We start from the raw sequence: 144,179 nt of genomic DNA on the forward strand, positions 1-144,179 counted from the left end.
CCATCACCATGGATTCCCCTAGATGTCTAGTTGTACTAAATGCACAGGTTTGCTTGGTTTCCCTAGGGCCTAGAATCCACTGCTGCTGACTCTGCAGAAAAAAGATCATGTTCAGTCCCAAAATGCAATGTGTCCAATTTTGGGCCATTTCACTGGCTTTAGGCCTACAACACAAGTGAGGTATAATCTCTGTTGGGAGACTTGAGAGGAGCTGGGTGGGCGGAAATGTGTAGCTCCCCACTGATTGCAGTTTACAAAGGCTTGCAGGTAAGGAAAGCTGGCAATAGCCATGCATGTCAACCCACCCTGAAATCCCTTAGGAGCCGTACTGAAAAAAATTAGAGGTTTTCTAGGTTTTACGGGGTGTCGGCTAAGCTAGGATTTAAAATTTACAGCTACCGACATGCCAAACTAAGGGTCAGTTGTCAGTGCAAAACTGTGCTGCGTCCATGTTGCGTTTATGGCTGCTTCCTCTAGGCCTACACATCCAAGCGAGGTAACATTTTCATTGGACTACTTGGGAAATGCTAGGTGGCAGGTTCCAGAAGCTTTCATCACAGAAATGGGAGGAAAAGTGTGTTTTTAGCAAACATTTGAGGTTTACAAAGAGTTATGGTAAAGGAAAGCTGGTGGCAGCCAAAAAATTCCACCCCACCCTGGATTTCCCTTGACATCTAGTGTACAGAAATATACAGGTTTGCTAGGTTTCCTTAGGTGTCAGCTAACCTGGGGGCCAAAATTCAGAGCTACCATCAATGCAAAAAAAAGGGTCAGTTTTTAGTAGAAAAATGTGATGTGTTGATGCTGCGTTTTGGGCCTGTTCCTGTTGCGGGCACTAGGCCTACTCACACAAGTCAGGTACCATTTTCATTAGAAGACATGTGAAGAGATAGAATAGTAGAACATATGTTATTACCAGTTAGATTTCATTGTAAGGGTGTAATAAAGAAGGCATTTTTAAAATCTCCTCTGAAGCACATGTAAGTATGGGTACCCACAAATTCAAAGATGTACAAATAAACACTGCTCCTAAACTCAATAGCTAGTTCCAATTCAAAAAATATATAGGTTTACTTGATACCCATTTTTAACTCTACATTTTTTTTACCATATGAATTGCTCTCAACTCGAAACACAATGATACAATGTTGTAAGATGCAGCTCAGTTGTTACCTCTGGGCACCTCGGGTTCTTGGGCAAACTCCAAACACTATATATTCCCACAACCATAAGGGTGAAGCAGGAGTAATGGTGTATTGTTTTTGTAATTTGACCATTGTGACAAAAGATTACAGTTAGTTTCTTTGGGAAAACATTGAGGTGTCTACAAACCTATTACCCTCAATGCGTGGCGACTTGAGAAGCACCGATCACATGGAATGTATTGATTTTTAGTCCAATTAGGGTTATGCCAAAGACAATCCATCTATTGCCCAAAAATTGTGGTTTTTAAAAGAACAAGCATTGGACGCACGCGCGCCTCGCGCATGAAGTTTAAAAAAAAAAGAAAAACAAGCCCGGCAGAGCGTGGCACGCGCGCGCGTTTGGGGGCGGGGGAGCGGACCCTTTGAAGTGCTCCCAAAAGGTGGATTGCATGGCGGCGCGATGCGCGTGATTGTGCGCGTGCTAGCCATGCAATCCGCTTTTTGGGAGCACTTTTCAAACCCGTATTCTATAGTCTCGAGGCGAGACCTAAAAAACAGTATGCAGGACTATGAGAGAACTACCCCAAATAGACAAAAAAGAGCTCAACACTGGGGCCGGTGGGGTGGAAAGCCTCAGCTGATATACTGTGGAAATCAGTAGTATGTTTTTACAATATGACTGTAAGGTCAACGATCATTCATGAAGAACTACCTCTGAAGGAGTACTATGTTACCAGAATGTGAGAAAGAAAAATCTTGAATGTAACCCAGTACAGTGGCAACAGCATTCTGGTAAGTAGGACGTTACTCTAGATATTTTAGAAGCATATTAAACAAAGTGGATGCCAACATAAATTCCTGACTAATTCCTGTGGATACTAGGAAACAATGAGTGCACACCTACTAGGTTTCATAATAAGCATACATTCTTCATGTACAGGAGAATATCTACTTTACTTGGTCATATCAAGACACATATATAAGAAGGGTGCTTTCTTCAGCTCTTTGTGTCACACTCGGTATGGTAAGCATGAGGGTGTCAAAGATAAACCCTCCCTCCGCCCAGATGTCAAACCACCCCCTTGTATGAGGTCATTGATGGAAACAACAATCCAGGCTAAGCGGAAAAGGGGGTAAGGGAAAGAACAGAGAGAAAGATACTCCTGCAGGTTTTTAGTTGAAAGCTTTGGACTGGATCCCTAGGTGCAGTGCATCAAGACAAATATTTTAGGGTTAGATCTGCTCCTACAGGTGAGTTAATTACTAGGAAGTCTATACACAGGCAGCAAGTACGAGACACAAATACCACAGACACGTATTTACATGGTATCAGCAAAAGGTACACTGTAACTAGACCCAAGTGTACCATGAAATCAGCGCAGAAGGTAATGATGAAGAACTCTCCAGCACCCTGAAAGAAGGAAACTGATGAGAATGACAAACTTGATATAGAGTTAAGCAAGAGCATAATAAGGCACACGAGGAAGGGGAATAGAGGAACAAATAAACAGATAGAGGAAAACAACAAATGTTAAGGAACAAATCAAGCTGGATGCAAAAATTATAGCAGTAGCGATGAGTCACAATATATGCTGTTGGACAGACAAGTGAGCTCAGTGTGATTCAGGCCTAAATATTCTAATTGCTAATATAGTCCAAGCCTTTCTGCATGTGCTGCATGTGCTGATCCTCTTTTAGCCGGGGCTGCAACTCAGACTGTTACTTGGTCTAATTTACATGTTATGACAGTACCTCTCCACCTCTGTCACCTCAAGTGATCCTCCAGTCTTTAAATGGGAGGGGTGCCTCTTATGAAACTCTGAGATCAGTCAAAGGGCATGTACAAATGAAGTTGGTTCCCACAAATTATTTGATACTTCATCCCCTGTCCAAACTACCAGATACTGAAGTTGACCTATGCACCACCCAGGATCTAGAATGGTCTCTACCACATATTCTCATATTCAATCTATCAATGTAGTGGAGGAGTAGGACAGTTATTTGCATGGGCTTTTTTAATGTGAACCACATGAAAAACTAGATGAATCTTCCAATGGCTAGGAAGAGCAAGCTTCCCTGATTCTGTACACATTACTTATAGATTGGAAAGGACCAAAAACGTAGGTTCAAACTTGGAATGTAGATGAGATAGGCAGTGGATAACCATGCATTCTCTCCAATGTAATAACAGGGGCTAGGGGTGCGAACCTTTCAGAAAAGTCCTTACACCTGCGCGTAGTTGCTATGAGATGATGCAGTGCGGATCTTTGTATCCATTATTGTGTTTTAAAAGTGACAATACTGAGAAAAGTGATGAAGTGCAAAATTCTGGAAGACAAATATGAGGATGATTGCCTGTTGGAAAAAAAGATGAGTATCTTAATAAAGTATGCAGGGTATTTGTAAGAAATGTGGGGTATTAGTTGAGAGGAGATGAGTACACACCTCAAATAATAACGACAACCCTTGTCAGGGTAAATCCCTAGAGTCAATAAATAAATCTGAGCAAAACTAACAGGTAGCTATATCACAGAGCAGACAGGTGTAACTTAGAGACAATGTGTACCATATTTCTGCAGTACTAAAAAGTAATAACATCAGAACAGAACACAAGAAAACTACCCATTCAATTTAGAATAATAGAGTACATTTTAAAGAATAAACTGACACTGGAATGACAAAAATCCAATAAGATAAACCAGGGTTTGATTTTTTAAATGTCAACATAATAATAGCACCAAAAAGTGTTAAGTGTCATGGTCATCTGGCTGTGTGTAACCGGAACCTAGGTTCCATTGAAGGTCAACTGCAAGGAAGTGCAGGTCAGATAGAGAAACCCAGTTTGACCTTGTTAGAAGTTTTACCAACAGATAGGCTCTAATGAAAGTCAAAAACCCTGATCGAGGCTGTAGAAAAAAAGGGCTTCACAGCATCAGATATGCGCAGAATGAAGTTCTGGAGAAACCAGTGACAATTGGAGGGAAAGATTTAAGCTTTGGGATTTCACACCCAGGAAAAGTCCCTCGCCAGCCAAAATTTTTTGCACCTTTTATTAGTGAAGATTTCTACCTTTGGACTTAGTCTCTTTTTTAAGCTTGGATTCTTCCAGCATGGCAAGGCTGTAGACTGCACCTACTGAGGGTTCCACAAGATCAGATACCTGCTCTGTGATATCCTGCTGAATCAGATTTGCTGCTGTGGAAAAGCTTAGAGTGGGAGCAACCTGAATCTTTGGCCCAAGTTGCAGACAGCAGGTCCAGTGCCCTTCTGTTCATACACACACACAGAAAGTGTTCTAAAGAGGGTCTGGGGCAGTCACATTTATGCCTAGAACCAGCCTGTGAGTGGGGGAAACTCCTGACCTCTGCATTACCAAGGGAGTAGAAGTTCCCAGGGGTAACCCTGCCCACTTTTACAGCCCTTCCTGTGTGCTCTGCTGCAAACAATCACAAATCACCACTCTCTACCTAAACCCAAAATGGCAGAAGCTATCTTCTCCTGTGTAGATCTCAGGTGCCCATCCCAGAAGTGTGGCCATGGAAATTAGCAATCCGGCCTGTGTGGTCTCTCTAAACCATTTCTGGGGGCAGCTATTCTCCCACTGGGTTTGGGGCCTGCCTAACTAGAGGGACAATGGAGAGCTCCATCCAGGTGTCAGCTAACACTTGCCTGTGACAGGGTAGGCCACTTTAAAGTTAATGAAGTTCCTGGGCATGGCTCAGACGGTCATCTTGCCAGAGGAACAGACACACCTGCCCACACTCTAGGCCTTTGTCCTGTCCTGGAAGCAGTTTTCACACCTTATCAAGGGGGCTAGTCAGCTGCCAGGTGCTTTTAATAAGCATTTCAAAAAGGTTAAGAATGAAATTTATTGGTGTTTCTTAGCTGGAGATAACATTATCTAATTGCTTTCCTATGTAACAGTCAGCCCTGTTACAGTGAAAATACAGTTTGGGGCTTTTTTAGTGTAGGGCCATGTGTAACATTACACTTTTATATATTCTTCTTTTATGTACCATGCACCCTGCCATATGGGTAATAAGCAAACAGAAAAATTGATGGACAGACTGTAAAAAAATGCCATTCATTCACCCCAGTACAGAGATCTGGGCCTAAATCCGCCATTTTATTTGCTCCCCATGGCATTCTAGTTCATACCCAGCCATTGGCAAATCAGTCTTGATCCTGGACTGTTCCCCATGGGAACAGTCCAGCCCGAACTGCCAACCAGTTGCTATTGTGCTGCAAGCCCAGTAGTACCATATCAATATGTATTCCTTCTTGTTGAAATTTGAAACCCATGGAACAAAGCTTCTGGTTCTTTGAGCAGGCATTTTTCTTTTTTTTTTTTTTTAGTTTGAAAATGCTTTATTAGAGAAAATTAGAAAGAACAACGAGATACAGATCATTCAAATAACATTGTCCATGTTGAATTAAAAAAGAAAACAGTAGATCAATATTCGCTTACAAAAGAAACATAAAAAGCATTTTGTAAAAAACTAATTTTTATAGACAAAAAAGGGGGGGAAGAGAGAAGAGAAGGAGAGGGGAAAGGAGGGAAAGGGAAAAGAATAGGTAAAAGGCATTATAAAGAGAATAGGAAGAAAATCAGGCAAAAGAATAGGTAAAGTAGAAAAAGCAAAAAAGCCTAGGATAGGGAATATGTAAATGCAGGAGAAATAGATGTAAACGGAAAAATATAAGAATGATAGAAGAAGAAGGCCAGAGAAAGAGCCGCTCATGGAGGTTTAAAATTCTCAGAGGATAAAGGAGAGGTACGTTTCAAAGCCATGCGGTCAAGATATGTTGTGAGAGGCAACCAAAATAAATCTCTATTGAGGGTAGGGGTGGAAGCAGCAGCAAAGCGCACATCAAGCCTATGGTAATGACAGAGAGAGTTCCACCAACATTGTATAGAGAGTTTGTTAAGATCCTTCCAGTTAAAAGATATGTGATGAAAAGCCAGAGCAAGCATAAGATGTAATAGAGCAGAGGAGTGTGGAGAAATATCTAAAGTGTCAGAAAGACTACCTAAAAAGAGAAGAGGGATAGAGTAGGGAGTAGAGATCGAAAATAGGCGAGAGACATAAGACCACACCTGATCCCAGAGTATGACAACAGAAGGGCAAAGAAAGAGTAGGTGAAAAAGATCAGCATTAGGGGAGGCACAGGTCCAACAATTAGAATCTTTATCAAGAGAAAAGCGAGAAATAGAAACTGGAGAAAGATACAATCTATGGTATAGAAAAAACATAGATTGGGTCAGGGAGGCAGAACGAGAGATTTTTAAGGACCTGGACCAAACTTTATCCCAAAGAGCTATAGACCAGTCACAGCCCAGATCCGATTCCCAAGCACACTCCATTTTAGATTTTGGACGATTCAGATTGGGGGAGGAGAAAAACTTATAAATAAGGGGGGCTTTGGGAAGAGTAGACAAAATCTGAAGTAGGGGGGAGTGAGATATGGGAGATGACGACGAAGGAAGGGAATAATAAACATCAAGTATAAGGACCATGAGGACAGTGAATCTGTGGAAAAAGGATTGCGGGCAGTGAAACAAAAGTCGGAATCGAGGAAATGAGCATGGGAGAAAACCATCAAAGAGTTGGTTAACCCACACCAGACCTTTTGATCTCCACGCATTCCAGCAAATAGGGCGATTGTTTAGGAGAATAAGCGAGTTATACCAGATAGGGGAGGCTAAAAAGGATTCATGAGTAATAGGATCAGGACGGACCAAAGCGTATAGAAGAGAGGAAGTGTGCTTGAACAGGGGGAGAGGAGTGGTTAAGTTCTTAGCAGAAAAATGTACAACCTCAGATAGAGAGAACGGAGAAAGCAATGAACGTTCAATAGAAAGCCAAAGAGGAGCAAGAGGGGAAGGTGTCAGAGAAAGCCAGTTAGAGGCCTGATGGAGAGAAAATGACTTATGATAGAGACGAAAGTCCGGAAAATTGACTCCACCATTCGATTTTGGTTTACGAAGAGCAACTAGAGCAACCCTCGATTTTTTATGGTTCCATAGAAACTTAGAAAGACAGGAGTCGATGCGTTTTAAATAAATATCAGGAATATGTATGGGGAGCATGGAGAGAATGTATATAAGAAAGGGGGATATCATTTTAATCGAATCCAGCCGACCCCACCATGAGAGAAAGAGAGGATTCCAAGAGGATAACAGTTTATCAATACGGGATAGTACAATAGACATATTCAACCGAATGGATGAAGAAATGGAGTTAGAAAACCATATTCCGAGATATTTGATATTAGAAGAATTCCATGCAAAGCCAGTGGCAGAGAACTGATGAGGGAGACAAAATTTGGTGAGAGGGAGAATCTCAGTTTTATCAGAATTGATCTTGTAACCAGAGACTTGCGAAAAGGAATTAAACTGGAGTAATAAGGCAGGAATGGATTTTTCAGGATCAGAAATAAATAAATAAGAGAATGTCATCTGTGTATGCAGAGAGTTTCAAATGGGTCTTGTCATAAGGAAAACCAGAAATAGATATGTTATTCCTAATAGACGTAAGAAATGGCTCTAAGGCCAGAACAAAAAGTAGTGGGGACAAAGGACAACCTTGACGGACTCCACGTTGGAGGGGAAAATAAGGGGATAGATGACCATTGACTAAAACAGACGCCTTAGGGGCAGAATAAAGTAAAGAAATAAGAGAAATAAAATTAGGGCCAAAGCCGTGCCACCGCAAGGCGGCAAACAGAAAGGACCAATCCACTCTATCAAACGCTTTCTCAGCATCGACCGAGATGGTGGCTAAAGGGATTGTGAGAGAAGGTACTTTATTTAGGACATTGAGGAAAAGGCGGGAATTATCCGAGGTAAGTCTGCCCTTAACAAAACCACACTGTTCCTTGCCAATGAGAGGGGGGAGAAGAGGATCTAAGCGTAAGGCGAGAAGTTTAGCAAATAATTTGTAGTCCACATTAACTAAGGATATTGGTCGGTAGTTTTTACAGAATTGGGGGTCACGACCATCCTTGGGTATAAGGCAGATCGTAGCCTCGTGGAAAGTACCAGCAGCTGTGCCTGAGATAAAGAAGGACTGGAAAAGTGAGAGAAGTTTAGGGAGCAGAAGGTCTGAAAAATACAGATAGAATTCCACAGAGAAGCCATCAGGACCCGGGGATTTACCTTTAGTTAGAGTCTTTAAAGCGCTATCAAGTTCGGTAATAGAGATATCATGTTCAAGACCAGGGAAGTTGAGATGAGAGGTGGAGGGGGCAGGGATGCTATCGAAATAGGACTGAATAAGAGAAACAGAGGGAGGCGATTCAGGAGTATAAAGAGACTGATAGAAAAGTTGGAATTGGGCAAGTATATCCTGTTCCTTGTGTAAGAGAAGATTATCGGTAGAATAAATCGAATCTATAGAATTACGCTCCCTACGGGACTTAAGATAGTTAGCCAAAAGTTTACCCGATTTGTTGTGACCTCCGTAGTAACGAGCAATGCTCCGTAGTAAGATTGAAGAAGCATTATCGGTAGTAGTTTTGTTGAAATCGAGTTTGGCACGTATAAGATCTGGTAAACAGTTTTGTTAGGGGAAGTATAGAATTTATGCTCTAAGGATTTAATATGAGCCAGCAAATCTTTCTGTTTATTAAGGAAGCGTTTCTTTTTCTTCGAAACAAAGTCTATTACAAAACCATGAGCGGTTGCCTTGAAAGAATCCCAGATAACATGAGGGGCTAAAGAGGGATCGGAGTTGAGCAAAAAGAATTCTGTAGCAAAGGAGAGAAAGGAAGAGGAAAAAACAGGATCCATAAGAAGAGAATTATTGAAACGCCAACGAGAAGACTTGGTATGTGGAGGGAGAAGATCAAGAACTGTGACAATGGGAGCATGGTCTGAGATAACTATTGGTTCTATAGACGAAGATAGAAGATTTTGAGAAAGAGATTGAGAGAGGAAGATGTAGTCAATCCGAGAAAAAGAGTCATGGGGAGGTGAAAAGAAGGAGTAATCTAGAGTGTCAGGATGGGAAAGTCTCCATGAGTCAATGAGGTGTGTAGAAATAGTGTCTAGAAATTGTGTATGTGATTTGTGAGGTGTAAAGCGGGCAGAGGATTTGCGATCAAGAAACGGATCAACAATTTGATTACAATCCCCTCCCAAGATAAACATGGAATCACTGTATTGAAAACATTTCGAAGTGATTAAAGGCCAAAAATTGCAATCAGGGTGGGTAGGACCATAAACATTAAATACAGTCAAAGAAACAGAATTGATTAACAACTTAACTAAAACCCATCGGCCTTCAGCATCATTATCTTGAGAAAGAACTTTACATTTGAGCTTCTTGTGACACAAAATATCCACACCATTCTTTTTATTAGATGTAGGAGAGAATAAGACCGTTCCCACCCAGCCACTCTTCAGCTTAAGAGACTCAGCCTCAGAGAGATGAGTCTCTTGTAAAAGGACTAAATCAGGATTATAAGAAGCTAGATGGGAAAGTATTCTCTGTCGTTTAATAGGGTTAACAAAACCTTTCACATTCCATAAAATAACTTTGAATTAAAAACAGTAAAATTGTAAGGAACAAAGAAAAGCCATAAATACAAAAAAGTCATAAAAAGTGCCAACCGATATATGAGAAAAAAGAGCGAGACAAAAAGAGAATCGAGAGATACAATAGGATAAAGAGAAGGGAGAGAGGGGAAAAGGCAAGAAAGAAGAAGTACAAGAAGAGACAGTACATATCCAAATAGGATGACTGAAGAACACATACCTGAGGGGGGAAAAGGAGATGACAATGGGGTATGGGAGGATTCGACAAGAGTGACCTCCTAAGCCAGGAGAGCAACATACTGCACCAGGACGGAAGATGAGTAAGACGAACCGTATGGGATGAAGAGGAACACATCGAGCAATCTAGGTGAGGAAGAGAGTGACAGATGATACAAAAATTATGTTAAACAAAACAACACAAAGGCAAACAACATATGAAAAAAGGGAATCCAGTCCGGCAACCACCTAGTAACCACATCAAAGGAAGAAAACCTATGCCAAGATAAGAACATATCAGCAAAACCTGCAGGAAAAACGGGAAAGTTAAATAATCAACCATTAGCGGGGTTGGATGTATCCATGCCAGCACTAGTCTGAATATGAATAAAATTCTTGAGTTCAGCTGGATCTTGAAAAGTCCAGGTATTGTTTTGGTGAGTCACTTTGAAGGTACAGGGGTGAAATAGACCATATCTAGCCCCAAGAGAGCGTAAAGGGGCTCGAAGAGACAGGAACTCCTTCCTTCTGGCAGCAGTGGCATTAGAGACATCTTGAGAGAGAAAAACTTTCTGACCCATCCAGGATACTTGACGCTTTGTTCGAGCTGCAGAGAGGACCAGAAGAAGATCAGTAAATTTTAGGAAGAGGATGATGACCCCTCGTGGTTTAGTTGAGGAGGAGGAACGAGGGCCAAACCTATGGGCTCTTTGGATACTTAGAGAAGTAGTAGCAGGAATGTCCAGAAGTTTCAGAAGAAAAGAGGAAAAGAACGCAACAGGATCATCTCCTTCCAAGGACTCCGGCAGGCCATAAATGCGCAGGTTGTTCCTCCTATTTCTATTTTCCAAATCCTCAGTGTGCTGTTGGAGAGTGAGAAGAGACTTGTCCAGAGAGGAAATACGCTGAGAATTAGTCTGAATCTCTGTAACCTGCTGTTCTACGGAGGACACACGAGTTTCCATATTTGACCATTTAGCCTCAAAAAGCTGCATCTTCGTATTGGTCTCCTCCACAAACGGACGCAAAGCGCGTATCTCCTCCAGCAGGATTTCCATCGATATAGGGGATGGAGGCGTCTCAGGTGGAGGAGGAGGAGAGTCTTGTTTCAAGCGAATAGACAAGGAAGTAGAAGGAGAAGACTTGTTTAAGGCAGACTGTGATGGAGAAGAACGGCTGGAAGACGCTGTCGCCATTTGATCTGTGGGAGAAGAGTGACCTGCCGTTGAAGAAGAGGCGGCTGAAGGAGAGCTCTTCGAAGGCACAAAGACAAACTTTGGGTTACGTAGTTTGCCCATAGAAGCTTGAACGTGCCAATGACGGGATGAATAATAAGCAATCCACCAATGTGCCTCGTACGTGAAATGCAAAAATTTCAATATGCTTAGTTGGAAAACACAGAGGTCAGCAGGAGCAGTAAAGGACAACAGCAAAAACCATGGAAAAACCTAAATTCAGAGTTAGTTCCAACAAGTAATTAAAGTCTACTTCCAATAGTAACGGGGAAATCACCAGCCAGCGCGGATGTCTTGTGTGCAGAGACTTAGTAAGATAATTGCAGAGAAATCCCAGCACTTAGACGCAGTATGGATGAGGTGAACTTCACTCTAAATATGGAGTCCTCAAGGATGAAAAAAGAAGCAAAAACTGAATAATTCGTCAAATAGAGCACATCAGAAGCAACATTTTGTGAGGAGAATATAAAGGTAGGGGACTTCCGTGAGGCAGCATTTATGAGAAAAAAGGAAGCGTTCCACTCGTTAGGTCAACATGAGGCAATTGCTCTTTCCAAGCATATCCCAAAGACAGAGCCGTGCTGGTTGAAAAATGGAAAGAGGCTGGAGGATTGGTGAGGTAAGAGCATTATAGGCAGAAGGAAGAAGCCATTAAACAATAACATCAAAGTCCAGGCTCTGAGGAAATAACAGTAAAAAACATGCCTGCGCCCTCCTCAGCCTCGCGCGCGCGTCGCGCCGATCGTAAAATGGCGGTCGCACTGAGGCACTTACATGTAGGAGCAAGAGCGGGGCAAAAACTGCATGAGGGAGAAGTCTGGCGGTCACATCCTTAGCGCGATGTCATCTGCTCAAAGGGGCCGCAAGAAGCCAGACAAAACGGCCGCAGATAACGGAAAGGAAAGGAAATGTCCGCCGCGGTGCAGGAGAGCTCCGAGCTCAGGCATCCATCTTGCTCGGCGTCCAAGCCACGCCCCGAGCAGGTATTTTTCTAACTTGGCAAAAAGCAAATGTTCCCTTATGTGTCTTAGTACAACTTGACATTTGTGCAATGTTCTTCCAATGACTCAGAAAATATATGAATATCATATAGGTGCCTAAGATGCATGTGACCAATCAATCCTGGAAAACATCATTCACAAAATGTTGAAAGCCTGTGGCTGTGTTGTTTAACCCAAAGATCATTACTAAATATTCTAGGTGTCCATGGTGTTGGAAGTGTTAAATGAGGGCTTCCGCTTGTGGTATATTTGTACAAGTTCTGAGCGCTTCCAAAATCAATATTTGAAATGATCTTCGCTGACTTAATTTAATGTAAGTGGACTGAGAATAGGGGTAAGGAGCATCACATTCATATCATTACAGCAGTGAGTTCTCTGTAGACTGTACAAGGTCTAAATTCAACCCCCAGATTTTGGGATGAAAAAAGTTTGGAATCCCAGCTGGAGAAATAAATTGCCAAAAGAACCAATTCGCTAAGCTTTCAGAGATATACTCTTGAAGAATAATAAAATCAATGGGAAAATCATATGGGCAATTAAGTTGCAATTATTCAGCTTGTTTTGTTACTGAAGAAGTCCTGGAAATCATTATAAGCCTCTGTGTTTGATCCACTTTCTCAAGTTCCATTCAATACTTTAAAGGAAGAACTTTTCCAAGCCCTTGCTAGCAAAGCAGCACTATTGGCAGCTTTGTTAGACCTATAATCCTTGCCCTTCCCTGAAACATTTTACTTCACCTCTCCTGTTTTCTGAATTTCGTTTTATTGGCATTTGAACTCTCTGCACAGTTCCACAGCTAACTGGTGACAAAGTGCATGTGCTCTTTCCTTTAAACATGGTAAAATTACTTATTCCCAACCAAGACATTTAATTTATCTATACGGCCAAAGTAAAGTGGTACTACATATTCCCAGGGCATGTAAATCAAATGCTAATAGTGGGCCTACAACAATTATTGTGCCACACACTAAAGTAGAATTTTACAACATGTCTCAGCTCTGTCACTGCAGCCTGTGTGCAATTTTAAACTGCCAATTCAACTTGGCAAAATAAACCTTTGCGAAGCCTAAACCTTTCATTTTAATCCATATATGCCACCCCTAAAATAGGCCTTAAACAGACCACAGGGTAGGGTGCATTTTATTTAAAAAGTGAGATGTGTTTTTAGGTTTTACATGTCCTGGTAGCGAAAAACTCCTACATTTAATTTTTCTCTACTGCAAGGCCTATCTCTCCCATTCGATAACATTGGGTTACCTTATTACATTTCATAGGAGCTAACATTAATTTGGAAACAGGAAGAAACAACTTGTTTGCAGTTGAATTATTTGTAGTATAATATCCTCTTTAATGGAATTGTTGGATTTTAAGTCACAATTATGAAAATGCCACTTTAAGAAAGTTGGTATTTTCTTGTCCTGACTTTTGGAAATGGCCCTTTCTGCAGAGTCACCCCAAACATTTTGCCTTCCTCCTCTCCTTAAACCTCTTGCTAGGCACAAACCTCCCTTTTTGAAACATATAGGTCACCCCTAATGTAGACTCTGAACACCCAAGGGCAGGGTCCACTGTATTAAAAAAGTAGGCCATGTACTTCTAAGTATCACATGTCCTGATAGTGAAAAATTCATAAATGTGTTCTTCACTAGTGCAAAGGCCTACCTCTCCCATAGGATAACATAAGGAGTAGCTTATTACATTATAAGTGAAAATTCCAATTGGTAAGAGATTTGACCCCTACGTTTGGTGTCTCTGGAGTCACAATTTAAAATCTGGTGAAGTCGAATTTTAAATTGAAATTCAGAAAATTCCACTTTGTTGGCATTTTCTTCCTTTAACCATTTGGTGCCTGCTGCCTGTCTCCGATCACTTGTTGGGGTAGGTGACAGGTGGGCTTTATTACCCCTAGATATCCAAACACAATTACAGCTTAGCTGTGAATTGATGGGATGGAAGGGAGGAAGGTCTACAGCTTCACACTTTTACCTGAATAGGCTGTGTCCTGTCGACACACAAAGGGCAGCACACACCCCTGGAGTGAGTCTGGAGCCAAGATAGGAAGGGAGGATCTCTTTGCACTTCAAAGACCTCGCTTTGAAGTCTCCCACACTTCAAAGACACAACTAGGTATAAGTACTGAACCTCAAATACTTCTGGACCTCTGACCACTCTGCCAGGAAGAAGAACTTCTGTGCTGTTAAAGGACGGCCACACTGCTGGACTGCTGGACTCCTGCCTTGCTGTTTTGTCTTGCTGCCTGCTGCTCTCTCTGACTGGGTGAAAAGGACTGGACCTGCATCACTTGACCCCAGAGTGGCTCCAAGGGCTAGCTTACTTGTCTGCTGATCTGAAGTCTCAAGGACATAAAATACTTCCAATCATCCTGCTACTACACCTAGACTCTGCAACCTGTGAGTCTGATGTGCCATAGTGGGCCACCCTAGACCTGGATTCTGGGAAGTGTACTTAAGGTGTTTGATACAGCAGAACCAATGCACCCATCCTCTGCGAGAGCAGAATCTATGCATCAATGCTGTTGTGGGAGCAAGACAGGTGCAATGCCCTCAGAAAAAGTGCTTCACCTACCAAACTGCCGCTTTGGAAACAACGCATCGCTGCCACTGCATCGAGAAGATCGACGCATCACCTCTACTGCATGGACAAAACCCGGCGCCTGCCTTCGGAAATCTGTATCTCAGAACTGGTGCATCACCTTCAGAACCAACTCATCACCCCTGTTGTGTGGAAAAAAATAATAAATCACCCCTACCACGTGGGGAATATTGACGCATCGCTTGGCTGCATCCGTTATCTTCATCAACACAACCAGGACTAAGGTACTTTTGTTCAGCCGGCTTCACTGGGTTTGTGTATCTGGCCCAAGCTCCATCGCAGTCTGCCTGAACTCCTGACTTTGACCTGGTACGACACAACCAGATATTCCAGGTAAGCACTTATTGTCTCTAACTGCTATTTTACAGTTTATTCTTTAGAATTTCATATCTCAAGGTCTACCTATTGGGTTTTTGTTTGTTTGATCTTGTTTTATTTATTAAACTAAGTTCTATTTTTTTAACCTTGTGTGGAATATTTTTGTGTGGTATTTTTACTATTTCACTCTTTGAAGTGTTACACAAATACTTTGCGCTTTGCCTCTGGAATTAAAACTGACTGCTCTGTGCCAAGCTACCAGCAGGTGAGCGCTACCAGCAGGTGAGCACAGGTTAATTTAGGGTGTGTTGTGATTTACCCTGAATAGGACTGTGGTTCTTACTCGGACAGGGTGCATACCTCTGCCAGCCAGAAACCCAATGTCTACCACTAACCATTTGGTGCATGCAGCCTGTGTTCTGGGTCACATGACTGTGAATAGCTTGGCAGTTGGCCTTTTGTGTATTCTTCCCAGAGAGTGAGACAAAGAGGGGACTACATGTTGGCAAGATGGGCCATCCTGCCAGTATGCAGGGGGTCTGAGCTGTTTCCTGTCCCACTTACATTTCAAAGTGATGCCTTTTGTCACTCTAGACTGCTTGGAGGTATTGCAGGGAAATGAAGGAACTTTCCAGAGACAGATGTAGGCCAGGATGTCTCTTTAACTTGAAAGACTGACACCAGGTATAAATAGTAGACCTCCTAAACCACCTCTTCAGAACATCCTGGCATCCTGGATCTGTGGACTATAGTCGAAGAACTGACTTGTTCTCCAAAGGACTGCTCTGCTGCCTGACGCTTTCCCGCTCTCTGAGAAGATCACAGGATAAGACTAACACCTCACTCTTTTTTTTTTTGCAGAGTTTTATATAGCGCGAACCTGACCTGAATCCAATCAGGTATCAGAGCGCTTTACATAGCACCAGTTACGTTACATGAGGACACACATTCATTTTTTGTTAGGCACTCCTACCTCTACAGAACATTTTTGAACCTGGGAAGACATGTCCTGAAGGAAGAAGACTTCACCTGTTGGAGGAAGAAAGAAAGTCCAAAGAATCCTCACCCCTACTGGCACCCAGTGACCCCAAGTGATGTCCAAAAGATCAAGTGGTTGTCAACTTGAGACCTGCTGCTCATACTAAAGAGCAGAAGAACCCATGACTATACGATGGCCCAGCTTACCAATGAGGACTGGTCCCTCAAGGAGCCCTGGGTGAAGAGATACATGGTGCATAGAAGTCTGTCCTGAGGAGGAATGTTCTTCCTAGTAACAAGAAATGATTGGGAATTTAAAAAATGTTCACCTCTAGAAGACAAGGAGGCACACCTTTAGTGGACATGATTTATAGATTTGTTATGCAAAGAACCTTTTGATGTAAAAACAAAGGGTTCATCTCGACCTTTCAGTAAAGGTGGCTGGTCTTGTTGACCTATGTCTAACAAAAGTTTCCAGCAATGCTTCTCTGGAGGATTTCCAGAACCTGACTAAATTAGATGGTAAAACCTTGGAATGGGGCAAGGTGGCAAATCGACCCCGTTGGAGAACTGACCTTGTGGTCACAGAATCCTGTTTAGTCCTGCTCAGAGATTTTGGTGCAAAAACTGTAGGTTTCAGTTGGAACTTAATGATGATGTCTACAGCTTGGAGAGACCCTGGTTGGCTTTGTCTTCTTGCCTTGTCTCGCTGGAGGAGTAGGAACTCCAAAATATAGAGGTGGGACCTTTTGACAGGTGCAGACCACTTAGCCTACTCAACCTCCACTGCATTAGTGTCGGCCTGAAATCTTAGTTAGGTCTGGGTCAGCCTGAACAGTGAACTTCTGATGAGCTTTTTGGATTTTCTAGGTGCTTTTTGCCTTAAAAAAACGAATATGCCATTTTGTAATTTTGATGTATTTGGTTATCATATTTTCTCAGTTTTACTTAATTGACTTTTCAATGTTATTGTGCTGCGTCTTGAGGTTAAAATTGTTTAGTAGTGCTATGGGGAACGGTCTACTTCTTGTGCCATTGATACCTGGATTGTGAGTTTATTGTTTTAGTACTGTTCTGTCATCTGTCCAGATTGTGGTAATTAGGTTGGTAACAGTACCCCATCCCAGACTGGAAAACGATTTTTGACACAAATAAAATACAGCATTTATTTCCTAACCATGACGTAATAGTGGAAATGTAATTCTAAGCAATGTTTTCAACCCATTGCATTCTCTTACAACCATTTACCAAGAAGATTAAATTAACTAGAAGCAGTTTAAGCTCCATGCTCCTCTAGTGTTCCAAAATGAGTGCAACCTCCATCTGAGTGAGCAAGGACAAGATAATGGGCCAGCTGAGATGGGGCCATGTACTGGCCAGGGTGACACCAACAATCATTGGCTACTGCTCTGGGAACTTCCTGTGGATTCTAGGGAGTCACAAGTGCTAGACTCTATATGTGGTGTGTACTGTTGTTTACAGCTGTTGTCACAGAGCATTAAAGCTCTACTGTAATTTAACTGGATAACAAAGTCACTCCCCTTTGTACACTTTAGACCTTGGACGTAGTGAAAGACAAGAATTAAAGTATCATTAGAGTAGGATTCAGAACTCAGATTTTGTTTTTTAAAACATAAGTAACTGCAATTAATTAACTCAATGTACAGTCATAGTTGCATCTTTATAATTATTAGTCCATTATGTATAGGAAGTAAAGCAGGCCAGTCAAGATTCACTATTACTTATAAAAAGTTCTTATTCCTTTTGAGGCTGTCGTCTCACCCCAATGCAAAGAAAATCATTGCTCGTTCATTGTAAGGTGCAGCAAATAAGTAATCAATTATTTTCTATTGACAAAGAAACGTATTGTGGAAAATTGCGTGCCTGGAGCTGCATGGATATTTACATCACATCAGGTAACAGAGAAGCGAATAATTGTTTAGGACATTTTACATGCAAATGGGAAAATTGTGGAACCACTTTGTAGCCACTGCAGTGGACTATACCTGAAGTAAATGTCCACTCCTGGTTTCTAGGCCATAGGCCAGAAGTCTGTAAGAGGGAGTTTATTGCCAGGATAGCCGGCTGCAGTGTGCTAGAAAGCTATACCGTAAGTGATGTCTTCTCTCTTGTTACTCTGCAATCACAGACCTCCTCTGCAACCCGCAATATCTTGAGTATATAGTTGGGGGAAAGTTTTGCATACACAGCACTAAATAGAAATGTATAATTCATTTAACATGAACAAACAATACTCATTTTAAAAAAACATAATAATTATAACAGTATAGTTTCCGTTTCCTTTCCCAATATGCAGTTGACCTGATGACTTCATTAAAATAATCAATCAAATATTTTTCTCACTAGCACCATTTAATAAAACGTTTGTTTATCTTAAAACGTGAAAATCGGTTACCCCACTATGTGAGTTTCTATACATCTTAGTCTAGGAAGAAATGAACAATGACAAGTTAATAATACATCCTAGAAGAGCTCCAAATTCTTATCACCGTGTCGCATGGCTTTTGGCTTTCAATGCAGATTGTTTTTTTTTTTTAAATCATGATCCAGTCATAGCTTGCAACCCATGCAGATGCAAATGGTTTACAACAGTAATTTCATACCCAGGATAATGTATAGTTTATATTACATTTCTAGCTTCGCAGAAAAGAAACCCGGGCCTGGGGAGGCACAGCTGGACCCGATGGGGGCCTGGGTCAAGCAGCACCCGGAGGCGGGAGGCCCTCCCCCCCGCAGCGAGAAGCCAGCGAAAAAGGGGGTGCCCCGTATTGGTCGCCCCCGAAGTAGGTGCTGGCACCCCAATCAGGGAAGGAGGTAGCAAGCGGCTGGGGGGGTTAGGAAGGGGCACTGGGCCCAAATCCTGCATTCGACCCCCTGAATTAAAGACAGAATACCTGGTGCCATGGATCATCGCTGCAGCCGACAGAGAACATCGTGTGGAGCTCGCTCTTCGGGAAACCTGTGGCGTGAAATCCATCCAGGACCCAAGGAGGAAAAGAAAAGGATTTGTCTGGAACCAGCTGTAACTGGCGAGAGCTGGTACCGCTGTCAATGGAACCCGGCACATCGGAGCTGCATCAGGGAGTCCTCCTCGAGAACCATTAGCCGTAAAATAGTTTTGGCCGGTGACAGGAACGGATATCGAGGCCTGCAGCAGCGGAGTGGTCCAGCCCCAGGAGGAGTCGGGGAAGCCTGCCGCACACCGGGGACCTCCTTCGCCCCCCTTGCCAGTAAGCCGGAGGTGAGGCGAAGCCTCTGGCAGTGAAGCGTGGACAGAATAGATGCATCGCGAGGTAGGTGAGCATCGACTGTGCCTGCAAACAAAGGGAGAAAGCTGTTTTTTACACGGGCAGTAAAGTCAGACACGTCGCGGGGATGGTAGGAGGTGAACGGTGACCCCGAGAAAGGGAATATCAAAGCTGGTGTAACTAGGCGGGAGCAGAGCTCGGAGAGCAGGGCAGGTTGGAGCTGCCCAATGCCCCTTTGTTTAAAGACACAGGTACCTCACTTGTTTTATATGAAGGACTTGCTGGTCCATAGGGCAATGGCTGGGAGATGCGGGGCAGCTGGAAGGGACAAATGTCTACCAGCACACTTCAGGGAGACATAAGGGGGCAGCGAGGCCACCCAGAAGAGTCGGTGGAGGCCACGGGTGGTTTCTGGACCTGAACTAGATACAGACCTGGAGGCATTGCTGGATAAAGCCAGGGCTTTGGTGGCCCTCACAGGAAAATCATGGATGGATGAGCATATTGAGGGGGCCCAACAAGAAGGAAGGAAAGCCAATGCAGACATCGGCACCCGCACCAGCCCCCAAGCGACCAGTAGGTAAGAGCCATGCAGCCAAGATGGCGGCCCCAGAGAAGCTAGCAAAACAGCAACAAAGGGAGCACCACACCAGCCCAATGCAGCTCATGGGCACAAGGCAAAGAGCACCGGCTCCAGGATTAGAGTCCAGGGCAAAGGAAGGACAGCCTCACCACCAGAGGTACTATCCGGATTTGACACAGAAGGGAGTAGCAGTGACAATGAGTGGTCTGTGGTGAGCACGTGGCCCCTTGAGAATCATGCAGCGGGCATAGCTTCACAGTGGACAGCAATATCGGTAAGCACCATGCACAAAGCAAAGGGGTAGGGCACCATGGAAAACAGTGAGCTGGTCCAGCGAAGGGGAGGCCAGGGCAAACAGTGAATTTTGGGACACAGTTAGGGGTAAGCAAGCTAGCAATGTGGGGCCTTGGCCCCTCCAGCCCCCTTGGCTAGCAAGCTAGGGAGGGGATCATCACGATTTCCAGGGTGAGGCTTGGGGACAGAGGCAGGCACTCCCAGCAGCATGGATGACTTGGTGGCATTGGCCTGGGCTGGGATCTCCATTTGGGGGGACCCCAATGGAATGCAGATAACAATGGGGAGGACCAGGGGCCAGAGCATAGAGCAAAGAAGAAAACTGACCTTAAAGAAAAGACAGGTGGGAGGTGGGATAGCCTACAACATGAGAAAAGGAATGAGGGGGGACTGAGGAGACCCCAAAAGGGGAAGGGGCGGTGCCGGAAGAAAGCAACCCGGAAAAAACCCGAACAGGGCAGGGCCAGGAACCGGGGGAAAACCTGCCAGTGAATACATATGCCTCTCCCCAGGGGACCCACACACCAGCACAAAACTCCTAGGCTCGGTGAACCTCATCCTGCTAGCGGTGAAAGAAAGGATTTGGAGGAAGGAGTATAATGATATTTTGTCGTTGCTGGAGGTGAGCCAAGCAGGCTTGGACCTCACAACACAAGACAAAAAAGATGAGGATCGGAGGGACAGGACCTTGGAAAACTGGTTAAGGTCGTTCAGGATGCTGGAATGCGTTTTCATAGAAAAGTTCTCCCAAATTGCAGCAGCGTTGATTTTATATGAGCAAAAGGTACATGATGCGCAGCCAACATACCAGGGTGACGCATGGTTGAAGTATGATGAGGGCTTTAGAGCAAAGATGCAGACATGACCAGTGATGGAGTGGGACTGCCAGGACATGGAGGGTTTCACGACTCACATGGTGGCAGCCAGGGAAGGGATCAACACATTGGAATCCAATTTTGACCCCATGGGTTGAAAGGGAAATGCGAAGGTCAGGGACAGAATTTCAAGGGAAAAAGCCATTATGGTAACAAGGCAAGAAAATCCTGTGTGGCGACATGTTGGAAATACAATAAGGGCAACTGTAAATGGGGTAGCACCTGCAGGTTTAGGCCCAGCTGTGGGACTTGCAGGGGGAACCACCCTGCCATACAGTGTAGACAGTTGCATGGGTCAGGTACCGGCAGAGACAAAGGCAACACAAAGAAATAATGGACAGGGTGTAACAACACGAGGGGAGGGAGGTGCAGACATGGGACATTTACTACCCACTCCCATAAAAACAGGTAGACTAATTTCATTACTAAGTCATAACACCCTAAAAGGTGACAGACAACAATTAGCAGAAGATTTACGGTGGGCTTTCCTATCCCCTACAAGGGTCCATTAGCTTCACAACACAGCCGCAACCTTAAGTCAATACGAGACAACCCGGAAGCGGCTAAGCAAAAGGTGGACAAGGAAGTCCAGCTGGGTAGATTAGCCAGCCCATTCCTTTCCCCCTACTACAAAACTTGATGGTTTCCCCGTTGGGTGTGGTACCAATAAAGGAAGCAGTCAGGTTCTGGTTGATACACCACCTGTCACACCCCCATGGGGATTCCATCAATGATTGCTTCGATAAAGGGAGTTGCTCAGTGGCATACGCATCAGTGGACGATCTAGTAGAACTGATCAGACAAGCAGGAAAGGGGGCACTATTGGCGAAGACAGACATAGAGTCAGCCTTCCACCTATTGCCAGTACACGCAGACAGCTACCACCTTCTTGGTTTTCAGCTAGACGGTGAATATTTATACGACAAATGTCTGCCAATGGGCAGTTCCATATCCTGTGCCTATTTTGAGGCCTTTAGCGGGTTTTGGACTGGGAGCTTGGGACACGTCACTCGGCAGCTGGGAGGGTCCACTACTTTGACGGTTTCCTATTCATTGGTAGGGCAGGAATAGGGGAGTGTGCAAACTTCCTCCGCCTTTTTATGGGCTTGGTAAAAAAACTGGGGGTCCCACTCCCACAAGAGAAAACTGACGGCCAGACCACCAAATTGTCCTTCCTCAGGATAGAACTAGACTCGATGGCCGGGACATGCAAACTACAGCCAGAGAAGGTGGAGGGGCTACACCAAATCATTGGGCGGCTAAGGCACCAAGAGAAGGCAACACTAGGTAAGAAACAGCAGCTGCTTAGAAAATTGAATTTTGCCACGAGAGTGGTCCCTGCCGGGTGCCCATTTGCCAGACGCCTGTCCTGGCTGGCTAAGGGCATGACACAGAAACACCCTAGGGATCACCTAATGCAGGGAGTGACAGAGGACCTGGGGCAATGGGACACCTTCCTGTCCAAATTTAATGGTACTCTTATGTGGCGAGAGCCATGGGGGCACGCTGACCAACTAGAACTGTACACGGACTCGGCAGGGGGACATGGCTTTGGGGCCATCCTGGGGACAGCGTGGGCAGCAGGGGCATGGCCGGCCAGTTGGCATCAGAAAGGGATTACAAGCAACATCTCCTTGCCTCAACTATTCCTCATTGTAGTAGCATTCACCATATGGAGCCACAAACTGGTCAACAAACAGATAATACCGTGGTCAAACAACCACGCAGTAGTACAGGCAATCAATTTAGCGACAGCTGGATGCCCAACGGTGGTCAACCTACTACGGAGGCTAGTCAACTGCCAACTGAAAGCAAACATAGCAAGACACATCACAGGGGTGGACAATTCAATAGCAGATACCATTTCTCATTTTCCATGCGGCAAGTTCAAGGAACTCTCCACGGATGCGGACCAGGTGATGACGCCAGTGCCAGTAGAAATATAAGCATCGATGGACACGGTGTAAGGATAACGCTGGACAACACACTGGCCCCCAAAACAGATAACCGCTACCATAAGTGCTGGGCAACATTTGCCGACATAACAGGCATCAAGGGGGACAGATGGCAGAACAAGAGGAGGTGACAGCGTTCCTAGAGTGGGCGATCCAGAAGGAAAAAAGTGGTTCTTGGGCCCAAGCGCACCTGAGCATACTACACTAAAATGGCATCAGGGAAGGATCCAACGAGGTCCTATCTATGCAAAATGGCATTGAAAGGATGGGGCAGGATGCAACATAAAGAAGGGGATGGGGGGCATTGATTTTGCAGTCCTGAAAAAGGTAATCTGTGCATTAGAAGAGGTATGCAGCGGGGACCTGGAATTTAAACTTTTGAAGGCAGCATTCACACTTGCATTCTTTGGGTCTTGGAGGGTCAGCAAGATAGTGGCTCCTACAAAAGGGAACCCAGGAACTGCCTGCATATGCCGAGTAGACGTGAACATTTGAGCAGGATATATGATAATTCACCTATGCTGGTCAAAAATGGACCAGGCAGGCAAAGGAAAGTGGACTAGTATCGAGTGTATCAAGGACAAGACATGCTGTCCAGTGTGCCACGTTAGGGACTATATGCTACAGGGGGGGCATGTGCTGGGGCCGTTACTAACACATGAGAACAGGTCATGCTTAAGCCAGTTTCAGTTCTTAGCGGTAATGTGGAAAACACTGTAAAGGATTGGGCTCCCATCAAGGGAATTCGGGTCACACTCTTTCCGCATAGGGGCAGCTATCATAGCGGCGGACCTGGGGTTGGGCGCAGATCAGATCAAAGCGCTGGGCATCGGGCGTTTTCAAACATTTACATACGCCCCTCAGTTTACTGAGTCTGGTTTCTTGCCCCACCATTGTCTAGGTCCGTCGGAGCGGCGCATGAAATTCTGGATCGAGGGGCACTCATACATAACGCGTGCAAAACGGTGGGCGGCAGTAAGGTGTGAATTCGGTGGAATCTGACTCCAGGAAAAGGAAGTGATCTGGCTGGAACAATCAGGGATGAAATGGGACCAGCTGCTCCCCACAGTGCAGAGGGCACAGTGGTGGTCCACCTGGGGGGAATGACCTGGCAGCCTTGGGGAGGAGAGGCCTATTGGAAAAAGGTTTCACAGGCCTTGCAGCTCTAGCAAAATTATTCCGCCAGACTGAGATAATCTTTTCAGAAATCATAATACGCAAGGCATGGAGGGGTGCAATGGACCAGGGAGTGGTTCAGAAATCCAGACGTAAGTTGAACATTACAATGGCGAAGATATGCAGGGCCAATACCTGTGGTTTCGTAAGACACAGCTTCATCAACGTTAGATCCCGGGTTATCACTTAGAAGACAGGGTACACCTGACAGTCGTGAGCATACACATGTTCATACTTAACATTGTGGGGGTCCTAAACCAAATAGGTTTCTCTTGAAAGCAAATCGGGAAGGGAGGAATGAGGGAGCTCCCTTCTATCGTCAAACCTTTGGTAGTGTGGCGGAAGAAACCCAGAAAAAGTACACAAAAGAGAAAATGACTAAAGCTAGATGAGATGCTCGTGCAGGGTCCTTGGGATGCGACATGGCAGAGGCACTGGGGAGCAGGTGAGTTGCCAACAAAGGGTCCAGGGCAAGCGGAACAACACTTGTAGCCTTGGCAGTTCCTAACAGACGCCCGCAGAAATTGGTAGCAGGGGAACCTGGAACCGCAAGCACAGAGGCCTGGCAAAGGGGCATCTCGAACAAAGATTGTGCAGTCTGGAAAGAAACAACTGCAAGTAATGTTACAAGGACAATGAGGGTATACAACGACATGGATGTTTATGAATGACAAAATAAATTGTGAAATGTACAACCATGTTATGTTTAAATAAACTGCAACCTTTCAATGCACCAAATCATGTTGTCACTGGAATGATTAAGGGAGAAAGGGATGCAGTTTGTGGACGCAGGTAGGGGGAGGAAGGTTCGCTCCTGGGAGGGGTTGAAACCCGGGCCTGGGGAGGCACAGCCAGTGCCAATGAGGGCCTGGATCAAATGCCGCCCAGATGTGGGAGGTCCTCCCCCTGCAGCAAGAAGTCTGTAAAAAAGGGGGCTCACTGTATTGGTCGCCCTAGAAGTAGCTGCTGGCCCCACAATTAGGGAGGGAGGCGGCAAGCGGCTGGGGGGTAAGAAGGGGTACAGGGCCCAGTTACTGCATTCAAACCCCGAGCCAAAGATGGAATCCCATCCACTCACGCCAAACTAAGTGGGCGTCGCAGCTGCAGGGTCGAGGTGAGGGACGGAAGAAACCAAGAAAATGTACACAAAAGAGAAAGTTACTAGAGGTAGATGGGTGGCTCACACAGTGTCCTTGGGATGCCTCATGGCAGGTGTTCTGAGGGAGCTAATGACAGCACTTCTTTCTGTACCCCTGGTCCCTCTTTCTGCACATCTCTTCCCTCTTTCTGCACTTCTCTTCCCTCTTTCTGCATTCGTCTTGTCTCTTTCTGCACCTCACTTGCCTCTTTCTGTACCTCTTTTGCCTCTTTCTGCACCTGTCTTGCCTGTTTCTATATCTCACTTGCCTCTTTCTGTATCTCACTTTCCTCTTTCTGCACTTCTGTTCTTTTTTCTGCACCCTTCTTGTTTCTTTCTGCAACACTCTTGTCTGTTTCATCACTTCTCTTCCCCCTTTCTGCACTTTTCTCTTTCTGCACCCCTCTTGCCTCTGTCTGCACCTCACGTGCCTCTGTCTACACCTCTCCTGCCTCTTTCTGCACCTGTCGGCCTCTTTCTGCACTTCTCTTCCTTTTTTCTGCACCTTTCTTGGTTCTTTCTGCAACTCTCTTTTCTGTTTCATCCCTTCTCTTGCTTCTTTCTGCACCTCTGTTGCTTCTTTCAGCACTTCTCTTACCTCTTTCTGCACTTCTTGTGCCTGTTTCTGCAACTCTCTTGTGTCTTTCATCACTGCTCTTGCTTCTTTCTGAACTCTGTTGCTTCTTTCTGCACCCCTCTTACCTCTTTCTCCACCCCTCTTTGCTCATTCTGCTCAACTCTTGCCTCTTTCTACACCCCTGTTCCCTCTTTCTGCCCCTCTTTTGCTTGTTTCTGTACCTCTCTTGCCTCTTTCTGCACCTCTCTTTCCTCTTTCTGCACCTCTGTTGGTTCTTTCTGCACTTCTCTTGCCTTTTTCTGCACCCCTCTTGCCTCTTTCTGCATCTCTGTTGCTTCTTTCTGCACTTCTCTTGCTTCTTTCTACACCTTTCATGCTTCTTTCCGCACCTCTCTTGACTCTTTCTGCACCTCTGTTCCCTCTTTCTGCACATCTCTTTCTTCTTTCTGTACCCCTGTTCCATCTTTCTGCAGTTCGCTTGCCCCTTTCTGCACCTCTGCTGCATCTTTCTGCACTTCTCTTGCCATTTCTGCACTCCTCCTGCCTCTTTCTGCACCTCTGTTGGTTCATTCTGCACTCCTCTTGCATCTTTTGGTACCTCACTTGCAAATTGAGGCACCCCTCTTGCCTTTTTCTGCTCCCCTGTTCCCTATTTCTGCACCTCTCTTGCCTCTGTCTACACCAGTGTTCTATCTTGCTGCACCACGTTTGCCTGTTTGTACAACTTCCTTGCCTCTTTCTGCACCTCTGTTGCTTCGTTGGGCACTTCTCTTGCCTCTTACTGCACCCCTCTTGCCTCCTTATGCATCCCTGTTCCCTCTTTCTGCACCCCTCCTCCCACTTTCTGTACCTCACTTTCATTTTTCTGCACTTCTCTTGACTCCTTCTAATTTTATGTTGCCTGTTTCTGGACTTCCCTTGCCTCTTTCTGCACCTCACTTGCTTCCTTCTGCACCCCTCCTATTTCTTTCTGCACCCCCTTCCATCTTTCTGCACCTCTCTTGCCTCCTTCTGCACCTCTCTTGACTTTTTATATAGTTCTTTTGCCTCTTTCTGCACCTCTGTTGCTTCTTTCAGCACTTCTCTTGCCTCTTTCTGCACCCTGCTCCATCTTTCTGTACCTCTATTGCCTGTTTCTACAACCCTCTTGCCTGTTTCTGCAGTTCTATTTCCTGTTTCTGCACCTCTCTTGCCTCTTTCTGCTCCTCACTTACCTCTTTCTGAACTTCTGTTGTCTCTTTCTACACTTCTCTTGCCTCTTTCTGCACTTCTCTTACCTCTTTCTTCAATTCTCTTGCTTCTTTCTGCACTTCTCTCGCCTGTTTCTATATTGAAATGGGAAGGACAAGCTGTAAAGTTGAAAGGTTTGCGTGCTCTCGTGACTGAGGTATATGTCTACTTGTGATATGGATCTGAATATAGTAGGTTAAAAAGAGGGTAGCTTCTCTTATAGGTGCTCAAATCTTGTTAGTTCTGCTCTGTCATTCGGTTGCACAGGCAGACATGTGTTATGCTTATAGTTGTTATAGAGCCCCTCAAATGTACTATTGAATATGCATTTGCCCTGTATTAGGAGCAGAAAGAAATACATGCACGTTCTTGTACACAAGTTTACAGAGTATGTTGTTTGAAACACGGATATTCAAGTTTTTGTATGTTTATTTTTATGTAACATGTCACCAGGTAAAAGCAGAGACACATGCATGCATACCTTCACAAACTTCTTCAGACTTACAACAGTGATATAGTTAGGATTGCTGTTTTATATTTGGTAGGCCTAACATTCTGAACAGTCAATGAATAATGAACCTTCAAGAGAAAAGTGAGGTTTAAGACATCTTGGGGGAAGGATTAGTGATTAGGTTACTTTGTAGGGGTCTGTGGAAAGGTACAGTCGAAGTAGGCCTCTTTCTGCACCTCTGTTGCTTCTTTCTGCACTTCTCTTGCTTCTCTTTGTACCTTTCTTTCTCTTTTGGGACTTCTTTTGCCTCTTTCTATACGTCTCTTGTTTTTGTATTTACCTTTCTTCCTCTTTCTGCACATGTCCTCCCTATGTAGGAATATTTAGAAATTAGCACTTAAAAACCTTTGAAATGCACTGAAAAAAACATAGGTTTCAGGGACATTATGGTTAAAAATTAGCATTTAAAAAACCCTTAGAAATTCACCGAAGTGAAACACAGGTTTCAGGCAGGTCATACTTAGTTTGACATTTCACTCATACAAAACCAGAGAAATTAAGCCGGTATACTTAGTTGAGCTAACTATAACTCTCGCCCCCGCAATTCACTGCTGATGATGTCACATATTACATCACTCATGACATGGTCAGTGACATCACTGATGACATCACTGATGACATCTCAAATGACTGATGGTCCAGTAGAAGGCTGGGAGCCAAAACGCGTAGACTGTCCTCAAATTATTTGAATTGCACTTTGGCAAGAATATAAACACTTCTTTAAATAGATTACGTCTGTTGCGGTGCCGTGAAATCTTTCGCCGTACAAAGGAGTGTGCAAAAGAGCAGAGGAATTTTGTGTACATATATATATATATATATGTATGTATATATACATATATATATATTCACTGAAAAAAACATAGGCTTCAGACATGGTATAGTTAGAAATTAGCATTTAAAAAATTTGCTGAAAAAACCATAGGTTTCAGGGGCGTTATATTTAGCTGGACATTTCACTCATACAAAACCATTGATATTCCCCTGTTATAGTTAGTTCAGCTAACTATAACTCGCGCGCCCGCAATGCACTGCTGATGATGTCACATATTACATCACTCATGACATGGTCAGTGACATAACTCATGACATCACTGATGATATCTCAAATGACATCACTGATGACATCACTGATGACATCATCCAGTGAATGTGTGTCTTTCTGAAAATTAAATATTTTTTATATATGTAGATCTCAAGGTCGATGGAAGAATAAATGGGTATATAAGTGTCTAAATGGATGATTTTTGTTTGTTGTAAAATTGATTGTGTAATGGACTGATTAAGTGTATCTTAGTGAATACATGGGCTACTGAGTAAGCTTTTCCTAATATTTTGGCCCTGGGGACCCCATCCCCCAAGGCCTGCCCCCTAATTTATTTTTTAAATGAAAAATTCAGGAAGGGGGCCGCGTTGCCCCCCTCCCGAGGCCATAATCGGCCCCGGAGACCCCATCCCCCGGGGCACGGCCATTTTTATAAAATTATTTTGCATACAGGAGGGGGGCTGCCTTGCCCCCCTCCTTAGGCCATTTATGGCCCTGGGGACCCCATCCCCCGGGGCCGGCCTTTTTTTTTTAAGTACATTTTGGGGAGGGGTACGTGGCCCCCCTGCCGGGCCACTTGTAGCCCCGGGGACCCCATCTCCTGGGGCTGGCCCTCTCTGTTGGGGACCGTGGGGGGGTCCCCAATCCCCCCATGGTCCCGCTGGCTCCCCGCCTCCTGCGGGAGCCAGCATTGCTTTTCCACACGGGGAGCTACTAAGATGCAGCTCCCCCTGTGGAAAAGCAATTTACTTTGCTATTTGGAAGAGAGGGCAGGTTTCCTGCTCTCTCTTCCAAATAGCAAAGCAGTTTGCTATGACCGGGCGGGAGCCGCGAGGCTCCCGCCCTGCCTTAGTAAACTACAGTGTCCCGGGGGTGGGCACCCCGGGACACTGCAGGAGCCGGCCCTGGGGGGTGGTGGTCCTCAGGACCACAACAAGGCTCCAGGGGGGTGGTGGTCTCCGGGGCTGGGGGGTCCGTCACGGACCCCCCATTTTGAATCTTTAGTGCCCCGGGGAGGTGGCGTCCCCGGGGCATGTGGGGGGGCTTGAGCACCCCACACAGGGTATTTATTTATTTTTAAAAAGCCCCGAGGTGGCGGTCTCTGGGGCTGTGGGGGGGCTGTGTGCCACCTGCAATGTTAATAAAGTTGAGCCCCGGGGGTGGCAGTCCCCAGGGCTCGGGGGGCCCTTAGAGGCCCCCCACATTAAACTATTAAGCCAGTGGCGGTCAGTGTGGGGGGATTGAGCCCCCTGACACTTTATTTTTAACAAGCCCCTGCGATTTGGCCCCCATGGGGGCTAATTAGCGTTGAAGCGCGTGAGCCCGCGCTTCGTTTTTTTTTTGATTGGCAGGATCCACGCACCCAGCATGGATTTTGCCGATTTTTAAAAAATACAAAACTTTTTGGGGTCTTGGGGGCCTCGTGGGACACCCTGAGCAGGCCTAGGGGGTCAGGGTGATTCTACCCTGCCCCCTATTCGCGTTTTGTGTGTTTTCTTATTAGGTTTCTTGTGCCTCGGTTCTACCGAGGCACAAGATGGCTGCCAACACTTCCTGATTTGGAGTTTTGACAGCCAATTAGAATACAGCTCGTGCACAGCAGGTTGCGCGGATCCAAAGCGGCCATAGATATATATGTGATTTTGATTCTCTCAGGAACTACTGAACGGATTTACACCAAAGCAAAAGGCATGACTCTGAACCAATGTCTACCTTTCTGCCAAATTTGGTGTAATTCCGTTCAGCAGTTCCGGCTGTAGCTGCGACTAACAGTCCCTATGGAAAATTGCATGGGGAAAACACGTTTTGGGATCCCCTTTTTTCTCGGCCCCTGCTTGACGAATCACCCCGAGACTTTCAGGATAGGAGCAGACCGCAGCGGGTCACGAGTTTTGAAAATTTCACAAAGATTCGTCAACCGGCGCCAAAGTTATTCCAAATAGAATGTTGTGTATTTCCATGGATAATAGGTCCTAACTATAACTACCTACTGGCGACCGCCAGTAGGTCATATATAAATATATATATATATATATATATATATATATATATATATATAGATAGATATATTCACTGAAAATACCAAAGGTTTCAGGGCCGTTATAGTTAGCTGGACATTTCCCTCGTACAAAACCCTAGAAATTCCCCTGTTATAGTTAGTTCAGCTAACTATAACTCGAGCCCCCGCAATGCACTGCTGCTGACGTCACATATTACATCACTCATGACATGGTCAGTGACATCACTGATGACATCTCAAATGACATCACTGATGACATCACTGATGACATCATCCATGTGATAAATTAGTGCATCTTCTCACACCCTAATATAACCTTTGATACACCGACTCAAAATCTCAGACGGCCATTTTGAAAACCATAGATACTCCAATACCAATAACTACATACCCACTCATTAACTCTTATGTCTACATACACCTCCAATCACTCACCTGTACAGTCACTTATACTTACAGTCACTCTGTGCATTTATACACCTATATAGACACTCACACACCGCCAATCATCCGTTGAGGTACTGATACATCTAGTCAGTCATGCAAATAATTAATCACAGTAAAATTTACTCACTTATACAGTTAAAAACACTCAAGTTCACTTACTCATAAAAATACTAACAAATTCTGTGTCTTCCTGCAGAAAAACAAACAGCACATGACACATATATCCTTTCACCATGGCGCATACAGCCACTCCCAAAATCACACACTCTCATATATAGATAGTTATATACTCTTACACACATATACACTGCGTTTCACATATGTAGTTGCTGACACATGTACAACTGAGATATACATTCAATCACTAACACACCTATACATACACTCACCCAACCATACAGTCAATCACAGATGCACTCTTAAAAACATGCACCCACTGAATCACCCACTCACACATCTAGTCACAGAGTCACACACACCCTATCCATACAAACACTCAGGCACCCATACAGATACTCAGACAACCAATCAATAACCCATATAGACACTCAAATAGCTATACACAAAACCATGCAGCCACTTATACACCAACACACAGACACATACAGACATTCACACAGTTTAGTCACTAGTCTGCAGTAAGATACATTTAATAACTCACTTATGGAGCCAGTTATGCACCTAGAAAATCACCCATTCACACACTTATACACCCACTCATTCTTCCATAGGCCTTTCACTATAAATATATAAAACATATTTAAACTTTTAAGAAAAACACACATTCACTGGATGATGTCATCAGTGATGTCATCAGTGATGTCATTTGAGATGTCATCAGTGATGTCATCAGTGATGTCACTGACCATGTCATGAGTGATGTAATATGTGACATCATCAGCAGTGCATTGCGGGGGCGCGAGTTATAGTTAGCTGAACTAACTATAACAGGGGAATTTCTAGGGTTTTGTACGAGGGAAATGTCCAGCTAACTATAACGCCACTGAAACCTTTGGTTTTTTCAGTGAATTTCTAAGGTTTTTTAAAAGCCAATTCCTAACTATAACGCCCCTGAAACCTATGTTTTTTTCAATGAATTTCAAAGGTTTTTTAAATGCTAATTCCTATCTATAACATATCTCTGAAGATATCATTAAAAGCATTCTTTTTTAAAAGTAGGGTGCACATTAGTTTTGTGGAAAAGCATCTTTGTCATTGGTTAAGAAAAAGCAGTTTCAACGTGGAGTACATATCAAAGGGTAACATTTGCTCAGATCAACCACACCTGCTACTTGCATTTGAAAGGCACTGTTCGAACTTAAAACTATCGTCAACTTTTAACCTGCACGTGTCGTTAAATATTCAAGAATATGTTACAAAAAAATCGTTAAGTTTTAAAAAATTGATGAACTTTTAACATGCACGTGTTCTAGAATGTTCTAGAAAGTGTGTTGATAGAATACGTTGCACTTCTGACTTCTATGTGTTGTTCAATATTAAAAAAACAGGTTCATATAGAAAATTAAAAAGAAACCAATAGAGACGTTTTGAAACCTAAAAGAATCAAGGAACAATTCTAATTTATTCTTTACATGTATTTATGTGTGCAGCAACAAAATTATAGACACAACAGCAGTAGGAAGAGGAAGAAGCAGGGAGTGGGGGGAGGGGGGAGATGGGCAGAATGGCACACATGCACAATTAAGTACAACACACATATAGACTAACAATGGCCAAAATGAAACACACCAACAAGCAGCACAAGTCACACAACCCGCCAACATCACACCACTGAACGAGCATAGAAGTGAAAACCACGCTGCATTCATACAGGATGTGTACAAAGGCTAGTTGTTGGTGTTGTGGGATGTCTGCGACCGTGGTCATCATGGATGAGATGCCCAGCATGTGGCACATGGTCGAGTTCACTGTGTGTTATGTTGCCAAACGGCTGCACCTCCCTGCCACGAGCTCCCACACTTTTGTATGGTGCGCTGTTGTATCTCGTGCACTCGTACAGCACACCATTGTAATGCCTATTTGCGCATGTCCTGCTACATTCCAACTACAACATCACAGTGCCGTTTGGAGGTGGTGCATGCCAGTTTACAACATCAACTGCTGCGGCTCTTGTGGCAGGCCACACCAGAACACAGAGACACACTTACCGCACTTCCTGTACACGGACATGTCCGAGACACCCTGTTCCCCTTGCCGGATAGGCACACCCCTGCACTGACCTGTGAACCCCAGACCAGCACACGCCAGTTGTGCATGCAGTAGGATGCGTGTGTAGCTACACATCCAGGCTCACTGCCAATGCTGAGGTGACAGCACACTGTGATGTTGCAGGGCTCATGCCTATCATGCTAAGACAATGACCACAGGGACACACTTACTAAGATGTGGGTTTGGGGGGCATTGGCAGTCCTGGAGTTGTTGAGATGAGTCTTCTGTCCCTCATGGGTATCCCTGTATCATGCTCATTGACTCTATGGTACCTGTGGGTGTTCTGGTGTGGCTCTTGACTGTGTTCCCTTTCATGGTGCAGGTAGTTGTCCTGCTTAACACCAGCAGAAAGCAGGTGTAAAATCCCTGGTGCTAACGTTTCTTATCGCCGGAATTTGTTTCGCATTGCAATTGGTGTGAAAGTTGTGATGTGAGTTTTTTTCGTGTGCAGAACAATATATGAACTGAGCAGTGTATCTCATCAAGATCCAGCACCTGATGCACTATTCCCAATCAATATAAATACAATGAGATTTCTTAATAGATTTTGTGTGTACACTGTAACTGCAGCCAATACCTCAGTGCAATTCAATACAGGATTTTAGTATTTAGAATAAATCGGAAAGGTGCACCTCGTGTCTTTTTGCACGAGAACGGCTACTCTCCATTTCATTATCAGCACTTTAACGGAAGTAAAGTTGAGATAAATCTAACACACTATTCAGAAGTTAGTGCAAACTGCAGATATCACCAGTATTCCAGTGATAAGTCCCCCAAAATTTAACACCATGGTGGACTCCAACAAATAACAGTAATAAGAACAAGAAAGAGTCACACAGCAGTTAAGAGAACAACCAAAAACTTTATTCATTTTTTTTTTTAAAACTTTAATTTTTATAATAATAATTATATAAACGAAAAACTATTTTCAAACTTTATTTTTTTATTTACATATATATGGACAATAAACTAATAAACAAAATGTAACAACAATAATAAAAAACAACAAGGCGGAACACTACTGTGGGGACAATGGATGTCGACGACAGACCTGGAAAATAAGAAAGATTGTTAAAAAAACAACATGATAATCTCAACAAAATACCACAAGAAACAAATCACAGATATATAAAATGCATACAGCTAACAAAATTTTATAAGTTTAACTTACAAAAACTGTAAATGTTGCCGCTTTAAAATATTTACCGAATCTGAAGAAAATGTTTTGCAGAAGGCACCACACAAACAACGTTTTTCTTCAGTGGTGAGGAAATGTTTTACTTTTTCCAAGGAGCAAACAAAGACCAATGCCACCTTCGTCACTCGCAAGATTTGCCAAAGAGTTCTGTTACGAGGAGATCCTAACAAAAAATACTCGTGCGGCACAGCAAGTATGATGAAACACCTAAGGACCCTTCATCCAAACAATCTTGCACGAGAAGAGTGCAAACAGATGTGAAACACTCCTGTTCTGTATCTGTAAAAAAGAATCACAAATAAATGTATATTAATAACTTTCAAATTTATACTATTCCATTCCTGTACAAACACATTTTATATAAAAACTGCCTATGAAACTATAGCACTGAACCACAAGTGTGACGATCATTAAAACACTACATGCATAGTGCATACTACTTTGAAGCAGTTCATGCCCTAAAGCCTACCTCACTAAAACACTACATGCTAACTGACTAAATGATTACAGTAGTATAAGGAGACACACTTGGTGACTCACAGAGTGTTTGCTAGAAGAGTATGAATACTAACTAGGGAATAGAAGGTGTGAAACACAACTGTGTAGGTGATTAGAGGACTACATCCATACTGCATAGGCATTTAAAGCAGTCCATGTGCTAATGCCTGGAAATTGAAAATGTGAAAGACAAGTGTCTAGGTGGTTAGGAGACTGCATGCATAGTGCATAGGGGTTTGAAGCAGTCCATGTGCTAAGGCCTGGCTCAGTGTATGAATACTTAGGCACTGACTGAATGATTAGAGTACTGCAAAGATAGTACCTTGGTAAATTTATAAGTGTTTGGGTTTTAGCACAGTGAATGGATTAGTACATGGTGCTGAATGGGTCACTAGAGGACTGCAAAGAGAGTCACAGGGTATTTCCTGGAAGTGTATGGATACTGACTAGTAAATTGAAGGTGTGAAAGACAATTGTGTAGGTGGTTAGAGGACTGCATACATAGAGGATAAGGGTTTGAAGCAGTCCATATACTAAGGCCTGGGTCACTGGATGAGTACTTGGGTACTGACTGAATGATTAGAGTACTGCAAGGAGAGTGCCTGGGTGAATTTATTAGGATTTGGCGCTGTGAATGGATTAGTACATGATGCTGAATGGGTCACTAGAGGAGTGCAACGGCAGTGACAGGGTGTTTGCTGGAAGTGAACGGATACTGACTGGGGAATTGGTATGAAAGACAAGTGTGTAGGTGGTTAGAGGACTGCATGCATAGTGGATATGGGTTTGACGTAGTCCATGTGCTAAGAACTGGCTCAGTGCATGAATACTTAGGCAGTGATTGAATCATTAGAGTACTGGAAAGAGAGTGTCTAGGTGAATTTATAAGTGTTTGAGTTTTGGCACAGTCAATGGATTAGTACATGCTGTTGAATGGGTCTCTAGAGGACTGCAAAGGAAGTGACAGGATGTTTCCTGGAAGTATATGGACTAGGGAATTGAAAGTGTAAAAGACAAGTGTATAGTATGTCAGAACACTTTTATTTGAAGCAATCTATCTGGTACTGAGAAACTGACTAAATAATCAGACTACTTCTAGGACAGTGCTTAGGTAAAACTTTTAAATTTTCAGTTCTGCCACAGTGAACAGAATAGTACATGGTACTGCACCTTAGTGTCAAACCCTGACTCATTTTATCAATGCATAAGCACAGACTAGCTTCTAATGCTACTAAAACTTGACAACATGAGAGGTTTTAAATTAGTTATCAGTCAACAAATACACGATGTTACCAAATGCTTCTCTCACAGTGGTTCTCAAATGCACACAGACTCACAGTGTAATTCTAGACAACAACCACTATACCTAGGAGTTTAACAAAAATCATTCACTACTGTGGAAGTGGTAAGTGAACTGCACACAATCTTCATATTTCATGACTGCACTTTTGTGTCAATGTCTGACTCATATAATGAAAGCATAAGCCATAACTGTAATTCTAATGCTACTAAAACTTGACAACATGAAAGGTTTTAAAACAGTTATCTGTCAGCAAATACACAATGTTACCAAATGCTTCTCTCACAATCCTTACCCAAATGCACACAGACTCACAGTGTGATTCTAGACAAGCACCAGTATCCCTAGGAGTTTACCAAAACTCATTCACAACACTGGAAGTGATAAGGGAACTGCACACAATCTACATATTTCACGACTGCTCTTCAGTGTCAATGCCTGACTCATTTAATCAACACATAAGCAAAGACTGGCTTCTAATGCTACTAAAACTTGACAACATGACAGGTTTTAAAACAGTTTTCTGTCAGCAAATACACAATGTTACCAAACGCTTCTTTCACAGTGGTTCCCAAATGCACAAAGACTCACAGTGTGATTCTAGACAAGCACCAGTATCCCTAGGAGTTTACCAAAACTCATTCACAACACTGGAAGTGATAAGGGAACTGCACACAATCTACATATTTCACGACTGCTCTTTAGTGTCAATGCCTGACTCATTTAATCAACACATAAGCAAAGACTGGCTTCTAATGCTACTAAAACTTGACAACATGACAGGTTTTAAAACAGTTTTCTCTCAGCAAATACACGATGTTACCAAACGCTTCTCTCACAGTGGTTCCCAAATGCACAAAGACTCACAGTGTGATTCTAGACAAGCACCAGTATTCCTAGGAGTTTACCAAAACTCATTCACTACACTGGAAGTGATAAGGGAACTGCACACAATCTACATATTTCACGACTGCACTTTAGTGTCAATGCCTGACTCATTTAATCAACACATAAGCAAAACATAAGCAATGACTGGCTTCTAATGCTACTAAAACTTGACAACATGACAAGTTTTAAAACAGTTTTCTCTCAGCAAATACACTATGTTACCAAACGCTTCTTTCACAGTGGTTCCCAAATGCACAAAGACTCACAGTGTGATTCTAGACAAGCACCAGTATCCCTAGGAGTTTACCAAAACTCATTCACAACACTGGAAGTGATAAGGGAACTGCACACAATCTACATATTTCACGACTGCTCTTTAGTGTCAATGCCTGACTCATTTAATCAACACATAAGGAAAGACTGGCTTCTAATGCTACTAAAACTTGACAACATGACAGGTTTTAAAACAGTTTTCTCTCAGCAAATACACGATGTTACCAAAAGCTTCTCTCACAGTGGTTCCCAAATGCACAAAGACTCACAGTGTATTTCTATACAAGCACCAGTATTCCTAGGAGTTTACCAAAACTCATTCACTACACTGGAAGTGATAAGGGAACTGCACACAATCTACATATTTCACGACTGTACTTTAGTGTCAATGCCTGACTCATTTATTCAACACATAAGCAAAGACTGGCTTCTAATGCTACTAAAACTTGACAACCTGACTGGTTTTTAAACACTTATCTGTCAGGAAATACACAATATTACCAAATGCTTCTCTCACAGTGGTTCCCAAATGCACACAGACTCACTGTGTGATATCAGACAAACAACACTATCCCTTGCACTATATGAAAACCCATTTCTTCATCTAGAAGTAGTACTACATTTTAGTATAGAAACATAACATAACTCATTTCACAAATTCATAAACAGTGACTGGTTGGGTGCGCGGATCCACGGCAATGTTTTTTGAAAAAAGACAAGAAATCATTGGTTGTATGACTACTTTCTACACTGAAAGGTAGGGTGTATATTTCTGTTTTTTAAAGGTATGATTCTTATTGGTTAACAAAAACAGATTGTAAGGAACATTATATATGATAAGCTGATATGTTGAAAAGTCAAGCACACTTCCTGTCTTGTTTAGTAACATTGTGTGCTGAACTTGTGACCAGTGAGCTCAGTGCAGTGTTCCATGACCTGTTTCTATGGTAACAGGCAGAAGGCAGATTGGGGGAAGGGTTGAAATGTATTTCAGTTGGAAAGGGTTAAAATGTTTAACCAATAGAAATGTGTGTTTGCTTTTCAGTTTATGTGTGAAGGATTGTGATTTGATGTTTACATGTATATGTGTGGAAAATGAAAGGGAAACTTTTCCATTCTTTGTTTTTGCTGAGAGGTGCACAGTGCAGAGATTCTGTAAAATAAAATATGGTGAGTGATTGATATACTTCTTAATCTACAAAATAACTTGAAAGAGGAGTTATTTAATTGTGAGGGGATGTATGTAGACTATTTTGATTTTAATCAGACTAATGTATTTCTCCTGCTAAAGTGTAGGGAGTAATTTTTTTCTCTACAATGTGTGTGCATGTAGAAACCATTCTGTGATAAGCATTTGTGTTTTTCATGTGTTTGTAGACAGATAACTGTGCTGTGTTTATATTTTGGTAGAATTAGAAACCAGTCATTGTTTATGAATTTCTGAAATGAGTTATGTTTCTGCAGTAAAATGTAGTACTCCTTCTAGATGAAGAAATGTGTTTTGTTATAGTGCAAGGGATAGTGTTGTTTGTCTAGAATCACACAGAGAGCCTGTGTGCATTTGGGAACCATTGTGAGAGAAGCATTTAGTAATATCTTGTATTTGCTGACAGATAACTCTTTTAAAACCTGTCATGTTGTGAAGTTTTAGTAGCATTAGAATCCAGTCTTTGCTTATGCGTTGATTAAATGAGTCATGCTTTGACACTTATGTGGTGTACTTAAATATGTAGATTGTGCGCAGTACCATTAACTCTTCCAGACTAGTGAATGGGTTTTGGTAAACTCCTAGGATAGTGTTGCCAGTCTAAAATCACACTGTGAGTCTGTGTGCATTTGGGTAAGGATTGTGAGAGAAGCATTTGGTAACATCGTGTATTTGCTGACAGATAACTGTTTTAAAACCGGTCATGTTGTCAAGTTTTAGTAGCATTAGAAGCCAGTCTTTGCTTATGCTTTGATTAAATGAGTCAGGCTTTGACACAAAAGTGCTGTCCTGAAATATGAAGATTTTGTGCAGTTCCCTTACCACTTCCACAGTAGTGAATGATTTTTGGTAAACTCCTGGGTATAGTGGTTGTTGTCTAGAATCACACTGTGAGTGTGTGTGCATTTGGGAACCACTGTGAGAGAAGCATTTGGTAACATTGTGTATTTGCTGACAGATAACTATTTTAAAACCTGTCATGTTGTCAAGTTTTAGTAGCATTAGAAGCTAGTCATTGTTTATGCGTTGATTAAATGAGTCAGGCATTGACACTAAAGTGCAGTCGTGAAATATGTAGATTGGCCCAACGCTGAAATACTCACACAGCGAGCTTTTGTCTCTTGCCACCTTGTCCTACCCTCCCAAACCTCCTACCATGGCAATACTAGAAACTGAAAACCTCCTTAGGACCTCTGTTATTACTCCTGTCCACTTTGCTGCTCCCCCAGTCCTTCCCTCACCCAGACCAGTGAAACCGCCGGGCCTGACAGTAGCCCTCCTGAATACTAGATCTTTGCACAAACACCGCCTTGAAATTTTTCCTCTTCTCCAGGATGGCGATATTGACATTCTGTCGTTAACAGAAACTTGGATGGGGGATGCATCAGTCCCTGACCTCCTCTCTTCCTTGCCAGCACATTTCGATGCCGTTTGGCACAATAGGCAAGATAATAGAAGAGGTGGGGGGTGGCGACTTTCTTTAAATCTAGTCTAAAGGCCACCATGATACTATCTGAAAGCTTGGACAATTCTGAGATCCTAGGAGTTAAGTTCACTCTTGACTCCTCTTGCTTCATTCTCTTGACAGTCTATCGCCCTCCGGACGCTTCACCTGGCTTTTGCACCTACTTCAGCGAAACTATATCAGATCTTTGTACGCGATATCAAAAGCTTATGGTCGTGGGTGACTTTAATTTCCATTGGGACAGTAGTCCTCGGGAGGCCCAGGCCAGTCAACTGGATATGACTATGTCTAACCTAGGATTCCATCAGTTGGTAAATGGCCCCACTCACTCTAAGGGACATACCCTTGACTTGATCTGGTCAACTAGCCAGCAAGTTAGACTTCTAAACTGTCTTCCATGTGCTTGGTCAGACCATTTCCTTATCTCCGGCTGGGTTCCCTTGGATTGTCCTTTCACCCGCCCACCTCTAGAGTGGAGGAGAGTGCGAAGTTGGCATAAAATCAAGTCGGACAATGTTACCGATTTCCTTCAGAGACTTCCTCCGCACAGGCCTAAGGAAGGCCATTCTAATATTGACTTGGCTAGCCAATTTCTTAATCACACTCTCCTCTCGGCCATTGACCATCTAGCTCCAGAACGCAGGGAAAGAATTAAACCCAAAAATAAAGGGGCCCCCTGGTTCAACGATGCCTTACGAATACACAGACAGAGCCTGCGTAAGGTTGAGAGACAGTGGAGAAGAACCTATAAGGCTTCCGACCTGGTCCTCTATAAAGCTGCTCTGGCCCTGTATAAGAAAGCTATCACGTCCAGGAAAGCAGATTATTATGAGGCTCGGATTACTGATACCCCTAATAAACAAAAGGAAACCTTTAAGATTCTAAAAGAACTTAGCAGGAAGGCTGATGTGTCATCTACTTTAATACCTTTTGACGTTGACACCTTGCAGTCTTTCTTCCTGAAGAAAGTGATGGATATTTTGCTTGAGATTAACAGATCTCATACAACTGCTGTAAACCAAGGACTGGCGTCACCTCAAACCTCACCTGCCCAATTCCTTGCCCAATTTCCTCCGCTGGACTCAGAAGCGTTGTCTCTTCTGACAAATAAAATTAAATCTGGCTCGCCGGCTGATCCCTGTCCTCCTCGGATTTTTCAGATGGCTCGTCCAATCTTGGAATGTCAGATCCTCTCGCTCCTTAACAACTCCCTGGCCACTGGTCAGGTGCCAAGTAACCTGAAGGAGGCCAGAGTTATCCCCCTACTAAAAAAGCCAGGAGCTGACAAGGCTGATTTGAAAAACTACAGGCCAATTTCACAACTTCCGTTCCTGGCCAAAGTTATGGAGCAACATGTCCTAAAAAACCTTTCTGTTTTTTTGGACACATTTAAGCTGTTGCACCCACGTCAGGCAGGTTTCAGAGCCTATCATAGCACAGAGTTAGTCATGTTGTCCGTCCTTGACGATCTTAGATTGAATGCTGATAAGAGAGAGCCTAGCGCACTGGTGCTATTGGATCTCTCTGCAGCATTCGAAACGGTCAGCCACTCCATCTTGCTGACCCGTCTGATGGACTTGGGACTCAGGGGCTCGGCCCTTGCCTGGCTAAAATCCTTTCTCTCTGATCGTTCGCAAAGGGTGCAGCTCGGTGACTGTTTCTCCAAGAGAGGTGTCATTCCATGTGGCGTACCACAGGGCTCTGCGCTGTCCCCTTTGCTTTTTAATATCTATTTGCAACCCCTAGTGTCCGCCCTATCCAATCTGGATTGCCGTGTGTTTAACTATGCCGACGATACCCAGCTTATTCTGAGGATCGACAATTCAGCCCATGCCCAAGAGACGGCTCAAAATATCTTAAGGTTCACAACTAATTGGATGACAACCAACTCTCTAAAAATCAATCCTGATAAAACGGAGGTTCTCATTGTTCCAACTATAAACAACTCTTGGGGTGGCCTGTTCTGGCCCAAAGAACTTGGGACTCCTCCCTGTCCATCCCCAGTTGTGAAAAGCCTGGGAATCAAGATCGACGCAGAACTCTCGTTAAGTCATCAAGTTTCCTCAGTGGTGGGCACCTGCTCTGGTATCTTGAGGCAATTGAGGAAGCTGGTTCCTATTATATCTACCTCCTCCATGAAAACCATAGTCTCGGCCACTATTCTATCTCGCCTGGACTATGGGAATGCGCTGTATCTGGGCCTTCCTCAGAAACTCACTAACCGACTCCAGGTGGTACAGAATGACGCTGCTAGGTTGGTTTTTAGCCTTCCCAGGAGGTCTCATGCATCACCTCTGCTCTCAAAACTACACTGGTTGCCCGTTAGTCAACGCGTAAAATTTAAGGCCCTGTGTATCGCCCACAAATCCCTCTATGGTCAAGCCCCTAGCTACATTAGGGATCGCCTGGCTAAGAAGGTCCCAGGACCTCTTCTTCGATCTGCAGATGCTTTCCTGCTGATCTGCCCCCGAAGCAATCTGGTTTCCAAGGGCGGGCGAGCTTTCTCGGTTATCCTGCCACGTCTCTGGAACCAGTTGCCGGATGCTTTACGAAAGGAACCTGGCTTACTTCCCTTTCGAAAGCTATTGAAAACGTTGCTTTTTAGAGACTCCGCCTAAGATTCTTGTCATCAGGACTGTCTTGCCAGGCTGCTTTTTGCAAATCTCCTTCGGTCAGCGCTAAGAGACCTGTCGGTATACATGCGCTTTATAAATTCCCCTACAAATACAAATACAAAATTGTGTGCTGTTCCCTTACCACTTCCACGGTAGTGAATGAGTTTTGGTAATCTGCTAGGGATAGTGTTGTTTGTCTGGAAACACACTGTGAGTCTGTGTGGATTTGGGAACCACTGTGAGAGAAGTGTTTGGTAACATCGTGTATTTGCTGACAGATAACTGTTTTAAAACATATCATGTTCTCAAGTTTTAGTAGCATTAGAAGACAGTTATGGCTTATGCTTTCATTATATGAGTCAGGCATTGACAGTAAATTGCAGTTGTGAAATATATAGATTGTGTGCAGTTCCCTTATCACTTGCACTGTAGTGAATGAGTTTTGGTAAACTCATAGGGATAGTGGTGCTTGTCTAGAATCACACTGTGAGTTAGTGTGTATTTGGGATCACTGTAAGAGAAGCATTTGGTAACATCATGTATTTGCTGACAGATAACTGTTTTAATACCTGTCATGTTGTGAAGTTTTAGTAGCATTAGAATCCAGTCTTTGCATATGCGTTGATTAAATGAGTCATGCTTTGACACTGATGTGGTGTACTTAAATATGTAGATAGTGTGCAGTACCATTAACTCTTCCAGACTAGTGAATGAGTTTTGGTAAACTCCTAGGATAGTGCTGCTTGTCAAAAATCACACTGTGAGTCTGTGTGCATTTGGGTAAGGATTGTGAGAGAAGCATTTGGTAACATCGTGTATTTGCTGACAGATAACAGTTTTAAAACCGGTCATGTTGTCAAGTTTTAGTAGCATTAGAAGACAGTTATGGCTTATGCTTTCATTAAATGAGTCAGGCATTGACAGTAAATTGCAGTCGTGAAATTTGTAGATTTTGTGCAGTTCCCTTACCACTTGCACTGTAGTGAATGAGTTTTGGTAAACTCCTAGGGATAGTGGCGCTTGTCTAGAATCACACTGTGAGTTAGTGTGTATTTGGGATCAGTGTGAGAGAAGCATTTGGTAACATCATGTATTTGCTGACAGATAACTGTTTTAAAACCTGTCATGTTGTGAAGTTTTAGTAGCATTGGAATCCAGTCTTTGCTTATGTGTTGATTAAATGAGTCATGCTTTGACACTGATATGGTGTACTTAAATATGTAGATTGTGTGCAGTACCATTAACTCTTCCAGACTAGTGAATGAGTTTTGGTAAACTCCTAGGATAGTGTTGCTTGTCTAAAATCACACTGTGAGTCTGTGTGCATTTGGGTAAGGATTGTGAGAGAAGCATTTGGTAACATCGTGTATTTGCTGACAGATAACTGTTTTAAAACCGGTCATGTTGTCAAGATTTAGTAGCATTAGAAGCCAGTCTTTGCTTATGCTTTGATTATATGAGTCAGGCTTTGACATACAAGTGCAGTCCTGAAATATGAAGATTGTGTACAGTTCCCTTACCACTTCCACAGTAGTGAATGATTTTTGGTAAACTCCTAGGTATAGTGATTGTTGTATAGAATCACACTGTGAGTCTGTGTGCATTTGGGAACCACTGTGAGAGAAGCATTTGGTAACATCGTGTATTTGCTGACAGATAACTAATTTAAAACCACTGGTGTTGTCAAGTTTTAGTAGCATTAGAAGCTTGTCTTTGCTTATGCATTGATAAAATGAGTCAGGGTTTGACACTAAGGTGCAGCACCATGTACTATTCTGTTTTACCTAAGCACTGTCCTAGAAGTAGTCTGATTATTTAGTCAGTTTCTAAGTGCCAAATACATTGCTTCAAATGTCTATGCAGTATGCATGTAGTGTTCTAACATACTATACACTTGTCTTTTACACCTTCAATTCCCTAGTCAGTATCCATACACTTCCAGGAAACATCCTGTCACTTCCTTTGCAGTCCTCTAGAGACCCATTCAACAGCATGTGCTAATCCATTCACTGTGCCAAAACCCAAACACTTATAAATTCACCAAGACACTCTCTTTCCAGTACTCTAATGATTCAGTCACTGCCTAAGTATTCATGCACTGAGCCAGGTCTTAGCACATGGACTTCTTCAAACCCCTATCCACTATGCATGCAGTCCTCTAACCACCTACACACTTGTCTTTCACACCTTCAATTCCCCAGTCAGTATCCGTTCACTTCCAGCAAACACCCTGTCACTGCCGTTGCACTCCTCTAGTGACCCATTCAGCATCATGTACTAATCCATTCACTGCGCCAAACCCTAATAAATTCACCCAGACACTCTCCTTGAAGTACTCTAATCATTCAGTCAGTACCCAAGTACTCATCCAGTGACCCAGGCCTTAGTATATGGACTGCTTCAAACCCTTATCCACTATGCATACAGTCCTCTAACCATGTACACAATTGTCTTTCACACCTTCAATTCCCTAGTCAGTATCCATACACTTCCAGGAAATACCCTGTCACTCCCTTTGCAGTCCTCTAGTGACCCATTGAGCACCATGTACTAATCCATTCACTGTGCTAAAACCCAAACACTTATAAATTCACCAAGATACTATCTTTTCAGTACTCTAATCATTAAGTCATTGCCTAAGTATTCATACAGTGACCAAGGCCTTAGCACATGGACTGATTCAAACCCCTATGCACTATGCATGCAGTCTTCTAACCACCTAGATACTTGTCTTTCACATTTTCAATTTCCTAGTTAGTATTCATACAGTCCAGCACTTGTCACTGCCTTTGCACTTCACTAGTGACCCATTCAGTACCAATTACTAATCCATTCCCTGTGCGAAAAGCCTAGCACTTATAAATTCACCTAGGCACTCTCCTTGCTGTACTCTAATCATTCAGTCAGTACCCAAGTAGTCATGCAGTGAGCCAGGCATTAGCACATGGACTGCCTTAAATGCCTATGCAGTATGGATGTAGTCCTCTAATCACCTACACAGTTGTGTTTCACACCTTCTATTCCCTAGTTAGTATTCATACTCTTCTAGCAAACACCCTGTCACTCACCCAGTGTGTCTCCTTATAGTACTGTAATCATTTAGTCAGTTAGCATGTAGTCTTTTAGTGAGGTAGGCTTTAGGGCATGAACTGCTTCAAAGTAGTATGCGCTATGCATGTAGTGTTTTAACGATCGTCACACTTGTGGTTCAGGGCTATAGTTTCTTAGTCAGTTTTTATATAAAATGTGTTTGTACAGTAATGGAATAGTATAAATTTGAAAGTTATTAATATACATTTATTTGTGATTCTTTTTTACAGATACAGAACAGGAGTGTTTCTCATCTGTTTGCACTCTTCTCGTGCAAGATTGTTTGGATGAAGGGTCCTTAGGTTTTCATCATGCTTGCTGTGCCGCACGAGTATTTTTTGTTAGGATCCCCTCGTAACAGAACTCTTAGGCAAATCTTGCGAGTGACGAAGGTGGCATTGGTCTTGTTTGCCCCTTGGGAAAAGTAAAAAATGTCCTCACCACTAAAGAAAAACGTTGTGGGCGTGGTGCCTTCTGCAAAAAAAATTCCTCAGATTCGGTAAATATTTTAAAGCGGCAACATTTACAGTTTTTGTAAGTTAAACTTATAAAATTTTGTTAGCTGTTTGCATTTTACATATCTGTGATTTGTTTCTTGTGGTATTTTGTTGAGAATACCATGTTAGGTTTTTTTTAACAATCTTTCTGATTTTCCAGGTCTGTCGTCGACATCCATGGTCCCCACAGGAGTGTTCCGCCTTGTTGTTTTGTATTATTGTTGTTACATTTTTTTTATTAGTTTATTGTTCATATATATGTTAATAAAAAAATAAAGTTTGAAAATAGTTTATCGTTTATATATTTATTATTATAAAAAATAAAGTTTGAAAAAACAATTAATAACGTTTTTGGTTGTTCTCTTAACTGCTGTGTGATACTTTCTTGTTCTTATTACTGTTATTTGATGGAGTCCACCATGGTGTTAAATTTTGGGGCACTTTTCGCTGGAATACTGGTGATATCTGCAGTTTGCACCAACTTCTGAATAGTGTGTTAGATTTATCTCAACTTTACTTCCGTTAAAGTGCTGATAAGGAAATGGAGAGTAGCCGTTCCCGTGCAAAAAGACACGAGGTGCACCTTTCCGATTTATTCTAAATACTAAAATCCTGTATTGAATTGCACTGAGGTATTGGCTGCACTTACAGTGTACACACAAAATCTATTAAGAAATCTCATTGTATTTATATTGATTGGGAATAGTGCGTCAGGTGCTGGATCTTGACGAGATACACTGCTCAGTTCATATATTGTTCTGCACACGAAAAAAACTCACATCACAACTTTCACACCAATTGCAATGCGAAACAAATTCTGGCGATAAGACACGTTAGCACCAGGGATTTTACACCTCCTTTCTGCTGGTGTTAAGCAGGACAACTACCTGCACCATGAAAGGGAACACAGCCAAGAGCCACACCAGAACACCCACAGGTGCCATTGAGTCAATGAGCATGATACAGGGATACCCATGAGGGCCAGATGACTCATCTCAACAACTCCAGGACCGCCAATGCCCCCCAAACCCACATCTTAGTAAGTGTGCCCCTGTGGTCATTGTCTTAGCTTGAAAGGCATGAGCCCTGCAACATCACAGTGTGCTGTCACCTCAGCGTTGGCAGTGAGCCTGCATGTGTAGCTACGTACGCATCCACCTGCATGCACAACTGGCGTGTGCTGGTCTGGGGTTCACAGGTCAGTGCAGGGGTGTGCCTATCCGGCAAGGGGAACGGGGTATCTCGGACATGTCCGTGTACAGGAAGTGCGGTAAGTGTGTCTCTATGTTCTGGTGAGGCCTGCTACAAGAGCCGCAGCAGTCGATGTTGTAAAGTGGCATGCACCACCTCCAAACGGCACTGTGATGTTGTTGTTGGAATGTAGCAGGACATGCGCAAATAGGCATTACAATGGTGTGCCGTATGAGTGCATGAGATACAACAGCGCACCGTACAAAAGTTTGGGGGCTCGTGGGAGGGAGGAGCAGCCGTTTGGCAACATAACACACAGTGAACTCGACCATGTGCCACATGCTGGGCATCTCATCCATGATGACCACGGTCGCAGACATCCCACAACACCAACGACTGGCCTTTGTACACATCCTGTATGAATGCAGCGTGGTTTTCACTTCTATGCTCGTTCAGTGGTGTGATGTTGGCGGGTTGTGTGACTTGTGCTCCTTGTTGGTGTGTTTCATTTTGGCTATTGTTAGTCTATATGTGTGTTGTACTTAATTGTGCATGTGTGCCATTCTGCCCATCTTCCCCCCTCCCCCCACTCCCTGCTTCTTCCTCTTCCTACTGCTGTTGTGTCTATAATTTTGTTGCTGCACACATAAATACATGTAAAGAATAAATTAGAATAGTTCCTTGATTCTTTTAGGTTTCAAAACTTCTCTATTGGTTTCTTTTTAATTTTCCATATGAACCATTTTTTTAATATTCAACAACACATAGAAGTCAGAAGTGCAACGTATTCTATCAACACACTTTCTAGAACATTCTACAACACATGCAGGTTAAAAGTTCATCAATGTTTTAAAACGTAACGATATTTTTTTGTAACATTTTCTTGAACATTTAACGACACGTGCAGGTTAAATGTTCACGATTGTTTTAAGTTCGAACAGTGCCTTCGAAATGCAAGTAGCAGGTGTGGTTGAGCTGAGCAAATTTTATCCTATGATATGTACTCCACGTTGAAACTGCTTTTTCTTAACCAATCACAAAGATGCTTTTCCACAAAACTAATGTGCACCCTACTTTTAAAAAAGAATGCTTTTCATGTTATCTTTAGAGATAAGTTATAGATAGGAATTAGCATTTAAAAAACCTTTGAAATTCACTGAAAAAAACATAGGTTTCATGCAAGTTATAGTTAGGAATTGGCATTTAAAAAACCTTTGAAATTCACTGAAAAACCATAGGTTTCAGGCACGCTATAGTTAGGAATTAGCATTTAAAAAACCTTAGAAATTCACTGAAAAAACCATAGGTTTCAGGGGCGTTATAGTTAGCTGGACATTTCCCTCATACAAAACCCTAGAAATTCCCCTGTTATAGTTAGTTCAGCTAACTATAACTCGCGCCCCCGCAATGTACTGCTGATGACGTCACATATTACATCACTCATGACATGGTCAGTGACATCACTGATGACATCACTGATGACATCACTGATGACATCTCAAATGATATCACTGATGACATCACTGATGACGTCATCCATGTGATAAATTAGTACATCTTCTCACACCCTAATATAACCTTTGATACACCGACTCAAAATTTCAAAAGGCCATTTTGAAAACCATAGATACTCCAATACCAATAACTACACACCCAGTCATTGACTTTTAGGTCTACATACATGTCCACTCACTCACCTGTACAGTCACTCATACTTACAGTCACTCTGTGCATTTATACACCTATATAGACACTCACACACCGCCAATCATCCATTGAGGTACTGACACATCTAGTCAGTCATGCAAATAATTAATCACAGTTCAATTTACTCACCTATACAGTTAAACACACTCAAGTTCACTTACTCATAAAAATATTAACAAATTCTGTGTCTTCCTGCAGAAAAATAAACAGCACATGACACAGATATCATTGCACTATGGCGCATACAGCCACTCCCAAAATCACACACTCTCACATATAGATAGTTATATACTCTTACACACATATACACTCCGTTTCACATATGTAGTTACTGACACATGTACAACTGAGATATACATTCAATCACTAACACACCCATATGTACACTCACCCAACCATACAGTCCAACACAGATGCACTCTTAAAACCATACACCCACTGAATCACCCACTCACACATCTAGTCACAGAGTCACACACACCCTACCCACACAAACACTCAGGCACCCATACAGATACTCAGACAACCAATCAATAACCCATATAGACACTCATATAGCTATTCACAAAACCATGCAGCCACTTATACACCAACACACAGACACATACAGACATTCACACAGTTTAGTCACTAGTCTGCAGTAAGATACATTTAATGACTCACTTATAGAGTCAGTTACGCACCTAGAAAATCATCCATTCACACACTTGTACACCCACTTATTTTTCAACAGGCCTTTCCCTATGTATATTAAACATAATAAAACTGTTCAGAAACACATACTCAATGGATGATGTCATCAGTGATGTCATTTGAGATGTCATCAGTGATGTCATCAGTGATGTCACTGACCATGTCATGAGTGATGTAATATGTGACGTCATCACAAGTGCATTGCGGGGGCGCGAGTTATAGTTAGCTGAACTAACTATAACAGGGGAATTTCTAGGGTTTTGTACGAGGGAAATGTCTAGCTAACTATAACGCCCCTGAAACCTATGGTTTTTTCAGTGAATATATATATATATATATATATATATATATATATATATATATATCAGTTTATACTCCAAGATGCATGCAGGCACCATGTAGAGAAAAACGGACTCTAAAACGCGCTGTTCTGCTGTTCAAGATATCGTGCTTAATTAAATGAAATTAAATAGTGCAAGCGGTCATAATGCGTTTCGGCCTTGATCACATGAGCGCTGATCAGGTGAGTGAAACGTTTATATGTATATATATACATATATATATATATATATATATATATATATATATATATATATATATATATATATATATATATATATATCGGAAAGTTCAAATTCCTGCTACTTCCACTCAACGGCGGCGAAGAAGGAAACTCGGACCCCGCTGGACTTCAGGTAAGATGTTTTTATTGCAGATCACAACCCACACACGACGCGTTTCGGGCCTCAAGAGCCCTTGATCACATGCAAATTAACCCTTCACTTTCCACTTTTAAGTGTGTTTTGAGTGTACCACCCACTTCCCCTAGTTCCGTGTCACATGGTAATGAACAAGGTAGAAAGACTTACGATGGGCGCTAGTGTAAGCTAACTCCATTATAGGAATATGTTTACATGTAAGTCTTGATTCACGTATATGTTTTTTTTTTTTTTTTTTTTTGTTTTTTTTTATATTCTTTTACATATTTGTATCGTGCAATCAATACAATTACAGGATAAATCCATGGAATTATAAAATAGAGCAACAATATAAGATAAAAACAAACTCTTTAACTGGATAAATCCAGTACCATGGCAGACAAAGAAAGTGCATAAGTGCAATAGCAGCAAGAAGGACAATATTAATGTGCAAAATGTGCAAAAAAGTGCAAGAAATGGTGCAAAATGCGCAAAAATATTTCGTTATACAGTGCTTTAGGTAAAATACCTCATAAAATCAGTTACAGTTAAATAAATATGTAAACAATCACGAATGTTGATAACAGTAAAATTCCATTTTTCTATAGGAATATATTTTTAAATACTGTTAAAAAGCATATACTGTAAAATTGCACATATTCAAAAAAACATATATTCTTTGGTTTTCTTATTCTAAAAAACTATTTTGTCATAGTTTTTTTGATTCATTTTGTGAGTTGGTGGCGACAGGTTGTATTCTTTATGCTATTCTTTCTACAACGCACATCTTTTTGTAAATATTAAGTACAGATACTCTATAATACTATTGATGGTAATTAAAAAGATGAAACATGGATCATGACCAGACTCTGTTGTCATATATTCCCCTTTTGTAATTTTACTGAGTCTTTTTTAGTGTACCCATTCATAGGAAGTTGTGCATATCCTCTGTATTATTCAAACCGTTTGGCCATTTACTGTCGAATTCCAAAATGATCCTAGTTTCTAACTGTCTTAATTTACGCTCCCTATTCCCACCCCTTCGTGACTTGGGGACAGCGTTAATGACAAAGTATGTTAGACAGTTGATATCGTTAGCATGGATTCGCTTAAAATGCCGTGCCACAGGATAAGCTGGATCACTGTGTAAAATGGCTCTAATATGCTGCAATATCCTGACGTGCACCTGTAGCTTCGTACTCCCGATGTAGTTAAGGCCACAGGTGCACGACAGGACATATACAGCATATACGGTTTTGCAGTTGTAATGGCCACGTATTGGTATTGGAGATTCACTAAATGGGGTTGTGTAATGGGTCTTGTTACAGCCAAACTTGCAGGCTCTGCAAGTTACACATTTTCTGAAGCCGTTGCTGGGTTGTAACCAGCCAGCCGTTTTCCTGGTCTCTGGCTTATTTAAGGTAGATCCCATGGTTTTGCCTCTTCTGAATGTAATCTTCGGGGTTTCTGTTAGTCTGTTACATAGTACAATATCAGTCATCACTATAGGCCAATGCTTTCTAACTATAGCTCTAATTTTACGTTCTTCATTACTATATGTTGTAATTAGTCTTGGGCTGTCAATTTTAAATGTACTTGCATCTGATATACATTGAATCTCAGTGTTGGTGTTTTTGAACAGACTTTGCCTTGGACGCATGCTTGCTTTTTTGATGGCGTCGCCAATAATTTTGTCACTATACCCTCTGACTTTCAGTCTTCCCACCATTTCATTAGTACACACATTAAAATCTGACTCATTGTTGCAGATCCGCTTGAGTCTCAAAATCTCTCCATAAGGGATACTTGCAATAAGATGCCTAGGATGTGAACTTTTTGCATGCAACATGATATTGCCCGATGTTGGCTTCCTATATAGTGTAGTGGCAAGTCTCCCTTCCCTAATGTGCACTAATACATCCAAAAATTCAATGTGTGTCTTATGTATGTGGGATGTAAAGACAAGGTTCATGGTGTTTCTGTTGATGTCTTCAATAAATGAATGGGCTTCTGCCTCGTTCCCCTTCCATAATATAAAAACATCATCTATGTATCTCATGTAAGAAACTATGTGTGTCTCGACCACTGCATGGTGTGCCTTGTTGAGAACCTGTTCCTCCCACCAGCCTACATGCAAGCATGCGTAGCTGGGGGAGAAACAGGCTCCCATACCAACGCCTCGTTGCTGTTTGTAAATATCTTTATCAAAAAGAAAAAAATTGTTGTAGAGGCACCATGAGATGAGCTCCAGAATGACTTTGTTGTGTTCATAGAATTCACTAGACCTATGATCCAAAAAATGTTTTACCGCTTGTAGTCCCTGGATGTGATCTATACTGGTGTATAATGATTCTATGTCTAAAGTAATAAGACATAGATCATCAGTCCAGTTTAGTTTTTCAATTTTTTGTAAAAAATCTCCTGTATCTTTAACATAGCTAGGTAAATCTTTAACTATGTTCTGTAAGAAATGATCAATATATTGGCCAACTTTTTCACTTACGCTGTTAATGGCCGATATAATGGGCCTGCCAGGGACGGGCATAACATTTTTGTGGATTTTGGGAATTAAATATAACACGGGTAATACTGGAAACTCATTATACATAAATTTGTACTCCTCCGTGGAAATGAGACCTTCACGTCTCCAATGTGCCAGCTTTTTGTGTAAAACTGTCTTGGCTGTGTTGTATTCTTTAGTGCTAGATTTAGTATAGCAACTTTCATTATTAAGCTGTCTTTGTGCTTCCAAAATATAATCTTTTTTCGGCCATAAAACCAAATTCCCACCTTTGTCCGATTTTTTTATAACGACATTATGATTTTCACTTAGCTTTTTCATTAGCTTATCATACTCTCTTTTTTTTAAAAACATGTTTCTTTGTTTTCTGCTTTTATTGATTTTGTGGTTCAACTTTTTTAGATCATTGCTGATCATATCGTGATATGTATCAACAGCATCTTTCGGCATTAGTGGTACAAAACATGATTTAGATTTTAAAGGGCTGATCCCAGCCCCTTTCTGTGTTTGGTTGATTTTTCTCAGCCTCTCTTGTGTATTCAAGTCTGTGTCATCATTAAGGATTTCAGATTCTGATTGTCCATGTAGGTCTTGCAATATGAGCAAAGTAGGAATGTCCGAGGCTGCCAACAGTGGATCTGGGGTGATATTCTGTTCTGAGGATGTGTCCTCTTGTTGTTTGCTTGACTGTAACGCAAAGAATTTCTTAAGTTTGAGCTTCCTAATGAAGCAATAAACGTCAATGCGAGTGCGTGCATAGTCAAAGCTATCACCAGGGCAGAAATTCAAACCGAGTGCCAATAGTTGTTGCTCCGCTTTGGTTAATTCTATTGAAGTTAAGTTGACAATGCTGTTGTCTTTTAGCGCCGTTTTCTTTGCCACTGTGTTTTCTTCTTCGTGCTTTTGTTTGCACCTTTTGCGCCTGTTGGCTCTTCTCTTGTTTCTGCGTTTTCTGTTGGCCTCCTTTGCTGCCTCGGTCGTAGTGTTAATAGTCTTTCCTCCACTAAAAAATCAAGCTCTTGTTCTACATTTAATTTGGTTTGTTTTGCATGAGGACGATCTATTTCTACACTCGATCCACTCGTCAACGAAACAGTGTCAATGCTGGATGTGTCTTTATCGTTGTCGATCTCGATATGTGCACTTGCAGTGTCGCGCTTGGCTTTTTCACTGTAGTGTTGTCTTCTTGCTGTATCGAACTTGCGGGCAAAAGTAAAGATTTGGCCATTTTCATAGTCCGCTAGATCACGGGCGAACTTGTGTGACTTTCTGAATTTTATTTTTTCTTCATGTTTCTTTACTCTTTCTTTTATAGCCTCCTTTGTTTTAGTGATCAGATCTGTTGTTTCGAATTTGCTCAACTGATTGTTTATTTCCTCAATTTCTTTTAAGATTTCCAGACGATCGATGTTGGCATATTTTACCAAAATCTTGACCAGATTCATGGAAGCCGCTAAATTGCTTTCTCCCCACTCGCGTAGCATGTTGGGGTTTGGTTTGTCGAAGCTGGGTGCCAACAGAATACGTAATCCGCGCGGGACCCTTCCTACTTCGGCATATTTAGACAGTGACTTATGCTCCCACCATTTTGTGGTCTCCAATTTCATTTTCTTTTCTAAGTTTTTCAATAGGGACTTGGCATCTAAATCTTGATCACTCTCCATATTCATCATTTGTGCTGTGTTGTTTGAAGTGCTTGGAAGGATTCCAAACACCTCCTCTGACGCCATTTCCCTCTCTCGCACCATTTCTGCCGACATTGTGGGTTGTGAAAATTAGCTGGAGTCGTGCAAGTCGTGCGAGTCGGTAAACTCTAGACTTGTCGTTCGATAACCTTAATGTACAGTCTCTCCCCACCTACAACATTTGCCAATACAACTCACCGGTGAAGTACGTTTTCTTGCGGGTCCTCCGACCCAGCCGATCGCGTTCTCTCACCGATGCTCGTTTTCTTTCGCAATGGTAGGGGGCGGTCGCCAAAGTTCCACCACGGATCCTCGTTGTGCTTCGGTCGTGGGCGGCCGCCTACTTTGAGGGGAGGGGGTCCGGTGACGGAGGCAACCGACCTCCGTAACGATATCGGAAAGTTCAAATTCCTGCTACTTCCACTCAACGGCGGCGAAGAAGGAAACTCGGACCCCGCTGGACTTCAGGTAAGATGTTTTTATTGCAGATCACAACCCACACACGACGCGTTTCGGGCCTCAAGAGCCCTTGATCACATGCAAATTAACCCTTCACTTTCCACTTTTAAGTGTGTTTTGAGTGTACCACCCACTTCCCCTAGTTCCGTGTCACATGGTAATGAACAAGGTAGAAAGACTTACGATGGGCGCTAGTGTAAGCTAACTCCATTATAGGAATATGTTTACATGTAAGTCTTGATTCACGTATATGTTTTTTTATTTTATTTTTTATATTCTTTTATATTTGTATCGTGCAATCAATACAATTACAGGATAAATCCATGGAATTATAAAAAAGAGCAACAATATATATGTATATATATATATATATATATATATTATCTACTGGCGGTCGCCAGTAGATAGTTATAGTTAGGACCGTGTTTCCATAGGAAATCTGAAAATTCTATTTTGAATAACTTTGGCGCCGGTTGCCGAACCTTCGCGAAATTTTCAAAACTAATGGGGCGCTCCGCTCAGCTCCTACCCTGAAAGTCTCGGGGGGATTCATCAAGCGGGGGCCGAGAAAAAAGGGGGGTCCTAAAACGCGTTTTCCCCATGCATTTTCCCATAGGACCTTTAGTCGAAGGTACAGCCCGAACGGCTGAACAGAATTACTTGAAATTTGGCAGAGAGGTAGTCCTCAGGTCAGGGTTGTGCCTTTTGCATATATGGAATCAATGTGTTCAGTAGTTCCTGAGAAAATTGCAGTTAAAAGCACATACATATCTATAGCCGCGCACCGTGCGCGCACCGTGCGTGCACCGTGCGAGCACTGTAACGTGCGCGAGCGTAATTCTGATTGGTGGTTACATGTTAGTCAACATTCGAATCGGTCGAAATCAGGAAGTGTCGGCCGCCATTTTGTTTGTTTTCAGTGCGAGAGTGAAAAAGGAAGGTGGCGAACGTGAAAAAGGGGCAGAGTAGAGAGTTCCTGACCCCCTAGCCTTTGTCAGGGGGTCCCTGAAGGACCCCGAAGGCAGAAAAAAACATTGTTTTTTTTTTTTTTTTAAATCGCGGGGGTGCGCGTACTGTGCGCGCACGGTGAAAACTCCCCCCAAAAAAACAACATTTTTAATACGTAGTTTATTGCAAAATAAATATATAAAAAAAATAATAATACATACATAACTTAGCATTTAAAAAACCGTACAAATTCACTGAAAAAAACATAGGTTTCACACACGTTATAGTTAGGAATTAGTATTAAAATACCTTGCAAATTCACTTAAAAAACCATAGGTTTCACACATGTTATAGTTAGGTGGATATTTCACTCGTAAAAAAACAATGAAATTCCCCCGTTATAGTTAGTTCAGATAACTATAACTCGCACGACCGCCACTCTATCACAAGGATGATGTCATCAGTGATGTCATGAGTGATGTCACTGACCATATCATGAGTGATGTAATATGTGACGTCATCAGCAGTGGATTGCGGGCGCGTGAGATATAGTTATCTGAACTAACTATAACGGGGGAATTTCATTGTTTTTTTATGAGTGAAATATCCACCTAACTATAACATGTGTGAAACCTATGGTTTTTTAAGTGAATATATATATATATATATATATATATATATATATATATATATATATATATATATATGTATATAAAAACCCAGTGGAGGTTGCTACTGTGTATTTATAGGTAGGGCCCAGGTTTCCATAGGATATTGATTTTTTGATTTGGTAATAACTTTGGCGCTGTTTGATGAATCTACATTAAATTTTACAAAAGAACATTTTTTGCCAACTCATCTCCTTCCGGCAACGTTTCAGAAGCCCCCAGAAGGATCCTTGGCAGATCCAGTTGAACTGGTCTGTTATGCTCTTCAGTCCAAACATTAAATGATGGTGATCATACAAAAAAAACAATTTTCCTACTGAGTCACTAAAACCAATTCCTGTAGGAAATGTTCACTGGTAAGCCCATTCCATCTTCAGTTCGATGGCTATGGAGACTGTGTTTAGAATCTAGAAGACATGCAAAAATGCTTTCCCACCGTATGCAAACTCAAAACATATGATGGAAGCTTCCTATCTCATGGTCTAAAATGGACCCTGAAAGTTCATTTTTCATTTCAATCACTATATTGGAGCTAAATGTCTCATTTTATTTTTTAAAAATCGTTGATTGTAAGCATGGTTTATTTTTACTAGGTTCGCCCTGCCTCCATAATACCCTTTGGAGAATATCCGATGCCTTGCGAAGACATTTTGGAATTATTAGCCAAAGAAAATAGCTTTCTTAATCTTCAGCGTTATAGCCACTCTGGTATAAATAGCCTCTTAGACATGGTATGCTTGTCCAGTATTGAATTTTTATTTTACCAAATTCTAATCCATACTGACCTTTATTGAGAACTGGCAGCAGACAAAAACCCATTTTGAAGTGTGAATGTCATTGCTGCTTCATCACTAAAATCCACTATTCATTTCATCTTTCTTTCCCTGGTTTCTACCGTGACTAAATATATTTTATTTGAAAAGATCTTTGCGCAGGAATGGTTGAGAGCTGATGGCACTTACAAGCTGAACAAATGAATTCCGTGCATTGTAATCTTCGATGTATCCATGTGGGAAAGGGTGATAGAATTTATATGAGGGAAGGAGTTTACATTCTTTATGTACTAGTAATGTGTATTATATAGCTGTGGACGTTTTACGTTGTCAAGCAAAATAATAATTTCAATATCGATTCACGCTTCATTTCAATTTACTTTGTGAAATTCAAATGAAGTCACCCGCAAATTCGGAAATATGTAAGATCCTGAAAGCCAGTTCAAAAATGTATTCTAAGGCGTGGTTCTCACAGGCTGTCACTAATGGGCCTCGCGACACCCCGACACCATATTCTGCCCCTTGCCACTGTAATTTCACGAGACCAGAGTTGTCTCCGCAGACTGATAATTTACGGGTGTAGGATAGTGCTCGGGCTACTGCCAAAAGCTCCGAGATTTTGTGTTGTTTCCACTTAATGTTTCTTTGCTGCATAAAAACACGTGTCATAACTGTCAGACTTTGTTGCCTTCCTAATTTAGGACATGCAATGTGTTTACCATTGGCTCTGCGTGAGTTTGTTCCTCTTAGCTGCGTGCGCTTAGAGGACGGAAATGTTTATCGCGTTGTATTACTTATTTGCTTTTATGAATTTCATCGTTTCGGGCATGCCTGTGCGGAGTGAAATAAATAATAGCTGACGCTTTTTGATGAGAAATCACCGCATTGATATTGCCAATAGAACTCTTTTGTAGTTGGTCTCATCGCAAAAGAGAGTGGATGACTGTACCTAAGGGCACAGCATTCTGCTGTTAGTGCTGCCGGCTCGATTTAAAATCCCAAAAAAACAGAAGCAGCTAGAGGAAAACTAACGCATGAGCAAAGCTCAATGCCCAATAACACTGAACTAAAAATCTTGCAAGTATTTCCACATGCTGAAATGAAGAACGCACCTGCAGGTTGGAGGAACTTGGCTAGGAAGCCCTGCTTTGGGACACACAGACTTGCTTGTGAAGCTCTGGTCTCCCTGCATGCTACAAAAGGCCACACCCACACTTCAAGGCACCAAAAATAAAGGTATCAGATGCTGCCTTTCCTAGCCTTGAAAAATTGATTACCAGCGTGGATTCTATAACTTGAAGTCTCAATACTCGAATTCAAAAGATATTTGGTGGAAGAGCTACTTGCTCACCCTAATGGTCACTATGTGATAATGGTTCTTCATATCAAGGTAGTAGCCAGCAACATTAAAATACCCACGACTATGAGCCATACATTTAATGTTATCAAGGAAGTGAGCATTACCCACCTCAGAGGAGTTCCCCTCACCATTCCATCCACCCCTTTAGCCAATGATCACTCTATTGTTTTAGTTTTTCATGAATCCAGCCTTTCATTCTTTGATCTATCTATCACCAGACCTCACATCCATATTTTATCTATCCATCAAGCTATCAATCAATCAACTAGGATTTGTAAAGCACTGTTCATCACCCCTGAGGGTTTACAGGCGTTGGACTGGAGGAGTGTAACGCCCTGAACGTCTCAGGATCGTTTAACAGACACGACAATGAGGACGCAACCACTTGTGAAGGGTTAGTTCTTTTAATGAAGGCAAATAAAATACAAAGAACAAACAAAAGTTATAGTCACTGGAATCCTCCAGGCTAAGTACGTTACCAGCCCACAGCACGGATGGTCCTAACCGTCCTCTGCATATACGCCGATCCCGGCGTATGCCAACAGAGGGCAGAAATGAAATGGCCGACAATGCCAATCGGTAGGCTGTGAGGGGCACGAAGAGTGTTGGGGAGAATCGAGGAGTCAGGGAAACACCCAGCCGGGGTCTCTACCTGAAGGGAGCAGCCGCTCAACCTCTTCCTCAGACTGCACCGGGACGCGGAGTCACCTCCTGGTGCTGCGTCACCGATACCCCAATCACAAGCAAGAAGACTGAACCGAGAGCAGCCGCTCGATCGATCCTGTGGACTTCCGAGTCTGTAACGCGGCAAACACCTCCTGGTGTGCGTTACAGCTGGCAGTCCCTGTGTCTCTGGTCGGGCTGGGAGTTACGACTCCAACCAGCAAAAGCGCCACTGCGCTTGGACTCAGCCGAGTCAAAAAGCGAAGCTCAATGGTTGACCGGTAGAGCTTCCGGGTCCTTCACAGGTGACGATGGGGCAAGACACGGCCCAGGGAGTAACGACTCGACCTACCTCCGTTCTTGCCTTACTGGAGCACCACTCCGGAACACTGCTCTTCACGAAGCAGGTACGTCGGTGTAAACACAATATCCGACAGCCTTGTACCTCCCGGTTCCTCCCTTTATAGGGCGTGTTTTCCTTGAGTTATGTAACAGCTCTCCTGTTTACATAAGGGCGTGTTTCCCTTGAGTTATGTAACAGCTCTCCTGTTTACATAAGGGCGTGTTTCCCTTGAGTTATGTAACAGCTCTCCTGTTTACATAAGGGCGTGTTTCCCTTGTATGACAGGAATTCTTGACAGTACATCCTCCCTCTCAGCGGCTCCCCACGGGTCCAGCGCTGGCAGGAAAACGCCGATGGAACAAGGAGACCAAGCGCGGAGCATGAACCCCTTCAGCCGGTTCCCATGAATGCTCCTCCGGGCCATAGCCTTTCCACGCAACCAGGTACCACAGCTTCCCCCTGCGCCATTTGGACGCCCGTATGCCCGACACTTCATACTCCACCTCCGACTCCACGCATACCGGCCTAGGTGTCCCAGACGGCTTGGAGGGTGCTGGTTTGAGCAATGATACATGAAAGACAGGGTGTATCCGCAATGACTGGGGCAAGCACACCTTCACGTTCACGGGACCCATACACTTGGTAATTCGATAGGGGCCCATGTACTTGGGATGGAACACACTGTTCTTTCGAAACCTCATGTTTCTTGTGGATATCCAGACGTAGTCTCCAGTGCGGTACAGTGGCCCGGGCCTTCTCTTCCTATCTGCCGCAGCCTTGTATGTTCTCTTGGCCTCTATTAGGACAGCCCTTGAGCGCATCAACGTGTCTTTTATGTGTGCCACCCTGTCCGCTGTGGCGGGAATCCTGTCCTCTCTGAACGGATGTAGAAATGGCAAGAACCTGGGATGTTGGCCATAGTTGCTATAGAACGGAGATGACTGTGTGGAGCTGTGAGTGGCGTTGTTATAGGCTATCTCTGCAACCCATAGCAAGTCGACCCATTCTTCCCTGCCCTGGTCCACAAAACATCGCAGATACTGTTTGAGCATTTGGTTCAGGCGCTCGGTTTGGCCGTCCGTTTGAGGGTGGTAGCTGGTGGACAGGGCGGTCTTAACATGCAGCGCAGTGCACCAAGTCTTCCAGAATTGCGCAGTAAACTGCGACCCCCGGTCCGACACGATCACCCCAGGTAATCCATGCAGTCGTACCACATTCTTTAGGAGTAGTGACGCCAATTCCCCGGCCGTAGGGACTCTCTTGCAGGGGATGAAGTGCCCCATTTTCGTCAAGTAATCCACCACCACCAGTATTGCCGTCATCCCCTGGTCTACCGGTAGGCCCACCACGAAGTCCAGTGATATGCTATCCCATGGTCTATCCGGGGTCGGAAGTGGATGTAAGAGCCCTTGGGTTCGGCCATGGTCGGCCTTCATGGTAGCACACGTAGGACACTCCTGTCCCCACCTCCTGACATCCACTCTCATGGTTGGCCACCAGAAATGCCGTCCCATGCTAGCCACCGTTTTTTCAAAGCCCAAATGACCTGCGCATGGAGAGTCATGGCACCAGATGAATGCTTGTTTCCTTAGCCTAGGCGTGGGTATCAATAGGCACCTGCCCTTCAGGGGTATCCCGTCCTTCAGCTGCCATTCTCTGTGACTGAGGAGCCACCTCTGCCATGCGAATGACCTGATCCCTCTCTTTATTCCCCTCAGGAAAGTATCCGGTTGGATAACCCCCAATACCATCCTCGGGGAAATGATGGAACGCTCGGTTGCAGGCAATGGTTCCTTAACTGCAGATTGACGGGACAGGGCGTCCGCCTTCCGGTTTTCCGTCCCCGGCCCATATGTGATGCGGAAGTTGAACCCCGCAAAGAAGATCATCCACCGCAGCTGCCTGGGAGAAAGGTGTCTAGTGGCCGTCATGAACTGTAGGTTCCGATGGTCCGTGTACACCGATACCACATGTCTTGCCCCCATCAACCAATGCCTCCATTCGGTGAAGGCGTCCTTGATTGCGAGAAGCTCCTTCTCCGCAATATGGTAGTTGCGTTCGGCGTCGTTGAGTTTGCGGGACATGTACGCAACGGGATGAAGCACCCCTGTGTCATGGTTGCGTTGGGACAAGATAGCCCCCAGCGCCACATCCGACGCGTCCGCTTCCACCACGTAGGGGAGATCCGGATCGGGGTGAGCCAACACCGGCGCCTTACCAAAGGCGCTTTTCAGGGCCTCAAAGGCTTTGTTCGCTTCAGGGGACCAGACAAACTCCTTGGACTTCCTCAGTAGCTGTGTGATTGGGGCCACCACTCCTGAAAATCCATCTATAAACCGCCTGTAAAAGTTGGCGAAGCCAATGAAACTTTGGACGTCCTTCACGCTTTGGGGCACCGGCCATTCTTTCACCGCCTTGATCTTTCGTTCTGCCATCTCCTGTCCCTCTGGACTCAGCATCACTCCGAGGAATTCCACGGATGTGACGTGGAAGTCACACTTGCTGAGTTTACAAAACAGCATGTTTTCCCTCAGCTTTTGGAGCACAGCTTTGACGTGGTGTACGTGCTCCTCCACACTGGACGAATAGATGAGGATGTCGTCGATATATACGACCACGTAGATATCCAACTCCTCTCTGAATACCTCATTCAAAAAGTACTGAAAGGCTGCCGGGGCGTTGCACAGACCGAACGGCATGACGAGGTACTCAAAAAGGCCGAACCTGGTCTTAAAGGCGGTCTTCCACTCGTCTCCGTCCCTCATGCGCACCAGATGGTATGCCCCTTTCAAATCCAACTTGGTGTAGATACGAGCTTTCTTGACCTGTTCCAGAAGTACACTGATGAGAGGCAAGGGGTACCGATTTTTTATGGTTATCGCATTCAATGCCCTAAAGTCCACACAGGCTCTCAGCTCCCCATTAGCCTTCGGGATGAAGAAGAGTGGCGAGGCGGCCGGAGACTTGGACGGGCGGATGAATCCTAGCTTGAGGAGTTTATCCAGGTACCCCCGGAGATGCACGTTTTCAGGCTCCGTCAGGGCATACAGCCTGCCGCTGGGAACGCTGGCCCCTGGCACCAGGTCGATCTGGCAGTCAAACTGTCTATGTGGTGGTAGCACTTCCGCCTTCACCTCATCAAATACATCCTCAAAACTGTGATAAGCCTGGGGGAGAGCCACATCTTTTTCTGCCGCTGTAGCCACCGTCTGACTCCCGCTCTCATCTGCGTCAAGGGATTCCGTTCTTATTCCACAATGCAGGATGCAATACGGTGACGTCATTTCGATGCGATGTGTTGGCCAATCCACAAAGGGGTTGTGTTTCTGTAGCCACGGCAATCCCAATATGACGCCATATTGGGGCGCTCGGATGATGTTAAAATCGATTTGTTCCAAATGGTTCCTCCCATATCTCATCGGAAGGACCCCCGTGTGCTGTCCGATAGGCCCCGTCACCAATCGCCTTCCGTCTACCGCATAGACGTCTTCGGGTACTGCTTTGGGAAGAAGCACTAGCCCTAGCCTGCATGCCTCGTTGTGGTCCATAAACATGCCAGTGGCCCCTGAATCCACCATGGCCACAACGGGTATCCACTGGTCATGCACTCCCACGTGCACCGTGATAAACAGGTGTCGTTGTCCCTTAGTGACCGAGTTGGAAAGTGAAGGGATGGATGAGTGACTCCGAGATGCCCCTTCTCTGGTCTTGGAGTTCTCTAGTTTTCCGCCGGTATGTCCACCACGGCTGTTACCGACCGGTTGGCCCGATAACGTGACGTCTTCGGTTTGGCAGGGCATTCACGTACGTAGTGGCCTTTTTTGCCACAATATAGGCACAATCCTTGTTTACGGCGTGACTCTTTCTCCGTGGCTGTGAGGCTCGCTCGTATTGCGCTGATGTCCATGGGTTCTCCCTTGGATGCGGTGGAAGTTTCAGGACTTCCCACCGTCACATAGGATGGAAGGGATTTTCCTTTTCTCCCATGATCCCCCTTTCTTTCACTTAGCCTATGTTCCAGCCGTAATACCAGGTTGATAAGGCCCTCACATGTCTTGGGTTGAGGGTCAATATGAGCCACGGCGTCCTTGAGCTCATCGCACAGCCCTTGATGGAAGAGCGCCGTCTGTTTAGCAACAGGCCACTTGGTTTCCGCAACCAGCCTTCGGAACGCGTTGAGATACTGCACCAGGTCGTTGGATCCCTGTCTCAACTCAAGCATTTCACGGTCCGCCGTGTACGAGTCAGCCCTTCTGTCGAATACCTTCAGGAATTCCTCGCGAAAAGCACCCCAATCACATAAGAGGGGGTCGTCCCTGCTCACCAGAGGTACGGCCCATTGTGCCGCGTTTCCAGCCAAATAGGATATAAGGAAAGCCACACGAGCCTGACTCGTGGGGAACGCCTTTGGTTTGCACGATAAATGTAGCGCCACTTGTGTGAGGAATACCTGCACTGTGTTAGGATCCCCACTGTACCTCTCTGGTGTTGCCAAGGGGATGGCTACCGGCATTTCCACTACTACCGCAGGGGTCTGGTTCGTGAGGGAGGTGCTGGGCGTGAGCGGGTCCAATTGGATAGCATCCAGTCTGGCTTTTACATCGGCTGTTTCTTGCCTAGAGGCAGCCACTTCAACTTGCATGGCCGCTAAAGCAGCCAGCACATCATCAAGTGTTGCCATGTCTGTTATCGACCGGGAGACAGTTAGTGTTATTAAGGTCGGATATTTTGTAACGCCCTGAACGTCTCAGGATCGTTTAACAGACACGACAATGAGGACGCAACCACTTGTGAAGGGTTAGTTCTTTTAATGAAGGCAAATAAAATACAAAGAACAAACAAAGGTTATAGTCACTGGAATCCTCCAGGCTAAGTACGTTACCAGCCCACAGCACGGATGGTCCTAACCGTCCTCTGCATATACGCCGATCCCGGCGTATGCCAACAGAGGGCAGAAATGAAATGGCCGACAATGCCAATCGGTAGGCTGTGAGGGGCACGAAGAGTGTTGGGGAGAATCGAGGAGTCAGGGAAACACCCAGCCGGGGTCTCTACCTGAAGGGAGCAGCCGCTCAACCTCTTCCTCAGACTGCACCGGGACGCGGAGTCACCTCCTGGTGATGCGTCACCGATACCCCAATCACAAGCAAGAAGACTGAACCGAGAGCAGCCGCTCGATCGATCCTGTGGACTTCCGAGTCTGTAACGCGGCAAACACCTCCTGGTGTGCGTTACAGCTGGCAGTCCCTGTGTCTCTGGTCGGGCTGGGAGTTACGACTCCAACCAGCAAAAGCGCCACTGCGCTTGGACTCAGCCGAGTCAAAAAGCGAAGCTCAATGGTTGACCGGTAGAGCTTCCGGGTCCTTCACAGGTGACGATGGGGCAAGACACGGCCCAGGGAGTAACGACTCGACCTACCTCCGTTCTTGCCTTACTGGAGCACCACTCCGGAACACTGCTCTTCACGAAGCAGGTACGTCGGTGTAAACACAATATCCGACAGCCTTGTACCTCCCGGTTCCTCCCTTTATAGGGCGTGTTTTCCTTGAGTTATGTAACAGCTCTCCTGTTTACATAAGGGCGTGTTTCCCTTGAGTTATGTAACAGCTCTCCTGTTTACATAAGGGCGTGTTTCCCTTGAGTTATGTAACAGCTCTCCTGTTTACATAAGGGCGTGTTTCCCTTGTATGACAGGAATTCTTGACAAGGAGGTTGCTGCTCTTTGGATGTGTTATTTGAAGAGTCAGGTCTTCAGTCCCTTCTTAAACTCCTGTAGGTTGGGGGATGTGCGGAGGTGGAGGGGGAGGCCTTTACAGTGCTTGGCTGCCAGGAGTGAAAAAGGCACAGGCACCGCTCCTGTTACTGTGAATGGGGGGGTGGGCAAGAAGAGGGATGAGGAATGAAGTCTGCGGGTAGGTTGGTGGAAGTCCAGCCAGGGGTTGAGTTAGGCTGGACTCTTGTTGTGAAGGGTTTTATAGGCGTCGGTGAGCAGTTTGAACTAGCATCTTTTGGTGACGGGGGCAGTGTAGAGTGTTTGAGATGGGGTATATATGGGTCCGTATCGGGAGTTCGAGGACAAGCTTGGCCGTTGCAGTCTGGATGGTCTGGAACCTGTTTAGTAGGTGAGCAGTGATTACCATGTAGAGGGAGTTGCAGTAGTCCAGGTGGCTGCTGATGAGGGCCTGGATGACTCTGCGTCTGATGTCAAAGGGGAGCCATTAGAAGATTTTTCTGAGAAGATGGAAGATGAGAAAGCAGGAGGATGAGAAAGTGTTTATCTGCTTCCTCATTGAGAGGTTGCTGTTGAGTATTATTCTGAGGTTTCCAAAATGCTCTGTGCGTGTGCGTGCAGGGGCAAGCTCTGTTGGCCACCAGGAGTCATCCCATAGGGAGTTGCTGCGCCTGAAAATGAGTATTTCTGTTTTACCTGTGTTGATTGTAAGGCATCTACTATGCATCCCGCTTACGACGCTGGTCATGCACCTGTGGAAGTTAGGTTTTGTGTTTGTCGGGTCTAAGGAGAGTGAGAGGATGAGCTGCGTGTCATTAAAGTAGATTATGATCATGCCATGGTATCTGACCTCTGCGGCCAGCGGTGCCATGTAAGTGTTGAAGAGGGTTGGGCTTAGAGAGAAACTTTGTGGGACACAGCATATTATGTTGTTCGTTCCTGAAGTAAAAGGTGGGATGCAAATGCTTTGGGTTCATCTGGAAAGGAAGGAAGAGACCTATTTGAGGGCTTTCCTTTGGATTCCATTTGGAGGAGACCATTTGCAGGAGGTTGGGGTGGGACACAGTGTTGAACGCTGCAGAGAGATTGAGAAGGATCAGGGTGGCGGTCTCTACTCTGTCTAGGATAGTCCTGATGTCATCATTGGCCTCAAGCAGCGCAGTCTCGGTGCAGTGATTTGACTGGAATCCGGATAGGGAGGAGTCCAGTAGGTTGTTTTTCTCCAGGTGGGCAGTGGAGTGGAAGTTTATTTGTTTCTCTAGTACCGTGGTTGGGGGAGACAGTAGGGAGATAGGGTAGTAGTTTTTGAGGTCTTTGAGGTCTGCAGTGGGATTTTTGAGGAGCGGTTTGATTTCTGCGTGTTTACATCTTTCAGGGATGGAGGCAGATTTGATGGATGCATTGTTGATTGTGGCGAGTTCTTGCTGATGGTGCTTTTTCCTAGGTTGAAATGTGGTGGTAGCAGGAATCTTTGGGGGATCCTGAGTTGGTGGCACCCATAATGGTGATGGTTGTGTTTGCAGAGAGATGTTCCCATGCAAGTAGTGCACTTTCGAGGGGGTCAGGGTTATGGAAGAGTCTGTAGAATTTGATTGACTGGAGTTGGGGGTCGAAGTTCTCATACATAGTGGTGATTTTGGTGTAGAAGAAGTCAGAAAGGGTTTTGCAGTCAGAGCTCCTGCAATGGGGTGACCGTGTTCTCAGTGCCTCTGGGTTTGAAGAATGCCTTGATGATGCAGAATAGTTCCTTGTTGTGGTTTGAACTGGTGTCCAGGGGAAGGACCAGTGAATTTTGTTTGGCAGTTTTGAGTTGATGGTGGTACCTGTTGAGGGCAAGTTTGAAGGTGTTGTGGTCATTGTTTGTTTTGCTAGTGCGCCATATCCTCTCAAGTCACTTCCAGGTGCGCTTGTGAGATTTGAGCTCTGGTGTGCACAAGCTGTGAAGTGATGTCATTCTTTCATCATTCTGGCATTCCATTTATCATATTTCCATCCATCCATTTATCCAATCTTTCCTCCATTTCTTTCCCACTTATCCATTCTTTCACTGACCCATCCATTATTTCGCCCTTCTTTTATCAGTCAACCTGGCCAAATGTCCACCTTTCCATCCATCCATCTATCCACCCATCCATGCTTTCACCCTTCCTTCCTACCTTCTGTTCACCATTCCTTCCTTTTCACCTGGTCTTCCTCCTTTTCATGTGTCCTTCCTTCCATTACTCTATTCCTCTCCCCCTCATCTCTCTCTTCCATTCTTCTTAATCTCCATGTGTGCAAACAACACAGTACCATAATTTCTTAGCATTTGTATTGATACAGTTGCCAAGTGTCAACTGCACCACTACTTTAGCAACAAATGCGTAGCTTTGTTAAGAATACTGTTATGGTGTGACACAAGGAGGCTCCATCAGAGCTTCCAGGTATTGTACAACATTTTCACGTTTTCTGATTCCAAGTCTGAGGAGAAGATTCAGTCTGGTGTATTCTGTGTATTTTGATGTATGTAGTCCTGTTTTCCCACTATAAATTCAAGACTACAAGTACTAGAAAGTAAAGAAAAAAACAGACTGGATTATGCACTTAAGTATGAAGTTCTGCTCCCTCTCCCAAACAATAGTTAACCGAAGCCTGTCCAAAGTAGAAAATCGTCTAAAAATGTGAGGTTATAAATCCTTTGAAGATCCAAAAGTGATTTATTAGAAATGAAAATGTGCCAATAAATGCTAGATCTCCTGTGGTGTGCTATTTTTTTAATGGAACTGCTTAGACAGTTGAATGACATGATTGTGTTGAAGGAGACAGAGGATAATGTCAACAGTCTGTGAGTGCAGCTATGTGAAGCATAAGAGCTAGGAATATTTACTGTGTGGAGGAAGTAGCTTGATTTACATATTGAGAGCAACTGCCTTACAAAACTGTTGGTGAATGACCATTTTTAATAGGTTATTGCTAAGAACAAGTAATGAAAGGTAGGCAAAAAAGAGCTAATGGCCCAGTCTAGCTTTGTCTCAAGGAGGATCGAAGATAAAGATTATTACTAGTGACATGGGTTGGTTCCTGCATGGTATGATGAGTAATTCAGCATCCTGATAGAATGTTGGCAATGTAGCTTTTCTAGTTAATGTATTTTCCTGTTAGAATATTGACATATAATTGCTTCGTAGCTAATGTACATTTAAAATGAGAGACCCTCGCATGGACCCAGGTCCCATTGGGGATAAGGAGATACTATATTTTTTTTATTATTTGGTGTATACTATCAGTATGGAATCATCAAATAAACAATAAAACCTTGATGAAGTCCCATGTAGGACACAAAATGCATTGGCCGGCTTGTTGATGGTTGTTACAAAAAGAATAAAGAATTTTTTGATTGAAATATTATACCATGGCTCCCACTTTATTAGATTTATAACTGGATCGCATTTCATATGATAAGAATTTGAAGAGACTTTGCATCAATTGAATTCTGAACATTTGAATGAATATTTTTGGACTTCCTCAGCACTCCCTTTGTGGATACATTTACTTTAGAGCTTGCATGTTTTGAATACTGAGTTGACAGTCGCAGGATCTATTTTGGGGATGCCAATCTCATTATACACAGCTGCATCAATTCTCATGTTCAGCCTCTAGCTCACACAACAATGTGATGACCTCACAAACCTACAATGTATTGGGAACACTACTACAGGAGGTGGTGGTGATGGAAAAAATGAAGGTGTTGCAAAAACACTCTAATTGGCATTAATTATCATTTGAATCATTAAAGCAGTCACTGTTCACACTGTACTGAAGTCAGAAAAAAAGAGACAGCTGGCATATAGACATGAGTACTTACCTATAGGAAATACAAGTCTCCTATGAGGTCCATGTGATCTGATTGGACAACTGGAAGCTAAAAAAAGAAAAACTGGAAGAGGGTTGGATAAGGAAGGAAGAATCTGACTGCAGGGAAATGAGAACAAAGACTACAAAGGCACACAGGGAAAGAAAGAAAAGACCAACTAGAGAAAGGAGACAAATGCAAAGACTATAAATAGAACTCACAGAGAACAAACATTTGACTCCAGCAATCCCAGAACATGGGCTTCAGAGTCAGACCACTCAATCCTTTAGTAGGCTAGCTCTTCGAGCCTTGAGAGTAGCCAAGCCCACAAGGAGGAGCAACAATGCAACACATGCCAAGCTGCTTCACGCCAAGAGTACTGACCAACAAACCTGGAAACCAGAGAGCAAAGGGACCAAAGGAGGAGCCACTGCTGCCTAGAAAATGGCTGGAGACAAAGTGCCATCACAATTTTAGAGAAAACCATAGCCTCTCAGGTGTAACCATGAGAAGGGAGAAAAGAAAGCAGCCTCTGTGGCCGTATCTCTAACTTACAACCAACTTTCACTGAGACCTTGCTCAACCCCCCCTTTCATGACTGACATTGCCACCGCTATACCCAAAGAATATAAGCTCTCCCACCACGACCACATCAACAAGCCTGGCAGAGGGATCGCTATAATACACAAGGTATTCATTCAATGCACCACCACAAGGGATGACATTACCCCAGCCATGGACCACCTCAACTTCTGACTCCAAATAGACAACAAAACCACCATTAGGGGCACCCTCGCTTACCATGCTCCAGGACCATGTCCAGCCTTCAGTAACTCCATCGCAGACTTCATTGGCTCCCTCTCCATAGAGTCCAAAAACAACATTTTCCTCAGCGGCCTCAACTTCAATCTCAACGACCACAATAACATTAACTCTACCAATCTCCTCAACAGCATGTACAGCATCGGACTCACCCAACTCGTCCACGAGTCTACGCACACCGCAGGCCACATGCTAGACCCGATCTTCACATCCAGCAATGGAGTCAGCTACAGAGACACCATGGAACTCACATGGACTGACCACTCCATCCTCTAATTCAACAATATCAGATCACAGACCCCCCACCGCTCATATGCCGAATGCCCCCACTGCAGCTGAAGCAGTCTCAAACAACACATGGATCAACGTCCTCAACACCACCCACCACATGTCCTCCAACAACCTAGACAAGAACGTCAGCAACTTCAACAATTCGAACACCAGCTGTATCAACAGCATCACTCCCATTGGTAACAACACCCACAGAAGGTCCACTAAGCAAGCTAGCGGGAAAACTGAAGGCCCCAGAACCTCTAAACGGCACTGTAAACCACTGGAAAGGAGATGGTACACCAGCAAGGACATGACTGACAAGACTGTCTTCAAGACAGCCCTTAAGCTCTACCACAGACAGTTGAGAGAATGGAAGAAAAAGGCCTTAGCCTCACACATTGAATCAAGCTCCAATAACAGCAAAGAACTATTAGAAATGAGGGTCTCTAATTGGCAAAGGTATGAGCCTTTTTACAAGTTGGGACCCTTGCTTCTAATCAGGGTGAGGGAGTAACACACTTTAGAGAACCCCTGTTCACCCCATTGGTAGCATGGCACGAGCAGACAGGCTTGTCCCAAAGGCAATGTGTAAAGTATTTGTACTCAAAACACATAGTAACCCAGTGAAAACACCACAAATGAACACCACACCAGTTTTGAAAAATGAAATATCTTTATCTAAACCAAACAGGACCAAAATGACAAAAATCCAACATACAGGAATAGGTGCTTAGGTCGGGGCCAGTTCCCTGGTTGCCATTGGGGAGGCGAGGCATCATGTCCATGAGGAGGCAATGCATCAAGCCCAGGAGAGGGGAAGTTAGCAGCACTGGCTGTGAGGCTTCGGTTCCGGTAAAGCGATGCAAAGTCGAGGAGTTTGTAAAGTCCCCCTCATTGGTTATTGGGTGGGAGATAATGGAACGCTGGAACTGGCGGTGACGGCGTTGGTGCAAACACTGGCATCAGGAAGACCAATAACTGCAGGCATTGGTAGACATGGAAGCACGTCAGAGCTGAGGTGCAGACAGGGCATGCATTGTTCCCTCCACGGGCGGTGCTCCTGGCCTCAGTGCAGGTCGCAGCATTACTGGCAGCGTTGCTGAGGGCATCAGCATTGATTTCCTTGCTTTTGCAGCACTGTTGGACTTGGCCCTTTTTAAAGGGTTATTCCCAAATGTTTAGCTTCTTCCTTCTATTTTTTCCTGACCTGTGTTTGTTAGTTTTAGGACTCTGGGCACTTTATCACTGCTAATCAGTGATAAAGTGCATATGCGCTCTGTGTAAATTGTTATTATGATTGGTTTTCCCTGATTGGCATATTTTGATTTACTGGTCAGTACCTGGGAAAGTGCACTGGGTTTTTCTGGGGCTGGTAAATCAAATACTACTAGTTTGCCTGCAGCACTGATTGTGCCACCCACATAAGTAGCCCTGAAAATATGTAGCAGGCCTGCCACTGCAGTGCCTGTGCACAGTTTTCTAACTGCCATGTTGACTTGACATTTTCACCCACTTGCCAGGCCCTCACTTTCCCTTTTCTTACATATAGGACACCACTATGGTAGGCTCCAGGTACCCCCTGGGCAGGGTGCAGTATATGTGAAAGGTAGGACATGTACTGATGTGTGTAGCATGTCCTGATAATGAAATACTGCCAATTTCGTTTTTCACAATTGAAAGGCTATCTTGCCCGATAGAACCGAATGGGGAATGCTTTGTAACATTTTACAAGCATATCTTCCCATAGGGATAAGATAGAAAAATAAAGTTTAGGCTCTCTGAAATCAGAATGTAATAACACATATTTTACTAAAGATGGGTTTTAAATTGTGTGTTTGAAAAGGCCATTTTTAGAAAGTAGGCATTTTCTTGTTTAACCATTCTGTGTCCCTCTGTCTGTTTGTGTATTGACTGTCTGGTTTTGGAGTGACAGAGGCTGGGGAGGTGCATTCTCTCAGACAGCCACTGGGGGGGATTGATGTGTGTCCTGCCTTTCCATCATTCACCAACTTATCCCGGAGATCCACGCATCGTCCGTGTGTCGCAAGTTTTCCCCGACGCATCACCCGCTGATCGGAGTCATCTTAGAACCCACGCATTGCTTCCTCCACAGACCAGACTCGACACATCACTCCCTTGTGTACAGGGGAACTGTCACATCGCATCCACGAAGGTCTCAGGAACGACGCATCTCTTTGTTGTTCAGCACTTCTCATCGCTGCGGCTGTTTGGCTTGGTGAACTTTGTCGAAACAACAGGTACTTTGCAAGAAATCACGCATCCATAGTTTTCTATGAACTCAATTGCTTAAACCTTTTGAAAGTCATTTTTCTTAATACTTGTGTGTTAGATTTTTGTTGATTTGGTCCTGTTTAGTTTAGCTAAGATACTTTATTTTCTAAACCGGTGTGGTGTCCATTTGTGGTGTTATCACTGTGTTACTGTGATTGTTCGTACAAACACTTTACACATTGCCTTTGGGATAAACCTGTCTGCTGATGCCAAGCTACCATGGAGGTGAGCAGGGGTTGTCTAATTTGTGTATCCCCCTTACCCTGACTAGAAGCAGGCGTCTCTATTTGGATAAAGGTACCTACCTCTGCCAACTACATTTCTAGCAAGCACCAACCAATCAATTCGCAGGGCCCAGAAACTGGCATTTTCGCCCTTTTGAATGTAGGAGTCTACACAGGAATTCAGGTGCTGGTCAGTGGTTGCAGGTGAAGTATTCGTGTCCCTGAGACATCAGAACAGGAGGCAAGCGCACACAAGCCCTTGGAGATTTTTCTTCAACCAGGTTCACAGCAAAGTTTCAGTCTATCTTCTCTCCTTGGCAGGAGCAGCAACTGCAGGCCAACCCAGCAAAGCACACAGCAAAGGGGCAGACCTCCACCTTACAGCTCTCCTCATTGACAAAGGTTCTTCTTGAGTGCAGAAGTGACCTAATTCTCTGAGGTTTAAAGTCCAATAATGATACCACATTTCCTCTTTGTTCCCTTTGTAGCAAGGGTCTCTGAGCCCAGCCCAATCCAGTTCTCTTCTCTTTGGTGAATCATGACCACATGAAGTGGAGACAGCATTGTGTAAAGAAGAATCTGCCTAGTCACATGCAAGTGAAACTCCTCCCACCACTCTAAATACAGTCAAGCTCTATTCAGCCCAGCTATGAGTCACCCAGGAAAAGCAGGACACACTCAACCCCCCTAGTGGCTGTCTACAGTGAATGCACGTCCCCAGCTACTGTGTCAGGAGTTACAAAGAAAAAAATAGGTAGTAGTGTCCCTAAGAACAGGGAAGAACGGCACACCACACTGATTATACGTAATAACTAAAGCACATAAAGTTAAGGCGTCAAAAATATATGGAAAAATCAGCAATGATTGTAGGGTGCTCAAAGCTTCAATTGATGTCCACTACCTAGGGACATCATCCATATGTGCAAGACATACATACACTAATTATTGCAAATTTAGAAGACTTAAATGGCACTCCCACACAATATACGGGTTAAGTACCCAACTGATATAAGTTGTCAGTTCTTATTCAGGTCACATATGCCTGTCCTGTTACAAAAAAATATAGGGTCAATTCCTTCAAATAGTTATGCTGTCTGATAATAGATCCAGGACCCCTTGGATATTAGCAGTTTTTCATCGTTTCTTTATTGATGCAGGATTGTAAGTTCCAAATACACGGAACAGCCGACACGTGTTTCGTCTTACAAAAGACTTTTTCAAGGCTGGAAAAAGTAAATACAAAAACTTAATGCATCCATTTCTTATCCAAATTTGTTAAAACGGTTTGACAAATCACTATAAAAAAGATCACAACTAAGTGTTCACCCACATCGGTGATAGTCTGAAAAAAGATGTGTGTAAGAAGAGAACCAAACTTCCCAAAGTCTATTATTGATATTAAAATCAAGCAGAAGATAAGAAAACCTATGTGGAAATAAGTAAATACACCACTAAAAACACCCAAATCCAATCGCTCTAGTAAGTCAATATGGGCAAAAATAATAATAAAGAACAATAGATATGTGTTGTACAACCTGAAGTGCACAAAACATACACTAAAAAAAAAGATTGATATATCAACCCACCAATATACATAAACAAAGTGATGTCACAACATAGGTTGTATTCGCTATATGTGAGGAACATAAGAACTGCTATTATTATGTAGCAATCTGTCATCCATAAATAAACATCAAAAGAAGTGACTTGCCACATGTGAATAAGTGCGCATAAAGACAGAGGAGATTGGACTAGTGTTTAATAGTCTAGCGCATAAGAATTGGTATAAAATTAATTAACCAACAATACCGAGGAGAGTAACGGTATAATTGATCCATTCTAAAGAATTATATAAATAAACATACCCAGAAAAAATGTATACGCTGTCGTCTCTTCAAGTGAAAAGTAAGTACAAACTCATCAGTTAAATTCTCCAATATACTTCTCGATATGCTTGACGTGCTATCTCCTTGATAAGAGTGCACTCACTACCTAAGATCAAACAAAATAAACGAGAACATAGTCATCCCGTAACCTTTACGTTAACGGTGAAACATAATCCTTAAGTTTTAACAAACTGGCAAATAATTCTTACTTGTCACCGCCTGAAGAGAAGATCTAACTGCCTCCCGCACCGTTCAACTACTAAGTGAACGCCGAAAAGCGCATCCGTTAAAAATGTAAGAATGCCGGTATCACGTGATACACCATAGAGTCACATGCACTCGGATTTCATAAAACAGAGTGCGGAAAGGAAAAAGGGACTGCATAGAATCATCGCCGCCATGTTGAAATGATAAATACTCCCTTGTGTTATATACTGAAAACACACTGACGCAATGAAATAATAACGATGCACAATATCGGGTATGTAAAAGAGGGTATGGAACAAATACAACACATAATTCTAATTGCGTCGTGGTCAATTGTAAAAATGAAGTCAAGACGAAGAATCACCTTATGCCCTTGTCCTGTTGGATAAATTCCTAATAAAATAAATCGAGCAAAGATAACAAGGCCACATCCCACGAAGGTTGACCAATTAATAATTGATTACTCGTAATCGAATATCACAAACACCAAAATTCAAGGGTCATATTATAGGGGTCAGCTTTTAAAGATAATGTTAGCCCTAGCGCATATACAGCATAAAAACCAGGTGCATTGTTATTATAGCAAGAATCAATAATACTTGATAATATCAAAACTGGAGCACTGATAGATTAAGAAAAAGTCAAAAGAGAAGAAAAGAGAAAACAAAAGTAGAGATACCTATATCAAGTGTCATAGTGGTTAGTTTTAGTGCTCATCTTAAAACCAAGAAAACCATTGTACATAAGTGTTTAGGATAAATAACCCTACCTACATATTGCACAGTGTTTATACTCTTGTTAAATAAGTCCAATAAGAAAACTCAAGAATCACAGATCATGCAATGAATTTTAGCGTATAGTGCAATATAACTACACTTCTAAATTAACAAGAGTCAAGAATGTCATTGTACAAAAGTGTTGGAATATTAAACACTACCTACATATTGCACATCGTTTATAATCTTGTTCAATAAATTCATTAGACAACTCAAAAAATTATAATGCAATGAATTTTCACGTACAGTACAATATGGTCACACTTCTAAATTGACAGGAGTCATCAACAGAGGAGACCTTATAAACAATTGACAAAAATTGACACAGTTAACGCATACAGTCGAATATGAATGCATTTCTTGAACAGTTGACAAAAGAACACAGTATATGTATACCGTCAAATGTGAATGTGCTTCTAATTTGACAAACGTCATCAGCAGAGAGGACCTGTCAGACAGTTGATAAAAATTAACACGACTTGAGTGTGGAAACACAATGCAACCAATCATGTAAGGATTAGAACAGAAGTCACAAAGTAAATGGAGATTCGTTTCCCTTATCTTCCTTTAATCTTTTAGAAATACATGAAGTTCTCTATCTGTATTTAAACCCAAATCAACCGATCGTAACTTTATCAACCATTTGGCTTCCAGTTTCCTCAAGGCCAAAGTTTTATCACCACCTCTGGGATCATCTTTAAGTGCCGCAATCCCATGGAATCTGATTCCTAGAACTTCAGAATCCTTGTGTATGGTGTTATAATGTGCTGCTAGCGGATAATCCCTGTTGTTGTTGCGGATAGCTCTGATATGTTCCTGAATCCGCTCCTTAAGTGGCCTGATGGAACTCCCCACATAAATCAGTTTGCATTGGCAAATAATGCAATACACTATGAACTTGGTGTTACAGTTCATGAACTGATAAAGTGTATGTGTCTGCCCATTATTGTAGCTGAAGCTCTTCAGTTTATTTTCTGCAAATTGGCACACACTGCACATAGTGCATTTATAGAAACCCTTGGGTTGTTCCGGTAGCCAAGTATTTTTCAACTCTACCTTGCTGTCCTTAATAATGTAAGGACTAAGCCAGTTGCGTAAAGTTCTACCCCTTTTATAGGTAATTCTTGGTTTATCCGCAATGTAGGGCACTATATCTGAGTCTAACTTAAGTATGTGCCAATGCTTGGACATTAGTTTGAAAATCAAATTGCTATGTGAGTTGTATTCTGTTATGAGTGTCAATTGTTTAGAACGTGTCTCACCTTTCTTGACTTTATGCTGCAATTTAAGCAGTTTCTTGCGTTCAGTCTGATTAATTCTGGTATGTGCTTTTTCAAGAATATCATGGTCATAACCCCTACTTTTAAAGCGATGTTTAAGATTCTTGACCTCTCTCTGTAGTATGTACTCTTTGCTGCAGTTACGTTTAATACGAGTCATCTCACCAAAAGGTATTGCACAGATTTGAGATTTAGGATGGGCACTGCTTGCATGACGCACAGAATTACATGCAGTGTTTTTTCGAAACAGATTACTTTCTAGTTTACCATCCTCGATGTAGAGTGTAACATCTAAAAAGTTAATCTGCTTGGTGTCAATCTTGTGTGTGAAACTTAGGTTATATTCATTGATGTTAAGGTGATTAATGAAGCGTTCCAATGTTACTCCATTCCCACCCCATATCATGATAACATCATCAATGAATCTCCCCCAATAGACCATGCAGTCGGTAAGTTCATGGGGACATTTTTTCCAAATGAGGTGTACTTCATAGAAGCCCACGTAAATATTGGCGAATGATGGAAAAAATTTTGCGCCCATTGCCACCCCAGAGTGTTGTTTGTACCAGTGGTTGTTATGCATGAAATAGTTGTTATCTAATGCAAGCCGAGTAAGTTCAAGAAGCATCGCAGTATGTTCATACAAGGTAGCATCTCGTTTAGATAAAAAATAGGTAAGGGCTTCCATACCCTTAGTAAAAGGGACACTCGTGTACAAAGCACTCACATCCAATGTGACAAAGGTCAAATCACTTGACCATAATACATCCTCTAGTTTATTAAGGAGGTCCTTAGTATCTTCAATGAAACAGGAAGATTCCTTACTATCGGCTGAAGACAAATGTCAATGAATTCTGAAATACGTTCAGTAGGCCCCCCTATCCCGGATATAATGGGCCTACCAGGGGGAATATTGGAGTTCTTATGAATTTTAGGCAGCGTATAGATATATGCTGCCTTAGGTGCAGGGTTATACAGATACTTAACCTCAGCATCTGAAAGAATGCCAGCATTCTGCCAATAACCAAGCGTTTTTTCAATGAGTTTATTGACATCCTTCATTGGACTAGTGGATACCTTAGTATATGAATTGATGTCAGATAGTTGTTTATCAATTTCCCCAATATAGTACTCTTGTGTCATGATGACAATGTTGCCCCCCTTATCAGCTTCTTTTATGACAAGGTCGGGGCAATCAGACAGTTCTCGTAGAGCTTTCCTTTCATTCTTACTTAGATTGTCCTTAAACTTATGTGGTCTATAGGACATCCTATCTTCCAGTTTGTATAGATCTTTAGTGACAGCTTTGTAAAAGCAATCGATCATGTTATTGGGTGACAAAACTGGAGTAAAAGTGGACTTTAACCTCAAACCACTATCAGTAGCTGTATTGGTATCAATATTCAAGTCCTGTAATAGATCATTCATACTTGGTACAAACTTAATGCTGTCGTCCATTGACAGTAACATTCTTATATTTTCAATCTCTTTAATCGTTTGTCCACTAGGACCAGTTGTATATACGGGAATTGGACACTTTCTTTCATTGTTTTCAAAGAATTTCTTTAATTTCAATTTGCGCGTAAATCGAAAAAGATCCACATGAATTTGTGTGAAATTCGGTTTTGCCATAGGGCAAAAACCCAAGCCCCTTTTCAGAACATTATTTTCAGCAGTTCTAAGTACTTTATTAGATAAATTGTTAACACTCAAATCGTTTTCATGATTGGCATCTAATACAGGTAAATCATTGGGATCCATACATTTAAGAACCCTCAGTTCTTCTGTACACGTGTCACTGACCTTGTGACTCTTTTGTTTGGTTCTGTATCTGTTCTTTCTGCCACCCCTCCTTGTTCTCTTTCTGCCGGGTTCTGTTTGTTGTACCCCAATCTCGTTCCCTTTCGGTATCTCTCCAATTCCGATAAAAAAGATGAACCTGAGGGATTATTCTCTACTGACCCTCTACCTGAAACATTCTCACTTCTCACCTCACTTGTTTCACTTGTGAAGCTCGAAATGTCTGACCCACTGATAGATGCCTCTCTTTCTCGAGTCACTGGAGGTTTCCTCCTCAGAACCCTGTCATGGCTCTCAATTGCGTTCCCCCAACCCACTATTCTACCTGGAAAACTCACCATGCCTTTAGTTGATGAGTATGCTGGCAGCGCTGGACATCCAAGATGTCTGCCAGCATGTCCATGGAGTCAGCAGTCTAGTTTCCTTAATAATCAGAACTCAGGTAAAGTGTGCACCAACGTTCTATAGCGCACTTCACCGAGAGTTGTCCCCTGAGAGGATGTTACCTACAAGCCATCGTGTTGGAATTAGTCAGGGGGTGACGTGAGAGCGTCAGGTTCTCCAATGTCGGTTCCCCAGCCATTCTGAGTTTCAGGTTAATGTTTTAGGAATGCGCATGCCGTGAGGAAACGGAACGAGTGTGCGCATAATCGAAGAGTAGCGTTTCTCTTCAGTCACGCTCATTCTGAAATTTCTGGCAGTTTAGTTCCTGTTTGAGGGGAGCAGTGTTTCTCCCGTTTGTGATATTTTGGGCGGTGTTCACTAACGCTTACTGAAAGAATTAAGGAGTAGAACTCTGATATATATAATTTGATCCTAAGTTGTTGACCCGATATTCATCTCTTCTATTTGGTTTGCAAGTGAGTTCATTAGAAGACAAGGTTTATCTCCTACGATCTGAAATTGTTGCAGCAGATCCTGAGCAGCAAGAGGGAGTGTTGGTCTATCGGTGAGAACCAGTAATACTTCAAAAGACAAACACTAGTGAACATAATTAAGACCCCAAGAAGATTGTTTCTAGGCGTGCTTGCACATGATAACTGTAAGTTAGAATACTAAAGAGCCGATAGTTAGGAACTTGAATAATGAGATAAAGACTCACCTGTTTCTCTCCCTGCCTTATGAACCAGCACGGGTGTTATCCTGGTGTGAACTGTAAGGAAAAGAAATATATAAGTAAAGACTTCTCATCAAACAACTGGTATTTAGTACAAGAGAAGCTAGAAGAGAAACAAGCCCTAAGCTTTACCTGGTAAGATTAATTATCTATTTTAATGCATAAGTGTACAATACATGCAAATAGAAGTGTTAATTGGAAATGTACTTGTTAACAGCCTTTTGAGAAGAAATATGAGGCAAGAATAGCTGAAGAAACTACCGGGCTGTCTCTTCTCTGTCCCAATTCCCCTTTCCCCCTTGGTACTTACCTGTGAAGGGCTCTCTCAACCTAGCAGGAACGTATTAGGAGGGGATTTGGGAATTAGTGTAATTCAGCTCATGTGCTATCTAGAAAACCTGCTACAGGCCCTGACACCCTGTCACTCCAAAACCAGACAGTCAATACACAAAACAGCAGAGCCACACAAAATGGTTAGATAAGAAAATGTCTACTTTCTAAAAGTGGCATTTTCAAGCACACAATTCAAAATACATCTTCACTAAAAGGTGTGTAATTAAACTTTGAGTTCAGGAAGCCTAAACTCCATTCTCCTATCTTGTCCCAATGGAAAGTTATACTTGTCAGATGTTACAAAACAACTCCCATGTTAGCCTATAAGATAGATACACTTTCAATAGTTAAAAAATGAATTACACAGTATTTCACTATCAGGACATGTCACACACATCAGCACATGTCTGACCTTTCACATACACTGCACCCTGCCCATGGGGGGGGGGTACCTTTCAGGGGCTACTTATGTGGTTGTAACAACCAGTGCTGCTAGTAGGATTTGATTCACAGGTCCAGAGCACTTTGCTAGAAACTTACTAGTAAATTAAACATGCCAATTATGGCTAACCAATCAGAGTCACAATTTACACAGAGAGCATATGCACTTTAGCAATGATCAGCAATGGTTAAAAGCCAGCAAAAACAGGTCAGGAAAAATAGTTGAAAGAAGCAAAAAAAACTTAGGAATAACCCTGCAAAAATGCCATTTCCGACAAGAACTCTTCACATCATCAAGTAATTATCTAACCCCTCAGCTGCAACAAACAACTTTACTTCCTCACAGTTACTCTGCAACAGCCTTGCCAACTTCTTCCACAACAAGATGACCAACATCTACAGAAACTTAAACCCCCAGCCCAAGGCCACTGACTTCTTCAAGCAAGAGAATGACCCAGCTACCACCAAAACATCTGACTAGCCAAATGTAACCAGCTCACCCCACAGGACACTGCGTTCATTATGAACTTGGTCCACTCAGGGACCTCTACTGACCCATGCACTTCCCACATCTTAAACCTAAGCAAGGCCAGAATAAGCCACATACTCACCACATTGTTCAACACCTCAATTGCCATGGCCACTTTCCCAGAGGACTGAAAACACACAGTAGTCAAAACCCTGCTAAAAAAACATAGGAAGACCCCATCAAACTCAACAACTCAAGACAGATCTCTTTGCTCTCGTTCCAAGGCAAAGAATTAGAAAAAGCCATCAACCAACAACTCTCTACATCTGCAACAGAACCTCCTTCTCAACTCTTCCCAATCCAGATTTCTCAGCAACCACATCACCGAGACACCCCTCATCATGGCTACCGAAAACACTAGAGCCCTCTGCTGAGGTCAGACTGTTGCTCTTATCCTTCTAGACCTCTCAGCAGCCTTTGATACTGTCTACCACCACACACTCATCACAAGGCTGCACAACATACACATTCAAGGAGCCCCTCTCAAATGGATCACCTCGTTCCTCAGCGGAAGAACACAAAACGTCTTAATTTCCCCCTTCACTCCGTACCCAAGGAAATCCTCTGTGGAGTACCCCAAGGATCCTCACTCAGCTCCATCCTCTTCAACACTTATGTGACACCTCTGGCCAGCATCAATTGATTGATTGATTGAAGCTCAAAACAAACAAGACAATTTCTGGCCTCACAGCTGTTGACTGTTAATGACTGGGCCTTTTCTTCCAAACAGGAATCCCCTTTGAGGCTAGACCGTACTGTCATGACTCCGTAGGGGCATATCCACCGACTCTTTGATGGGGGGCTACCCCTTTCCCATGGAAAAGGTGGTCTAAATATAAAAGAGGGCAACGTGCACACTGGGTTGGTGGGGCAGATTGACAATAGCGACCCCACTTTGGGACTCGGACCTCCTCTGTAGTCTGCAGGAGATAGAGGGACATAAAAATGGAACCTATTGGGGATCTCCAAACTGAGTGACGTCCCAAAGGGCAATACAGTGATCTCATTTACTGATTTACAAGCTGTCAGGGAATCAATTTCTGAGATACCAATAGATGTGATTTATATTGGGTAAGTCGTAGGCCCTCTGGGGGAAGATGGAAGAGGAGTCCCCACTGGAATACAGGGTGCTAGCTGCCCCCCTAACGGAGCGTGTTATGTGCTTACTCTACTCTACACTCTTGAGTAACAGCCTTCCAACTGAGGGCAGGCGAGTGGGTATCCCAGAGAGGTTACAGTTCAGACGGAATTCTGTTTGATCCAATGTAAAATCCTTCATTGAGCATACTACACATGTACCCGCCTCCGTCTGGGTCAGGTATCAGACAAAGAATGACTGCGAGGCTGTCGGATGAAGGGCAAACTAATGCATACATTGTGGGAATGTCTGAAAATTGGGGCCTACTGGAAACCGGTGGGCGTTAGAATATCAGAAGTCCTGGGCTACAAGGTGAGGCTCACACCCCAATTGGTCTCACTAGGCAGCTGAGCAGCACTTTGTAAGATTCATCAACACTCTTGCTGCCACATTTCAAAGTGTCTGTAATTTGCAATAATATATTTTAGGAATAAGTAGAGCTAGGGTTACTGGTTTTCTTAGTTCTAGTAGGATAAAAGGTAACATTATTTTAAGAGTCTCACCATTGGAAAGCGGAGGAAGAAAGTAACAGTTTTTAAATGCTCATGGAAAGTCAATTTGGTGTAAAGAATGACCCCCACATTTCTTGCATTCTGAGCACAGAGGGCCCAGATTTGGTGGCCAGAAGAAGGGGTTGTTGACAAATTGAAACACCTCTGTTTTCTTTGAATTGAGCTTTGAACAGTTCAACTGAATCCACTGAGCAATACTGCTCATTCATGCGTTGAACTGCAGGGCCACTCTTCCAGGGTCTGAGGAGACGGATACCATTAATTAGGTGTTATCAGCGTAATTACACGCCAAGAAGCCACAGGATCAGATAACGATAAGCTGAATTAGAGCAGTAATGTAGGCATTAAATAAAGTTGGACTTAATGAGGATCCTTGAGAAACCCTACAGAGAAGCTTAAAGGGGTTGGATTTGTAGCCCTCCAATGCCACTACTTGCTCTCTGTTAGAATAGAAAGAGCTGTCTCTTTTATAACTATCCATTCGACGCGGTTAACTAGGGAAGAATGGACAACTGTGTCAAATGAGACTGATGGGTCCACAGGACTAGAGCCAAACTGTCATCTCTGTCAACAATAGTCCTGAACTATTCAGTGGCTGCTAGAAGGGCAGACTCGGTACAGTGTCTGGGTCAAAACATGTGTGGTATCGGTTCAAGAATAGTTTTTTTTTCTGGAAATGAGATAATCTACTTATTCATTGCTTTCTCTAATATTTTAACCTGAAGTGGTAGGCGTGAAATGGGCCTTTAATTTTTCACTTTTGAAGGGTCAACTGAGGGTTTCTTATCCAGTTAGATGGAAGGAGATGGTTTTAGAGACTGGATGGAGTACCTCAGGTGGACACGTACATGCAGGTGATCCAGATTTGGTAGTTTATATGAGTGAGTCAACCTTTTCAACAGTAAGTTGAGTGAAGCGTTCAGATTTAGGGGAGAAACTAAGAGATTTGTATCTAAAGATTCCTCATCCATAGATGTCATAAGGAAGGGAGTGAGGTTGTTTGATATTTTGTTAACATCCTGCAATATTGTATTTCTTTTAGTAAATAATTAATTGGCTAGTTGATCACAGAACTCTTGGCTAGGAGTAAACACATTCTCATTGCAGTTAGCTTGCTCAGGATTATCAATGAGTATGGGTTTAGATTTGTGCAGCAATGTGTTGATTTTTAATTATAAAGGTTTTTTCCTAGCCCGGATGTTGCGCAATACTGATACATTTGGATGATGTTTATTGAGAATAGAGGTGTTGAGTTTTAATATGATAGCCTTGTAAGGAGTCCAGGTTAAGGGTAGTACTTTCTCAATTTCCATTCTGGAAGTATTTGTGAAAATACTATTAAGTGTATGGTTGGCATCATGAGTTGTATGTTTGATCAACTGTTGAAGACTGAAACTTGGTAATTTATCAAGTAAGTGTTTGGGTTTTTATTTTCTGGACATTCTAGATAAAAAGTAAAGTCTCCTAGAATGGTAAAATTAGGATAGTCTGTACAGAGTTCCATGAAGCCTAACAGTGTCTGTATAGAACTCTCTCTAAAGGCACAAAAAAAGCACACAGAAACGAACTCAAAAAATATATGCTTATAGAGGCAAATGACATAGTTGAAGCTGACAAAACAAACAATGATTTATGTAAAAAAGAAATCACAAAAGAAATTGCTATTGGAAAGAGGATATTTCAGCACATTTCCAACAGTTAAGTATGTCATGCAACCATTTGGTGTGAAAAAATTGTGGGAAAATAAGGCACTATGCTAGGATGTGTTGCATGTAGAAAGTACAGCATGTTCAAAAGCAACAATGAAGAAGACGTGAAATTGGGGTGGGGGGTGTGGCTTGAGCAACCGCAGGATGGCCGCTTCTCGGTGAGGTTCCGTGCGTCGACCGGGACCATTTCTCTTTACAGATTGGCAGAAGTTGATTTCAGGCACCATGAAATGAATGTTCTAGAAGCGCGGACGCGGGGGCAAAGGCAGCTGTCTTTTATTAAATGATTAAAAGTTAGCCCTCAACTTTTTCGATGCATCTTGGCTGCTTTTAATACCTCCTTGATGACTTTAAAGCCTCTCAGATATATGTTGTCATTAGGGACACCTCCTATTGGTCAGCTAAGTGAAGAAGCACTGTTACAAGAAGGATGTTTTTGTCTCATTTTGGCTTTTAGCAGACTTCTATAGGTTTTACATTTTTCTCCTACATACTGAGTGCCTCTTGAGGCTCCGATATATCAGTGTTTATCTTTCTTCAATCACATGGAGCCTCCTACCCCCTTCAGTCAGAAGAGTGCCTCTGCCAATATGTTTTCCCTCCGCAAGGAACCTACCATTGCTGCCTCCAAAGATCAAAAGAAGGATCCTATTTCTCCCTCTAAATCTCCACTACCCATAACACTGGATGACCTCATGGAGGAAATAAAGCTTATGAAACCATTTGTGATTGATACTAATGCTACTCTTCAGAGACTAGACGAAAAGTGGTCCAATTTGGATTCGATAGTCACCATGGTGAAATATAAAATCAGTGATGTTCAAGATATGAGTCCTCAGGCTGCAGCTATGTCCAAAGATTTAGCTCTTCTCAAGATACAAATGGAAGACTTGGAAAAAAGCAATAGCCGCAATAACCTTCACATTTATGGTATTCCTGAGGGGGGTCTGATATGCTTGCCTTTTTAAAATTCACATTTCTTAAATTGTTGGTCCCAAGGATGGCGCTACTCCTAATCTGCAAAGTGCCCATGGTATTGGTCCTAGGCTCGGGCGTTCTTGCTCTACATCGTCAGTCAGTTGCCCCAGAAGAATAATTGTCCTTTTTTTGGAGTATACCGAGCTGTTAATGGTTCTGTCTGCGGCAAAACAAAGAAAGCAGATGTTGTCATCTGGCCAAAGAGTTTTTCCTTCTCAGGATGTGGCCCATGCCACTGCAGCTCATCAAGTTCCTTTCCTTTTGTCCTTCTCTTAGGTCCATGAATTCTAGATATGGTCTGGTGCATCCTCGCTTTTTTAAAGTCACCTACAAAGAAAGGACCTACTCATTTGATCGCCCTGAAGACCTATGACAAGTTATTTTTTGCCACAAAGGATAGGAAATGGACTTTTGGAAAACCTGAACATTGTCTTTTCCATTACGCTTTGGTTCCCTTGGGCTTAACTTCTCCTAATTTACAGGCTCTGATGGTTCTTGCCTTTTTTTGTTATTTGTCTGTTTCACTTGTGGGTGCTGTTGTGTGTCTGCCTTCTCTTGAAGCTATTCCATATTAACTAACTGGTTTCCTTTCACAGATGTCTCATGTCCTGTATGGCCACCCTTCCTCGATGTTTCCTCCTTCCTGTTCCTCCCTTCCCACTAATTATGTTCACAGTTCCTCCTTACGTGTGTTAAGTGTTACTCCCTTCATTAAGTATCCTATTATCTTATGTTTGCTCATTACTGTATCTATCTCCTTATGTCCCATATGTTCTTTGTATTTCCTCGGCTGCCGCTTATTATGTTCCCCTTTTTCCCACTCTCTTATCTAGTGGTCCTCGTCTTTTCTTGTTGACGTCATTGTCCCTGTTGTCTGTCTCCCTTTTGCGCCTCCCAGCTTCCCCATGCAATCCTCTTTAGTCTCGAAATGTATTCCACTCTTCTTGGCTGAAGTCTCTTGGCTTCTTGTCAACATTTTTGTCTGTCTGTCATTTATATCCTCTTCTCTTTCTTCTCTCTTTTTCTATTCTATTCTTGTTTCCTTTTTCCCTGTTCTTTTTTCTTTGACTTGTGGTTCCTTGTCCCCTCTTTTTTTCTCCAACTGATCATCTTTGAATATTTTTGTCTTTTTCGTATTTCCTATTTTCTACTCTTTTACACCCTTTTTCCTTACTTGCTCTTAATGCACAGTTACTTACTTGTTGACTTCAAATTTTCGCATGTTGAATTCTCAATTTTACCAATTTTAGAATGCTCATGATGTGGCTTTTTGCTTTTCCCTTCTCATGATGACTGATAATGTTCGTATTGTCTCTTGGAATGTGAAGGGTTTTGTAATCCCATCAAGAAACAAAGGGTACATACCCATCTTTCCAGATTACTTTGTAAGATTGCGATGTTACAAGAAGCACATCTTAATGATAATGATATTAACTCCCTTAAAAAACAGTGGGTTGGTCATGTGTATTGTTCCCCAACTAAAGATAGAAAAAATTGAAGTGGTGACATTATTTCATAAGTCCCTTTCCTTCACTATAGAAAAGGAGGAGAAGGATGACGATGAACGACGGCTTCCTCTTCACTTCACTTATATGGTTCCCCTATCTCTCTCCTTAACATTTATGGTCCCACTGGTATTGATTCACAGTTTTGGCAATCCATGTCACATACTCTCACATCTTATTGGAAGGGGACTGCAATCAGGTCATGGACCCTTTCACTGACGGGAAATCCACTTCTAGATATATCCCTAATAAAATGCAAAAAACCTTCTCAAGCACTATTCGTTTGAGAGGTTTAGTAGATGCTTGGAGGATATATAATCCGGACTGTTAGGAATTCACTTTTTATTCTCCAGCACATAATTCTACATCCAGAATTGATTATATTTTTCTGAGCCCACACCTTCTCCCTAATCTAATCAATGCTGAAATTGGATCCATACTTATTTCCGATCACGCCCCTGTCTTTATTAATTTAGATCCCCCTTCTGTACCCTGCAAATCCTGTAGAAGATGTTTTATTAGTTATCTACTCAAAGATCCTACTTTCATCGGGCGCTTCAAAGATTTTTTGTCAGAATTCTTTCTCTTTAATGCTAGTCCGCATACACCTTTTCACACCATTTGGGATGCTTTTAAAGTGACAGCCAGAGGATTTATCATTGATTATGTGGCTGTAAAGAAGAAGCAGTCTCTTAATGAATCTGCCTCCTTACTATCTTCCATTAAGCAACTGGAGCATTCTTTTTTTTCTTCTAATGATGAGGTCACTCTTAAGAAATTGGTCCAAGCAAAATTGAATTTTAATAGGAAATCAACGAAGGAAGCTTCTGCAATGTTACTAAAAATTAATTCCAAATTTTATAGTGGTCGCTATAGAGCCTGTAAATTGCTAGCAAACATTTTGAAGGTCAAATCTCAAAGATCTAAAAAAGTTAATATCATTGATCATAACAGTGTTAATTACTTCAAGGATGAGGAAATATTGAAATGCTTTACAGATTTCTATAAGACCTACACTCCTGAATCTTCCCCTTCTGACGCTGCTTTGGATGCATTTTTTGATTCATTGCCTCCCCGCTCTTTCCCCTCCCCTGATTGCTCTATATTGTGGTAAATAAAAATTCCTTTACCGGGACTGAATTTGATACAGAAACATTATAAAATAACTCAGTAAAATGAGAGGCAGAATCCGTGATATTAGAGTTTCGGAATGGGCTTTATTCCAATACAATAATCGATTATAATCGGATGCCTCAAGTTCCATCACCACGGGGGTTCAGGAAGTGAAGTACATACTTTATTGACAAGAAGTAACTTTTATAGTACATACATTATAATGAAGTGAATACAGTAGGCGTAACAATTGATAAGGACATTGACGTTTGGTCTGCGTAACCGAAAATGGGTGTAATAATGAGTAAAAAGGAACATGATTGGTTATGATGTAATACATAGGTGGATCTATAAGATAATACTTGGCATTGATGCGCGCGCAGCAGTATGACGTGTAATTGACGTGTAACTAGGGGGTGACGGGGACTTGACATTTAGCTCTATATGTGGAGACGAGAAGTCTGGGGGGTCAAGTCAACCTAATCCCAAATCATATCTAACATCCTATGTTTAAAGAACTATGTTATCCATAAAAGAGGGACTCTCGGACAGAATCTATTCTATACTGACTGTGCGTGCGTGTACAAGCGTCTAAGTGTCTACACTGAATGCGAGGGGGTAGGAATATTCCATGGTAACAGGGCTATGAATTACTTGCATGAGGACAGAGAAGATGGGCCTTTTTGTTTGGTAACTGGAAGAATGTTTACTTAAACTACTAGGCAGGAATGCATCGGCTGAGGGGGAGGCAGATAATTCGAAGGTGAAATACAGTTCTTGGCAGAGAGTAAGCTGATGTCAGGCTTCGTGAGCCGCGCAGAGAATGAGACAAAGTTCATGGTCACAGATGCAGGCTCGGGCTGGAGCTTTCAGAGGCAGAAGGCAAGAGGAGTTTTGATGACAGAATCAGGGCCTACTTGCCTGGACTGAAAAGTGGCATAAGTGAACCATATAAAGCCGATGGCCTTTCATATTTAGGAATGGGATATCCGGCCTATACATGGCGGATCTGTCAAAGGACATGTTGACGGTGGACGCACATGTATTTGCGTCTTCATAACTGGAACTGGAGGGAACATACATGTACTTGTGACATGCACATGGAACCGTTGGGGTCCAAGATAGGGGACATAACTGACCAGAAAAATCCTTATTTCCACATTCCCTCCTTGTCCCCTACTTGCCCTTCAAGAGATATCAATCTTCATCAATCCATTGATCTGTTCATATAGCATCATTTGTTCTTCTTTCTTCTTCCGGGATCTTGAATGAAAATCTTGATGTGGAATGCACGATGTGGCACACAGACCACAAATTGCTGGTCCACATTGTAGACATAGACAGCAACTGAATAGTATGAGAAGGCCAATACCTAGGAAGGATAAAACTCTCCATCCCCAGGCTGATACCGTATTCCAAAACCAACTGGACCAAGTCCAAGTGCCTGGGTTCTGGTGTATCTGGCTTACAATCTTATGAAGGCGAGTGATGGCTTTATATACAGATGGCGAATTTTCTGGTATGAATACGCAGCAGCTTGATCCGATGACCCTACAAGCTCCGCCCCTATCAGCCAGGATGACGTCAAGGACAAGACGATTTTGAAGCACAACAATCCGCATAGCAGACTGCTCTTCCGTTAAATTGCCTAAGGCGGAAATAGTCTCATTCACTACTGCTTCAAGGGTTCTAGTTAATCTACGTATCAGCTTACTATTAGTAACAGTACCTATATAGGGAAAGATGCCTTTATTAAAATCTACATACTTGTCCCATGCCGTCTCAGTGTAATCGACAATGGGGAGATCTCTCCGTTCTCTGTTGTGTACTAAATGAATATTTCTGTAATAATCAGGAGGAGCTAGGAAAACAGGTGGCAAAAGGAATGCAATGTAGCAGGTACCATCCCAATCTAGAGGTAGACGCATATATGCAGTCTGACCACATATAAAGTAGGAGTGGCGAGAAGCTCTAAATGAAGATTTTCCTTGATCACTGAATTCTACCATAGTAGTGCATTTACTATGGCCCATATGTATGGAACCAACCTTTCTTACACATAATTCACCCCTCGCTGGGAATACTGACATGGTGGGTAAGACTAGTTCAATTTCAGATACGACATTTAGAATCATGAGATTAGGTGTAAAATTACCTAATCCATATACTTCATTTTCTAGATCAGTTCCTGTTCTTTTGGGGCGACCCTCCTTGTCAGGGTAACAGACCTTGAGTAAAGCTAGGTTCAGATTTCCCCATACCCAATGATCTTGGTAAACTGCTGTGTCTGAGTCTATGGAATTAATTAAGCTAAACCATGCTCCACAGGAGCCATTATGTGTAAATGGATGTGGAAAGAAAGGCAGGACTCCTTCATAATTCTGATAGGGAGGGAGTCGGCCACACACCCAACAATTGGTGGCATTACTAGTCTGATGGGAATGATGTAACATACTAATGAAAGTGTTATTGCGCAGCGCAAGTCTATAAGACAATTCATGCGGAGGTAAGTCACTAAAAGAATGTTCAGCAGCAACATTATAAACATGTCTAGAAATAGGGTAATATATGTGCAACAACATACTTGTAATAATTATTAAAAGACTCAATAAAAACAAAATTAATAATGTCACTATGCAGTGGCTACGCAGTGATTTACAATACGCCTGTCGTTTCAACATTTTTCGGGTATTTTCTCTACTCAGGTCCAAGGGATACATGTCAGAGACAATTCAACCGCTTCACCTTGGAGAGGACTTAAACAATCAAATTGCTCGACTGGTTGGGCCTAAGCTTTAGTTTGTAATTTTCAGATTTGTTAGGTTCAACAAAAGGGAGTTTTGTATCAGTCTGTGAGGGAGTGCAGGGCACAATGTCTATATCCGAAGATAGTCCATGAAATTTCTTGATGTGGCTTGAATGAATCCAGCCCTTGCGGCCCTCGATCTTCACGGCTGTTCTTGTGGTCAACAGGACCAACTTGGGTGCTTTCCACCTGGGCTCCAGCTGAGTCTTTCGGTCGAAATTCCTCACAAAGACAAGATTACCCGGAACAACGTCATGGGGTTTCACCTCAGTGTTGTCGGGAAGGGCTGCAGCTACCTGTGAACGAGAAGATTGTAGTGCAGACATCAAGGAAGCCAAGTAATCTGTCAGCATATTACAGTCAATATCAGTTATTTTTCGTGGTATAGGCGTCCCCCACATATTCGGTGGTCTACCGAAGATCACCTCATACGGGGATAGCCCTGTTCGAGAGTGTGCTACCATTCTCATGTAAAAGAGTGCAACTGGTAACGCTACTACCCAGTCGACACCTTTCTCTCTGCATATTTTGGACATTCTAATTTTCAGTATCTGGTTATGTCTTTCTACGAGACCTGCTGCCTCAGGGTGTCGGACACAGTGGAATTTCCACTGATATCCTAACAGAAGTGAAACGTGTTTCATTAATTCGGATGAGAACGGCTGGCCGTTATCTGAGTAAACAGCACGTGGTAAACCGTATCGTGGGAAGAATTCTCGAACCAACTGTTTGGCAGTAGTCGGGGCAGTGTAATCTGAAACCGGGTATGCCTCCGTCCAACGGGACAGAGCGCAGACAACTACGAGAACATATTTGAATCCTCTGCATCGTTCCATCTGGATATAATCCATCTGGAGTACTTCAAAAGGATGATTAGGGGTATGAAATCCACCCTGTTCTACGGGAACGCTTTTTCCTGGGTTGACCTGACCATAGATCATACAGGTACGGACCTTTTGTTTTGCTGCTGCTCGTAAATGTTTATTGAACCAAATGTGTTGAATGCTGTCTAGCATAGCTTTTTCTCCTAAATGTGCTGGACTATGTATAGTGTTAATTATGACTTGGACCATTGAATCAGGAAGGAACCATACAGACCTTTCCTTCATCATCCATCCTTGGTCCGTTTGGATCCCTCCTAATTCAGTCCATTTCTTTATTTCGTCTGGTGTAGCATGTGTCTGTATGTCAATTACGTCAAGAGTAGGATCTTTAACTGTCATACAATGTGTCGGTGTCGGGACTATTGTCTTTGTCATATCGGGGGTTTGAGTTTGAGCAATCAGTTTAGCTGTCTGTCGGCTAGATCATTGCCTTGGGAAATGATATCAGTAACCTTCGTATGAGCCTTACATTTCATAATTGATATTTCAGTGGGTAGATGTATTGCATCTAATAATGCATGAATGAGGGGTCCGTGCTGAATGTGGGCACCGTGGGAAGTTAAATAACCTCTCTCTCGCCACAGCACGCCGAAGTCATGTACAACTCCGAATGCATAACGTGAGTCAGTGTATATGTTGACTTTTTTATTCATGGCTTGAATACAGGCTTGTGTCAGAGCGATAAGTTCTGCGGCTTGAGCTGACAAAGTAGTTATACGATTAGTTTCAATGACCTCAGTATCTGTTGTGACTGCGTAGGCGGCTACTAACTCTCCTGTACTTGTTCTCATGCATGAACCATCTACATACAAGGTCAGGTCTGGATCTGACAATGGGACATCGGTTAAGTCTTGTCTGGGTTTTGTTGTTATTGTAATAACTTCAATACAGTCATGGGCTAGTGGGTCTGTTCCGACTACTGGTAAAAGTGTGGCAGGATTCAATGTGTTACAGCGTCTGATTTCTATATGTGGCTGAAACAATGTAAGCTCGTATCCTGTAAGTCGCGCTACAGTCAAGTGTTGTGTTTGCGTTCTATTTACAAGAACCTCTACTGCATGTGGTACTTGAACTGTCAATGGATGTCCTAACACTATGGCATCGCTTTGTCTGATTGCTAAAGCTGTTGCTGCTACTGATTTTAGGCATGCAGGCAAAGCCTGAGCTACGGGATCTAATGTACTAGAAAAATAAGCACATGGTTTGTGTGCTCCTGCTTGTTCCTGTGTGAGTACTGACAAGGCCGTACCTTCGCGTTCTGTAACAAAGAGTGTAAACTGTTTTCTGTAACATGGCGTTGCTAAAACGGGTGCTTGACATAAAGCTTTCTTTAAGCTTTCAAAAGCTTGTGTGTGTTCCTGAGTCCAAGGGAGAACAGTCGGTGTGGCTGCCTCCTGTGTTGTCAACTGAATGAGTGGTTTTGCTAGAAATGCATACTGAGGGATCCACTGTCTACAATATGAAGTGAGGCCTATGAAAGCCCGCACCTCCTTCTGTGTCTTGGGTATTGACATGTTAGCAATTAACTGAATGCGGTCGGGTGTAAGCTGCCTTCCCTCCTTGGACAGCGAGTGACCAAGATAAATAACTCGCTGGACACAGAATTGCAGCTTAGAAGGGGACACCTTGTGCCCCTTTTCGGCTAGAAATTGTAAAACTGTCAGTGATGCTTTCTCACATTCGGGTTCGCTTCTAGCGGTGATCAGCAGATCATCGACATATTGAAGCAGGGCAGTGTTAACTGGCATGTGGATACTGTCAAGTTCTCGTTTCAGTGCTTGGCTATAGATGCTGGGGCTTTCTGTAAATCCTTGAGGTGCGCGGGTGAATTTAAAGCTACACCCATTTAAACTAAATCCGAACAAATATTGGCTTTCCGGATCTATTGGGACGCTGAAAAAGGCATTTTTGAGATCAATTACAGTAAACAATGTTGCTTCGGAATCAATAGCTGTCAATAATGACGAGATATCTGGGACCACAGGAAATTGTGGCACAATACATTTGTTTAACTCGCGCAGATCAATAACCAATCGATATACTGGCGGAGCTGTAGGATCTGTTCGTTTAAGAATCGGAATTATCGGTGAATTACATACATTGGAGTCTGTTTCTACAACTACTCCTTGGGCAATAAGCTCGTCAATGATTTGTAGTAAAGCCGTTACAGCATCTGGTGGTAACTTGTATTGTCGCATTCGTGGTAGCACCACTCCTGCCTTTAGTGTGACTCGATATGGTGTAATATTCATGCAACCAACATCAGTAGGGCCTTGTGCCCATAGATGTGTAGGTAAAGTCTGCAGTCGGGGATCCATGTCTCTAGATACATAGTGACCTTTAAAATCACGTAAAAACAACCTTACTCCTTCCGGAGAACAACATATTATGGCTCCTAGGGCTTTCAACGTTTTTATTCCTAACAAGTTTTCTGGACATGATTTAGTAAGCAATAAATCTGTAGTTCGGGTCAGAGGTCCTATCATAAGTGGAAGAGGCTGTGACACTTCATTAACAATAGGTTTTCCTGAAAAACCAAGGGAAATATTCTGTGAGCCTGAGAGGGGTGCCCCTGGGACTTCACTTCGTTTTATAGTTGTTCGACTTGCCCCTGTATCGAGTAAAAATTTTCTATCTTGACCTAATAATTCACTATGTACATAAGGTCCTTCTTGATCTACAGGAATCTCGATAAGGGGTAAGTCAACTTCCCTCTCTAGGCTAGTTCATGCGTAACGTTGATACTCCGGATATTCATACTGTGCAGTCTGATACATTTGTCGTGTTGTTGTCTGTGTGGCAGCAACAGGCAACGGTGGTGCAGCTGGCACAAACTGTATTGGCTGTTGTGCGGCTGGCATGGCCTGGGCATGCTGCGTAGCTCCTTGTTCATTCTGATCTTGTCTTAGTGGCCGTGATCTTTCTTGTGTTTTACCTATGGCGATATTATGTTTTAGCACTGGACAATCGTGTACGTAATGACCTGGCTTTTTACAATAATTGCATGTCCCTTTTACAGGTCCTGCTGAATCGGAATGTGTCATACCCTTTTTATGTCCTTCAGCTGGAACTGTCTGGGAAACTAGCATTTTCATTTTCGTGTCTTTCATGCGTCTGTGTTCATGTTCTTGTTCCTCTTTAATTCTATTGTGGTGGTACTGTAACATTTGTAACATTTGTGTTGGAGTGTTACCTTGCCAGGTACTCTCGAATTTTAATACTCTATTCTTTACTGGGGGCAGGGCATTTTCCACTAATTTTGTTACAAACAGATGCGGGTATGATTCGCTACTTGCTTTTATGCCACTATTTATACCAAAACATTTCTCGAATCGGGCATAGTAATCGCTAGTGTCTTCATCTTGCTTCTGTTTACAGGCTGAAATTGTACCCCAATCTTCCTTTTTCGTAGTTAATAAACGTGGCAGTACCTGTACTAGTAGACCTGGTAGTGCTTTAGTTTTGTCCCCAAGCCCCGAACCTGGACCTCGGGCCCTTTCTTCTGCTTCTAATGCTGACCATTCTATCTTTTGATCACCTACCTCCCACTCTTTTTCCTTGAGTTTCTCATAAATGCCAGCAGGCATCAACACCTTTAATATTGTCATAATGTCGGGGTAGGTATACTCTCCCATGAGTAACATGTCTTTAATTTCTCGGTGAAAACCCGCTGGGTCCTTGTCATGACTGGGTACTACTTTCTTCATTTCTAACAATTCTATTTTCGATATAGGCGTATATACAAATACACGTTTAAACTGATTGTCCTCGCCTTTTATTGGGTGTACTTCTCGTAAGGGATTCTGTCTATCCAGGTGATACGTCGTTCTTTCCTTGACAGGCAATGAGACATGCTCTGAGCATACAAAAAGAATATACTGCTTTCTAGATACTAGAATTTCTTTAATTAATTTGGTACCTGGACCTCTCCATTTATTCATAAGCAATTCAGTCAATATGTCAGGTAAGGGACCAGGGTCCGAATGCTGACTCTGATATAGTATAATGAGTTGTTGAATCATATAAATCCCAGCTAACCTCTGCTCATCTGGGGTGAGATTCAAAAATGTGCGTACTACTGTCTCATCACTATATTTTCCGGGACTGTCCACCCAATGAACAGCTGCCCTCGCTAAATCTTGTTCATCCATAGAATCGAGAAAATGATAACCCCTTCGTTCTCGGAGTAATTTGTCGGCGGTTTGGAACGAATGCTCGTTAGACCTTATGTTAATTATAGGTATTTGGAAATTCCTGTCATTATCTGGACATATTGGACGTATTGGGTCAGTATGACATCTAGTCTGATTCCTATTACAAGATCTTCCTCTACCTACATAGGCTATGGTGTCTGACTGTCCGGCGGGCAGTCCTGACCCTTCTTCCTCGCTTTGCTCGAACTCGTCTGTCTCTAATCTCTCTTCGTGTAGGCGTTCTATTTCTTTACGGATCTTTCGGCACATGGCTATTATACAATTTTGCTTATCGTGTCTCCCTTCTGATATATTCTGGCTCCATTTTGTAAGAATTTTCATTGCTTCCGGATCTACCCCCGGTCGGTCTTGATTTCTGATCACACAGTTTATGAGGAAACGCAACAGTTCCCCCTGTATCTCTACTTTCTGGTATTCCATAGCTCTGTTAATACATTCTGGATCTCGCCCTGTTTGAACAAAATGATATATTTTATCTAGATGCGCAGTCATTTCTGGTAGCTTCGCTAAATACCCTGCGGCTCGTCTGATACGTAATGATGCCAGGATCATTTCGTCCTCTTTACCGAGCACCGGGTCATATCTACAATCTATAAGAAGTTCCTTAAGCGTACGATCACTTACGAATTTGGGTGTACGTGAATGCGCTGACTCTTGAAAAATAAGTTTATTTATTCTAGGTGGCGTAGAAAAAATATTGGTAGCACCTCCCGTGGCCCCGTCTGGGGCGTCGGGTGTGAAAGGATTCGTCGAACGTGACACAGCAACTATAGGTGTGGACTCAGCTATAGAAGTACTTGTAGGAACAGATGCAGAAACAGATGTGCTTGCCGGAACTTGTGACTCGATTTGTTGCTGCAGGGATACGGGTGCTGGATCTTGGCGTTGGACCTCCCTGGTATGCGGTCTACGTGGGGCGGAATTAGCATACTCGGGAGCTGCGTCATCTAAATATGAGGAAAGAAAAACATCTTCTGCGGTTCTAGGATGCCCCTTAGGATGTACCTTGATTGGGAATAATGGGGGTGGCAAGTCTTTCGGTATCTCTGGAGTAGCCTTAGGTAATCCTTCGGCCAGAAGGGGATACATACCATTCATAAGGGCATTTCTTTGTCTGTCTACTTGTTCTGATTTCACTCGGATACCTTCCTCAATTAATAGATTCTCTCGAACTTTATTGGAATTCTCTTTACTCTTCTCTTCCTGTCTACGTGCTTTTTCTGTTCGTCTATGTGATTCTTTACGCCATAATTCAACGGCGTCTTTCTGTGACTGTCTGACCTTTCTTTTCCATAACTCTTCCTCGACTTTCATGATGCACTCTGCATCCCAGGTCCCCGCTGTGGGCCACCTCTGACTTTCTGGTAATCCCTTGGTATAGTCTACCCATAAATCAAGAAATAATATAGCGTCTAAGCCATGTTTGTGATACATAAAGTGCCCTGGAGTGTCCCTAGGAGGAATAGGGACGGCTTCTTCGAGAACCCCTTTTCTGGTAGTGATCTGTCTTAATTTCGAAAAGAGCGGCATATTGAGAACTGACCTTATACTTGATTTTGACCTGATACTTGAATTTGAACAGACTTAATACAATAAACACGATAATGAACAGTCATTCATACCACGATATACAGAACATACTTAAACACTTTAGCAATACTTTAAACATTTAACATTTAACATTAAACCTTTAACTGAAACAACAATGATGATCGTCTGCATAACTAATCACCAAGCTTAATTCTCGACAATAACTAGACAATAACTAGATACTTCGGAATACTTCGGGATACTTGATATACTGCTAAACAGTACAGATACACTGCTAAAACAGTGCAGACCGGATTTGTGTACCCAAACCCGTCTTGACCGGCACAACCTATGTGCACGTCAGAAATGCCTCCCCAGCAATGGTACTCACCGGGTAGCTTCGGAAACGGAAGGCCTCAGTAACTTGAACTTGAACCGGACTGGACTCGACTCGACTCGACTCGTCGGACACTGGGCTTGACTTCGGACTGGTGGGTCTCTGTATACCTCGGATCTTGCTCTCTCAGCTAGGCTCTGGTCGGGATACTTCGCACTTCTCACCGCCTCGTCTGGGTGTTGATCGCAGTCTCAGTCGCCCCCGCTTGACCGGAGGGAGATACAGGAAATCCTGCTGGTACGCGTTATTGTCCGTCCAGCTGTGGCAGGAGACCGGGCCTGCAACGCACCGCCGGCGCGTGAGATGAGAAAGTGTCCCTGTTCGGGCGCCATCATGTGGTAAATAAAAATTCCTTTACCGGGACTGAATTTGATACAGAAACATTATAAAATAGCTCAGTAAAATGAGAGGCAGAATCCGTGATATTAGAGTTTCGGAATGGGCTTTATTCCAATAATCGATTATAATCGGATGCCTCAAGTTCCATCACCACGGGGGTTCAGGAAGTGAAGTACATACTTTATTGACAAGAAGTAACTTTTATAGTACATACATTATAATGAAGTGAATACAGTAGGCGTAACAATTGATAAGGACATTGACGTTTGGTCTGCGTAACCGAAAATGGGTGTAATAATGAGTAAAAAGGAACATGATTGGTTATGATGTAATACATAGGTGGATCTATAAGATAATACTTGGCATTGATGCGCGCGCAGCAGTATGACGTGTAATTGACGTGTAACTAGGGGGTGACGGGGACTTGACATTTAGCTCTATATGTGGAGACGAGAAGTCTGGGGGGTCAAGTCAACCTAATCCCAAATCATATCTAACATCCTATGTTTAAAGAACTATGTTATCCATAAAAGAGGGACTCTCGGACAGAATCTATTCTATACTGACTGTGCGTGCGTGTACAAGCGTCTAAGTGTCTACACTGAATGCGAGGGGGTAGGAATATTCCATGGTAACAGGGCTATGAATTACTTGCATGAGGACAGAGAAGATGGGCCTTTTTGTTTGGTAACTGGAAGAATGTTTACTTAAACTACTAGGCAGGAATGCATCGGCTGAGGGGGAGGCAGATAATTCGAAGGTGAAATACAGTTCTTGGCAGAGAGTAAGCTGATGTCAGGCTTCGTGAGCCGCGCAGAGAATGAGACAAAGTTCATGGTCACAGATGCAGGCTCGGGCTGGAGCTTTCAGAGGCAGAAGGCAAGAGGAGTTTTGATGACAGAATCAGGGCCTACTTGCCTGGACTGAAAAGTGGCATAAGTGAACCATATAAAGCCGATGGCCTTTCATATTTAGGAATGGGATATCCGGCCTATACATGGCGGATCTGTCAAAGGACATGTTGACGGTGGACGCACATGTATTTGCGTCTTCATAACTGGAACTGGAGGGAACATACATGTACTTGTGACATGCACATGGAACCGTTGGGGTCCAAGATAGGGGACATAACTGACCAGAAAAATCCTTATTTCCACATTATTAGATAAAGACTTGTCCCTCTCTGAGATTAAGTTAGCCTTATCTAAATTACCCAAGGATAAGGCCTCTGACCCGGACGTCTTTACCGCTGAATTCCCATTTTTTGCTTCTCACAGATTCTTCTGCCTTATCTCTTAATTCTTTTTCAGCACTTTATTTCTCACAAAAAAGCCCATGGCTCTTTTCTTGAATCCATGATTTGTTTAATCCCCCAAAAAGTTAAAGATCCCTCATCCTGTGCCAATAATCGCCCTATATCTTTAATCAATTTAGATTGTAACATTTTTGCTGAGGTATTGGCCTTTCGTATCAATGAGGTAATTCCGGATTTGATTGTAAAAGGAAGGACATTGGCAGACAACCCCAGAACTTTTCTCAAAATCTTGTGTCTAAGAGTTCCTCCCCTGTTGCAGCCATAACCCTCGAAGCTTTTGATCACATTAATTGGCTTTTTATGATGCACACACTCAAGTGGCATGGTTTTGGTCCCTCTGTCTTGTCTCGTATAAGTTTGTTATATTCTTCCCCAACTACTTCAGTTTTTGCTAATGGATCTCAATCTTCTTATTTCACTCTCCAAAGGGGTACTCGTCAAGGCTGTCCTCTTTCTCCCTTGCTCTTTATCCTATCGCTTGAAGCTTTTCTTCACTCTCTGCAACATTCTTCCGCCTTTCAGCGTTTTACACACAAGGCAATTGAAATCAAATGTACTGCTCATGCTGATGACATTTTGTTGTATATCTCTGACCCCCCTACCTCTTTGCCTGCTTTTACGTATCTTTAATCTTCTTACGCCGCCTTGTCTGGATATAAGCTAAACTTTTACAAATCCGAAGTGCTTCCATTAAACAAATACTGTTTATAAAGTATGTTCGATGGAACAGATTTCAAATGGAACACCACTAGCATTACATGCCTGGGGATCAAATACTCTGCTTCAATTGCTAGAACGGTTTAGCTTAATTTGGAAGATGTTTATTAAAAGTGACTAGCATGGCAGAGAAATGGTCTCCCTTATTTTTGTCATGGTGGGGTAGATTGGACACCATCAAAATGATGATTCTGCCCGTTATCAATTTTTACTTGTCTGTGTTACCAGTGAAACTTCAATTAACATTTTTCAAAACTCTTAATGGTGTTTTAAGCAAATTTCTCTAGAATAACCGGAAAGCTTGTATCTCTTTCTCTTTCCTGTCTGCTCCTAAGGATCTGGGAGGTGTTAATTTTCCCAATTTTTACCAATACCACTACTTCTATTTAATTCATCAAGTGTTACCTTATCTGTCTTCTTCAGAAGAACCCCTTATATCGCTATGGCATAGATTGGAGGAATCCTTGATTCAGCCGTTTCCTTTTCCCCCGTTAGCCAATTAATCCTCCTCACTCATTTAATTCCCCAACTATTTCACAATTAATTTCAACCTTCAATCCGGTCCATAGCAAATCACTTACATCTCTACAAATGTTCCTGAATTCACCTCTCTTTCATAACAAATCCATTAAACTTTCTATTAGAAATGGGGGTGTCTAGTTGGCAATGGCTTGCACCTTTGTCCAAATAGGTACCCTTGCTTCTAGTCCGAGTAAGGGGATCACACTCCTGGATAACCCCTGCACACCCCCTTGATGGCTTTGCACAAGCAGACAGGCTTATTTCAGAGGCAGTGTGTAAAGCATTTGTGAACACATACAGTAATACAGTGAAAACACTATAGATGGACACCCCACCGGTTTTATAAAAATAAGTATTCTTTATATAGACTTAACACAAGACTCAAACGACAAAAATCTACAATACTATAATCTGAAATAATACTTCAAGATAGTAGAAATAGCTAAAAAAAATAGGTTATTCACTTAAAAGTAGTCTTTAGCAACAGATAACCCCAACCGGAGTTATCACGACGTTGAGGTCAAAGAAAATCCCAAAGTTCGACGCGACAGCAAGATGCGTGGCGTCGGGCCCGGAGTCCAAACAGACCCACAAAGAACAGTACCTTGGAAAAGCAAAAGCAAAGACAGCTCACGGCGTTGGGGAGATGCGGCGTCATTGGCGCTGTGTGGCGTTGGTTCCTGGCTTCGGGGGGGGGGGGTGATGCGTTTGGTCCTCTATTATTGCGCAAAGCAGGGGAGGCATCGGTTGCTTACCGGAGATGGGGGTGACGTCTAGATTGCGTCGAAACCACGGTTCAGTACAATGTCACTATGTCGATGGATTCTTGACCACCCACATCGAGGATCGACTCCGTGATTATGTCGGCTTCGCAGTCGATGCGGCTCAGCAGCAGGAGTCGGGTCTACATTGTAAGTTGGAGCAGCACTTACGGCTTCGATACAGATTACGGCATTTCTCGCCGGCGTCGGTGTTGCAATTGCCTTCTGTAGCAACTAGAACAGCAAGTTCCAGATGCAGACAAGCAGAAGGGGTGAAGTCTTTTATCCCTGAGACTTTAGGTAGGAGGCAAGCTCAAATTCAAGCCCTTGGAGAAATATTCTGCAAGATGATGGAAATTCCTTTTAAAGTTCCTTCTCCTTTCCTTGGCAATAAAGAAACCACTTCAGGCCAACTCAGCAAAACAGCACACTGGCAGAGGGGCAGTCCAATCACCTACAGCTTGCTTGGTTCTTCTCCTTGGCAAAGGTTTGTCTTGTTTTCCCAGAAGTGATCTAAAGTCCTGGAGTCTGGGCCTCAGTATCTATACCAGTAAATAATTTGTCCTCTGAAGGCAGAGGGTCCTGTACCTAGCCCAAACCAGTTCTGGGTGCATTCTGCCAGTGTATAACTTCTTCCTTTGTCAGTGTGGGCCAGGGTCCTCAGACACACCACAGGAGGTGGAGCCATCATTGTGGAAGGCAGGCACAGCCCTATTCAGGTCCAGGTGCTACTCCTCCCACCACTCTACATGCAGATATGTCTATTCAGCCCTGTGCTGACTCACCCTGTCTCCTGGAGCCCACTCATCCCCTGTCACTCACAAACCGGACATTGAATAAACAACCTAGCTTGGATGGTTAGGCAAGAAAATACCTACTTTCTAAAAGTGATATTTTCAAACACAGAATGTTAAAACCATCTTCACTAAAAGATGTATTTTACCATTCTGAGATCAGGCATACTAAACTTGAATTTCAACCTTGTTCACTGGGTCAGTTAGGATTATAAGATGTTATAATCAAACTGCCCATTCTGGCCTATGGGAGTAGGTAGCCTTGCAATAGTGAAAAACGAAAATGGCTGTAATTCACTATCAGGACATGCCTCACACATCAGGGCATGTCCTAACTATCACATACAATGCACCCTGCCCTAGGGCCTACCGCAGGTGTGGCTAACATGTAGAAAAGGGAAGATTTAGGGACTTGTAAGTGGGTGTACTTGCCAAGTTGACATGGCAGTACTAGACTGCACACAGGCTCTGCAAGGGCACGCCTGAGACACACTTTACGAGCTGCTTCTGTGAGTGGCACAACCAGTGCTGCAAGCCCACTAGCAGCATTTGATCTACAGGCCCTGGGCACACATGGTGCACTGTACTAGGGCCTAACAAGTAAATCAAATAAGACAATCATGGAGTCACTAATCCCTTACATCAATTTAGCATAGGAAGCACTTGCACTGTGGCACTGAATAGCAGTGGCACAGTGCCCAAAGCATCTAAACCAGCAAAACATATAAATAACAGAGGAGACAACAGCGAAAAAAATGGAATGGAGACTCATGCCAATGGTACCAGGTCTAACACTTTCCAAGCATACTATTTTTTGGAGAGATTGGGCGGCTAAAGGGATCATTCAGGTTAAACATGTAGTAAAAGGTACACAATTTTTATCTCCTCAGAAAGTTCAGTCTAAATTTCCTAGGTATGATGCTTTAAGATTGCTTTTAACCCACCTGTGTTCTCTTCTCTCTGGATCTCCCTCCTCCTCATCAGACCCTGCATTAGAACCACTATCTTCTTCGCTTTCTGTTCGGGCCTCTCATATCTACAAATATCCTCATTTCTCTCTTCTCGATCACCCTAAGTCTAAAATTAAACTTTTATGGGAATCAGATTTGCAGCATATCCTCTCTGTACACACATGGAACTTTCTTTGGACACAAATACACCATACCTCTTGTACTGCTAGCACCACCCAAACTCTTTATTATTTTTCTCAGAGGTTGTTTTTAACCCCATTATCTCTCTCCAAGTACAGTTCCGACTTGTCCCCTGAGGTTCTGTAGCGATCCGAACCCGTGATTTCGGTATCGTAGTACTGACACGATTTCGGTACCAATGAACCGCAAATGATCCATTATATGCATGACAGTGTTTTCGCTACGCAACTAGCATGAATTCACTGCGAAATAGGGCATTCTGTTGTAAAGTCATGACATCCATTTTAGTTACGGCATCCATTTTGTTTCTTGCCCTCACATAGTCAATGAACGGGTGATGACCCCGGCAGAGTCACCTTGTTAAGGACACGTAAGCTCGAGCCCCGAAAAAGGCTGACGCTGCATGACTAGGCAGAATCAAGCTGCCTCCCTTGCCTGAGGCCAGTCCTGCTATACTGGTTCCCGTGTCCGTTGTCCTTACTGAAAGGCCGAAGACGGTAGCCATGCCCGTTTATGATCCATAAACACCTCTTATCCTACTCTTTCAATCCTTTGCACCTGGCTCTGCTCCTCTCCTTCTGGGCTTTTACAATGGGGAGGTAACGATTTTTATGATGGGGAGGATCGGGCAAAGAATGGAAAACTGACAAGGGGACCTGATCGAATACCGAAAACCTATGATTAGTTATTGTTTGATATCTATTTACTGTTTGTTTGGGATACCGGGTTGGGCATGAGAAATATTCGTGTAATGTTGCCTAAAGACATTTTTCGTGTATTTAAGGAACAACCCACTTAATGCAATTTGAACAGTCTCGTAGATTCTGCCTCTGTGTGGTTCCTATGACTTCTGTGTCCCTGCAGTGAATAAATCTTGGTCTCTGACGCCACCATCGAGAAACCTGTGTCTCTGTTTATTTGTGCACCGAGACAGGAAGGAACTCAGGGGTCTTCGGGTGTTGTTTCCCTGACACCTCTGGACTCTTAAAAGTCCAGAACCTCAAATTGGCGCCCAAGGTAGGGCGACGTCATCCGGTACCGGTCCAAAGCCTGAAAAGTTCGAGAAGTTTCGTGTGAAGATTCCGGAGGGAGGTACCCCGCTTCATCGATCCCTGCATGTCGTAAAAGTGGCCCGACGATCTCTTCCACGAGGGTTCCCGTTCCCAGACGGCTACAGAGGACCGCTGCCCTGACTGTCGCCCTGTCTTGGACCCGAGGTGCAGACCTTAGTACGGCGAGACGTAGACGGGTTCTCCTTGGTGACGTCTTCCACATTTCAGTTAAGTGTTAAGTGGGTTACGCTCAGTTTGGTTGTTGTTTGTTGCTCTGGTTTAATTCGTAGATTATCATTAGTTGCTCTTGTTTAGATAATCTTTGTTTTGGTATTAGTTTATTTTGATAGGCCTAAGTTCTCTGCGCATTTTGTTGGAATTTTTTTGTTCGTCATGACTACCAGTAGTAATTGTTTCCTGTCCTGGTTACGTTGCAACGGGGATTCCCGGTTGGAGGATTCGTGTTCGGTTCCTCCGATTGGAACTCCTACATATGAGCTCTATTGTAAACATGGTGTGGGTCCTATTACGTATAATGAAGTATGGGTCCGTTATACCAGGAAAGATGGTGTCCTTAGTTGGCCACCGCATGGTAGCTTCGAAACCGGAATACTAGACAATCTAGAAATGAAGTTATTTAAGAAAAAAGCCCGGCCGGCAATGTTTGATTCTTTTCGCGTATGGCGCAAAGAAGCCAAACAGAGAGAAATTAGGAAGACGAAGAAAGAACAGAAAGAGAAAGGGTTGACTTTAATGGAGTCTGCTAGGCAGCTGCATGTCAACGAGACTGAGAAAGCAATGGAGATGGCGAATAGAAAATATAATTTGGCAATTGATAAATGTTACCCCGTATTGCCATCTTGTCCTACTAAGCCGAAGGAGGATCATGAAAAGGATCCTCTGTTGTCTTACCTGTTGAATTCACCTCCACCATATGCACAGGGTATTACAACACCACAGTTACTACCTGTTGTACAGCCAGCTGCTGGTCAGCCTGGAATAGCTGCTCCCCTTCCTTTGATTCTAGCTCCTGTCCTTCCCGTGGTTAATGTTCCTTCGGCACCCCCTCTTCCTGGGTCGCCTGTTCCGCCTTTGACTGTCGTTTCGCAAACTGCTTTACCTGCTACTCCCACCCTTACTATTTCATCTGCTTCAGCTGCCCTGTCCCCGAACCCTGTGAACATTCTGACTCCGCTTTCCGTTCGTCGGAAAATAACCGACTCTGTAACTAATATCTTAACTCCTCTCTACAGGTCTTTAATTGGGACCCCCGTTTCTGACTCTATACAGAGACGTAGCCAGCTTCCTGGTCCCCAGGAACGAGAAATGTTAGATTCGACAGCTCTTAGGTGGATGTCGAAAGCTGTGAAGTATGATGCACGAAGAGTGTTAGATACCTTTATGCAATGGAATGAACCAACTCAACGTTACGTTTTTGACGTGATGTGTTCTCTTGTGCGTGAAGAATGGGAAGATGATGACTTAGATTCCATCCCCTCTGATCTGATAAATGTTCAGCAGAAATTCGCTGCAGGAATGGTGATAGGTTCAGAGGTAAAAGGAGCGATAGAACTGATTTTAGCTTATAGGGATGATTCCCCTCTTCGAACGCTAAGGGACCATGAGGGTTCACCGATTACTAGGAAAAGACGAGGTCAATATCCGATGAGGGAAGTTCCACCGATATGGCGTGATGCAGTTCAAGCTGATGCGGCTCAGGGTATTTTAGCTGCTCCGGCACAATTCCAGAGAGTGTGGATACACATCCCTTGGAAGCGGGCCGAAGTATTAGCAGTAAAACAGGCGTTGCCGGACCCGCGTAAAAATCCTGCTGGTTATTATAAAGAGTTAACGCAGACAGTTCAAGCGTGTGTCATGAATCTGGCAGATATTGAAATGCTATTTGGCAATGTAGTGCCACAGCCTATATGGGCCAATATTCGGCAAGAGAACCACCCAGTCGCCTTAGGAGGTGATTGGCCAGCTATTGTAGCAGCAGATGCGCAACAAGTTGGCGGTGCTAAACCTGAACCTCTGATTGCTGCCTTACCTGGCAGAATAATTAATCTGATGAAAACGCTGATGCCAGCGTTCCGAGTAAATTGGGATAAACTATCGGCATGCAAGCAAAAGAAGGACGAAAGCGTCTCTGACTTTTTCACTAGATTTGAAGAGACCTTCGTAGACCACAGTGGGCAAGATATGAGTACTGAGGGAGGCCAGAGGTTATTTGTCGACAAGTTTGTGTTTAATTTACTACCTGAGCTTAGTAACAAGTTAAAGGATTCTGAAAGTGCATGGGCAGTGTCGACGACAGCACAGATACTTGCAACTGCTCAGTATTACGAGAATAGAGAGAAAGAAGAGAAGGAAAAGTCAGAAAAGAAAACGAAAGATTTAAAGACTAAAGTTCTATTGCAACAGGCGTATCCGCCTCGCTCGAATCAGTCAGATTCACAGCAGCGACCCCAGTTTCAGCAACAGCCACAATTCCAGCAAGGGACGTCCCAAAGATTTAATTATGTTTTTTCCCGACAACAGTTAGTATGGAATCAGTGTGCCTATTGTAAAAAGGAGGGTCATTATAAGAATGAGTGTCCGGTACTGCACGCACAGACTAGTGGTGTCCCAGCTCAGAGAGGTAATGTTCGGTTTATGCAAGCTCCTAGAGGTAGAGGACGTGGTACAATGACACCACAGGCTGATCGCCCTTCAAATTATTTCGATCAGCGAAATGTACAACCTGCGCAACCAGGTAGATCTCCACAGTATCATTTTGAAGATTATTATGATCATAATGAAGAGATTCTGAGAAGCGAGTACTAGGACAGCCACAGGCAAAGAGAAGGAGTAGTATCAGTTCCAGTTGATCAGAATGGACCTTATGTCGCAGTAGTTACATCAGGTGTGGTCGAACCGTTTCTGTTGGATACTGGTGCGGCAAAAAGTTCAATTATGCATGCGAAACTCCCTGGCGCACCTTTGTCTGGCTTAACGAACACTTCAGTAGGTTTCTCAGGCGCCCCTGTTCACAATCCTGTTTCTAGTCCTTTATCAATATCTGTTGGGCCATGCGAACTAGAAGCACCCCTTATTCTAACAACCGGTTGTAATGAGAATCTGCTTGGTTTAGATCTGTTGAAACGCCTGCATGCGACACTGTACTGTTCTCCTTCAGGAGTACAGCTCACACTAGGCAAAAGAGTCATCTCTCCAATGTATATGTCGATGGATAAGCTCCCACCGGAGCTGCGTTCTCTCCCTGATACTCTTTGGGCGACTGGTCCTAACGATGTAGGCCTCTTGGAAATTCCCCCTTATGTGGTAAGTCTGAAAACGAATGTTAGATTCCCACGAATCCCACAGTATCGGATTTTGAATGAAGGTGAACGTGCACTCTTGCTGATTGTGAAAGACTTAATACAGAAAGATGTGATAGAGGAAACTAGAGGAAATGTCTGCGATAGTCCTGTTCTGCCGATTTTGAAACGCACTGACCCGTCCAAACCTCCAATCTACAGATTTGTGATTGACCTCAGAGAAGTTAACAAAATAGTGATTCCGCAGTTTCCTGTGGTACCAGATATCACTGCATTATTGACGTTGATTCCTGCCTCAGCCTCATGGTTTACAGTGATCGATTTGAAGAATGCCTTTTTCAGCATTCCGATAGCTGAGGAAAGTAGAGACATTTTTGGTTTCTCCTTAGGAGGTCGCAGTTTCAGATTCAAACGCGCTCCACAAGGTTATTGTGAGAGCCCTTCAATTTACAGCCAAGCATTGAAGAGTCAATTAGATGCTCTTGTGCTTCCTCCTGATGTTGCTCTGATCCAATAGGTAGACGATCTTTTACTGGCTGCTGATGACAAGGAAACCTGCAAAATAGCTACAATTTCTTTATTACGTCATTTGTCAGACTTACATCACAAGGTTTCACCTTCTAAACTGCAATATTGTTGCCAAGAAGTGACCTACTTAGGTCATCTTTTGTCAAAGGAGGGAAGAAGGTTGACCCCAGAGAGAATCAAAGCAATTTCGCAGATGACTGTACCAAGCACACAGAGAGAAGTACGTGCGTTTTTGGGTATTACGTCTGTTGGACTTGGCCCTTCTGGCAGGTTCACCCCTGAACTTTTTTTGCTTTTTACTGGTGACTTGGTGTGGTGATTTTTTGGTTTCTGCGCACTTTCCCTGTGTCCCAGGGTAAAGTGCGTGCGTGCTCTGAGTGCATGTGGTGAGATAGGCCTGCCCTCCCATAGGAATGCATGGGGAATGTATGTGTCCCTATTAGTTCCTGATGCGTGGGGTGTGCAGGCCCGAGTTTGGTATGTGCGGACTCGTGGGAGTGAATGCTGCACGATGATGTGTGCGGCGTGCATGTACCTAGTGTGGAAGTGCCACTTCTAGAAGTGGGCACTTCTGTGTGCAGTGTGTCTGTCGCGTGATTGGCTGGTCATGTCATGTGACGGGCTAGGGATTCCCCCGAGTCAGGATGAGTCACCCAGTGGTGAATGGGGAGATCAGCAGCTAGATGGGTGGGAGGAGTACACCTGGGTCCTGAATAGGGCAGGGATTTCCACACACAATGCTGGCTCCGCCCCCTGCGGTGCGACTGACGACCCTAGCCCTGCCAATGAATAGAGTGAGGGGCTGAGCACATCAAGGGTGCTCCCCAACCAGCTGCGACTGGTTTTCCCCCTCACCCTGAATCAAGAACAAAGGGTTTCAGTGTATAAAAATGGGGCTGTGTCCCCACAGAAACTGTTCTCTGCCAGGATCTTACCTGAGGGGGGCTGCTGCTGCTGCTGGACCAGAGGACCGCCACCTGGACTACCTCCCTGCCTGGAGGCCCAGTGAGCTGGCTCTGGGTCCAGCCTTGCCCCCCACCCCTGCCCTGCTGCATGCAGGGAAGAACCTTGCTGGACTTTTGTGCTTTCTGGCACCCCTAAGCGCCTGGAAGCGCTTTTATTTTACCTATAGCGCTAAGGAGCGCTTTAAGTGTGGCCAGCAGCGTGCGCTGCACTTATTAGTGAGGGAACCCCGACGTAGGGATTCCCTGCTATTTTGCAACATTCAGAGCGGGTGCCCACCCCGCATTGTTGCGCTGGTTGGCGGGTGCCTACCACGCTTATTTGTGGATTTCTGCCGTACATACTGAGGGAGCCCACCCCTCTCATTGCCGAGAAATCACCGCCGCGGACCCGGGGAAGACAGGAAGTCAGGCAGCGCCCTTGGTGACGTGGGCGGGGCCTCATCTCAAACCAGGAAGTCGACGGGAGCCTACCCCGCGCTTCCCAGAAGGGCTCCGGTGAAGTAGGGCGGCCGCGAGGACGAGAGGGGTCCCGGAGGTACTGGCTGCCCGAGCGGGGCTCTCGTGAGGAAAAGGAGAGCCCCGCCGCCACCGGAGACGTCAGCGCAGCCTCCGCTTCAGCCCGGTAAGTGGGGCGCTTGCCGGGAGGGTGCGCGAAGCAGCCTGGGTGGTTGCTGAGCGCTGGTGCACTCCAACACGACCCACATTGTTTTTGAAGAGCCCAGGGAGGCTCTAAACCTAACGGGGGCATTTTGTTAATCAGCAGAGCGGCCCCGGAAGGCAGCGGGCCGCTCCAACGTTATTTGGGGCCATTATTCCGCTTTGCCTAGAGCCCCGAGTGAGGCTTCCCCGACTGGGCAAATTGGTGTTCCGAGCCCCGCGTTAGGCTCCGACGACATGGGCAGATTGTTTGTCTAGGAAGCTCCACCGTTTGCCCCCCCCCCTCATTTCCGCCTAGAGCCCAGAGAGGCTCCATCGTTGGGGGCAGATTTGTTTTCGAGCGCTCGTGCGCTCCAACGAGGGCATAATTTGTCTAGAGTCCAGAGGGACTCCCAAGGGGTCATATTTGTTCTAGAGCCTAGAAGGCTCCCACGACGGGGCACATTGTTTGTTTAGAGCCCACGAGGCTCCCACGCTGTTTTGGGGGCATCCTCCTTTCAGAGCCTAGAAGGCTTCCAGGGCGGACAGACTCGTGTTCAAGGCACAGTAGTGCCCACGCTCATGTTCTCCAGCTGCCCAGCACTTAGTGGGCAGCTGCAACGTTTAGGTTGTGCATTGTGCGCCTGGCTTGCGCAACCTGCGCAGTCGCGCTCTGACATTATTGGATTGGTCATTTCTGCACCCCTGAGAGGCCAGTTGGCCTGGGGGACAGTTTCACTGTATTGTGCCCTCACCTAGGGTACCTGGGGATTTTTATATATGTACTTTTGCGCCTGCGCAATGTCTTTATGATATTCTCCTTCCTAAACTGTGTTATGCATTGGAGATTGTTTTACTAGTAGTAATTATGCTAGTGTGTTCTTGTTTCCTTTCCTGCACCTCTGAATGTGTTTATGTGTCATGTGCTTTACACCTCTAAATGTATTTTATGCATCCTGTGTTTATGTGCTTAGACCCCTACAGGTAGAGTGATACTTAGGTGGTTGTTTTCTCCTTAGTACAGGTGGTACTAGTAAGGTCCTAGTTCCCTGTGTGATATTCCTAAAGGTGGTTAGGGTTGCGTAGGTGGTACTTTCTGGTTACCAGTAGTTACTGGTTGTGTGCTATATGTTCTATTTCTAGTGCTACAGTGATTGTATGTGCTATGTTCTAAAATATTATTCCTACGTTCTAAGTGCTATTTCTAAAGAGTGCTATTTCCTGACAGTGGTCCATGTGGCCCTGTCCCCTGTACATATAATCCCTTGTAAATTCTGCCCGTGCCTGTTGGCACATTGTAAAGTGTGTGTTTTTATCTAATGTGTTGTGTATAATACAAAGGCTATTTTTATAGAATACCTTGTGTGGAGTTTCCTTTGTGGTGGGCCTTGGGTGTTGTTGCTGGGTGCGCGCGCAAACGCTTTACACATCGCCTCAGGGATAAGCCTGTCTGCTCGTGCCAAGCTACCAATGGGGGTGAGCAGGGGTTATCTTTGGCGTGTAACTTCCTTGCCCTGACTAGAGTGGTGGTTTCTGCCTGACTTTGGCGCAAGCCTTAGCCAGCCAGAAATCCCATTTCTAACATTGGTGATCAGCGGTGGGATTTGGACTTGCGTTTGCGCTGTACCGCAGCGGCAACTGGCCGCACTACAAAACTCTGCATTTAGATAAATCACATGGTATAGGGATTATTGTTCTAAGTTTGTTTTTAATTGTCATTTCTTTGGAAATGTGGTTTTGTGCACTGTGAGTTAGGTGTCCCTAGCTCGGGAGGGTAGATCATCCCCCTTAGTGCATTGTGTTTCTGGATTCACCAGAGGGTGGGATCCAGTGGTGGCAGCGTAATAGTGTCCGGTACATTTGTCCCCCGCCCTGCGCCCAGAGTTGGTACCTGTGTCACGTGGTGGTCAGGTTGAGGAATCAGGGGTGGTAGAAACTGCCTTACCAGTCCGAGGGGAGGGTTGTGTGTGGATGAGTGGTGAGTGGCACTAGGCAAGTGAGTGTGAGTTCTCTGGGTTAGAGAGCTTGCTGAATCTTTTTGTGAATTGTGTACTCCTGTTAAACTCAGACCCCTAGGTTCCCTGTGTGATCTTTTCTCTAGAACGTCTGCCAGAATGGAGCCTGCTTTTGATCTCAGTGATCTAGTTTATTACAGTATGCAGGAGTTGGAAAGGTTCTGTAGAGAAAGAAACATAGGGGTGAGAGAGTCAGACACTGTGTACGAATTGAGGAACTACATGATTGGATGGCAAGCAGATGAATGGAAACGTGAGCGCAGTGAGGAAGAAAGGGCCCGGGCCTCACACCTGGAGGGTGGTGGGTCTGTGGGGAGCCCTGAAGACTCAGAAGAAGATGACAGTACCTGGACGCCAGTAGAGAGTGAGGACCCCGTAGGTAGGGAGTCCCTTGCTGGGTCCAGCGTAGAAGATAGCGCCTCACCCCTTTCCCTGTCCCCTGAGCGCAGTGGTAGTTTTCTGGATTCCCCAGTGAGGGTGGAGTCCAGGGGGGGCAGCAATATAAAGTGCAGTATAGAGAGTCCCAGTCCCAGTTCCCCGAGTGTGGTATCTTGTTCCCGAGAGGAGGAATGTAGGTTGAAGTTCAGGGGCAGTAAGAAGCTGTCTCACCAGTCTTGGGAGGAGGCTGTGGAGGAATGTCATGATGCCCTGGTGGACTGGTTGGTGTTTAACCCGGAGCAGGATTTGGATGGAGTACTAAATATGATTATCAAGGAGCAGATGCTCAGTAGTTGTTCTCCAGGGTTGCACCAACACCTGTTGAGGTATAACTCTTTTTGTCCATTTGAACTTGCAGAGGAAGCAGACCGCTGGGAAAGGGCCAGAGGTTCTCTAGTGTCATTAGTGAGTGATTCCAACAATAGTGGGTCAGAGATCCTCCAGCCCAGCGTGGTGGAGGAGGCTCAGTGTAGCCCAGCTAGGTCCCAGGATAGCGAGGAGGGTGTAGGGGCTCACTGCCTGGCTCAGTGGAGCAGGAGTGAGGGGGTGACCGAGGGTCCCCAGACGCCCGAAACCCTGCCTCAGGACTTGGATGGTTTCATGAGGGAACACCAAGTTGGGGACCTAGGCTGTCCTGTTAGTCCACTTGAGGAAGATCTCTTAGTGAGTGGAGGACCTGGAGCACCTGTAACCAGGGCTCCTGTGGTTCTGGAATCTGGCGGTACCGCTCCGGTAGGGAGGGTACAGGAGTCCAGCGTGAGTGATTGGGGGATGAGTTCCCCAGTGGAAGAGCCGGTGGGTCAGGGACTTCCCAGTTGGGCTAGGTTCGCGTGTAGTGACCAGGGTGACACCACTTCTGTTCTGGGGGATCTCCACGCACTGTCAGGTGGACAGGGGACGGGAGATCAGCGCCAGACAGACAGTCGCTCGACATATGTGTCATTTGATAGCCTCAGGGGGATGGAGTGGAGATCCCCAGAAGTCCTGGAGTGCCAGGCAATTATTCCACCAAAGGTTCTAGGCCGGAGGTTGGAAGGCCAGGTTCGGGATCAGCCTGACCTGAAGGGTGGGACGTCTGTAATCAGCGTCCCGACCAGTTCTTCTTCCAGAGGTACCGCCCCAGTTGGTAGGGAGCAGGGTTCTGGAAGGGGGTGCAGAGGGTGGGAGAGCCCACCTCTGCCCCCGGTACAACCTGAGGGGTTAAACCCTGGGTTGGAATGGCGTTCTAGGTGTACCCCTCGCCAGAGGAGGAGGAACCCTAGGAGAAGAGGTAGGGGGAGGAGAGCCTTCCCTGAGACTCCTGGTCCGCCTGAGGGTGTAGACCCTAGGCTGGAGAACCAGTGGCAGTCTAGTCCTGTCTTTCAGAGAGGAAGAGTGGAGAATGGCCGCTATGTGCCAGGGGTTACTACCCCCCACTCTGTGGTTAGGCAAAGACCAGTGGCACCTGGGTGGCCTAGGGCCTGGTCTTGGCCGCGAACAGCTTGGGAGTACCAGTGGGGTAGCCCAGTTGGTCCAGACAGTGGTGTTAGAAAGAATTCCATGGGTTCACCGTGGCGTAGAACCGGAGGGTGTCCCTGCAGTTGTGGGCCCGCGTCCGTGTTCTATCGCCCCAAGCAGGGAAGTCCATCACGGTGGTGATTGGGCTGCCCTGCGTTTTGGCTGGAAGGGGGTTGTGTTGGACTTGGCCCTTCTGGCAGGTTCACCCCTGAACTTTTTTTGCTTTTTACTGGTGACTTGGTTTGGTGATTTTTTGGTTTCTGCGCACTTTCCCTGTGTCCCAGGGTAAAGTGCGTGCGTGCTCTGAGTGCATGTGGTGAGATAGGCCTGCCCTCCCATAGGAATGCATGGGGAATGTATGTGTCCCTATTAGTTCCTGATGCGTGGGGTGTGCAGGCCCGAGTTTGGTATGTGCGGACTCGTGGGAGTGAATGCTGCGCGATGATGTGTGCGGCGTGCATGTACCTAGTGTGGAAGTGCCACTTCTAGAAGTGGGCACTTCTGTGTGCAGTGTGTCTGTCGCGTGATTGGCTGGTCATGTCATGTGACGGGCTAGGGATTCCCCCGAGTCAGGATGAGTCACCCAGTGGTGAATGAGGAGATCAGCAGCTAGATGGGTGGGAGGAGTACACCTGGGTCCTGAATAGGGCAGGGATTTCCACACACAATGCTGGCTCCGCCCCCTGCGGTGCGACTGACGACCCTAGCCCTGCCAATGAATAGAGTGAGGGGCTGAGCACATCAAGGGTGCTCCCCAACCAGCTGCGACTGGTTTTCCCCCTCACCCTGAATCAAGAACAAAGGGTTTCAGTGTATAAAAATGGGGCTGTGTCCCCACAGAAACTGTTCTCTGCCAGGATCTTACCTGAGGGGGGCTGCTGCTGCTGCTGGACCAGAGGACCGCCACCTGGACTACCTCCCTGCCTGGAGGCCCAGTGAGCTGGCTCTGGGTCCAGCCTTGCCCCCCACCCCTGCCCTGCTGCATGCAGGGAAGAACCTTGCTGGACTTTTGTGCTTTCTGGCACCCCTAAGCGCCTGGAAGCGCTTTTATTTTACCTATAGCGCTAAGGAGCGCTTTAAGTGTGGCCAGCAGCGTGCGCTGCACTTATTAGTGAGGGAACCCCGACGTAGGGATTCCCTGCTATTTTGCAACATTCAGAGCGGGTGCCCACCCCGCATTGTTGCGCTGGTTGGCGGGTGCCTACCCCGCTTATTTGTGGATTTCCGCCGTACATACTGAGGGAGCCCACCCCTCTCATTGCCGAGAAATCACCGCAGCGGCCCCGGGGAAGACAGGAAGTCAGGCAGCGCCCTTGGTGACGTGGGCGGGGCCTCATCTCAAACCAGGAAGTCGACGGGAGCCTACCCCGCGCTTCCCAGAAGGGCTCCGGTGAAGTAGGGCGGCGGCGAGGGCGAGAGGGGTCCCGGAGGTACTGGCTGCCCGAGCGGGGCTCTCGTGAGGAAAAGGAGAGCCCCGCCGCCACCGGAGACGTCAGCGCAGCCTCCGCTTCAGCCCGGTAAGTGGGGCGCTTGCCGGGAGGGTGCGCGAAGCAGCCTGGGTGGTTGCTGAGCGCTGGTGCGCTCCAACACGACCCACATTGTTTTTGAAGAGCCCAGGGAGGCTCTAAACCTAACGGGGGCATTTTGTTAATCAGCAGAGCGGCCCCGGAAGGCAGCGGGCCGCTCCAACATTATTTGGGGCCATTATTCCGCTTTGCCTAGAGCCCCGAGTGAGGCTCCCCCGACTGGGCAAATTGGTGTTCCGAGCCCCGCGTTAGGCTCCGACGACATGGGCAGATTGTTTGTCTAGGAAGCTCCACCGTTTGCCCCCCCCCCCCTCATTTCCGCCTAGAGCCCAGAGAGGCTCCATCGTTGGGGGCAGATTTGTTTTCGAGCGCTCGTGCGCTCCAACGAGGGCATAATTTGTCTAGAGTCCAGAGGGACTCCCAAGGGGTCATATTTGTTCTAGAGCCTAGAAGGCTCCCACGACGGGGCACATTGTTTGTTTAGAGCCCACGAGGCTCCCACGCTGTTTTGGGGGCATCCTCCTTTCAGAGCCTAGAAGGCTTCCAGGGCGGACAGACTCGTGTTCAAGGCACAGTAGTGCCCACGCTCATGTTCTCCAGCTGCCCAGCACTTAGTGGGCAGCTGCAACGTTTAGGTTGTGCATTGTGCGCCTGGCTTGCGCAACCTGCGCAGTCGCGCCCTGACATTATTGGATTGGTCATTTCTGCACCCCTGAGAGGCCAGTTGGCCTGGGGGACAGTTTCACTGTATTGTGCCCTCACCTAGGGTACCTGGTGATTTTTATATATGTACTTTTGCGCCTGAGCAATGTCTTTATGATATTCTCCTTCCTAAACTGTGTTATGCATTGGAGATTGTTTTACTAGTAGTAATTATGCTAGTGTGTTCTTGTTTCCTTTCCTGCACCTCTGAATGTGTTTATGTGTCATGTGCTTTACACCTCTAAATGTATTTTATGCATCCTGTGTTTATGTGCTTAGACCCCTACAGGTAGAGTGATACTTAGGTGGTTGTTTTCTCCTTAGTACAGGTGGTACTAGTAAGGTCCTAGTTCCCTGCGTGATATTCCTAAAGGTGGTTAGGGTTGCGTAGGTGGTACTTTCTGGTTACCAGTAGTTACTGGTTGTGTGCTATATGTTCTATTTCTAGTGCTACAGTGATTGTATGTGCTATGTTCTAAAATATTATTCCTACGTTCTAAGTGCTATTTCTAAAGAGTGCTAATTCCTGAGAGTGGTCCATGTGGCCTTGTCCCCTGTACATATAATCCCTTGTAAATTCTGCCCGTGCCTGTTGGCACATTGTAAAGTGTGTGTTTTTATCTAATGTGTTGTCTATAATACAAAGGCTATTTTTATAGAATACCTTGTGTGGAGTTGTGTTCAGCTCCTGTGTTGGGTACTCCTGACTACAGTAAGCCGTTTACTTTATATGTCCATGAAAGAGAAGGTTGTGCGTTGAGTGTATTAACGCAACAATTTGGTGACAAACAGCGGCCTTGTGCATATTTCTCATCCACATTAGATCCGGTAGCCAGAGCATTGCCAGGTTGTTTGAGAGCTACAGCAGCAGCTGCAGTGTCTATCCGACAGTCTGCTGGACTAGTCATGAACAACATGTTAGTAGTCATGGTTCCACATGCTGTGGATACACTCATGAATCGAACGAAAACTCAGCACCTCACCAGTGCTAGACTATCAGGCTATGAGCTGACGCTTTTGGCAAGTCACATTCAGATCAAGCGATGCAACATATTGAATCCAGCAACGCTGTTGCCGACTACTCAGGAGTCGAGTGATTCAGAGCCCCATGACTGTTGTTTCAGAACTGAGGAAGAGACAAAAGGTAGGATTGATTTAAAAGATACTCCGTTACTAGATCCAGACGGCACTTTATATGTCGATGGGTCGTGTTTCAAACTACAGAATGGTGATGTGACGGCCGCGTATGCAGTTACGACTTTGAGTACGATTGTTGAGACTGCAAGAGTAAGTCAGAATTCTGCCCAAGCTGCAGAATTAATTGCATTAACAAGAGCGTGTGTTTTAGCTGAGGGAAAGAGAGTGAATGTGTTTACTGATAGCCAATACGCCTTCGGCGTAGCACATAGCTTTGGACGTCTCTGGAAAGAAAGAGGTTTTTTCACGTCCCATGGGACTAGGATCCAACATGGACAGTTAGTCAGCGATCTATTGGAATCCCTGACCCTACCGAATGAAGTTGCGATTGTGAAATGCAGTGCACATCGAAAGATTACGGATGATGTTGGCCGAGGGAATGCGTTTGCTGATGAGGTCGCCAAAGAAACGGCCAAGAACATGACGAGCCGAATGTACGTTGCAACGTCTGCAAGATTGATTGCTGAATCAGGGATGTGTGAGAATATGATTGAAAGTGTGAAGGCAATCCAGAATGAAGCAACTGAAAATGTGAAGAATGAATGGAAGGAGAAAACGGGTAAAATGCATTCAAGTGGATGTTGGGTTGATTTGTCTGAGCAGCAGCGTTGGATGTTACCTGATGCGTATGTGCTCGCTGTAGTCACGATGGCGCATGGAGCGGCGCACATCAGTTCGAAAGGGATCTGTAAAATGTTAGCTCCGGTATGGAAGAATGATGGAATAACTAAGTGTGCGGAAAGAGTGGTGAAAAACTGCATGATATGCCTGATGCATAATCCTGGCAAGGGAACCCCAACCCCAACTGGTCATTTTGCTCCCCCTTCTTGCCCCTTTGAAGTGATTCAGTTGGATTTTATCCACATGGACAGGTGTAATAATCTTAAATATGTCCTAGTGGTAGTCTGTGCCTTTTCAAGATGGATTGAGGCATATCCGTTAAAGGATAACACTGCTATGTCCACTGCCAAAATCCTCCTCAAAGAATATTTCCCCAGGTATGGTATGCCACGGATTGTTTGGTCGGACAATGGAAGTGAGTTTGTAGGGAAAGTAATGAAGAGTGTGTGTACGGGTCTGGGTATTACCCAGAAATTCCACAGTGCGAATCACCCACAGTCAGCGGGTTTGGTTGAAGGGTACAATGGCACCCTGAAGCTGAAACTTGCTAAAATTCAAGCTTCCACTGGTCTATCTTGGCCAGATGCACTGCCTTTAGCTCTATTGTCCACCAGAGCGACTGTACACTCTCGAGTAGGGCTTAGCCCATATGAGATTGTGTTCGGTCGTCCTGCTAATGTTTGGGGAGTCCCTAGGCCAAAGGAATTCAAACAGATCGAATACCCAATGTTGATTGATTACCTTTATGACCTGACTGCTAAACTGAGCCTTATTCATCAACAGGTATTCGAATCCTTGCCTAAACTGCCAGAGAGTCCAGGCCACACGTTGAAACCAGGCGACCAAGTTGTGGTGCGGACTTTTGAGCGAACTCGGAATCTCCAGCCAAGATTCGTGGGTCCGTTCCAGGTACTCCTAACAACGAGAACTGCTGTACGCCTAGCTGGAAGGAAGAATTGGGTGCACGCTAGCCATACGAAGCGTGTCCCTCTCCCACTCCCCTATGACAACTGGGTTAGACAGGGATTTGGTGTATCCGAGACAGAACCTGTTCCTAGGCACATCCCTTTCAGTGATGCAGAGTACATGACGGACCCACGAACTGAAACGCAGAACTTTGACACCTCAGCAGGAACCGCTCTTTTGAATCCTGGACCGAGTGTTGTACAAAGTGAACATTTGTCACCTGTGGAGTCGAACATTTCCGCACCTGTAGACCAGCTATTTCAAGATCAGACAAGACCCGGAAAGTACAGATATAATCTACGTTCTCATGTTATGAACTAATGACATTGCATAATTACCTTTCTGTTTGAAAACTGTTTTGATCTTATTGCATTCCATTCAGTCAGGAAGTTTGCTCTAAATTACTTTTTTGTTTTTGTTGTTTCTCTCGCCTTGCCGTCTGGGTTACCGTAGGGTCGTAACGTGTGCCTTGTTTTAATTTGCAGGGAACCAGACACAAAGTCGGTTTCTTCTGTTTATTTTGGGAACTCCCAGGGTAAACAGAGGCAAGTTTTTAACAGGTACAAACCATCCGTTGCGAACGGTTGTAGAAGATGGAGCTTCCTGAACTGCGACGAGTTAACGTCATAAATGTGCACAAGACAAAACTATATGACATATTGTATAGCAAATGTTTTCTAATGCAATGTACTCTGACACTTCTAATTGTTTTTATAACTTTGGTAGGCGGAATTATTTTTGGTATTCAGTTGATCTTTACACCTGTTACATCTACAGTATCCCCCCATGCTCCTGTTTCTCCGACTATTGTTTCTCTTCATTCCTTCCATCCTTTTCCTGCCCACGAGCAAGCTCGACGCTCTGAGTTTATAAATAACACTTTCATTCAGCTCTTGCACCAACATCAACTAGTGGTTAACACAACAAACTGCTGGGTGTGTGGCTTGATACCACATACCATGGACAAGGGCATCCCTTATCTGGTTCTGCCCTTTAGTTATAATGGATCAATCTGGGCATTTCAGACCATGTTCGCTTATGCCCTAGAGACCTATCCTCCACGACCTCCGCGTTCCACTAGGTATAACTCCGCTAATAGAGCCTTGGTAAAAGGAATCACCGACATGGTTAGAGATGTCAATAACACTCCGTTCACTCCCAAGGATGAATTGCGAGTTTACATGGGTTGGAATGTTACGGAATATAGCATTACTTTGGGTGAGAACAAACGTAAAAGCTCGACTCCGATCTGGGTCGTACCCCACCAGGGTCAGGTCTGTTTGCAAGGAAATGGGAGGAATCCGAAAGCTCGACTAGGGAAGAGTGACTGTATCGAAACATATGTTTTCCCGTCACAATCTTCCCCTGCATTCTTAGCTGCTAAGGGTACCTATTTTGTTTGCCAAGACAGAGCATCTACATGGCTGCCTGCTGACTTTTCAGGCTCATGTTATATTGCTCAACTGTTGCCTCCGACATACACTGCTGCACCGGATTATCACAAAACTAGAGTTGTGAGAGGTGTTTTCAGTAAAGAAGATACTGCTGGCCAAGAAGCAGGAGACTTCTTCAAAGGTTTCCTTCCATTCTGGGGGCCTATAGCCAACAGTAGAAACTTACGCCAACTAACACGGGTAGTTGAATCCACTATCACTGAAACTGCGGGTGCCCTTAGTAACCTGACAGCTGAGCTTCAAGCGGATCGCCTCATGACGTTACAGAACCGTATGGTCCTTGATGTGTTACTTGCAGATCGAGGTGGAGTATGTAAGATGATCCAATCGAGTTGCTGTGTTTTTATCCCAGATAATGCGCCAACGGTATACAAGGCCATCTCTAAGTTACACAAAATCTCTGACTCTATTCACGTAGAGGAAGGTGACTGGTCATTAATGGGATGGTTCTGAAGCCTGTTATCTGCGTGGGGATGGAAGGTTCTAATAGTCACTGGTGTTGCGTTGGTATTTTTATTTTCGTGCTGTCTCATTGTTCAGTGTGGTCCTGCCTTATGTGATCTCTGCGTTTCAACATGCGTAAGAAGACCACCTGTCTTTAGAGATACGCCATGGGATAGAGTAATGCTTCAACAACATATCAGTGACCTGATGAACATAGAAATGGACTCTGACATAGAGTAAGTTATTGCCTATGTAAGAGCAAAAGGACGGTCTGAGGTTCTGTAGCGATCCGAACCCGTGATTTCGGTATCGTAGTACTGACACGATTTCGGTACCAATGAACCGCAAATGATCCATTATATGCATGACAGTGTTTTCGCTACGCAACTAGCATGAATTCACTGCGAAATAGGGCATTCTGTTGTAAAGTCATGGCATCCATTTTAGTTACGGCATCCATTTTGTTTCTTGCCCTCACATAGTCAATGAACGGGTGATGACCCCGGCAGAGTCACCTTGTTAAGGACACGTAAGCTCGAGCCCCAAAAAAGGCTGACGCTGCATGACTAGGCAGAATCAAGCTGCCTCCCTTGCCTGAGGCCAGTCCTGCTATACTGGTTCCCGTGTCCGTTGTCCTTACTGAAAGGCCGAAGACGGTAGCCATGCCCGTTTATGATCCATAAACACCTCTTATCCTACTCTTTCAATCCTTTGCACCTGGCTCTGCTCCTCTCCTTCTGGGCTTTTACAATGGGGAGGTAACGATTTTTATGATGGGGAGGATCGGGCAAAGAATGGAAAACTGACAAGGGGACCTGATCGAATACCGAAAACCTATGATTAGTTATTGTTTGATATCTATTTACTGTTTGTTTGGGATACCGGGTTGGGCATGAGAAATATTCGTGTAATGTTGCCTAAAGACATTTTTCGTGTATTTAAGGAACAACCCACTTAATGCAATTTGAACAGTCTCGTAGATTCTGCCTCTGTGTGGTTCCTATGACTTCTGTGTCCCTGCAGTGAATAAATCTTGGTCTCTGACGCCACCATCGAGAAACCCGTGTCTCTGTTTATTTGTGCACCGAGACAGGAAGGAACTCAGGGGTCTTGGGGTGTTGTTTCCCTGACACCTCTGGACTCTTAAAAGTCCAGAACCTCACCCCCAAATGCTGGTCTCGCAAAAGCACCCCTGGTACATTCCTACACTCCTTTTTTCTGTGCCCTAGCATTTTCTCTTTTTGGACCAAGGTATGTAAATCGATCACCTCCATTTGCTCTTTCAATTTTCCTTTCAATATCTACTCCATATTTTTGGGCAGTAATTCTGTAAATTGGTTTGGTGATCACAAGATTGGCAAGTTTGTGGATTTGTTAATTGCTATTGCCTTTCAGGTAATTACTTCCAATTGGAAGGATGCCACCAAGCTCTCTTTTTCTGCTTGGTGGAATCTTCTCTGTTATCATCATAGGCTGGATAGAGCTTCTGCCACCACATCTCAGCACCTCCTTCGAAAAGAAGCCTTTTTGTTTCCACTCATCGACTATTTATCCTCTTCTGCATTACGCAACAAAGTCCTTTGTCTTTCAGCTACCATGAGCATTATGTTATATTACTCTAATTCTGTCCCTATAAGACAATGTACGGTTCCTATTTTGTTATCAGAAAATGTATAGCGCTCGCTTTCTGATATTCTTACTTAGTATATTTGGTAAGGATGTGGATTTCTTTCAATTCTTTTTAGTTGGTTCTCCTTTTTCCTCTTTTTTAATTTCTTTTTCTTTGTTTCATTCTTGCTCCAAAACAAAAAACGTAAAATGCTAATTTGTTACGGTACACAACCGGTCACTATTGCTCCCAGCCTTTGGTTTCAGTTTTCGACAAATGTAGTTGTCCTAAGTTTTCATTTTACCATGCTTATAAACACTGTGTGGTATTTTTTGCAATTCTTCTATAATTGTTGATGTAATGCTGTACCTTTGTTCGGACTTGCCTAAACAAAGCTTTTTAATCTTAGCAAAAAAAAAGACTTGATACTTCAAATGAACAGTGTATAAGTGCGGAAGAAAATGAGAATAAAACACAGGTATTGAAGAGGTGTGTATTACGGTGAAATTAATCAGCCAGAGTATGGCATGAAGTCAAGAAGTAATATTTGAGCCACCCATACAACTTAGTAGCAGATAAAGAATTTAAGACAGTTTTGGGGGAAAGATTGGAAGAATTAAGTGTCCCAGATGTAAATTCTGGTGCCTCTAGCAATCCTAGAATAAACCTAGTAGGATTGTTATGTATGGCTATTGAATTCGAACGATGAAGGACTGTGGGCAAAGTGTATGTAGCAAAGTTGGGAGATAAATTATTGAGGTGGAGACACATGTTTGTTGACCTGCGTGATCTAAGTACAAACATTTGAATGGATGTTTATGCCCGGCACATAATTTCCAAGGAATTAGTCCTTTTATGGAAGACTAGTGTATTTTGTGTGATAGACTTATCCACAGCGAATGTGCTGCTGAGCAGAGTGTTAGGCAGTGGCGGCTGCCTTAGAACAGGGTGGCGAGGAGGGGAGCATTGATAATAAAAATCTTACCATCATCGCCGTCACCTCTGCACGCCTCTCCTCTGTCCTCATCTCTCTGCAATGGGAGCACCGGAAGCACCCAGGCTCCCAGCAGCTGAATAGCAGTGAGACTTCAATTACTAGATTGCCCAGTAGGCATAAAAGGGATGTGAAAAGTCAACAAAAGTGAGATGCACACCCTATATTCCAGTTTTTTTGCTGAAGTTTATCATGGTTGGCGTGCCGGCTTGATTCGCGCTTCGCCCAATAGCGCTATAACTATGACTGAACACAATGGACCCACCTTCGGGTGCCAACTCAAGCCACACAGCCGAGTATTTGAATGAATCCAATCAATCAAATTATTAATTTGTTCTTCCATTTAATCCAATCTTTTTACTCAATATTTTCACCAGTTTTCTCTTTCTTCAATTCATTTTATCCATTCATAATCCACAGCAGAGATGAAAAACCTGTGGTTTAATGCAGAGACTACATGTGACTAATCACCTGGTTGAATTTGGGGAGGGGAGATAAAGCAGCCATATTTGTTTGCAACACTTGAGCCCGTCATGAAGGTGAAAGAGTTTTGTGCTGCGGCACTTTTTGAACTGTTAACGTACTGATAGGAATTGGGCATGTTTGTTTTTGGAAGAGTCGGCATGTTACAAATTACAGCGGCTGAATTATAGACGGAATGCAATATAAGTTACGGTGAGTAGATCTAGTTCTGAGTAGTTCGAGGACTTGAATGGACATTTTGAATAGTTATGGGAGTCATGATAATCACGCTTGGTAGGGTTTAGTATAAATGAAATGGATAATGTCGTGGGTTTTTGAAGACGGGATTGTGATTGATGTTATGTTATTTTAAATACAGATAAAAAACCCCAGTAAAATCCACAGATAACATTTTCAATAAAACAGATTGAGGTAGTTCGTTATTTCATGAGAGATGTAATTAGATGTATAAGAATCATGATATTGGTTTTGTATATGAAGTCCTTAATGAATCATTTGTATTATAGATGCCCCTGATGAAGGGAAATCCCGAAATGCATTGGGCAGTTCTCAATAAAGACGTGACATGAGAAAGCTATCACCGCTCCTGTGTTTATGTGATCATCTCTACTGTGGATTATGAATGGATAAAATGAATTGAAGAAAGAGAAAACTGGTGAAAATATTGAGTAAAAAGATTGGATTAAATGGAAGAACAAATTAATAATTTGATTGATTGGATTCATTCAAATACTCGGCTGTGTGGCTTGAGTTGGCATCCAAAGGTGGGTCCATTGTGTTCAGTCATAAAAGGGATGTGAGCACACATTAGAAATTGCGAACAGACTACTGTGAGGAAGACTGCAATAGTTAAAATGCATTAGTAGAATTTGGTGCATTTTGCAAATTAAATCCATAAGAATTTGAGCCTCCTGGGAGTAGAGTGTTTTTATTCTTTATTTATCATTATTATGGTAGGATTTTTGTCACATCCCAAGGCTTGCACCAGCAGCTGGAGCGTGCCAGTTGAATGACCACATTGCTTCTGGATTGCTATTAACAGCAAGGCATGGCATGAAAGGTACCTTTGGAAATCAGAAACCATTCCAGAGACAAACAAGTGATACCAATCATGCAGGTGTCCCATACACTGGGAGACAAGGACAGCCCAGATAGGCTCTGACTACCATAATGCCTTTGGAATCTCTGAAATGAATAAAGTGCCGAGGACAGCCTCAGGAAGTATGTATGGTGAGAGTGTGCCATCGGCTATATTGCCTTTCAATTTGATACAACCCCATTAGTGGTTGGAATCCGGGGGATTCATTTATCATTTTGGCATAAAAGCAATCCCAAGTGCCTAATTAGAGAGACGAAGCGAAGTTCAGGGATTCAGATTGGAGTTTCTAGGATCGCATTCACATAAAGTTCTGTTTTGTATTACATGGAAGGGTGTCTTTTATATTAGTTTGTTTACCAGTTTGGCAGTATAGTTTTATCAACACTTCTGTTCTTGGAGTATTTATTTCAGGGTGGGGAGCACATTCACACAAGCACGGTTTCACATGGTTGTGAGGTGGGTTTGCTTAGGGGTGGAGCACAGGGGATATCAGTATGATACATATGTATTGGTTGCAGATAACATGCAATGAACTGTTGGTCTTAGATGTCTTATTATTATTTCAGTTACACCTGACGAAGGGCCCCTCGGCCCAAAATGCATTGGGGGAAAGCCCATGCGGCCACTCTGTATGAATTATTTACCGCTACGTGTCGCTGTTGAAGCCCGGATGGGCAAGCAGAAGGCATCTAAAAATAAAATTAAGAACTATGGTGATTCACGCTGTCTTCGTAGTGTTTGAGATCATTTGGATGAATTTTGGATTAAGGTTTTGACAACATCATTGGTTTATAATTTCTGATCAATTTTGGAAAGCGACAAGTGGATTAGTTCACTGTGAGTATAAATTCCCACATCACGCAGTGCAACTGATGGGCGTGTAAGCCACGTGCCTTTAGGGCCACTTAATTAGAGAGACTGGCATCTTGTCCGCATATTTTTTTTTAAATGCAAGCATTGTTGATGGAATAATTGGGATAACAGCACAGACTGTGCAATGTGAATTCAGGGAGATTAAAATGTGAGGAGTGATGCGACAAAGTGCTTCATCAGCAATATGCTGAAAGAACTGACTTTATACACTCCACACTCCTCTGTGCTTTTTATACTGATAAGAATGCTCAAGTATGGATATATGGCTCTTAATTCATGGAGAACTATACGAATCCAGCAACGACTGAAACCTAAATAGCAGTAAGACTCCAAGTACCAGAATGCCCAGTGGGCTTAAAAGGCAGGTGAGCACACATTAGAAACGCAAACAGACTACCGTGAGCAAGACCTCAATGGTTGAAACACATTGGTGGTGTTTGGTGCATTTTGCTTATACAAATTCAAGGCCTCATTTGCACAGTTTTGCGCGGGGCGGTAACAAAAGGAATCTTGCTGCGCTGCCCTGCATTCAAAGAAAAACGCAGGAATGCGCTGTATCCATGAGATATGGTGCTTTCCTGTCCTTTTTCCCTGTGCTGAAGGACAATGGGCTGCCATGCTTCAACACAGGCACCCTGGGGCCATGGTTCAAGGGTGTCTGCATTGTAGGGGTGATTGTTTTTGTGTAGGGAGAGACACATTCCTGCACACAAACAATCACAAAAGGTGTTTTCCTCTTTCTAATTGTGCTGCAAAATTTGGCACACATAGAAAATGGGAAAACTAGGAGAAATAAAGGTATTTCTCCTCGTTGCACCTCCCTTATGCCTCCCCTGGAGAGACATAAGAATCTAACGATTCCAAGGTTTATGAACCCATGTAAATTTGGGAATTGGTTCAGATTTCATGGATCTTGCGTGGGAACACCCACAGCAACACCCGTGGAATGCCCCTTTAAGCAGAATAATGCATGAAATTGGACCATATTTACAAGGCCATAAAAAGCCACACAGGGTGGCTTTACGTGGGCTTGTAAATGTGGGCAGGCACAATGCGCTGCCAGTACATCCAAGTGATGCACAGGCGACGCAATGGGATTATAAATAAACCCATAAATCTATATCCATTGGAGTCCCCTGGGAGTGCAGTTTTTTTATTCTTTGTTTGTCAATATCATACAGATATAGGTCACATCCCAGCACATGCATTAGCCGCCACAGCACGCGCTTTAAATGACCGCATTGCTTCTGGGTTAATATTAACAGCAGTGATACCAGTCATTGCAGTTGTGGGAGACGAGGCCAGCACAGAGAGGCTCTGACCACCATGAGGCCTGGGGAATCTCTGAAATGAATAAAGTGCCCAGGACCGCCTCATGCAGCGTGTCTGGTGAGAGTGCGCCCTTGGCTATGTTGCCTTTCATTTCGATACAACCCCATTAGCGGCTGTGGTCCGGGGTCTCCATTTTTCATTTTGGCATAAAAGCAATCACAAGTGCCTAATTAGAGAGACTGGCACCTTATCTGCATATTTTTGAAAAACGCAAGCATTTTGATGGAATAATTGGGATACCAGCACGGACTGTGTAATGGTAAATTTCTGAGAGATTAAAATGGGAGGAGTGATGCGAGGATCCATCATCAGCAATATGCTAAAACAACTGACTTTATACACTCCTCTGTGCTTTCCACACAGATCAAATCACTGAAGTAAGGATATATGCCCCTTAACTCAGGACAACTATACGAATCCAGCAACGACTAAAAGCTGATTAGCAATGCGACCTAAAATACCAGAATACCCATTGGGCATATAATGCATGTGAGCACACATTAGAAACTGCGAACAGACTACCTGAGCAAGACCACCATGGTTGAAATGCGTTGATGGAGTTTCGTACATTTTATTTATGCAACTTAAATCTGTATGAATTGGAGCCCCCGGGAGTGCAGCGCTTTTATTCTTTGTTTATCAATATATACATGGTTTTTCAGCAAAAAAAAATGCAGGAATTGCGCAGCTATTTGGCCCTCCCAAAAATAATAATGATCTTATGTGTACTCTCTCCTGCTTATTTCCTTGGTTTTAAAGTGCTTTTACCTTCGCTTTGATCGGAATGCATTTTACGTCAGAGTAATTTTAAATTAGGAAGTTGCTATGATGCTATTTTTAATTGTGTAATCAGTTTTAAAGACATTCACTTTTAGTTTGTAGTTCCGGTTTTCGCGAAGAAGAAGGATGTTGTAATCGTGAAGAGCATGTGTTTTTCAAAAAGTGTAAAACACATATGTACACCTATATTATACATTCTTTGACACTAGGGGCCATATTCTCAAGGAAGTGTCAGAGAGAGGCGTTAGACCTCTTGGCTTAACGCCTCTCTCCGCCACTTTGGAAACGCGAGGCTGCTCCCTATTCTCAAGGATACGGTGCAGCCTCGCGTTTTCCCCTGCGATGGCGCTAAGTTTCACAACTTAGCGCCAACGCAGGCACCCTTGCTCCAGAGTGCAAGGGTGTCTGCAAGCAGGGAGGTTTGTTTATGTACAGGAAGGTGTCGCTTCCTGCACATAAACAAACCTTAAATGCCAGTTTGTAACTTACATGTGTGCTGCTTTGTGCAGCACACATTTAAGTTGAAAAATGGCATTAAAAAAAAGGGTTTTTTATGTACAGGAATGGACACCTTCCTGTACATAAGCAAACCATGGCACTTTGCTTTTTCCATGTGTGCAAACAAAAACGAGGAGAAATAAAGCATTTCTCTTCGTTTCGCCAGCTTAAGACCAGATTTTTCCTGGTCTTAAGTTTGGCGCTACCTCCTATTTACGCTGCCCTTGTGAATAGGAGATAACGTCAAACTCAATGGGTGTTGCTGATGAACGCCCACCGCAACACCCACTGCACGCCCCTTACACTCTAAAAACAACGTGAAGGGGGCCCTATTCACAAGACAGCGTTAAGCTGCGTTAAGCCACTTAACGTGGCTAAACACTTCCTTGTGAATAGGGCTAAACCCCTATCGCCACTACAACGTCACTGAAAGTGACGTTGTGCTGGCGATGGCGGCTTGAGAATATGCCCTTAGATGTTTACTAACAAAGTCAATAAATGTGTCTTTTTGTAATGAATTTTAAAGAAAATCGCTTTTAGTTTGTATTTCACATTTTCAAAGTGATGCTGGAAGTCACAATGACGTCGGTAATCACGAAGAGAGAGTGTTTTTCAAAAAGTGTAAAACACTTATATAAACATATTTTATACAATCCTTGACACTAGATGTTTACTAAGATAGTTTACAAACTTGTCTTTCTGTAATCAGTTTGAAAAAATCACTTTAAGTTTGTATTTTCCGTTTCAACAGCAATGATGAAAATCACGACAACTCCACTAATCGGCAAAAAACACATATTTACATATTTCATACAATGTTTGGTTCTAGGTGTTTACAAACATAGGGCCTGATTATGAATTTGGCGGTCTGAAAGCGAGCTGCCATGTCAGCGCCTCACTCCCAGACCGCAAAAATCAACTGCCGCCAGCCCGACAGATTACGAGTTTCCTTGTAGTCTGGAGGGCAGCGCCATTGAGGTGCCTATTGAAAAGACAAGGCAATAGGAGCGCCTAAGGTCATTCATGCACGGCATGGACTGTGCAGTCCATACTGTGCAGGAAAGGGGGTGTATGCAGTCAGGGGAACACAACATGTGCCCTCCTTGCATGCATCCCTGTGCACGGGGTAACAGGGAGCTCTGTAGGGCCATCTTTGTTTCCCTACTGCTAGCCTTTTTCATGGCGGGAACACTGCCATTAATAGGCTGGTGGTTAAGAAACTTATAATATGCATGATGGTGCTGCAGCAGCACTGCCATGCATATTGCTTCCCCAGACCTCTGCAACATCTCCAGGGATTGCAGATCCCTGGCGGTTGCGGCAGTTCCAAAGCTCGCTGACTGCCACACTCATAATGTGGCAGTTAAACCGCTGGTGCAGCGGTCCCTGACTGCCAGGCACCTCCACCATGGGTTCAGCAGTCTAATGGACCGCCAAATTCATAATCAGGCCGATAGTCTTTTAAATTGTCTTTCTGTAATCAGTTTTTAAAAAATCACTTTTATTTTGTATTTCCTATTTTCGTGGCAATGCCGGAAGTCGCAATGACGTTGGTCATCATGAAGGGACCGTGTTTTTCAAATAGTGTAATACAAACATTTCATACAATGTTTGACACTAGATGCTTACAAATGTAGCATTTAAAATTGTCTCTCTGTAATCAGTTCTAAAGAAAATCACTTTTAGTTGGTATTTTCCATTTTTTCAGCATCGCCAAAAGTCGGGATGACGCCGGTAATCGCAAAGAGCGTATGTTTTTCAGAAACAGTAAAACACATATATACACATATTTTATACAATCTTTGACATTAGGTAATTACTAATATTGTCTGTAAACTTGTCTTTCTGTAATCAGTATTAAAGAAAAACACTTTTAGTTTGTATTTCCCATTTGCGCAGCGACACAGATAGTCACGATTACGGTGGCATTCATGAATATCATGTGACCTAGAAGTGAAGAGATATGATTGGTGTAGGTACTTTTCATTGACCTGTATAGGAAGTGCCTGCCTGTTCTTTACTTTCTTGAAGCTTCTATTGGGTTTTCACCTATCCCTTTCAGGTATGATGTACTGATAGTGCAGAGTTTTGCCAGGGACCTTTTTTGTGCACTTCTGACAATCAAAAGGGCAGCAGGAGGAAATGAAGTTCAACAGGTTCCAGAGCAAGTAGAAGAGTAGGAGGTTGAGGCGCATGATGAAGAATTTGATGATGATGCACCACCCACAAAAAAAAAAAGCATTTGTACAAAGTAAGTTTTATAGCTCCAAAACCTGTGGTGGAATTCGTAAGTGCAGCCTCCGCAACAAGACCGTTTCAAAGGGTACAGGTAAAAAGTTATTGCGTAAAACAATTTAAACATACCACCATTCGAACCTGAAGATGGCACAGAAGGGCAGAGATGGAGAGCAATCATCTACGTACAGGCCTGCGCCACCTGCTCTAAGAGATGCTGTGGCACCAGAAGTTGCTAGACTGTCAGGTCAAATTACACAGGAGCAGAACAACGCTAATTTCCTATGCCCCCAATTGAAACGTCCCAGGAAGGTTTGAGTAATCCTCCACAGGTAAGTTCCAATGGGGGAAGGGGAATGGGACAGAGAAGAGAAATCTCCAAGCTCGCTGTCTGCTCTGTTTCGTCTTCTTCTTCTTATAAACTTTGACAGTGCTAGAACATTTACATTTGTGACCCCAATTGAAACGTCCCAGGAAGGTTTGAGTGATCCTCCACAGGTAAGTTCCAATGGGGGAAGGGGAATGGGACAGAGAAGAGAAATCTCCAAGCTCGCTGTCTGCTCTGTTTCGTCTTCTTCTTCTTATAAACTTTGACAGTGCTAGAACATTTACATTTGTGACCATTAGTAATGTATCAAGATTTTTAAATTTACTCTCTCTCTTAAATATTAGCTCGCTCGCCTTACCAGTTTCTGCCTTGGAGTTACTTCTCTTCTTACTTCTCAATTAGTGTTTTTAGTTAGTTGAGAAGATTCCACTTAGTTCTCTCTTTTCTTGTTTCAGGAACCTCTGGCACGACTCCAGCTTTTCAACTAGATAAGGAAACGCTGGGTAAGTATTTTTATTTACTAGTTATATGCGCGAAATTGAATTACCATCCGCTACTCTTGTACTCACTATGTAGGAACTAAAGTGGACTTGTATTGAAATCGTTGTCTAACTTCTATTTCTTGCTCACGTAGCTATGCTTTAGTTTTCAAGTCCTATTTAATTAATATGAAGTTTTAACACTAGCAAGGACTTTCAAGGATCACTGTTTACTCTGTGCATGTAGCGTTTGACCTGTATTACCCAAACCCAATCAGCATTCAATAGAACTTAGGATTACCAAGTTTGCGCTTAATACAGGTTTAGGAATGAAACTGAAAACAAGCGTTTTCAACTTCCAAGAATTAGTGATAGAAAACCTCTTCTTTTAATTCTTTATTAGGTAGATGGATTTCGTTTTGGTTTCTTTTAAGGTAATCTTGATTTTAAGTCGCTAATTAAATTTCCTCGTAGTTATGGCATTAAACGTATTAGGAAAGACTCTGAGAGGAAAAATAATTGAAAGCGTTTCTCAGAATGTACAAGTTAAGTCACTGACCTCTTCTCAGGAAACTTTTACCCGTCGGAACTAAACGTGTATTAGTTTTTATTTCCGCCACTACCCTAACTGACTTGCGCAACGCCCCAACAGCTCCTCCTCAGTTGATTTCTTTGGTGAAGTGCGCCTTAGAACATTGGAGCGCACTTCACCAGATGGGGGTTAACAGTGGAAACTAGACCGCTGAACAGCGGTGTTTGAGAGGAAGTTGGCGGCCATATTTGAATTCCGGTGATGCCAATAACCTTGCCAGCTTGATGGGGCAAATAGGAGGACACATTAGCCAAGGTCGGACGAGAGGGAGGAAACCGCCCGCGATTCCTGACAGTACCCCCTCTCAACGAGGTTTCCTCCAATCGTAGTTTCAAAGGATATTTAGCGTGGAAGGCTGCGACCAAACGAGGAGCATTGACATCAGAACTTTTCCCCCATGAACGGTCATCCAGTCCATAGCTCTTCCAGTCAATAAGATAGAAAAGTTTGTTACGGACCTTTTTTGAATCTAAAATACATTTCACCTCGTATTCCACCTCATCATTAATTAGTAAAGGATCAGGAGGAGTAAGCCTATGCAAACTTGGTTGAATTAGTTTAAGAAGAGAGACATGAAAGACTGGGTGAATCTCAGTGGTACTTGGTAGTGATAGTCGATACGTTACTGAACTAATGACCTTGTCAATAGGATAAAGACCCATGAAACGAGGTTGGAATTTATGGGGACACTTGAGCTTGAGATTTTTTGTGCATAACCACACTAAATCCCCTACATGGAGATCAGGCTCTTTTTTACGTTTTCTATCAGCAAACCGTTTGTAACGATCTTTAGCAGTCGACAAATTCTGAGTTACAGATTGATGAATCTTAGTTACATGTCGAGCAATGTCTTGGACTGCAGGAACATGCGAATTAGGATGCCTGCCAGAGTTGATAAAGAAAGGGGAGTGTCCAGTTGACACATTGAGAGCATTATTATGTGCAAATTCTGCAGTCCATAAATGGTCTGGCCAATCCCCCTCGTCGTTCCATAAATAGAGGCTTGAATACTATTCTAATTCTTGGTTTATACGCTGTGTTTGACCATCAGTTTCCGGATGGAAACTGGTGGAGTAGCGATGATCGACATTTAACCCCTTGATATACTCCCTGCAAAATCGGGATAGGAATTGGGACCCCTGTATGAAATTAGAACCTTTGGAATGCCATGCAAACAAATTGTAGGATACAAAATGCGCCATCGTACTAAATGCATCTACACATACAAGGATGGTATCGTAACCACGAGCAGAAGGCAGATCTACAATCAGATCCAGGGAGACTGTGTGCCAAGGATATGGGGGAGTTGGCATAGGTTGAAGGAGACCTTTAGGAGCCTGTCTGTCTGATTTTCCCCGAGCACGGGTTTCACATCCTAAGACATATTGATGGGAATCTTTACACATATGCGGCCACCAAAAACGACGCTTGAGTAAGTCTTCTGTTTTCAATATGCCCTTGTGCCCAGCCAATGGGTTGTCATGACATTCTTGCATTGCCTTCACTTGAAGTTCTTTAGTAGGTAAATACAAAGTGGTTCCTTGATAGGGAAGACCGTGTCGGATGAAACGTTGTGGATCTTTTGAGGCCCAGTTTTCCATGTCGAGAGTAGTCATTGCTTCACAAACGTGTTTCTCAAAGGGTTCAAGACAGATTGTTCCAATGAACTTGTCTTCAGGGATGATTTGTTGATTCTCAATAACTGAGGTTTGGTTTTCTGTATCTAGTCTTGAAAGAACATCAGCTTTGCCGTTCTTAGAACCTGGGCAAAAGGTGATTACAAAATCAAAGTCCGCGAAATAAAGTGACCAACGCAGTTGGCGGGGTGAGAGTGTACGAGCAGATCGTAGGAATTTTAGATTACGGTGATCTGTGAACACTGTTACCGTGTGTTTTGCCCCCATTAAATAATGCCTCCAATCCTTGAAGGGATCTTTAATTGCTAGAAGTTCCTTCTTGGTGATGGTGTAATTACACTCCGCGGGATTGAGATTACGGGAGCGATAAGCCACCGGGTGTAGTTGCCCAGTGTTCTTATGCCTCTGAGAGAGTATTCCCCCTATGGCCGGGTCGGAAGCATCCATTTCCAGATAAAAAGATACGGAGGGGTCTGCATGGAGCAGAACCGGCGCCGTGGTAAAACTTTCCTTCATCAATTTAAAGGCCTCATCAGTTTCTTCAGACCACTCGAATGGCACACCTTTCTTCACCAAGCGTGTTAGTGGAAGGATTTTTGGGGACAAACCATGAATAAATCTTCTGTAAAAGTTTGAGAATCCAATAAAGCTTTGCACTTCTTTGACTGTGGTTGGAGATTTCCAATCCGTTATGGCCTTCGCCTTCTGTTCATCCATTTTTACTCCTTCAGGTGATAACACGAATCCTAAAAACTCCACAGTATCGGTGTTGAACAGACACTTCTCCAACTTGACAAATAAGGAATTCTCATGTAAACACTGTAGCACGGCTCAGACTTGACCTTGATGTTCTTCCTTCGTGTTAGAGTAGATTAAAATGTTGTCTATGTACACTATGGCACATTGATCTATGAACTCGCTTAATACATCATTGATAAAGTACTGGAAGGCCGCCAGCGCATTGCAAAGACCATACGGCATTACCAGATACTCATAAAGGCCGTATTTTGCCCTAAATGCCGTCTTCCACTCGTCACCTTCCCGAAGTCTAATTAGATGGTAAGCTCCTGGTAGGTTTAAACAAGTGTAAATTTTGGCTTCCTTCACCTGGTCAATCAAAACTAAAATGAGAGGTAAAGGGTATCTGTTCTTGATTGTTATCCTGTTGATAGCTCTAAAGTCGATGCAAGTTCTGAGATCTCCCCCCTTCTTCAGTACGAAGAAAAGAGGGGATGAGACTGGGGATTGTGACGGTCTAATAAATCCATTCTCTAAATTTTTAGCCAAATATTCTTTCAAATGGACATTTTCCTTTTCAGTCAAGGCGTAAATCCGGCTGCACGGCACATTAGCCCCTGTTTCAAATTCAATTTTGCAATCATAGAGTCTGTGGGGAGGTAACACATCTGCTTTGACCTCATCAAACACATCGGCAAAATCTTGATACTCTTCAGGTATCGTGACCGTTTGAATCACACATACCGAGTTCTCGTTTTCACACAAAAGGGTTGCAGCTCTGGGTCAAGGAATATCTAGTTTATTACTGTAGCAATGCGTTGAGCAATAATCTGAATTTAATTTGATTTTACGAGCTCCCCAATCAATTAACGGATTATGATCAGTGAGCCATGGTAAACCTAAAATCAGTTGGAATTGGGGTGCATCAATCAAATTAAATTGCAAAATCTCTTGATGTCCTTCTATGGTTGTCATCTGTATTGGCTACGTGTGACTAGTTATTGGTCCTGAAGTCAAATACATACCATCAACATATCTTACCTTTTCACTTTTTTCTTTCTTGATGGACTGCAATCCAATATGTCTTGCGAATCCATGGTCGCAAAAATTGCCTGTTGCTCCCAATCAACCATAACCATGACTCCGGTCAAAAATTCCTCCCTGAATTTTAATGTTACTGACATGACCAAATAGGGAGAGGAGACCTGCAAGGTATTGGCCAACTGATGATTAATTGGAGTTGTTTCCTTAAGCACATCTACCAGTCCAACTCCGCCTACTGGTGGTGCTACTAGTTTTCCTTCTCCTTCACAGATATCTTGGGTCTTTTAACACACGTTTGAACCAAGTGTCCACTGCCTCCACAGTACATACATAATTTATTTAGTCTTCACCTTTCCTTCTCCTCTTTAGTTAACGGACCTCTGAGGACACCAATCTGCATCGGTTCAACTCCTGTAGATCCTTCCGTCGTTCACTTGTTTTCGGATTTGGCACGATCAAAACAAGGGACACTGGACCTGAACTCTCTCCTTTGTTCTCCTTTTCGCTCATTTTGTCGGTAATCGATTTCCAAAACCAAATCCACCAAAGCTGAAATTTCCTTAGGACGATTAGGAATTTGGGAAAAGGCGTCCTTTAACTCTTCACGCAACCCTCGGAAGAAAACTGCTGCTCTCTTGTTTTCAGGCCAATTTGTCTCTACCACCAGTTTATTAAATGGACTAAGTAAGCCACTAGTTCTCTGTTGCCTTGTTTTAATTCTAACAGTTCATTGTCTGAGGCTTGAGAAGCTGTTCTCCTATTGAAGATTAGAAGAAATTCTTTTTTGAAGTCTTCAAGATTGTATAGGACAGGATCATCTTTGGTTACAAGTGGCATTGACCATGAAGCGGCATTCCCACTGAGATAGAATAAGATGAATGCTACACGGTATTGAGCATCGGGGAAAATCGTTGGACGGCACATAAAATGCAGAGAGCATTGCGTTAGAAAAATGTGAGCGTTCTGCGGGTCTCCATTGAATCGCTCTGGCAGAGCGAGAGGAATTACAGGGGATAAGGAATGAATGACTTGTGTGGGAGTGAAGGGTGAAGTACTGGTGTTAGTTCTCTGGTGGTCAAAAAAAGAAATTCCTTGTCTAATTCCGGGGACTGCCCTTTCTTTTTTAAAGCTCACTATCTCCTGTCTCAAAATTTTGTTCTCCTCCTGAACTGCCTCTAGGTCTTTTTGTATATTTCCCAGTATATCCCCTAAACTTTTTTAAGTCTAGGCCCTCCGCCATTCTGCTCGGGTGCTTACACCAATGTGGGCACTTCACTCTGTCAGGTCAAATCACACAGGAGCAGAACAACGCTAATTTCCTATGCCCCCAATTGAAACATCCCAGCAAGGCTTGAGTAATCCTTCATAGGTAAGTTCCAATGGGGGAAGGGGAATTGGACAGAGAAGAGAAATCTCCAAGCTCGCTGTCTGCTCCGTTTCGTCTTCTTCTTCTTTTAAACTTTGACAGCGCTAGAACATTTACATTTGTGACCATTAGTAATGTATCAAGATTTTTAAACTTACTCTCTCTCTCGCTCGCCTTACCAGTTTCTGCCTTGGAGTTATTTCTCTTCTTACTTCTCAATTAGTGTTTTTAGTTAGTTGAGAAGATTCCACTTAGTTCTCTCTTTTCTCTCTTTTCTTGTTTCAGGAACCTCTGGCACGACTCCAGCTTTTCAACTAGATAAGGAAACGCTGGGTAAGTATTTTTATTTACTAGTTATATGCGTGAAATTGAATTACCACCCGCTGCTCTTGTACTCACTATGTAGGAACTAAAGTGGACTTGTATTGAAATCGTTGTCTAGCTTCTATTTCTTGCTCACGTAGCTATTTAGTTTTCAAGTCCTATTTAATTAATATTAAGTTTTAACACTAGCAAGGACTTTCAAGGATCACTGTTTACTCTACGCATGTAGCGTTTGACCTGTATTACCCAAACCCAATCAGCATTCAAAAGAATTTAGGATTACCAAGTTTACGCTTGATACAGGTTTAGGAATGAAACTGAAAACAAACGTTTTCAACTTCCAAGAATTAGTGAGAGAAAACCTCTTCTTTTAATTCTGTGTTAGCTAGATGGATTTCGCTTTGGTTTCTTTTAAGGTAATGTTGATTTTAAGTCGCTAATTAAATTTCCTTGTTGTTATGGCATGAAACATATTAGGAAAGACTCTGAGAGGAGAAATAATTGAAAGCGTTTCTCAGAATGTACAAGTTAAGTCACTGACCTCTTCTCAGGAAATTTTTTCCCGTCAGAACTAAACGCGTCTTAGTTTTTCCGCCACTACCCTAACAGACTTGCGCAACGCCCCAACAGCTCCTCTTCAGTTGATTTCTTCGGTGAAGTGCGCCTTAGATCGTTGGAGCGCACTTCACCAGACGGAGATTAACAGTGGAAACTAGACCCACTGAACAGCGGTGTTTGAGAGGAAGTTGGTGGCCATATTTGAATTCCGGCGATGCCAATAACCTCGCCAGCTTAAAGGTAAATCAGCTCGTGGATAAGTTTGATGGGGCAAAAAGGAGGATACATCAGCCAAGGTCGGGCGAGAGGGAGGAAACCGCCCGCGATTCCTGACATAGACAATGCCCTGAGATTTATTGTGAATTATGCAGTTTTGGGTTCTATTGTTTAGAACTCTCGGAGCTGGTGAGCAGAGTATTGATGTTATTGCGGAGGCAGCAAGAAATCTCATTTGCTAGTTTTTTTTCATCACTGCAGAATTTCTAGTTTCTGGTTAGACTTTTTATCTCCACTTGTTGCCATTTTGTTTAAAAAAAAATACAAAAAATATAGAAAATAATTTTTTTTTATAAAACAGTTCCAGAAAGAAGGAAAAAAGGCTATTTTCTGACACATGTTTCTTCGTTAAAATAAAGTTACATGTATGTGTGTGTAAATATATATATATGAAGAGGAGTGATTGTATTAGTGTGTCTCTGACTACGTTAGTGGCTGCATAGATGATTGAATAAGTGCATAAGTGGTGCATGGATGTTAGAATGATTGGTACATGCATGTTAGAATGAGTGCATGAGAGGTGTTTGGATGATTAAAAGAGTGCATTATTGAGGCATGGATGATTCAACAATCATAGCATAAGTGCATGTGAGGTGCGTGAATGTTAGAATGAGTGCATGAGTGGTGCATGTATGATTGAATGAGTGCATGAATGATACATGGATGATTGAATGAGTGCATGAGTGGTGCATAGATGAATGAATGAGTACATGAGTTGTGCACAGATGTTAAAATTAGTACATGAGAAGTTCATGGATGATTCAATGACTGCATGAGTGGTGCATAAATGATTGAATGAGAGCCATGAGTGGTGCATGGATGTTAGCATGAGTGCATGATAGGTGCATGGATAACAGAACAAGTGCATGAGTGGTGCATGAATGTCAGAATTAGTGCATGAGAGGTACATGGATTATCAGATGAGTGCAGGAGTGGCACATTGATGATTTAATGAGTAGATGAGTGGTACAAGAATGATTGAATGAGTGCATGAGTGGTGAATGGATGTTAGCAAGAGTACATGGTAGGTGCATGGATGATTGAGTGCATGAGTGGTGCGTGGATGTTAGTATGAGTGCATGAGAGGTGTATGGATGTTAGTATAAGTGCATGAGTGGTGCTTGTATGTTAGAATGAGTGCCTGAATAGTGCATGGATGCTAGTATGAGTGCATGAGAGGTACATTAATGTTAAAATGAGTCATGAGTGGTGCATGGATATTAGAATGAGTGCATGAGTTGTGCAAAGATGTTTGAATAAGTTCATGAGTAGTGCATGGATTATTGAATGAGTGAACGAGTGGTGCAGTGATTAATTAATGTGTGCGCAATAGGTGCATGGATGTTAGAATGAGTGCATGAGTGGTGCATGGAAACTTAAATGAGTGCATGAATGGTTCGTGGATGTTGGAATGAGTGTAGGAGAAGTGCATGGATGATTCAATCAATGTATGAAGTGTGGATGAATGATTAAATGAGTGCATGGGTGGTGCATGGATATTATAATAAGTGCATGAGTGGGCCATGGATGTTATTATGAGTTCATGAGAGGTGCATAGATATTAGAATGAGTGCATAAGGTGTTTACAGATGATTGAATGGGTGCATGAATGATGCATGGATGATTGGATGAGTGCATGGATGTTAGTATGAGTGCATGAGAGATACATGGATGTTAGAATGAATGCACAAGTTTTGCACAGATAATTGTATGAGTAGCACATGGATGATTGAATGCATGCATGAGTGGTGTATGGATGATTGAATGAGTCCATAAAAGGTGCACACATGCTAGAATGATTTTATGAGTGGTGCATAGATGTTGGAATTAGTGCATGAGAGTTGCATGGATGATTTAATGAGTGCATGAGTGGTGCATGGATATTAGAATAAGTGTATGGCTGGTACATAGATGATTAAATGTGTGCATGAGTGGTACATGGGTGATTGAATGAGTAAATGAGAGGTGCATGAATTATTGAATGAGTGACGCATGGATGATTGCATGAGTGCATAAGAGGTGCATGGATGTTAGAATGAGTGTATGAGTAGTGTATGGATAATTGAATGAATGCACAAGTGGGGCATAGATGTTAGAATACGTGCAAGAGAAGTGCATGGATGATTCAATGAGTGCATTAGAAGTGGATGAATGATTACATGAGGGTATGAGGGGTGCATGGACATTAGATTAAGTGCATGAATAGTGCATGGATGGAATTATGAGTGCATGAGAGGTGTATGGATGTTAGACTGAGTGCATGAGTGGTTCATGAGTGATTAAATGTGTGCAAGAGTGGTGCATGAATGATTTAATGAGTGCATGAGTGATGCAGGGATGGTTGGATGAGTGCATGAGTGCATGAGTGGTGCATGTATGTTAGTATCAGTGCATGAATAGCACATGGATGTTAGAATGAATACCTGAGTAGTGCATTGATATTAGGATGAGTGCATAAGACGTGCATGAATTTTATAATTAAGCCTGGCCAGAGTTCACATAGCCGCGCGACCCAGAACTCTGCGAAGTGGTAAAAAAACTCTGCTGCACTATGTGGAGTTCAGCGAATGGGCAAAATTTCTTGTCCCGCCCATTCTTGTGATGTTTTCCCCATACAGCAATGCAGGTTGCATGTTCAGGGTAGAAATATCGTGCAAACTGCACCTTTAGGTCGCTCATCTTAGCGGCCATTTTGTTTCTTTATCTGTCATGGTGCTGGAGCCTACTTTTGCAATCCTTCTTAATCCTTTCAATCTTTGTATACCAAAATGTGTTTCTGATCTTCCTCATTTATCTTTCCCTCTGTCCTCCCAAGTGTGCATTTTGTGTTTTTATTCTACTTTTTATGTGTTTTGGTGAGTTTTCCTACTGCTTTCTCTCTCCATCCTGCCTATGTTTATTTGTACTCCCTTCCCACTTATTCCCGTTTTTTTTTACACTTTCTACATGTTATTTTCCGACCTCGCCCCAGCATCATGGCTGAGAAGCATGCCCCAAAAAAGGTGGCAACCAAGAGCCGCATTCCTTGCAGAAGGCAGTACCTAGAAGGGGTGCAGCCTCAGCCCTTGTTTTCAGAGTTGGAGGTGGCAGCGCTTGTTTTTTTTTGTTTAGCGCCCCCACCCCTCCTCTCTGACAGCAGGCGGCAGGCCTGGGTCTGGGTACGGACTTCGGGGGCACCAGCAGTGCTGGGTGAGGGTGCCCTGGCAATCAGCTGATGCACCAGTGGTCCGACATCCTGGACTAAGAGCAGGCCTTTCTGGACCTGCTAGGGGTTGAGGTTGTGGGGCTCGATGAATAGCTAATTATTAATATTAATATTACTTGTGTTTTCTATGTTATTGCGAATATTTTTTCCCCAAATCTTATATTATGTGATCTTTATTCTAGACAGTTGTTCAGCACTACCTAATCTTACTTGTTTGGGACTTTGCACTCGCTTGGGCTGATTATCTAAGAACTTAAATATTGCTGACTAGAGAGAGACTCCTTTCCTTTGTCCTGTCACTAAGAGAGTGGTAGTTAGTCTTAGTAATTTAGCTGCACGCGTCCTCTCACTTCAGTTCTTAGAACCTTTTTTGTAGCTCGTACAGTGACAAGCAACCAACCAATTTGGTGTATGCATGCATCCATCTATGCATTTAAAGACAAAATGCAGACTTAGTGAATTGGACCATCAAAGGGGGTTGAGAATGATTGCAAAGGAGATTGGAACTTAAAAGCACATTTAATTTGTTGCAATGTACTAGTAATTCCAAAGTCTTTGGAATAGGTGGGCTAGGTAGGTTTAGGAAATGTAGAATAAATAGATAGGATGGTCTGCAACCCCGATACTAGTCTAGTACTAGTCGATCTGACTTCGGAAAATTCAATGTTATTGCAATTGCTGTTTCCTGTCAAAAAATCTTTTGGGAGGAATTATTTATTTCCCCCAATTATTTTTTGTCTCTTTAATTCTGTCTTACATCAGCATCCAGGTGTAAGAGGTAATACAAGGCGGGTGCGGAAGCTGGAGTTGACTCCCAAGAAGAATGCTCCTCAGCCAATCACTCTGCTGGCCCCAGTACGACCTCATATTGTTAATATTAATATCTATTTCCCTAACTTTTCCCCCTTCTTATTTTGAACCATTTATTTCTACCCGTTTCCCAATTTTATTTTTCCCAAATCTTCTTTGATCTATCCATTTCTAAATTCTTATCTCTGCATTATCTATTTACTAAGTTATTTTATCTTTCTAGTGCCTGTATTTAACCTCAAACTGTCTCTGTCTGTATTAGTCTGTCTGTAGCTTCCTTTCTTCTGGTTTTTCAGTCAGCTTTCCCTCTCCCCTTATACATTTGGTGGACTGCCTAGAAGTGATACTGTAAGACTCAAAGAACCCATTTGTCATGGCCACTTACTGCTACTAGTACTAGTACTACTACTCTGCTGTGCAGATTGCATACGCAAGTTAGGTATTATATGCATGTTTGTTGAGATGAGAAGGCTTTCTTTTACTTTCCCATATCATCATTGCTCAATCAGTAAAATGAGAGAGTGGCCATGGTCACGTTGGACATCCCAAAGTTGTATTTTCTTATTATCTAGGCCTAGTATTATTATCAGCAGTTGATGGTGAACTGATTACTGTTCACCATGGCAGGTAGGAAGTATGAGGAGGAGGAGGACCGCCCCATTGCATTTGCCAACCAGGAAGACCTTATGTCCATCTAGTTGGCCACTCTTATTTCTTTTCAAAAATTCAGATTCATCAATATCTCTTGTCAGTCAGTCCAGTCCTTTACAGGTTGTCTTTTTGAGAGGCTGATGTGTGTGTTGTATGTATTTTCAATGTTGCTACAAAAATAAATAAATAAATAGGGGGAGGCATATATGGCATCTAAAAATGTGTAATGTTTTTTTCTAGCCACACTACCACCAGTGCCGTGGCCAGCAGGGATGGCGGCACCACCCAGGAATCAGATGCAGCAGCTGCATAGGGTGATCCAGCAGCAGTGGCGAGCGGTTGTAACTACTGTTAACTAGTAACTACTGTTGAAACTTGTGAATAGTTGAAGACACCCTTCTTTAGTTAGTGTATACTGCAGGAGTTGAGTAACTAATGGCCTCTTCTATCTTCACATCAACAGAGAAAGTTTCATGAAGAGCCAGACCTTGATGGATTGATGGAAAAGAGAATGAAGGATGAAAGGAGGAGGGATGGGTGAAATATAATATGACGCGTGGGTGAAAGGATGCATAGGTGGGTGAAGGATGGATGAAAGATGAAAGGATGCCTGCCTGTGGGGGTGAAAGTGTATCAGTGAAAGGAATCCTCTGGGGGGATTGATAGGTCAAACAAGGATGCATGGGTTGTTAAATGACAAATGTATGTTGGTGTAAGGTTTGTTGAGAATGGGAGCCATGTTTGGATGGATGGTATTCATAGCTGAAGACTGGATGAAGCAAATGTAAAACTTAAACAGTGACTAAGTAGCAAAGCCAAGGGTGAAGAATAAAAAATACTAGAAG

The sequence above is a fragment of the Triturus cristatus genome, chromosome 3_1 (assembly GCF_964204655.1).
Source record: "Triturus cristatus chromosome 3_1, aTriCri1.1, whole genome shotgun sequence".
In the NCBI taxonomy this organism is placed as follows: domain Eukaryota; kingdom Metazoa; phylum Chordata; class Amphibia; order Caudata; family Salamandridae; genus Triturus; species Triturus cristatus.